The sequence below is a fragment of the Dama dama genome, chromosome 17 (assembly GCF_033118175.1).
Source record: "Dama dama isolate Ldn47 chromosome 17, ASM3311817v1, whole genome shotgun sequence".
Classification (NCBI taxonomy): Eukaryota; Metazoa; Chordata; class Mammalia; order Artiodactyla; family Cervidae; genus Dama; species Dama dama.
The window spans coordinates 17,167,433-17,311,611 of record NC_083697.1 but is presented as its reverse complement, the minus strand read 5'-3'; positions in this window follow the sequence as shown (position 1 = coordinate 17,311,611).

Sequence of the window (144,179 nt, the reverse complement as noted above, 5' to 3'; positions counted from 1 at the left end):
TTAATTAAATTTCAATGTCATTTAAGTGTTTTGAAACTTAAATATTGTTACACTCAATGTGAGGTACTTACTATGCATCTTTTCCAGTGGTGGGCCAACAGTGGGTCAGGTAAAGTGGTTTGTCCAAGCTGTGGGGGAAAAAAAGAAATATACACTGGAAATCCATAAGCAGTGATAAAAATCAATTCAACATGGGATTAAAAAAAAAAAAAAAAAACTCATTCTGTGTTGGTAATCTTATGGTGGTTCAGATGGTAAACAATCTGCCTGCAATGAAGGAAACCTGAGTTTAATCCCTGGGTTGGAAAGATTCCCTGGAGAAGGGAATGGCTACTCATTCTAGTATCCTGCCTACAGAATTCCATGGACAGAGGAGCCTAGCTACAGTCCATTGGGTCACAAAGTGAGACATGATTGACTTTCAATATTATTAGCATCACTGATTAAACATTCTTTTTGAAAAAACATCAGTTGTTATTAGAGAAAATCGCTGCAGTTAATACTGATGAAAATATATAACTGAACTTCTAATTAGTGCATTTATGTTACTGTAACTTAAGTAGAAACTGTAGTCTATGTGGATGTTAATTTGGAGGACTCCCAACAATAGAGTGAGTGCTAGACACAACACAGCTTTGCCACATGAATCCCCATTGAGAGTTAGTTCATAACATTCAGAATCATCTGTGGTTGCTTGGGGCACAGTTCACATCTCCACGTCTTGTGATGCTCCTTATTCCATTTTACTGTTTGGATATCAAAATAAACAACAATAACAAAGCAATTGTAAATACAAAGAAACAGAACTCATTACTTTAATGAAATCATTGTGAATAGCATTCTTTGTACACTGTAGAATATACTTTTTGGCAGTGTTTTCATTTTGCATTTATATAAATTAAAAAAAATACATTAATGTAATAAAATCCTTCCTCTTTCCCACATTTATACTATACGATTACTTCCAGTTATGTGTATTTAATTTCTCAATTTATGTTTTCATTTTATTTTTACTCATATGATTAATATAAAATAAAATGTCCTCTGCCTTCCTTTACAGACATTATTATTTGGCTTTTTTCATGATTACTTATGAAGAAACTGGTTAAAAATGATCTCCTAACAAAAGTATCAAATACACCCTACTCCTTCCCTAAGAAAATCAAGCTATGGAGTAGAGATAATAAGAATACATACACACACATATTGTGTGTGTGTGTGTGTATGCACCTAAGCTAGATAAATATATGTGGGTCACCTGTGAAAAGTATGTCTCATTAATTTTTTTCTTAAATATATCTCTGAGTCAATAACATTCTAATATATCAATATTTTATATCTAACTACTATTTCCAAAATGGCATGTGCATTTGTTTTCATTTTTATCTTCTTTATTTCTATTTTCTATAAGTTGTTTTCTACAAACGCTTTTTAAAAAGGAAAAATCTCCACCAGCACCTGTCTTGTTTTGAGAGGCAAGATCTTATCACTGACAGCTAATCAATAAAAACAAATGAAAAGTAATAACGTCAGACTTGAGAAGTAAGGTTTTTATTCCTAGCCTGAAGCGAGGGTTCACCAATATGCTAAAATCAATCAATCTTTCCCTCAGACTGAATCTAGAGCCTAATCGTTAAATCTTAACCAGGCCCCTAAGCAGAGCGCCCTGCTGCTGGCTCTCTGCACAGCACACACTGTCTGCCATTCCCCGCCCCGCAGGTCCTCATGGCCAAGACAGATCGCTGTGAACACCTGACCCTGAGGGCAGAGGGAGCAACGCATCTGCACAGATTTTCTTGCTAAACAGATTTTAAGCAACCTCCTTGCACCCCCTGTGATCAAAGTCATTCTGAGCTTTCTGAGAATCAGGCAGAAAGCTGACTAAATGCAAAGTTGGACAGTGATCAAATGCAATGGAAGCAGTGGCCAAAGGGCTGTAGGTGGACTTGCATATGCATCATAATCTATTACCAGTAAGACTTGAAGCAGAGCAATGATTTTGCTGGAAATCGCTTACTTCATCAAATGAGAGAGAGAAAATCACAAAAGCTTCAAGCTAATGTTTGGAAATGTTCTTGTATGGACAACTTGCATATATTTTATTCTTAAAAATAATTATTCACTGCATGTACCCTAATTCAGCTTAGTCCTGAGTCTGCCCTGAGCCCTGCCCATTAACACTCTCACAGAATTGTCCTAATCATCCAACAGACCTAATTAAAATATCAATGCACTTGAAAGAAGTCAGGGTATGCAGTGTAAGATAAGACATTTGGCAAAATTAACAAGACACATATTCTTATAAGAGCTCGGAAACAGTCTTATTTATTTTATCCGCTATTTCTCTCTTATACATAATGGAAAAAATATACATAATGGAAAAATATTTACTTACATTCACATGATCAGATTTCAAACACTAAACCAATTATTTTTTTTACACAATTTCTCATAGGAAAGATGAAATATATAATTTAACAAATAGGATATTTTCCAATGACAGTTGTGGCAAAAATAGTCAGGCTCTTCTCCCCCTTATAGGCTCACTCTTCAGCTTAAGCAAGCACAAAGCAGCATAGCATTCTATGCTGAAAAGCTTAAACCCTTAAAACATTCTAATAATTGACTGACTTCAGAAGAGAATATATTCCTGTTAAACACCTCTATCATGCCATCTGCTCACTTCCATCTGCTTGCCCTACTCCATCACAAAGTGCTTGCTAGCCCTGCTTATACTTCCCTACAAAAGAAAAACCTTTTTTTTCTATTTAATTTTGAAACATTTCTAGATCTAATGTTCCAAGCATTCTCCCTATTGCAATAGTCTTTTTGCACTAAGTTTCAAAAGAGACTCTTCTCAAAAAAGGAGTTCTTTTCACTAGTTACCAAATTGTAACTTCATCCCTTTCCATGTTCCTGTAGAATGAATTCTGCACTTTCAGTTTACAAAATCTGCTTTCTTCAAGCTCGCAAGTCCATTCTAATAGCCTATGATCAGTTCTCAACCTGCGTGTACTCTTACAATGCATTTATACTGTAACTGTCCCTTTCATATAATACATATCTTGGCTTTCATGAGAATAACATTTCCATTTTTCCCTTGTGACTATATTTAACAATATACGGGGACCTTCAGTCTTTCATTTCCTTGTCTCTTCTGTTGAGACATTTCCTATTTGGTTGCAATTGATCAAAGTTTCTTTCATAGATTCTTAGAGAAATCATAGATCTTTTTAAACTGGAGTTTCCTTTCCAAAAAGGTTTGCTTTTCATGGTCTTCTGAGATATTCAAACTATAGCTTTCTATCTTTACAGGTGGGCTTCTCTGGTGGTTCAGACGGTAAAGAATCTGCCTGCAATGCGGGAGACCTAGCTTCGAACCCTGGGTTAATCCACACGTTGACATTCATCCAAAGGTTTCACCATGTAAGTCAAAATGATATTTTCATAGAAATAAATGAAATAAATGAACATATGCAAACTGCTGAAGATGAGCTAAGGTAATCTGCAGTATAAAAACTTCTGGAAGCTTATAATATTTTTGAGGTGTGATTTTGTTGCTGTTGTTTAGTCGCTGTGTCCAACTCTTTTGCAACCCCAAGTGTGGTATCTCTCCACAATTTTTCTTTATTGAACTGTGTGTTTTATTATTTTTTGAAATATCAGAGAGGTAGTAGTGACTGTGACAACTTCACTAATTTATATATTGAATTTTTCCCAATATGGCTTATAAATAATATACTCATTGTAGCTACTCTACCAGATGAAAATAAATCTGTGAAATAATATTTTTTTTCTTTCAGTAACGTTGTGGATTTTAAAATTTAATTATAAGCAGCTTGTGACTTACTTCTGAACCAAGACACATTTTAGCAGGACAATAATCCAGTGTGTGTTTGTCTATTTTTGTATGTTTTTTGCAGAATTGTTTCTCAAGTATAGGTCCACTGATCTCTTGCATTGGTCTCAACAGAAACCCTCAGGCTTCACACCATATAGCTCAATTATAATTTCCTGGATGGAGGCTCAACTTTTTTTTTTTTTTTTTAATATCCTGGTGATTCTTCTTACATACCTTGACTATGAAGATCACTGACACTGAGAAATGAATTAATTTACCTCCTACCTGCCCCCTGTCTAGAGGTGTTAAAAGAGACCACAGTCAGTGAAAAGGCATACTCAGCTCTCCATCTAGCCCAATAAGGCACATCAGATGTAAATCTCCCTAGCTTCAAAATTCTCTACTCTCATCTGTCTCAAATCTGCTAGCACCTGTTAACAGGAGGGATGCCATGGTCGCCACTCCTAAGTGGTGTGGCAGAGACTGAATTCAGACCACAGGGCCCTATTCATGGGCTGGGGAGGGGGCCTGCTTCAGGTTTCAACCCTTGCAACGGGAAGCGATGCTTCTATCCTTGCAGCTGTTTCACTCTTCACCTGAAGTCCCAGCCGAAACTCTCTTTTGAAAATAAATGGATTATCTATTCAAAAGATCTAAAATATGACATCTTTAGATCCACAGGGTAAGATTCATTGGCCTATATATCCTTTGAAATTGTCTGTACCATATTGTCAGTTCCTATGAAATTTTGAATTTCAGATTAATAACTGTATCCGGGTTACTTTCTTGAGTCTCTTAAGAGTTAGGTTTTTTTTTCCTTATTTCCTTTTTGGGCCAGTAATTTTACATCTGAGCTTAAGTTTATTTTTTGAAAGTGATGTTTTAGCTAACCGTCAAGCTTCAAAATTTATTAATTCAATTTACTATTGCATCCCAATGCCTAATATGCAACAAAGTGGTATATTAATATTGCCTAATTTGTATTGGATTACTCAAGTAGAAGACAAGGCACATGATCTAGGCAGCAGTAAACCAGGCTCCAAAATGATTTTGGAATGAATTAGGTATTACATTTATTTTTAAAAGAAGTCATTATAGAAAATAAACTTTTAGGGCATTTTATTTTTCTTACAAAATAAACTTTTTTTAGTCCCTGAATTATAAATGGCTGAAAAAATTTCCACAATTCTTTTATATTTGGAGCACCTAAATTTCTAATCATATATATGCTGATTTCTAATGAGTAAAGTTTACCTAGTCATATATTGATTATAGCAGTAGATATGATTCTATAAAGCCAATAATTATTATTGGCATTTAATTTACAGCCAATGCTCTAACCATGACCTAAGCTAATATACTGTCATTCTGTATGGAAAACATTCATATACAATCATTTTTCGTATGTTAGTACACCTGCTATTCTATTTGTGAATATATGGTCATTACCACTTAATACTGCATCTGCATAAAGCTGGCCAAATGTTATCAGTTAAAATGACATAGGTTCTCTAATTATGAAATGGGCACAACTGATTGCTAAAATATTACATATACAAAATATATATAGAAATAATAAATAACCATCATAAGGGTTCAATTTAGATAATTGATAATGATTAAATCATAATTTAAAATCAAGTAAAAAAGTATTTGATATAATACCATTTCAATCACAGAAATCATAGATAAAACTCCTGTGGTAAGCTAAGATTAAACAAAGGAAACCAAAATATTAAAGCCAGGTAGAATATATATGAAAGATGGAAACTCCATAATATTCAGAGGAATATTCTATATGCATAAATCATTTTAACTCAGTATGTTAAGACCGGTGTAAAGTAGGACTTTCAAGGTAACAGCAAGAGGAATCTTATTAATAGCATAATAAAATAAGAATATATAATATTATACTACTATTTTCTATTTTCGTAGTACAAAGTAGTCTCTTTTTTCCAATTTTATTGACTTGGCATTTTAATTCTTTTGATATGGTCCGCTTTAAGTCACTGGCAAATGATGATATATCTAATATCCAACATGTGAAACATCCAAAATAAGATATTAGATCATTCCACTTCTTCCAAAGTAAACATATAACATGATTCATATATGAAGAGTGCTAGAGTGCTACTGATTAGACTTCAATGTATATTTATTTTTGTTACATTTATAATCTTTTGCAAGGAGGTGATGAATTTGTTATCAGTTATATATACAGACCTCACCTTTTCCTTGTAGTAAGCACCAACATAAATTTGTAAGGTTATCATAATTAAGATTACAACTTACAGTAATAATTACTACAATAATAATTTGTACAAAGTTAACTGAAACATACATGGGATGACTGTTCTAAATGCGTTTGATTATTATTCAACAAAATAACAAAGATATTTTTAGCTAAGTTTTCTCATGAACTTAACCATGATGGGTGAATAATGGCTGCAAACATATTGAAAGCAACAATGACACAGTTGACATGTATGCTATTGTTGTTATTCAGTCACTAAGTTGTGTCTGATTCTTTGTAATCCCATAGACTATAGCCCACCAGGCTTCTTTGTCCATGGAGCATCTCAGGCCAGAATTCTGGAGTGGGTTGCCATTCCCTTCTTCTAGGGATCTTCCCAATACAGGGACTGAAACAGCTTCCTGCATTGCAGGAGGGTTCGTTACTATTGCGCCACCAGGGAAGCACTAACATGTGTATACACGGTCCTAATGAAATGAGGCAATAATGAAAATGAAAGATAAGGAAAGTCAAAGTTTAATGCTAATATCCAACATAGTGCACTCTTAGTAAACATTTCCGGGTAATAAAAATAGGGCCCTATTATTTTTAGAATTGACAAAAAATAAGATACTGTAGTCTGTGATGAACATTTGGGCACTGAGATACATAGCATAAAGCTGAAAAGATGAAAAGAGTAATTGATTAATTAGGCAATTACTATTGAAATACATGTATTTTCACAGAAAATAAAATGTATGAAATATCTAAGATATAAAATATCTAACTTGTAGAGTCAATATACCTGTTCACTGTACCCTCTCCTACACAGTGTATTATTTTCACTTTCATCCATTTCCTTTCTTTCTGTCATCAAACATCTTAAAAGTCAGTTTATATTTAAGATCTCTAATTTTTTTTTATGTTCACTTTCAATCACTGCAACATTTCTCATGGTCCTTCCTGCTTTCTTTCATATCCTTCATTCATAACTCTGCATCTGTATTTCCCATTTCAACCCTGATGCTTCCAAATCTGTAACTTCAGCTAAGACCTCACTATTGAGTGTCTGACCTACATTTTCAGTATTATTAATATAAATATTTAACCTAATCCAAATATAAGTGAAAAACCTAACCACCATTTCCCCTTTATCTATATTTTATAGCTTACCATTTCTCAAGTCATTCTTAGAGGTCCATAATGCTACTCTCTCTTCTCCTCTTCCCACACTTCCTTAGGCAAAGGATCTGACTTTCTCTGTTAAATACATATGTTTCTGTTTCCTTACTAATTCCACTCATCTTGTTTTAATTCATGACTTCTCTATAATTTCATATCTTTTGGACATCACAAAAATTCAATCTCTGCTATCAGACTAATGTTTTTAAAGACAAAATAACCATACTCCTCCATTATAATTCTTCATCAATCTCCAGTGTATCATCAGCCTTCAGGATAAAACTGTTCACTGTCAGTCTCTTTTTTGCACAATGAGTAAAATATAATAGTTTATTGGTAATTATTTTCCTTTTTTTAGTGTTATTGTAATCTCATTGATATTCACAGTTCAGTTAAATCTGGGGAAACTTAGAACCTATATACAAAAGCTCAGGTGGTAATAGGATAGGCATTGCCAGTAAACACCAAGAATTTTGTAGTGTTAGGAATACTTGACCTGTAGATACTTTACTGCAAATATGCTCAAAGGGAGAAAAATATTGGTAGGGATGTGTTTTGCCAAATGTGGAAAGGTCAATATAAATTAGGATAGACCAAATGGTAATCTATCTTGTTATCTTGATAGGTATGTGCACTATTATTTTACTCCCACATCCATCCCCAGTAATTCAGTTTTTCATTTTTCAACACTTTTATGAATTTCTATCATGTTTGGGCACTAAACATAGGAATCCGTGAAGAAGACATGCGAGTCAAGAGTAGATTTAATGGAGTGGAATCATAGAGCTACAGGAATAGGGTAAGGAAGAGAAGATCATTCTAGCTATTAAGAGAGGGAAAGGCTTTTGGTAGCCGTGTCTGCTATGCACAATGAGCAGAAAGGCCAAATGTGGCTGGAGTTAAAGAGAAGTAAAAATAAGTGGCTGAGTATTTTATTTGCTGGACTGAAGCCTCAGAAGACTGGCCCTCAAGTTGAATGACCCATGAAACTGAAGAAATAAATGCTTCTTCTTTCATGTCCTGTGTCTTCAGATATAATCGAAGATGACCTAAATAATCAACCATTATGATTTTAAAGGAGGAGATACTCCTCCTCCAAGGTAAGGAGCAGCAGCTGTGCTTTGCTGGAGCAGCCGTGGAGAGATACCCCACGTCCAAGGTAAGAGAAACCTGAGTGAGACAGTAGGTATTGCGAGAGGGCATCAGAGGGCAGACACACTAAAATCATTATCACAGAAAATCAGCCAATCTGATCACAGGACCACAGCCTTGTCTAACTCAGTGAAACTAAGCCATGCCGTGTGGGGCCACCCAAGATGGTCGGGTCATGGTGGAGAGGTCTGACAGAATGTGGCCCACTGGAGAAGGGAAAGGCAAACCACTTCAGTATTCTTGCCTTGAGAACCCCATGAACAGTATGAATAGGCAAAATGGTAGGATACTGAAAGAGGAACTCCCCAGGTTGGTACGTACCCAATATGCTACTGGAGATCAGTGGAGAAATAACTCCAGAAAGAATGAAGGGATGGAGCCAAAGCAAAAACAACACCCAGTTGTGGATGGGACTGGTGATAGAAGCAAAGTCCGATGCTATAAAGAGCAGTATTGCATAAGAACATGGAATGTTAGGTCCATGAATCAAGGCAAATTGGAAGTGGTCAAACAGGAGATGGCAAGAGTGAATGTCGACATTCTAGGAATCAGCAAACTAAAATGGACTGGAATGGGTGAATTTAACTCAGATGACCATTGTATCTACATATCTACTACCGTGGACAGGAATCCCTTAGAAGAAACGGAGTAGCCATCATGGTCAACAAGAGTCTGAAATGCAGTACTTGGATGCAATCTCAAAAACAACAAAATGATCTCTGTTTGTTTCCAAGGCAAACCATTCAATATCACGGTAATCCAAGCCTATGCCCCAACAAGTAACACTGAAGAAGCTGAAGTTGAATGGTTTGATGAAGACCTACAAGACCTTATAGAACTAACACCCAAAAAAGACTTCCTTTTCATTATAGGGGACTGGCATGCAAAAGTAGGAAGTCAAGAATCACCTAGAGTAACAGGCAAATTTGGCCTTGGAGTATGGAATGAAGCAGGGCAAAGGCTAATAGAGTTTTGCCAAGAGAACACCCTGGTCATAGCAAACACCCTGTTCCAACAATACAAGAGAAGACTCTACAATGGACATCACCAGATGGTCAACACTGAAATCAGATTGATTATATTCTTTGCAGCCAAAGATGGAGAAGCTCTATCCTGTCAGCAAAAACAAGACCAGGAGCTGACTGTGGCTCAGATCATGAACTCTTTGTTGCAAAATTCAGACTTAAATTGAAGAACTAGGGAAAACCACTAGACTATTCATGTATGACCTAAATCAAACCCCTTATGACTATACAGTGGAAGTGAGAAATAGATTCAATGGACAAGATCTGATAGAGTGCCTGATGAACCACGGATGGAGGTTTGTGACACTGTACAGCAGACAGGGATCAAGACCATCCCCATGGAAAAGAAATGCAAAAAGGTAAAATAGTTGTCTTAGGAGGCCTTACAAATAGCTGTGAAAAGAGAAGCCAAAAGCAAAGGATAAAAGGAAAGATATTCCCATTTGAATGCAGAGTTCCAAAGAATAGCAAGGAGAGATAAGAAAGCCTTCCTTAGCAATGAATGCAAAGAAATAGAGGAAAACAACAGAATGGGAAAGACTAGAGATCTCTTCAAGAAAATTAGATATACCAAGGGAACATTTCATGTAAAGATGGATTTGATAAAGGACAGAAATGGTATGGACCTAACAGAAGCAGAAGATATTAAGAAGAGGTGGCAAGAATACAAAGAACTGTAAAAAAAGATCTTCACGACACAGATAATCACAATGGTGTGATCATTCACCTAGAGCCAGACATCCTGGAATGTGAAGTCAAGTGGGCTTTAGAAAGCATCACTACGAACAAAGCTAGTGGAGGTGATGGAATTCCAGTTGAGCTATTTCAAATCCTGAAAGATGATGCTGTAAAAGTGCTGCACTCAATATGCCAGCAAATTTGGAAAACTCAGCAGTGGCCCCAGGACTGGAAAAGGTCAGTTTTCATTCCAATCCCAAAAAAAGGCAATGCCAAAGAATGCTCAAACTACCGCACAATTGCATTTATCTCACACGCTAGTAAAGTAATGCTCAAAATTCTCCAGGCTTCAGCAGTAAGTGAACTGCGACCTTCCAGATGTTCAAGCTGGTTTTAGAAATGGCAGAGGAACCAGAGATCAAATTACCAACATCTGCTGGATCATCAAAAAAACAAGAGAGTTCCAGAAAAATATCTATTTCTACTTTATTGACTATGCCAAAGCCTTTGACTGTGTGGATCACAATAAACTGTGGAAAATTCTGAAAGAGATGGGAATACCAGTCCACGTGACCCACCTCTTGAGAAACCTATATGCAGGTCAGGAAGCAATAGTTAGAACTGGACATAGACCAACAGACTGGTTCCAAATAGGAAAAGGAGTATGTCAAGGCTGTATATTGTCACCCTGCGTATTTAACTTATATGCAGAGTACATTATGAGAAACACTGGGCTGGAAGAAGCACAAACTGGAATCAAGATTGCCGGGAGAAATATCAATAACCTCAGATATGCAGATGACACCACCCTTATAGCAGAAAGTGAAGAGGAACTAAAAAGCCTCTTGATGAAAGTGAAAGAGGAGAGTGAAAAAGTTGGCTTAAAGCTCAACATTCAGAAAACTAAGATCATGGCATCTGGTCCCATTACTTCATGAGAAATAGATGGGGAAATAGTGGAAGCAGTGTTAGACTTTATTTTGGGGGGCTCTAAAATCACTGCGGATGGTGACTGCAGCCATGAAATTAAAAGACGCTTACTCCTTGGAAGGAAAGTTATGACCAACCTAGATAGCATATTAAAAAGCAGAGACATTACTTTGTCAACAAAGGTCCGTCTGGTCAAGGCTATGGTTTTTCCAGTGATCATGTATGGATGTGCCATTTGGACTCTGAAGAAAGCTGATTACTGAAAAATTGATGCTTTTGAACTGTGGTGTTGGAGAAGACTCTTGAGAGTCCCTTGGACTGCAAGGACATCCAACCAGTCCATCCTAAAGTACATCAGTCCTGGGTGTTCATTGGAAGGACTGATGCTGAAGTTGAAACTCCAATACTTTGGCCACCTGATGTGAAGAACTGACTTACTGGAAAAGACCCTGATGCTGGGAGGGATTGGAGGCAGGCGGAGAAGGGGACGACAGAGGATGAGATGTTTGGATGGCATCACCGACTCGATGGACATGAGTTTGAGTAAACTCCGGGAGTTGGTGATGGACCAGGAGGCTTGGCATGCTGCGACTCATGGGGTCACAAAGAGTTGGACACAACTGAGTGACTAATTGAACTGATGATTTAAAAAAAAGAGTGACAGAGGAACTCTTAAACACAAGACCCTGGATGTGAGAATTATAATGGAGCAGTTTATCTTGGTGAGGAGAATTTCATTGTTTGAATGCTCCAGCATACAAATCTTCCAAATCTGTGAGTCACTTACAATTTGGTGTTTAATTTTTTTTTTCTTCCTAGAATTGTACTTCTTCCTTATCTTTGAGAATTCTGCCAGTAACTCAAGATAGGATATCCTCAGTCATATTTCACTTCTCTCCTGTGTAACTGTTAAAACATCATATCTTACTGATTTCAACAGTAACGTGTTGTTAACAGAGGAATAAAGCTGACTCCATATTGGATCTCTTCCTTTAGCTCTTACCTTGTGCTTGGCTGCCTATGCTTAGACATGCTGGCTCTGCATCTTTGTAAAGATTGTTGCCTACAGCCTGAAAGATATGTGATAGCCCATTTTCAAGGCCCTGCCTCCCAGACTTGACTGTTTAAGGTGTAACAGCTTTCCAATCATACAGAGATTTTTTAAAGTTGCATAACAGAGAATATTTGTCCTGTTGGAGGTTTACAGGTACATCTTAACCAGACCTACAATGGACAGATGCAATGAACAGTTTCAAGAACAAAGAATTAGCACATCCCCTCCAGGATCTGGCCTGAACCAAGAACTCTGCAGCAATCATATGTCCCCTCCATTTTTAAGATAAAAGAATCCTAACTCAGGGAAAATGATTCTTTGGTACACTATTCCACCATCTCCATCTGCTGGCTTTCCAAATAAATTCATTATTCCTGGTCCCAACAACTCATGTCTTGATTTATTGGTCTGTTGTGCAGTGAGGACAGCAATACTCACTTCAGTATATACATTTTAAATATAACTCTTAATTTTAGGAACAGGTAGGGGTATACATAATCAAGCTTCATGATCACATATTAAATAATTTTAGTAACCAAAATATAAATAGCATGCCAGTCACTGTTTTCTAGGTACTATTTCCTGCTCTATGCACAGGAAAATGCTGCAAGGAACTTTAGTAAGCATATCTATGTTTCACAAAGGATGACCTTTTATGTAATTGGAGTAAGTTTTCCACAATATGCTGTGAAAGCTCTTAACAGTCAAAATATGTCGGACATTGCCTCTTATAAGTGTTTGATAGTCAACCATAACTATTTGGCCTAAATGAGGTACTTAGTGAACATATGTCAATACTGACAAATTGATTTATCAGATTTTTCTCCTTATAATCAGCATTGAGCATGGGATGGGAATTTAATTAAAAAGATGAGTGAATAATCATATTTTGAGGGCATTGCCTCAGGCGGGCAGACCTCAGAGAGGATCTGGGTGTTAATATGAAGCAGCGAGTGCATTAGAGAAAAACTCAGGACTGTGGGGGCCTATGTGTCAGGAGAAGATGGTGACATTTTAAGTAAGTTATATTTAAAATTATTATTTTTGTAGAACATGTATTAAAGCAACTGATCCTTGCAGGTTTTTCTCAATTTATTAACGTGATTTCCATCAGTAAGACAACATGACTTTGAACATAGCTGGTTTTATAAGACTTTAAGGGAAGGACGTTGGCTTGGAGGGGCATGAAGAGATGTCTGGGTTATCCAGTTTATCATCTCCCACGTGCGAAGGGGCTCAGGGTATGGGGATACAAGGACAGCTACGAGGGAACTGAGTGGAACCCTCTGAAGATAAGGACTAACCTCTACCTCCAGTGAAGCAGAGAAGAGGATGCTGAAGAGACAGGTTTTTATATGCATATTTCAGCATGCAACATAAAGTAATATTATGGATGATGTTCCTACAATTTGTCTTTCTTTGCCTCGTTTACTATAAGCTTTGTGACCTACACTTTAAATTATTTGCCCTCCTTGGAGATTTATGCTTGGGATAAAATTTTGCTTAGTTATATGGTATGTCATATATACAAGGATATAAAAATCCTTGTATTTCCAATTTTCACCTTTTAGCACATCTTATTTCAGTATATTTTAAAAATGACTATGCTGGCTTTGAACAGTTTGTTTTGTTATAACATGGTTTTTGTACATGATTTCAAAATGAAGTCATTTTATACACTGATTTTATTTCCCAGTGAAAGTTTATGTAATTAAATATAGAGTTCCCATAATACATATAGGACTGACATTGTAAAATGCTACTTTAGTCATCAGGTCTTATTTATTAATACCTGCTTTTCATTTAATAGCCAGCTGTGACAACTTCAATGCCCAAAACATATAATTGTGTATTACTCTACTGACATTGCAGTGTGCGTGTGTGTGTGTGAGTGCGTGCATGTGTGTGTGTATCTTACAAAAGCATATATTTGTGAAGGTCATTTTGTAGAAATTTTATTTGGGAAGATTCTGTCTTAGTATGAGTAGGCAGTTTCAAATTTTCCACTCTTAATAAATCATTCATATACTCACATCTTATCCATTTCTGTTTTGTTTATTTAGCACTGTGATGTGATGATGAACACTGCTGAAAGGACAAGAGGTTCTCTGTCACAAGGGAGACAAGTTCTAGAATAAAAGATTGTAATCATAATTTTGAGTTTCTCAAAAAGTAGAGATAAATCAAAATGACTTCATTGTCAAGAAAGTGATTATTGTGAGCACTAAGTTACATTTGTGACTGGACTTAACATTACAGAAAGGTTACGGTCACATGAGCATGTTTTTCATTTTTATTCCTAATCAAACTTGTACTGGTAGTCTTTGTACTAATAATTGTCAAAATAAGCCACAGTAGTGAAAAAAAAAAAAAAGGAATTGGGTGACATATCCTAATTGTTTAACACTAAATATGTTGATCTCCTTCTGAAAGACACATTTGATTTTTCAGATGAACAATAACTCCTAGAATGTTAAAAAATATCTCAATGAATGACTATGATTTAGAGTAAGACAAAAACAATGGTCTGTGTTTAGCAAGAGAGCACTACCAAAAATCTTTTTAAAAAAACACTAAGAAGCACTGTTGTCATTAGAAGGAGAAACAACTTTTTTTTTTTCCTTTAAAGAATATAGATGAAACTACTTCACAATACTCTATGATATAGAGTGAAAGTAAGCACTATCAATTAATGCATTTATACATTTTATACCTTAAGAGAAGGACAAAACCAGTGAAGAGGAAGAATAGTGTAATAAAGCTTAATGACATATTCAGTTATTAAATTGGTCTTTGATTTTAAAGAACCCAGAGTGAACAGTGAACCTGTAACACAAGATTTAGCTTATAAACTGCTTCACCATCCTTTAGAGCTTGTACCAACTGCAAACTGCCTTCAGCCATTTTTTTGTAATAATTATCATGTTATTTTAATAATAAAAATGGCCTAGGATTATTAGAAATTGATGGGAACTGCTATGGTCTGAATCATTCCCCTCAAATCCATATGTTGCAGACATTATGCTCAACACAATAGTATTGGAGGTGGGACCCTTGCAAGGTACTTACTCTATGACTTAAAGGGGGCCCTTGCCCAATCATACTGGTACCCAGATCTTTAGAACTGTGGAAAAAAAAAAATTTATAACCTAACCCAGTCTGTGGTATTTTGTTATAGCAGTATAAATGGGCTAAGAAGCTTTGTTTTTTCTCTTCAGTATGTCTCTAACAGTTTACATGGTATAATACAACAAAATAAAGCTTCCAATGGAATCCTACTCTTAATAAAAATAATTAGAAGGCACCATGAATGTAGACATAAACCCAGTGAGGTATCCACTTATTAATAATTTCTTTTGATGCCCTCTGATAAAGAAACCCTGCATAAAAGTATCAATATGAGGAGAAGAGGGAAATGTTCTGATAGTAAGATGCACAAACTATTTTCCACACTTCTTAACTATAATGAATGCAGTTTCCTCTTTTGCCAAAAAATAATTTTAATATAACTTTTACTATTATTAATATAATAAGGGCTTCCCAGGTGGTGCAGTGGTAAAGAATCTGCCTGCCAATGCAGGAGACCCAGGTTCGATCCCTGGGTTGGGAAGATCCCCTGGAGTCACAAATGGCAACCCACTCTAGTACTCTTGCCTAGAAAATTCCATGGGAGGAATTTTCCCCGCCCATGGGAGGGGAGCCTGGTGGGCTACAGTCCATGAGGTCGCAAAGAGTCAGACAAGGCATAGAACATCGGACATGAGCATTATTATTATAATATAAAAATTAACTGATAATAGGGAAGAACAAATCTGACTCGATAATGGATCTTTTAAGTTTCTTCAAAGTTTCTTTTACTTTATACTTTGTATTCTATCGCTTTAGTTGTAAGTCGATCACTAAAGCAATGTTGTCCATCAGTTTAGTCGCTCACTTGTGTCCAACTCGTTGTGACCCCTTGGACTGCAGCACGCCAGGCCTGCCAGTCCATCACGAACTTCTGGAGTTTGCTCAAACTCATGTCCATTGACTCGGTGATGCCATCCAACCATCTCATCCTCTGTCATCCCCTTCTCCTGCCTTCAATCTTTCCCAGCATCAGGGTCTTTCAAATGAGTCAGTTCCTTGTTGCCCATAGCCTAAAGTATACAGAGATCCGTCCCCTGGAACCCTGAGTCCCGGGCACGTGTGTGTGCTCAGTCATGTCTGACTCTTTGCAACCCCATGCCATGTAACCAGCCAGGCTCCTCTGTCCATGGGATTCTCCAGGCACAAATACTGGAGCGGGTTGCCATGTCCCCTTCCAGGGGATTTTCCTGACTCAGGGATCGAATGTGCATGTCCTGCCATTGGCAGGCAGATTCTTTATCACTAAGTCACCTGGGAAGCCCCCCGTGTCACATGCCTGAGTGCTAAGCTAAAATACCTTCCTTTAGGTCATAGGAAACATCTTGACCAGGTTCAACTGTGAATTATTGCAGGAAAGAGGAAATTAACATACCTCTCCAGAGTCTGGCCAGAACCAGGAATAGTTGGAACAACTTTTATAGCCCTTTTTACTTTACCTCCTCCTTTCCCCCTCTTTATTCTATTGAACAAACTAGGACCCAAACCCAGGCAAGATGGTTCTCTGGAACATGGGTACACCACCTTCTTGGCCTGCTAGCTTTTCACACAGAGTCACTATTCCTTGGCAAAACAACTCTTCTCTTGATTAACTGACCTGCTATGTGGTAAGCAGTATAAGACTTATTTCTGTAACACTGATAAACACTTCCTATACACTTTTTTAAAAAATAAAATGAAGATTTTGTTATGATGTAAGACAGATACAAAGAAAAACAATTTATAGTCAACATTCTAGGAATCAGCAAACTAAGATGGACTGGAATGGATGAATTAAACTCAGATGACCATTATATCTACTACTGTGGGCGTGAATCTCAGAAGAAATGGAGTAGTCATGATAGTCAACAAAAGACTCTGGAATGCAGTTCTCGGAAGTAATCTCAAAAATGGCAGAATGATCTCTATTCATTTCCAAGGCAAACCATTCAATATCATGGTAATCCAAGTCTATGCCACAACCAGTAATGCTGAAGAAGCTGAAGTTGAACGGTTCTATGAAGACCTACAAGACCTTTTAGACCTAACATCCCCAAAAAATGTCCTTTTCATTATAGGGGACTGGAAGGCAAAAGTAGGAAGTCAAGAAACACGTGGAGTAAAGACATATTTGGCCTGGGAGGACAGAATGAAGCAGGGCAAAGGCTAATACAGTTTTGCCAAGAGAACACAAGGCTTATAGCAAACACCCTCTTCCAACAACACAAGAAAAGACTTACACATGGACATCACCAGATAGTCAACATCGAAATCACATTGATTATATTCTTTGCTGCCAAAGATGGAGAAGTGCCGGAGCCTGCCGGCAAACGAACTGGTCAAGAACGCAATTACCAGAGTACCTAGGAAAAAGAAGACTCAGAAAGAAGACTCAGAAAGAGAAAGATGGGGTTGAGAGGGATGGAGTCCGCTTGCGTCTGACTCCGCCAACTTTATTGAAGAATACCACGCCTATATATATGCTAACAGGAGTTACTAAGAATAGATCGAGGGTTTTGCATACGTGCAGAGCTACAGATGTTTTAAATTCCCACACTTAAGATCAGTAAAGCATTAATTACCCTAGCGCCCAACATGATTAAGATCATTAGAACATTAGATAGAAAACAGGCTTCATCAATAGAACATTAGATGGAAAATAGGTTTCAGGCATGATGAGCTTATCAGCACCAGAAAAACAGGCAAAAAGGTCACCGGTGTGTTTTTTCCCTGAAGGAGACAAATGCCAGTCTATACTTTAACAAGAAGGGGTGGCAGGACAAAGAGAGACCTTTTGATCTCTCTTAGAGCCGTAAGGGGCCTGTACATTCAGGCCGGCTCCCTGCAGAGAAGCTCTATACAGTCAGCAAAAACAAGACCGGGAGCTGACTGTGGCTTAGATCAAGAAATCCTTATTGCCAAATTTAGACTTAAATTGAAGAAAGTGGGGAAAAAACACTAGACCATTTAGGTATGACCTAAATCAAATCCCTTATGATTATACAGTGGAAGGGAGAAATAGATTTAAGGGACTAGATCTGATAGAGAGAGTGCCTGATGAACTATGAACAGAGGTTTGTGATATTGTACAGGAGACAGGGAGCAAGAACATCCCCAAGAAAAATGAATGCAAAAGAGCAAAATGGCTGTCTGAGGATGCCTTACAAATAGCTGTGAAAAGAAGAGAAGCCAAAGGCAAAGGAGAAAAGGAAAGATATAAGCATCTGGATGCAGAGTTCCAAAGAATAGCAAAGAGAGATAATATGAAAGGCTTCCTCAGCAATCAATGCAAAGGAATTGAGGAAAACAACAGAATGGGAAAGACTAGCGATCTCTTCAAGAAAATTAGAGATACCAAGGGAATATTTCATGTGAAGATGGGCTCAATAAAGGACAGAAATGGTACGGACCTAACAGAAGCAGAAGATATTAAGAGGAGGTGGCAAGAATACACAGAAGAACTGTACAAAAAAGATCCTCACAACCCAGATAATCACCATGGTATGATCACTCACCTAGAGCCAGACACCCTGGAATGTGAAGTCAAGTAGGCCTAAGGAAGCATCACTACAAAGTTAGTGGAGGTGACAGAATTCCAGTTGAGCTATTCCAAATCCTGAAAGATGATGCTGTGAAAGTGCTGCACTCAATATGCCAGCAAATTTGGAAAACTCAGCAGTGGCCACAGGACTGGAAAAGGTCAGTTTTCATTCCAATCCCAAAGAATGCTCAAACTACCAAACAATTGCATTCATCTCATGCTAGAAAAGTAATGCTCAAAATTCTCCAAGCCAGGCTTCAGCAGTAAGTGAACTGTGACCTTCCAGATGTTCAAGCTGGTTTTAGAAAAGGCAGAGGAACCAGAGATCAAATTGCCAACATCTGATGGATCATCTAAAAAGAGAGTTCCAGAAAAACATCTATTTCTGCTTTACTGACTATGTCAAAGCCTTTGACTCTGTGGATCACCATAAACTGTGGAAAATTCTGAAAGAGATAGGAATACCAGATCACCTGAGCTGCCTCTTGAGAAACCTGTATGCAGGTCAGGAAGCAACAGTTAGAACAGGATATGAAACAACAGACTGGTTCCAATAGGAAAAGGAGTATGTCAAGGCTGTATATTGTCACCCTGCTTATTTAAGTTATATGCAGAGTACATCATGAGAAACGCTGGGCTGGAAGAAGCACAAGCTGGAATCAACATTGCCAGGAAAAATATCAATAATATCAGATATGCAGATGACACCACCCTTATGACAGAAAGTGAAGAGGAACTAAAGAGCCTCTTGATGAAAGTGAAAGAGGAGAGTGAAAAAGTTGGCTTAAAGCTCAACATTCAGAAAACTAAGATCATGGCATCCGGTCCCATCACTTCATGGCAAATAGATGGGGAAACAGTGGAAATAGTGGCGGACTTTATTTTGGGGGGGCTCCAAAATCACTGCAGATGGTGATTGCAGCCATGAAAGTAAAAGACGCTTATTCCTTGGAAGGAAAATTATAACCAACCTAGATAGCATATTAAAAAGCAGAGACATTACTTTGTCAACAAAGTTCAGTCTAGTCAAGGCTATGGTTTTTCCAGTGGTCATGTATGGATGTGAGAGTTGGACTGTGAAGAAAACTGAGTGCAAAAGAATTGATGCTTTTGAACTGTGGTGTTGGAGAAGACTCTTGAGAGTCCCTTGGACTGCAAGGAGATCCAACCAGTCCATCCTGAAGTAGATCAGTCCTGAGTTTTCATTGGAAGGACTGATACTGAAGCTGAAACTCCAATACTTTGGCCACCTGATGTGAAGAGCTTACTCACTGGAAAAGACCCTGATGCTGGGAGGAATTGGGGGCAGGAGGAGAGGGGGACAACAGAGGATGAGATGGCTAGATGGCATCACCGACTCAATGGACATGAGTTTGTGTAAACTGTGGGAGTTGGTAATGACAGTGAGGCCTGGCGTGCTACATCCTAGGGGTCGCAGAGTCAGACACGACTGAGCGACGGAACCGAGACTGAGATTGATGCATCTCTGCTGCTTCCGTTGTGTCTGACTCTGCAACACTATGGACAATCGACTACCAAGCGCTTCTGTGCAAGGTATCTCCAGGCAAGAATACTGGAGTGGGTCCCCATGCCCTCCTTCAGGGGACCCTCCCAGACATGGCTATACTGATACACATAATAGAATTTGTCTATTTATACGGTATACACCAGTTTATAAGCAATATAATTTGTTTTAAAAATCATTTTGTATATGATGTATAAGAAAATTTAAAAGCAGAAGTATGAGTGGACATTAGAGTAAAAGTAGTTATTGGGAAAAGTAATAAAACACATGATTTATCTATATATGGTAAGGAAAAAAGAGCATAAGCTTTAACTAAGTCCTGTTAACATATTAAAAAAAAAGTATGCTATTTTTCTTGATGACTCAGAACTTATTTAAAGTGATGTGATAAAATAATCCTTGATGTTATGAGGTACAATGGCAAAATAATGAATTAGCACAGAAACCCTGAAATCCAATAGTATACCAAGTAATATACCTAGCTTCCAGAGGTTAAAAAAGACCCTGCAGACCATATTGTTTGAAAAGTGACAAAGAACTTAGGATTAACTGGGAAAATAAGCAGTGGGTGAAATGCTATGATTATTATATTGAGAATTCTGGGAAGAGCAAGAAAGTAAGATTGGGAAAAAAGTAGACAATACAAAAATTCATAAAAAGAGTCAATATGAAATTTTTAGAACATTAATATTATGCTACAGATATTTAAATATGAAGAAATAACAAAAATGGGAAATACTTTGAAAATTATCTTTATTAATGAGATTGAATAATATCACTGCACTGCCCATGTCTTTCCAAATTTAAAACTTCCTGTTCAAAGGAATCTCAAGTTTCTTCTTTGTCTTGTTTGAGTATAAATCCTTTTGCAATAATTAACTTGCATTCACCTCAAAATCACTTTTATTTCGATTTTTTCTATAGAGTGCCAAAATACTCTATGTTGGTTTTGCTGTTTCATTGCTAAGTTGTGTGCACCTCTTTTGTGACCTCATGGACTGTAGCCCACCAAGTTCCTCTGTCTGTGGGATTTCCCAGGCAAGAATACTGGAGCAGATTGCCATTACCTTCCTTAGGGGGTCTTCCTGACCCAGGGACTGAACACATGTCTCCTGCACTGGTAGCTGGATTCTTTACCACTGAGCCACCAGGGAAGCCTGGTATATTCTATACCATGGTGTTATATCAGAAAGGTACAGAAAGCTTAAAATCAACAAAGCGCAATTTTCATAGCATCCAAATAAGAACAATATAGTTCTAAATATAACTACTACGGTGGTACCTCCTTTTATAACTGCAGTTGAGCTGGAAACTGGAAATTTCTTGAACATTAATATTGTTTTTAAATAACGTGTCTATGAAAACCATGGTCACTCCATTCACTTTAATATGACTGAAGCATCATTTTCCTTGAAGCTTCAGAACACATGATTAAATACTTTGCATATATCTGAAAAATGTTACATTATCTTTAATATTTAAATCATATATTTAACTATTGTTTGAATAAAATTGTTACAACATTTAATAGTGAATAAGATTAAAAAAATACTTAATAGTTTGATTCCTTTGTGTAGAAAAACACATTAAAAGTCTTCTACACTGATTACAGAGTTCTCAAATTATTCAAAGAACTGTTCTTAATGTTATATCCAATGATATTATAATGTTATATCTGATACCATAGGTAACACTCCTTGATTTGTGAAGTCCTTCCCTGAGATTTCTTTGTTACCGTGTGTCATATGTGAAGAGGGCAATGGTATGCCAAACCATCTGTTGCTACATTTTAAAGTTGGCTCAAATCTATATTTCTGACCAATTCAAATGATGAGTCTTTCTCTGTACAAAAATTCAGTTGAAAAACATTTTTTATGTTTCTGAAATAAATGTTCCTGTTTCAAATACTGAAAACAATGTTTCCTCTGGGACTTTTTACTTCCTTATGGACATTACAAATTCTGGCAGTAAAGCTTCATTTTTCAAGCAAGATGCTTTCATCAGCTGGTAATGAAGATCTGCTTGACTAGATATCATCATACAGTTGACACTATTTGACACAGAGTTGACACACGGCTGACAGTATTTGACACCCATTTGAGATCTTTCACTCTCTTGTACATTCTCCTCCAAACACTGTCAATGCTTAATTGAATAAAATTATTTCATTAGATTTTCTTCCATAATTATCCTTGCTCAGGTGAAAAGGTATTTTTTTTCAACATTGTGGGACTGCTGCTTCTATTTTTCACATTTTCTATTATTCTGAAGAAAACTAACCTTCATACTGAAGATGGCAGAAGTATCTTATTCCTTTCCCAACTTCTTAAGTATAGTTCCTTGAAAAGTGTTTAATCTTAATTTTGCCTCTAATAAAAAAGAAAAAAAAAAAGATAAATGCAAGCATGTTGGGTAACTGTACTTGCTAGTAAAATTATAAAGCCTATTTGGAAGTATCAGTTGAAATATTACTCATACATTTTTTTCAGTTGGCACTGGTAAATTGAAAACATTTTCCCTATGTATATGTTTGGAATCCAATGAATGCTGCAACTATAAATAAAGACTGATATGAGTGTTTTGTATTGACAATAAAAATACATAGGCATTTCTGCCACTGGAGAAATGATTTTCCTACTAGTGAACAAATCCTGGTATGTAACAAAATTACAGCCTTGCTTTGATTTATATACATGCTTTCCTTTTAAAAAATCATTGTTTTTTAAACTTCTATAAAAATTACTCTGTTAATATGTGAGAGAATTGCTTCTAGGCACAGATAAACAGAAGGTATTTCTTTCAGATTAATGCGTGAATGTAAACTTAAAAGTTGTCCAGGAAATAAAGTTCTCATTTTTCAGAAATATCTTTAAAAAAATAAGAAATATTTGATGTTGGTCAAGACAATCTTCAACTTTCTGACATAATATCTATAATAATTAAAACATATTTTAAAATGGTATTCAGATATTGCATATCAAATGACCCGTGCTATGCTTTCTGAGTGAGGGGACTGAATGAAACAAATGCTGAAAACTCCATGAAAGTTTTGAGGTTTCAGAAAGGGAGGGGGGAAATATGGGGATCTCCCTGAGTTGATGAGATGGAGTTGAGAGTCTTGGGAGGATATGAGTTTTAGAGTCCACAAGTCAGTGCTTGTTCTTCACAAGTACTGAAGAGCAGAGAGTCAGAGGGAGGGAAGGGTGGAAGGGGAGGATGAGAAAGAGAGACCAGCTACGGAAATCTGTAAAGTGTCCCTGAAGCATGCAGTCACTAAGAATCAGTGCACTTATATAACAAAATTGAGCTTGGGAAATGAACCACATGAAATAAGCAGAGGGATTTCTGGAGCTCATGCAAAGTCAGGAATAGTTTCTACTTCAACCAACCCTAGTGGAAAACATCATAATTCAAGAGAATCCAGGGCGGTTTTTCCTCAGTAGTGTTACAAAATGAGCCCTACACTAACATTTGCCTTGGTTCCACATATCAAAACATAAAGCAAGATCCAGATGGGTCAAATGTTTTTCAAGTATAATGTAAACCTTGCCAACAGAACAAAGTAAAACTCACAATGTCTGGGCCCAAATAAAAGCTAGTATATATATATATATAGAAACAGAAAAACATGAACTATAATTAATAAAATATCAATCAATAGAAGCAAATTGAGAACAGAATTTCCTTATTCTATCATAAAAGTGATAGGATTTTGTGATAGAATAAGGAAATTAGGGCATAAGTGACTATGAAATGTATTTTGTATGTTCAAGATGTCAGAGGAAAAATTGAACATTTCAGCTAGACACATAGAAAATGCATACATAAAGGTCCAAATCAAATTCTATAGATGAGAAACATCTGAGATGAAAAACTCACTGGGTTGGAATAACAATGGATTACAAACTGTAGAAGAAAAAAAAATAGTTTCCTTAAGATATAGTATAGTATAGTGATAGTCATTCAGTCTTGTTTGCCTCTTTGTGACCCCATAGACTGTAGCCCGCGAGGTTCCTCTATCCATGGGATTTCCCAGACCCAGACAAGAATACTGGAGTGGGTTGCCATTTCCCTCTCCAACAGATCTTCCCAACCCAGGGATCAAAGCTTGGTCTCCTGCACTGCAGGAAGAATCTTTACCGTCTGAGCCATAATAATGATATTTTCCGAAATTAAAAATGGAGACAAACAGTTAAATCAAAAATGAAAATAGCTGTGAGCTGTGCGACAACTTTAAGCAACTTGATATAAATGAATTCCTGGAAAGGGGTGGTACAGGAAAATATTTGAAAAAATAACTGTTGCATGTTTCCTGAAAGTAATGAAGTATATAAATTCACAGATTCAAGATACTTGACAATTTCCAAATCCTAGACAACGAATAAAATTACAAGCAAATGTTAATCAAGTTCCTTAAAATCAAAGATAAAGAGAATACCTGTAAAGCAGTAAATGGAAATAAACACATTACATGCAGAGGAACAAAAATAAGAGTTGTAGCCTAGTTTATGTTATGAATAATGCAAGCCAGAACAGACTAGAGTAGCATTTTAAAATTACTTAAAAACAAAATAGCTATTGACCTTGAATCATTATAACAACAATAACAAAAAATCACTTTTAAAAGCAAAGGTGAAATAACTATGTTAGACATAAAAAGCTGAAAAAATTCATGACCAGCAAATTTGTACAGTTTTCACTGTTAAAGGATGTCATTCGAGCAAGAGGAAAATGATACCAGGGATGAAACAGTGCAAGCACGTGTGCATGCTCAGTCACTCCCTCTGTCCTACTTCTTGCGACCCTGTGACCCTTCTGTGGCCAGGCTCCTCTGTCCACGGGATTCTCCAGGCAAGAATATTGAAGTGGGTTGCTGTGCCCCCTGTAGGGGATCTCTCTGACCCAGAGATCCATTTCTCTCTGACCCATTTCTCTCATATCCTCCTGCACTGGCAGGTGGGTTTCTTACCACTAGCGCCACCTGGGAAGCCCAAGAATCAGTACATTCACACAAAAAATAAGAGTTTTGGGGATGGTAAAAATCATGAGCAGATTTAATTTTATCTTTTAAAGTCTTTAAAAATAAATGACTGTTTAAAACCAAACCATGGAACAACAGTCTGGTTCTAAACAGGGAAAGGAATACATCAAGGCTGTATATTGTCACGCTGCTTATTTGAATTATTTGCAGAGTACATCATGAGAAACACTGGACTGGATGAAGCATAAGCTGGAATCAAGATTGCTGGGAGAAATATCAATAACCTCAGATATGCAGATGACACCATCCTTATGGCAGAAAGTGAAGAAGAACTAAAGAGTCTCTTGATGAAAGTGAAAGAGGAGAGTGAAAAAGATGGCTTAAAACTCAACACTCAGAAAACTAAGATCATGGCATCCAGTCCCATCACTTCATGGCAAATAGATGGAGAAACAGTGGAAACAGGGACAGACTTTATTTTCTTGCACTCCAAAATCACTGCAGATGGTGACTGCAGCCATGAAATTAAGAGATGCTTGCTCCTTGGAAGAAAAGTTATGACCAACCTAGACAGCATATTAAAAAGCAGAGATATTACTTTGCCAACAAAGGTCCATCTAGTCAAGGCTATGGTTTTTCCAGTAGTCTTGTATGGATGTGAGAGTTGGATTATAAAGAAAGCTGAGCACTGAAGAATTGATGCTTTTGAATTGTGTTGGAGAAGACTCTTGAGAGTCCCTTGGACTGCAAGGAGATCCAGCCAGTCCATCCTAAAAGAAGTCAGTCCTGAATATTCATTGGAAGGACTGATGCTGAAGCTGAAACTCCAATAACTTGGCCACCTGATGCAAAGAGCTGACTCATTTGAAAAGTCCCTGATGCTGGGAAAGATTGAAGGTGGGAGAAGGGGATGACAGAGGATGAGATGGTTGGATGGCATCACAGACTCAATGGACATGAGTTTGTGTAAACTCCGGGAATTGGTGATGGACAGGGAGGCCCAGTCTGCTGTGGTCCATGGGGTCATAGAGTCAGACACAACTGAGCGACTGAACTGAACTGAAAACCAAAATGTTAACAGTGTATTATTTAGTTTATAAAACATGTAGAAGTAAAATGAATAACAAAATTTGCACAAAAACCAGGAGAGATATCATGGAACAATAATACTGAGAGTTCTTAGAATATATATGAAATGGCACAATATCCCTCAGAGGTATATTGTACTAACTATAAAATAATTACAGAAATACAAAATAAAGATATACAGTTAACATGTTAGCATGATATTGATAATACTGAATAAGGCAGAAAAGGAAGATGATGTAAAATATAATAGATTTAATGCTAGATGTTAGAAACAATTACATAGTAAATGCAAATATTCTAGACAATTTAATTAAGAGGCAGGTGTTGTTAACTGAATTAAATCAAACTGTATGATGCTTAAAAAAAACTAATTTTAAAATGTAAACAAATAAGTACACCAAAAATGATGTGAAAACATTTTCAATAATCAAAAGAAAACTTGAAAAGCTATATTAACATCAAACAAATTTGATTTTACAGCAACACATATTATTAATCATAGAGAAGTTTATTTCAAGGTGATAGGAATCCATTTGTATTTGCACTGTCTTAAGGGCATGTATCTGGCCTCTCTACCCATGTTCTAAACTGATACACTTAATTTCCTCCTAATCCTGACCTTTTCTAAGGCCCTAACGAGGCTTAAGAAACAAAGATTATATCAAAGAAAAACAAGTACATGATGAGATTGTAATTTTTGCATTATTATGCTTTTACTCTGGGTTTAAATGGTTGATTATAGTCTGTCCTTGTGTTGCCATTAGCATAGACTTGACATGCAGTAACGAACAAAACATTTAAAACCTCAGTCACCTTGCTAATGCTCTGAAAATGTGCAAGCACTTTTTTAAAAATAAGGAATGTGAAGTCAGCTTTCCTGGAAAGGCAATATCCTTTGCATCCTTTTATTTTTAATCTTATTCATACTCTCAAGGTTATGGCCCATTGTACCAGGTTAGTAAAGGGAATGATGATGTATATGAAGAAATTTATCCTGACATTCTGAATAATACTGTTAGAAGTTGTTTCACAGAGCTGTTTAATTATGCGAGAGTGTGTGTTTGTATGTGTGTCTTATGTCTATGAAAATTGCCAATATGTCTTCACTAATCCTGCCCGTCCCTTATTAAAATAAACCATTTGTTCACAGAAATGTAAACAATATTCCAATACAGTTTTCTAATGCTTCTGTAATTTATTTGAGCACAGGAGAATAAACCCACTTTGCACAGAGTAACACTGTTGGACTGATACATTTAAGATATCTGAATTCTAATATTGACTTCACTATGATTTGAGGATGTCCTTGATCTTCTCTAGGTCAACAGAACTTTCCTGATTCTGCCACTAAAGCAGTTCCTCTTGGGATCAGAGTCCACACTTTGAAACAAATATAGGGATTGCCTAGCAAGCTCTCTAAGGGTGTGGCAAGGTATCTGCTTGGGCAAACCAGGATATGGCATCATTGCTTTACCCAAATATCTAGATACTTCCCAAATTCAAATCCTCTCTCATCTGTATATGCAAACTATGTTCCTAGGGATAAAATAATTTTTAAAAACAATTTTCTTAATAAAATATACACGTGAGAGTTTTCTCAAACTAACTTTTGGAGACTTTTTTTTTATAATAATCCCTCAGGTAAAAAGAATTAAGAAACATCTTTTTCTCCTCACTGACTTTTGCTCAGTAAATATTTTAAGTTTTATGAAGCAAAATTTGTATGCATTTTCCTCTATAATTTTGAGTCTCCCATCACAAAATCTTTACCACTTACCTCCTCAAAATATCCTGTGTTTTTTTCTTGAAGCTTCATAATGAAGCTTTTAATGTTTTTATTCATTTATAATTCAGTATTAAAATAGTATCAGTTCATATTGTGACATGAAGTATCAAGTATCATTTCTCTTTTATGAATACTATTTATTTGCTACCACATTATTTGTTAAAGACTTCTGCTTTCTTATATAGATACATTTTCCCTTTTGCAAAAAATCAATTGACCATATATCAGTACAGTTCAGTCGTTCAGTCGTGTCTGACTCTTTGCGACCTGGGTTCAGTCCCTGGGTTGGGAAGATCCCCTGGAGGAGGGCATGGAAACCCATTTCAGTACTCTTGCCTGGACAATCCCATGGACACAGGAGCCTGGTGGGCTACAGTCCATAGGGTCACAGAGTCAGACACAACTGAAGCATAGCATATACGCACTACATGATGCATATCAAAAGCAATATGTTAACAAAATAATCTAAACACTAAAGAAAGTAAGAGAGCGATTTGATTTACATAAAATCAAGAAGAGCTAAAACTAACCTGTAGTTTTGAACAGAGTAATAGCTGGCTGTGAGGGTTGAGGACTCAGTAACAGAGGCCTGCAGCTTCTATCTTGAATGAGGAACTGAATACACAGATCAAAAGTTGTTTCTTTTTAAGTCACAAAGTTTATGCAAAAACATTTATCTAACCATTATAAAGGAAACTGAAGATGATCCAAAGAAATCAGAAGACATTCCATGCCCTTGGATTTTAAGAATTAATGTTAAAATGATCAGACTACCCAAAACAGTCTACAGATGCAATACAATCTGTATCAAATTATCTATGATACTCTTCACAGAACTAGAACAAATAAACCTAAAGTTTATCTGGAACCACAAAGGACCTAAGATTATCAAAGCAATCCTAAAGAAAAAAAAACAAGCTAGGATGTATAACTTTTTCCAGACTTCAGACAACTCTACAAAGCTACAGTAATCAGGCCAGCATGATACTGGTACAAAAACAGACATATGGATCAATGGAACCCCAGAAATAAACCCCCACACTTACATTCAATTAATCTTAGACAAAGGAGGCAGGGATATACATGAAGGAAAAAAAATATCTTCAGCAAGTGGTGTTGGGAAAACTGAAGAGCTTCATACAAATCAATGAAAATACTCTCTCATACCTTGTAAAAAATTAACTTGAAAATGGCTTTAAAGAATTGAAGATACAACACCATAAAAATCCTAGAAGAAAACATTCTCTGGCAAAAAATCATAGCAATATTTTCTCCAATAAGTCTCCCAAGAAGAAATAAAAGTAAAAGTAAACAAGTGTAAAAATAATCAAGCTTACAAGCTTTTGCACAGCAAAAGCAATCATAAACAAAATGAAAAGACACCCTACCAATGGGAGAAAATATTTGCAAACAATGCGGCCAACAATGGCTTAATTCTCAAATATACAAATAGCTAATACTATTCTATATCAAAACAGCAAACAATCTAGTCAAAAACTGGACAGAAGACCTAACTAGACATTTCTCCAAAGAAAACCTACAGTCGGCCAACAGGCATATGAGAAGAAGCTCATACCTCATTATTAGAGAAAAATAAACTAAAACTGTAATGAGATGTCACTTCACACCAGTCAAAGTGGCCATCATTAAAACGTCTACAAATAATAAAATAATAGAGAACGCGTGGAGAAAAAGGAATATTCCTAACTGTTGTTTGTAATGTAAATTGCTGCATCCACTATGGAGAACAAAACAAAACAAAACAAAAACTAAACATAGAGTTACCTTATGATCCAGCAATTTCATTCATGGGCATATAATCCAAAAAAGATGAAAACTAACTTGAAAAAATATGAATACATATACCAAATGTGTATGGCAGTACTAATTATAATAGCCAAGACATTGAAGCAACATAAGTTGTCCATCAATGATGAATGGATAAAGAAGATGTGGGGTGTGCGTTTGTGCATATAGATACATATGTATCAGTTCAGTTCAGTCATTCAGTCATGTCTGACTCTTTGCGACCGCATGAACTGCAGCACGCCAGGCCTCCCTGTCCATCACCAACTCCCAGAGTCCACCCAAACCCGTGTCCATTGTGTCAGTGATGCCATCCAACCATCTCGTCCTCTGCTGTCCCCTTCCCCTCCTGCCCTCAATCTTTCCCAGCATCAGGGTCTTTTCAGTGAGTCAGCTCAGTTTATGTGTGTACATACAATGGAATATTACTCTTCCATTAAAAGGATGAAATACTGCCATTTCAGCAACATGGACAGACCCAGAGATTATCATACCAAGTGAAGTAATCAGAAAGAGAAAGAGAAATATTATATGGTATCACTTATACATAGAATTTAAGAAACAATACTAATAAACTTACTTGCAGAACAGAAAAAGACTCACAGACAGAGAAAGTAAATGTATGATTAACAAAGTGGAACATGAGGGGAAAGGACAAATTAGGAGTATGAGATAAACTGCTACACACCACTATATACAAAACAGATAAACCAGGATGATTGATGTATAGCACAGGTAACTATAATAATGGAGAAGAGTCTGAAAAAATATATATGCATCTATATATATATACACATACAGTTTGTTATACATTTGAAAATAATGTAATATTGTAAAGCAGCTATAATTTAATAAAACCTTCATATATATACATATATAAATATATAACTTTAGGAAATAAAAATTACATTATTTAAAATGCATAGGAAAAATTTTATGTCTATAAATAGACAAACCCTTGTTATGCACTTCATGTATCAGAAAAGCATTACTATTGTCTCTAATGGAATCTGTATCTCTCATCCAAGAATTTCTTTTTGTTGATCATAAACTATTACTTACAGGAAATTAAACAGTGAAATATGTTATATTACAAAAGATGACACAATGATATGAGATGGTTTATAATATTTCACAAGCAACATATATATATAATAAGTTAACAAGGAAATAAAAGCAGAAGATTACAAGCAAATAATGTAAAACCAAAGTTGAGGATATGTCATGTGTCATATCAGATATGACAAACATATGTGATACATCACAAAGATATATGTCATAAATCATAAGTACTTTATAGATGATGCTAGAAACTTGCCTCTAAATTTTCCATTAGTCATTACAAGAAAAGAAACATAGCTATAAGTTCTACAAAGAAAAAAAATATGGTTTGAAATAAGAAAGCAATTTTTCTTACTTTGAAACAGGACATTACATTTTTCAGCATGTCTTAAAAGATACCGAGTAAGAAAATGGGCAATATCATCAATTTCATCCTTAAAAAGTTAATAGAAAAATATATTTGACTCTTTTTTCCAACTATTTTTCTAGGTTCAACTATTTCTTTACTTTTGATTTTGCCCGTTAGAATGACATAATGTCAAAGTGTACTGGAGTGAAATTTTTCCTTCAAAGGAACAAAATACACAGTCTGAAGTAGTAAATCTATGAAACTCTTCTAATGATGACTGTAATTTAGAAGAATGATACATTGGTATATTTAAAGCAGTAGCGAACTTTTTTTTTTCCTTCCCTGATTAACATACAGTAAAACTGAAGAACCTTATTAAAACTGCATTATCTACAATGAACCCAAATACTAATTTGGTCTAGCTCCATATAGTTGAATATTCAGTGAATTACATGATGATTGGGGAAAAAAAAAAAAAAAACAGAGCTCCTATTTTTTGGTTAAAATGAATGATTTTAAAGAAACAGATTTTCATTTCTAACCTATATCAAGATAATTAAGTTGTATCATCATTGGAGATATATTTCTCTATATACTCACAGACTCCAGAACAATGATTTCTTAGGGGTAAAGTGTCTAAAACCTGATTCTCAAACAACTTCAGTAGCAAGCATCATCATAAAATAAATGATAAAACATGATACATACTAGTAAGTGTCACAATAAAACATAAAAAGATACCTCAAGCTTTTAAATAAGAATACTGACAATACACAAAGATGTTTCCATGCTTCTGACATATTAAATATGGGTTTTTTAAAAATTTATTTACTAAAAATACATATTATACAATTATAATGTTAATTTTGTATTTATTATACATAAATATTATGTTTTTATTAATTTATTTATTTTAATTGGCGGCTAATTACTTTACAGTATTGTAGTGATTTTTGCCATACATTGACATGAAACAGCCACAGGTGTACATGTGTCCCCCATCATGAACCCCCCCCTCCTACCACCCTCCTGATCCCATCCCCAGGGTCATCCCAGTGTACCAGCCCTGAGTGTCCTGTCTCATGCATAAACTTTATATTCAAAAACATTTTCAGTATTCCATAAATTGCACTTACTCTTTTAAAATTTGTAAATAAATTTTCTTATTAATAAAACATTTGAGTACCCAAGATAAAATGTAAACAGTGTTAGATTTAACATTTAACTGATTAAAATATAATGAGGATAAAATGAAAAAAAAAAATACAGGATAAGAATTTAAAAATATTCAAGTATATATTGTGAACAGTTCCAAGTTCCTCTCTAAATGTCAAAGACTAAATGTATATTTTACACGGAACAAACACTGAAGGGTGCTTGCTAATATACTTCTGAAATGACATTTTCTTAGTATGACCTTTCTTTCTAAAAATAACTTACATTTTAATTAAATTGGACCATTTTCATTACATGCCAAGTATCTCTGATGTATATTATCATTGTCCTTTGTCAGAATTGATAGCTAAAGGTCATGGACTTAAATAATTATTGAGATTAACGGAATTGGTAATTTATGGGAAAATGGCATATACCTGTAGTTATTCTTTCAGAAAAATGAAACTTTCTAATGTTTGAAGAGGTTTGAAAGAAAATTAGAAGAATGAAATGACTCAAATAATCATTAAAAAAACTCAAAAAAATTTGCATCTATGGTCTTTTAAATTTATATATCCATATTCTCAGCTTAATTCTCATTTTTAAACTATAAATATATACACTGAATTAAGTTGTAAAACATCCTATTCATTTGACAAAGATCATGAAAAAGAAAGTGAAACAACATGGTTAGTGATTATTTTCATCATGCAATAACTTACAATCATAAATATAATCAAAACAAATTTAAGTTAAAAAATTACCATCAACAAATACTCATTGATTTTCCAATTTTTCATTTTAGCTAAATTTCATTTTCATTTTAAAAACTGTTCAAGTGCAGTATCAAATACAATGGCAATATGTGAAAAAGACAAAAAAAATGACTTCTTATAATGATGGAGCTGTTATTTTAGTATTTTAACATTCAAAATGTTAAAAAATAGACAATTTCATATCAGCAATAAATAAAGTATACAAAATTAAGATCAAACTATACCACTTGTAACATCCTTTATTTAACTCTGTAAAATTTTATAAATATATTTATTATACATATTTAAATTGACCTTTTAAAAATTCAAAGTTATTAATATTTTACAGTATTTTATCACTCATGTCTGGCCTCCCTCCTTTATCTAATCCCTTCTTCCTGTAAAGTTAACTGCTGTTACTACTCTCTTTTGTATCTTCTCAAAATTTGTTTTTTATGTGTATAACAGCAAACAAAAAATACTTTTTGAAAAGAAAGAAATAATGATGTACAATGCAATGTGTTCTGCACTTTTCTTTTTCAACTAAATACACGTCAGGATGTATTTTTAAAAGAAAATTATAAGACTTTGCTTTTCTATTTATTCCTTCATAGTCTTTACTGCATGGATAGATTTATCATAACATATTTATTCAATCTCCTATATATAATCATTTTGACCTTTAAGAAATGGAAATGCAAGTAATGTTAAAATGATTAAACTTGTAAATAGAAAATCATTTAAATCAAAAAGAAAGAATAAATAATAAAATAATGTATATCAACAGTTAATATAAAAGGAAATATAAATGGTTGTGAAACATATGAAAGATGTTCAACTTAACTCAACCAAGAAAAATGCAAATTGAAACCACACTAAGAAACAACTATTTGCCTACAGTATTGGTGAAAATTCATGTTTGGAAATAAACATGGAAAGCAAAGATGCAAGAAAATAGAATGGGGAAGAAAGTGCTTTCAAATATCAACAGTAGGGGTATAGAGTGAAACAACCACTATGAATAGCCATATTAATTTGTCCAAATATTATATATGCATGTATAATTTTTACTCAGTTGTATAAAATTACACATGCATTTATCATTCGACCTGTATTCCCAAATGCATTACCATTTGATCTGGATTCCTAGTTGTGGAGATCTTTCAAACTAATGTAAATGATAAGACAAATGCATTAGGCTTATATCTTACAACATGGGTTTGTTTTAACCAGAGGTTTGGAAGAATGCAAATATCCCTCAAGGGATTGTTTAAATCATGGTATAGCTTATTTAATGTACTATTATTCAGTCAAATAAAAAATAACAAAACAAAATTAGATGATATGCAAGATATGATACATCATTAAGTTAAATGAACATGTATAATTTTATATATAATGTCATATTTTGTGGAAAAATGGGAGAATATGAATAAACATATTTGTTTATATTGTTATAATGGTTTTTGCAAATGGTCTCAGATTCTTCAGCAATCTTTCACCAAGAGATGAGATGCATGTATTCACCCTTTAGGCCTTGTAAGATTGTGACTCGTTAACGAAACAGAATGTGTAAAAGTGATGCTGTATTCCCAAGGGCCAGCTTCATGGCAATGCAACCTGTCAGTCACACAGAACCCTATGCTTATAATGGTCTCACATTCAGTTTAATAAAACTCTACCATCAGGGTACTGAAATTCTTAATAATCATTGAAAAAACTAGGTCTGCATTTTCACGTCACACTAGGCTCTTTGCAAAACTATTGAGGCTAGGTTATAACAAATGCTGCATGTAAATTTACCCACTAAATGTTTGCACTTGGAGTCCTGAGATACTTCCTAAAAACTCCAACAACCGTGAACACATTATGTGAAATTCAAGCTACGCGGAGGGGCCATGTACATGTGCTCTGATGGACCTTTGAGTCATTTGAGCCAAGAGGCACACTGTGTGACTGAATGAGTCTTCACGGATGCCAGGAGCCAGCTGCAGGATTACCAGCCCTTGAGTTGTGTCTGGGTTGAAACTGCTGCTGTCATGTACAGACAGACAATCCTTGCTGTGCCCTGAGTGAACTGATGACCTATAGATACTATTCAATTTAAAAAATAAATGGCTGTTTCAAGCCACAAATTTGGGGTAATTTGTTATGTAGAAGTAGTAGCCAGAAAAATTTTATGTAAGAACCTTTGGAAAGAAATATAAGAAAATAAACAAAATTTATTTATGGAGTATTGAGATGGAATTCAAGAAAGAAGGGGCAGGACAGGGGTAGAGAGAATCTTTCATTGTGTATCTTTTTTATATGTTTGGATGTTTGGACCAAGTGGGTGCATTTTTCTTCAAAAATGAATAGAAATACGAATAAAAATGAAAGATTATTTTAGGATATGTGGGTTGAAGAAAAAATATTTTTGCACTAATGCAGAGGTGGAGTTTTCTGAATATATTTTGCTGAATACTTGGGATCCTTGTCTTAGAGAAAGTCTTGGGAAGTTATTTATAACTCTATAGACAGTTATAGAAATCCAGAGAAACTTATCTAACTACAAAAATGCATTTTTACATTTCCAGGGAAAACGATACTTGAAACTTTGAAAACATCTTTAAAAGCCTGTAAAAGTCAACGACACTAGAGTGTACTGACTTTGAGAGGTGTATTTCATTTCAAAAGGTTTCAGTGAGAACCCAGTTTTTCTACACCTTCATCATGACAGAAAGATTTTTCTGCTATCTTTTCTCCCTCTATGTAAGCAGAGATTATCTATTTTTCTCCCCTCCACGGATTTTCATGCTACTCACAGACGGTACTTTTCCATCTGGTTTTCACCACATTGCTCCAACGGCTTCCCTGATGGATCAGATAGAAAATAATCTGCCTGCAATCTCCCTCTTCAGAGGGAGACCTGGGTCTGATCCCTGAATGGGGATGATCCCCTAGAAGAGGGAGTGGGAACCCACTCCAGTAATCTTGCCTGGAGAATTCCATGGAGAGAGGAGCCTGGCGGGTTACAGTCTATAGGGTCACAAAGAGTCAGACACGACTAACACACACACAGACACACACAATAAGAAACATGTCTCTGATCCCGAATACCTCACATGTACATTGAGGATAAAGTTAATAAGCATTAATTTTTTAAACATATGTATACACACACACACAAACATACACATATATATATACACACACATACTTCTGATAAAAGTATATAAAACTACATGTAATAAAATTTTAGAGAAGTTATTTCAAGGACAGGTACTGGTTTGATGCAAAGTGGGAAAAAAGAGACAGATGCAGGAGTGTTAAGCACAACTTTTCTTGTGTGTTAGAATGCTGGATGTTCTTTTCATTGTTTTCTTTCACAATTCACATATGTTTCATATTATTTATGAATAATACACACTAAATGCAAGTATATACATAATTTTCCTCTTTTTATTGAGATACAATTGGCATATAGCACTGTATAAATTTAAGGGGTACAGCACAGTGACTTGCCTGATGCACATCATGAAATCATTTCTACAGTAAGTTTTGTGAATATCCATCATCTCATATAGATGAGAAGTGAAAGAAAAAGAAAAAAGTTTCCTTGTGATGAGAAAGAAAAACAAACAAAAAAAGATATGTATGGCAGAGTCAAGAATATGACCTGACATGCACCACTATGTTCGCAGCAGCACTATTCACAACAGCCAAGAAACGAAAACCACCTGAATATTCACGGACAGATGAATGGATAAAGATGCGGTACATGTACACAGTGGAGAGCTATTCAGCCATAAAAATGAAATAATGCCATCTGTAGCAACATGAATGGACCTAGAGATTATTATCACACTAAGTCAGTCAGAAAAAGAAAGACAGGTTCATATACTACTTACATGTGGAATCTAAAATATGACACAAATGAACTTAATCAAACAGACTTGACTTACGCAGCAGACTCAGAAACATAGAGAAGAGACCTGAAGTTGCCAAGAGTGGGGAAGCCAGAGCAGGGAAGGGTTAGAAGTGTCAGATTAGCGCGTGACTGTGTGCTTGAGTGCTCAGCTGTGTCTGACTCTTTGCTACTCCATGGACGATAACACTTCAGGCTCCACTGTCCGAATTTTTCAGGCAAGAATACTGGAGTGGGTTGCCATTTCCTCTTCCAGGTTCTTCCCAACCCAGGGATCAAACCCTCATCTCCTACATCTCCTGTATTGGCAGGTGGATTATTTACTGCTAAGTCCCTTGGGAAACCCCAGAGGATTAGTATATGTAAACGATTATGTACAGATGGATAACAATAACATCCTACTAGAAGCACAGGGAACTATATTCAATATTCTGTGATGAATCTTAAAGAATATGAAAAAGAATGCATGTATACACACATATATAACTGAATCACTTTACTGTATAACAGAAAATAACACAACATTGTAAATCAACTATACTTCAATAAAATGATTATTTTTAAGAAGAGAATATGATCTGGAAAGCCAATTGGGAGGTGACTCCATATCCCCTTGAAAAAGAACATGTAATCTTGGACTAAGGATGTAAGAAAAATTAGAAATTGTAAGTTGTGTTTAGATTTGAGATATATCCTGAATATTGTTATAATAGTATTTAATGATGGGCTGGATAAGCAGTGTGAATGAGAAGTTTAGGAAAGATTACAATATTTTTCACTGAACAACTGGGTTAATAGTTTTCTAATTCATTTACATAAGCAATAATGGTGGAATGCTGCATAGTTTAAGAAAATTTCGTCATTGATCTAATTTTATTAAAAACAAGATAATAATAATGTGATATGATATTTAAAATAGAAATTCTCAATTGAACATAAAGGTTGGAATTCATATTGCCAAACTCTTTAGTTCTTCTTTGAAAAATAGAAGGTAACTAAACAACATTAATTTTGGTGATTAAATGAATAACTATTTCTACAAAACTTTGATTTCAGCCAAATATGATATAATGGCTTATTGGATAAATTTCCAAGTTCTTTTAAAATAACAATGCTAGAAATTACAGAGATTCCCCTAAAATTTAGCTGCAAATACATTAATTGTTCAAGTTATAGAAATTATTGTCTGTTATGATGAGGTTTGCTTGGAAAGCAAATTATAGACTTAATTGGTACCATTACTTTGTTCTATTTCTCTCTAGCTGCCTCTCCCCTGAAACACCTTCCTTTATTTTCTTCCTGCTTCTTTGCCTGCCTTCCTCACATTGTTTTCAATGTTTTTTCCTCACCCTGTAAATACAATAAACAGCAAATATCATTTTTGACATTGCAACACTACTACTATATCATTATCTGAAAACAATGTAATTAAAGCTCCAATAGAAGACAGACGATTCATAAAATGACAGAACTGCAGCTAATTAAAAGTATCTAGACTTCCTAATTTTGTACCTAAAATATATTGAGGTATATTTTCCTAATCCAGTTAGGCCACAAATATTATACAATTAATTGTGATCAAGACAAATATTTATTCTAATATGTATATTTGAATATATACACATCAGTTTAGTTCAGTCGCTCAATTGTGTCTGACTCTTTGTGACCCCCATGGACTGCAGCACACCAGGCCTCCCTTTTCATCACCAACTCCCAGAGTTGGGTAATATATGTGTTTATACATATATGTATATGTGCTTATACACATAAACACATATATTATCTGAATCAATATCAGTAATAAAATATGAGAACTGTATACTGATATATAAAACTCAATCTCATGCATAAAGCCAAAGTTTATCTCTTTTCAACTATTAGCAACAAAAACCCTTTAACATTCTATATATCAGTCATTATTCTTCATACAAATCTAAAACCACTCTTAACAAAATTAAGCATAAATATAATTTATTAATTAATACCTACAAATTGAGAGAATTAATATCTGTCTGCAAGTGGTTTTAGGAATAGAAATAGTACATGTGAAGTGTCTTATAGACAAAAGATAATTAATAGTCAGTATTTATTAATTGAACTAGAATATTAAAGAAGTAAGCTATGGCTTACAACTGAATTTTATAATATAGTTTTATATTCATCATATTAAAAAATTTCAAAAGCACTGAATTATCAAGAACTATCTTCCCAATTACATGGACTAAATAGTCCAGTCAATTTACAATGTCTTTTTTTTTTTTTTTTCTTTTTCATCTTCAAGGCAAATGTTATTTTTTATAATTATGACAAAAGTCATATTATCTCTATTACTTGAGTAGCTCAAGATTACAGAAAACTTTACTAACATGAACTCTAAAAAATAATTTTTGTGTATACATACTAATACATGTATAATATTCTTATATCTACTATCATAAAAATATATTGAGATACAGTAACCTGATAATCAGTAGCCATGTCATTTATACATATTTAAGGAAGATAGAATGTGGTTGAGTACTGTAACAATTCAGAGTTGAGCACCCTCTTGAGAATTGAGTGCAATTTTGTTTTCCTAAGGCTTATATTTATTATCTTATTAGGAATGCACTGAATGATAGCTAAAAATGAGTAGACAAATTCAACTTGAATCAAAGTGATCTAAATGAAGATTATTCTTTACTGAATATCAGATTCCAGGGAATACAGAGAACAAAGGGGGGGAAAAACCTCATTTGACACACATCTCTAAACTGTTGGCTTCTGAAATTTATACTAGGTGATTTGGCAGGGTAATCCTTAAGACATATTACTACAACAAACATATTGCAACACTCTAAACTGGGTAGGATATAAGTCTGTGTATGATAGATTGTGACTGCAGACATGCTGTGGGGAGAGCTGAATCCTTTCATAAATATTTTAGCCTCAGTACTGCAAAAGCCATCGAGTAGTGATTGAGTTAGAAGATGTCTGAAATGCTGTTAACAGGAGAATAATAGCCTGCCTTAGAGTCCTATGGGCATCTGAGCCCTAGAACTAATACAATATTGATCTGGAGGAGTCATAAATGCAATCAACTCGAGTGATTTCCTATGAAGGTGTTTTCTTTCTTCTGTGAACTTTCAAAATTATTATTCTGCACAAACCCTACAGAACTGGGATACTTATATTCTAATTTCAATGGTAGTGCTCTATTCCTAGTAAAACTTGTAAAATTACTCAATTCCTATTTCAGATTTGTGCACTTTAAAAAACTACCCAACCCATAAATCTATTGTTACATTTATGAAGTAATTATTCTGTGTATCAACCTCATACACATACTATTCTTTCAATTAGGTTCAAACTCTTTTAAGAAGTTGTTTAATATTCTATTTTGATGCACTTCCTAAATCCTGGTTAAGAGATAAAAAAGCTTGTGGATTATATGTATGTAAATGTGGCATTTATATACCTAACTACATATCTATGTATATAGTTATGTTATATAGTTAGGAAACAATGGAAACAGTGTTTATATATATGTAATATGACATATATCTAATTCTTTACTTATGATTATTTAGTAACTTTTACCTATATATTCCAAATACATGCATCTTCATAGAAGTGAAGAAAATACTATAAAATCTATGGAGTCAGTTTGAGTTGGTCTGTGCCATTTAATTGTTCTGTAGTCAGTATCAGTCTAAGCATTTTGATTCTTCATTTCTACAATTGTAAAATGGATATAAGTATAAATAAATGATTCATATGTGTATTTATATCTATATATTTATATAGATTTATATATTTAAGATAATAGATTTAAAGATATTAGAAGAAGCAGCAAAGTAATGCATATAAGGCACTAACCACAGTCATATTCACATAGTAAGCTCTGAAATGTTATTATAACTAGAAACGGAAAAGATGGACATTTTATAAATTCAGATTTTTTAAAAATTCAGAATTAAAATATCTTAATTTAATGAGGTTTAAATGTAACATCAAACTGTGAGACCATAAAATATATTACTACTATAATAAAAATAATTTGTCATATCTAAATTCATACCCTTCTTCTCGAGATTAAAAAAAAATCTGTATTTATAAATTGCTTGTTAGCAAAATTAGATATAAGTGTTATTCCTGTTCTTACTATTTATCTTTGTTATTAAACAATAAAATCAGAAACAATTATTCAAAGAATTAAAACTCCTTACACATTTGAAAATATAAGGAGTCACCCTAGACATTGTATATTGTAAAATCATCAAAAATAAAGATTCACACAGATACATATTTTTTCATTTGTTAAATAATATCAAAATATTGTTTTAAAAGATTGGATCTTTAAATTTAATGCAAATAATATGTATTTGCTTTGCATGTACTGTGAATATTTTACAAAATAAGAAAACAATTTTCCCTTGACTCTTTCTGTAAAAAATTTAGAAAGTAACCAATGACAACTAATTTTAAGGAATTTTAAGAACTTATATTTCTTTGAAGCAGAAAGGAAAGCTCGAAAAAACGTACCTAAAGTCAGTTGATATGATAGAAAAAAAAATGTGCTTTTATCTGTTTAGTTTTCACTCAACTCCCATTTAAGAAATAATAATATATAATTAGTCATACTTCAAAAGTACTGATAGGAATGCATGTAAAATATATATTTAGAGAACTTCCTGATTTACAAGCTGTGCTTAGAAAAGGCAGAGAAATAAGAGATTAAATTGCCAACATTCACTGGATCATAGAGAAAGCAAGGGAATTCCAGAAAAAAACATCTACTTATGTTTCATTGATTATGCTAAAGCCTCTGACTGTGTGGATCACAGCAAACTGTGGAAAACTTGTAAGGAGATAGGAATACCATACCTTGCTACCTTTCTCCTGACATGAAATTAAAAGATGCTTGTTCCTTGGAAGAAAAGTTATGACCAACCTAGACAGCACGTTAAAAACCTGAGACAAAGACCCATCTGGTCAAAGCTATGGTTTTTCCAGCAGACATCTGTGGATGTGAGAGCTGGACCATAAAGAAGGCTGAGCACCAAAGAACTGAGTCATTCAAACTGTGGTGCTACAGAAGACTCTTGAGAGTCCCTTGGACAACAAGGAGATCAAACCAGTCAATCCTAAAGGAAATCAACCCTCAACATTCATTAAAGGTCTGATGCTGAAGCTGAAGCTCCAGTACTTTGGCCACCTGAATACAAAGAGCCAATTCATAGGAAAAGACTTTGATGCTGAGAAAGAGTGAGGCCAGCAGCAGAAAGGGGTGACAGAGGATGAGATGGTTGGATGGCCTCATCGATTCAATAGACATGAGTTTGAGCACACTTAGGAGCTAGTGAAAGACAGGGAAGCCTGGCTTGCTGCATTACGTGTGGTCTCAAAGAGTTGGACATGACTTACAGACTGAACAACAAAGACTTGTTAAAGCAGTACTATGATATATATACACTGAATAATATTAAAAGAAATATGAGAAATATTCTAGTAGCTTAGATTAAGAATAAATTTAAATTTCTACTTTAATGTTATATTTTCAAGTTTTCTTAAATTGTAATCAACTGCTTTAACACGTGGTGAATTATTTCATTTTCATACCTCTTCTAGAGATTATGTGACTTGTCTTAGAATTTAGGGAAAGTGACTTTAACTATGAACATAAAGTGAATGTGCAAGGCTTTTTTATTTTAATTTAGGCTTTATTGATTTTGTTTGTTTGTTTGTTTGTTTTTGACCACATAGCATGGCTTTTGAGATCTTAATTCCCCTCCCGGGGGTTGAACCTAGGCCCTCTGCAGTGAATGCATGGAGTTAACCATGAACCGTTAACCACTGGACTGCTAGCCCTTAACCGTTGGACTGGCATTCCAGCAAGTGTGCAAGGCTTTAGTTAAGACAAACCTGATAAAACTAGGAAACCTGCAATTTGGTCCCTAATCTTCAATTTGATTTAAGATCAATTCACTTCAAGAATAACTTTTATACACTATTGAATATGTTGATGATGCAGCTGTGTATACTCAGATTATTTAATATATTAAATAATTATAAATATAAATTATAAATATGGATAATATATTAATATTTAATATACTCAGTTTTATTTAATACTACATATCAAGTGATGTTTAAATGTTCCTATTTATTATATACTATATAAATAATTTATTTCCAACTTTGATGTCAAAATTATTATGACAGGAGAAGAGAACTTGCTTTTTCTACAATGTTTTTTCCTAAGAAAAACCAAATAAGCCTTTCACTATATAGTTCATTAAATTGACACTGCCAGTCAAGTTTCCCTAAGAGCCAAAGTGGATGAAAACGTCAAAGTTTTATATTTATATCTTGATTCACTCTGTTTGGATTTATCACATTGTGACAAATTTATTACCAGAGCTTTACCCACTCTGAAGATCCTGAAGTGTTTCATTATGAAATACAAAATATGTCTACAGGATCATACAAATACCCAATGATTGAATGCAATCTTTACTAGATATTAGAAACTCTACATTTCATCCATTGTTGGTAAACAGCATCTACTTTATATCCTTGACTCTGTTTTTATGATGATTCTACTTTTATGATTTTATGACAGCTTTTAAGATGGTGTCCTATCTTTACTCTTTTCTAATATTTTCACAATTTTTCACTGAATAACTTTTGACATGGTTTTTAAATTGTCTGCTTATGAGCATCTGGTAGTTGGTGTAAAAGGGATCACTTTGCTGTGTATTTTGTCTAGAAGTTACAATTAGTTCAGTTCTTCTGTTCCATCTTAATGTACAGTTCAAATACATGTTGTATTTAGTTAAACTGAGCAACAATGTCACATACTATATATAACTTCTCATCCAGAAACTACTGAGCACACTGCAGAGATAAATGTCTCACGGGGCAATACACAAGGCAGTTTATGTTAGGGAAAAATAAACCCCCAAATTAATATTACATGAACAACAAATGACATTTATATTTTTAGAGGAAAAAAAAAAATGCCTAGAGCTATTTTATTTAACTTGACCTTGCCATAGGGAGATGAAAATTTTTTGACTGCTCTTATCCATCCACCCATCCAAGATAATTTTAATACTTATCAAAACATATTTTGGCAAAAAAAACCCTCTGGAAGCCAGGATTCAAAATTATGTAGAATGCTTAGTTTGAACTAAAATACTGTTGATTAGAATTTCTGGTTTGTCTATCTGTACAGAATCATTTGTGATACTTTATAGCTATTCTGTCATGAAGTATTCGAAATTTTTAGAGAGGGTTAGCTAGAATAGTCCAACTAGGAAATTCTTTTGTTGGAACTGCAGATCTCTGAAAACAATATTTTGAAGAACTATACCTCTCTTCACCATGATTATTTGATCCCGTCTTAAATTTCAGATAGTGTGCACATAGATTGTTAATGGAAGACAAATAACCTGAAACATAGTCAGATTAATGGAATTAGAAATCTAATCCACGAAGTGGCAGATAGCCTAATAAATCACTTACTACTCTAAAATAAATCACACTTTACTATATTTCTAAAACACATCAATTATATGTTAATTATAAATTTATAAAGGAGTTTCACAAACAATAAATTTAATGAAAGTTTAACTTTAAGAAAGGAAATAATTCTTTAATAGTATAACCAAACAGGACTCTATAGGGCCTTCCCAGGAGAGAACCCCCAAGTCTTCCACTTATGTCTAGTTTGTAGAAAAGCTTTAGTCTCCCAGGCCTCCTTTCTGAGTCACAGAAATCTGGCTCAAGAGTTATGATTAGGAAAATGTGAACACATAGTAACAAAAAATAGCAGAGGGGCCAAAAGAACTGGTAACAATTTAAACAACAGATCAGTCATATAGCAGAGTCACAGAATCTTTAGTTCCCCTCAAAGGACACAGATAATAGTGTCTGAAACACATTCCTGAATTGGTTTACAGGTACTAAAACCCACACTAGATGGAAGAAGATAATTGTATGATGACCATGAAACACACAGTTCCCAGACCAGCTGGAGCCCTAGGTCTGATGACATTAACCTCTGTGGCATCACCCTATTACCTCACCATCAACCAATCAGAGATCACACAGGAGCTGGTCATATACCCTGCGCCTGTCTCCCTCACCTTGCCTTTAGAAATCCTTCCCCGAACTCCCCTGGCAGACGCTGGTCTTCTGAGTATGAGCCATCCGTTTCCCTTCCTTGGCCCCATGTTAGACATCTCGCCATAAACACTGTGCTTTTCCTTCACAACTCAGTGTCAGCAGATTGGCTTCTCTGAGCCTGGGCAAGCAGACCCAAGTTTGGTTCAATAACAGAAGGATTGAGAATTTTTAATTTATAAACTTTGATTCAATTTATAACTTCAAACTATCATCAATGTTGTTCATTATGTTCTAGTTTTATATTTAATTGCATTTAATCACAAACCATACACTGCATGCTCTTTAAATTTTGTTGCTTTGGGTGCACATGGGCTAAGTCACTTCAGGCGTATCTAACTCTTTGCGACCCTATGACTATAGCCCACCAGGCTTTTCTGTCCATGGGGTTCTCCAGGCAAGAATACTGGACTGGGTTGCCATTTATTCCTTCAGGGGATCTTCACAAATCAGGGATCAAGCCAGCATCTCTTATGTCTCCTGGACTGGCAGGTGGGTTCTTCCACTAGCGCCACTTCCCTTTGTTGCATTAATTTAGTTTAAATCATATGTGGGCTACAATGATGGCTGAGCAGGTAAGGAGTCCACCTGCAGTGCAGGGGACGCGGGAGATGGGGGTTCAATCCTTGTGTCAGGAAGACCACCTGGAGGAGGAAAATGGCAACCCACTCCAATATTTTTGCTTGATAAATCCCATGGACAGAGTAGCCTGGTGGGCTACAGTCCATGGGTCACAAAGAGTCGGACACGACTGAGTATATACATTTAATTTTTTTTCCAAATTGATTTAAGTAGCTGATATTCACTGTGGGATTAACTCTGTTTCAAATCAAATGACTGGCACTTAACTGGCATCATCTTTGGGACTATATTGAATCTTTCTATGACCATCTGCCTTATTGTCAAAAAAGCAAAAAAAAAAAAAAGTTAAAAAAATAGCAAAGAAAGCAAAATAGCAAATAAAAGTTGCTATGAGGTTTGAAAGAGTTAACATTTATTAAGAGTCTAGATCACTGCCTGGCAAACATTTAACAGAATAGAATTATAATGTAAATTTCATCTATTTGTATATTTTTACTAGTAAGTAGTCTTTTCACTATCAAAGATTTCATATCTTATTTGTTTTCTAGTTTGATTTTATAATTCCTGTTCAAATCTTTTCATTCTTCTCTTAGAAATTTTTCTCAATTCCTCCAATTATTTTAAAAATAAACGTTCCCTTGGATTTCATCTTAGCCTCACTTCTGCATCTACATGCTCTGCTTAAAGGATGCCATACAGTGCTCTGGCCTTAAATGCCATCTGTATAACAGTAACTGGAAGATTTATAGATACATCCCCACTTTTCCCTTGAACCACAGAATCATACCTGCTATATTTCCATTAGTTTGTCAAACTGGCCTCAACTTAAGGTGCCCCAACCGAATTCTTGCTTGGCCTCACTTTTCTCAAGACATAGCTTCCCCTTGATCTTCCCCATGTTTGTAGATAGCAACTGTACTACTCTCCCTCAGTTGCTCACTATGAAAGCCTAAGAGATACCTTGAATCTACTCATTCCTTCTCTGCCACTCTTAATTTTTCTAAAAGCTTTTAGACTCAACCTTAGAATAAATGCCTGTTGTGTTCTCTTCCTTCCATCTTAACTATAATCACTATCACTCAAGACTCTTATTTTTTAATTTGAATTATTGTTAATAGCCTATCAACTCAATCCCCTGCTACATTCAGTCCTCTTTTAACATATACTTATTATAGAACCCAGAGAGATTTTGTATTAGATAATTTTTCTCATCTATTAAAACTCTCCAGGTTAGGTTTCATGCTTTCCTACATTTGAAGACCATTTTCAAGTATAAACCTACATGATCTTCTAACTGCCTATATTTCAGATTGCACCTCAGTGATACTGTGGTTTATAATATATTTGCTCTTCTTAGTTTGTAACAGAACTAAAACACTTGGAATTTCCTAAGTGATGATAGCAACAAAGGTATCCTTTGCTGTGCGAATGAGCTGACTTTGGAAAACAGATCTAAGGACAGGGCCTGTTTACAATGAAAGCCAGCCAAGAAGAGAGGACTGAAACATTCACTCCCTCCCCCTCATTTCCTCACAGTTCTGAGAGGCTGGTAAGTCCAAGATCAAAGCACTGGCAGGCTCTGTGCCTGAGGAGAGTTCACTTCCTCATGGAGGGCACTTTACAGCTGTAACTTCACGTGGTAGAAGAAGCAAGACAGCTCTCAGGTCTCTTTTATTAAAAATATTACTCTCATTCGTAAGGGCTCTGTTCCCATGACTTAACTGCTTCCAAATGGACCTACCTCCTAATACCATAACATTGGGAATTGGGTTTTAACATATGAGTCTTTATGAACAAACATTCAGATCACAGCATTAACTAATGTATTAAACATACATAAACTAATACTTATATGTATGAATTTATAAGATGTGAAGTAATATTCACAAGAAATCTATGTTTAATGTTGTTCTTATTAATCTCTATCTTACAAATAATGAAAATGCAGCATAAAAGAGTCAAATAATGCTCCCACAATTATAAAACCTGTAAATCGAGGATCAGGATCAAATTCAGATATTCTGAAATAAAGCCCATAGACTTCATTTCTAAGCCATTAGATCCATAAAGACAGAATTAATTGTGTGCTTGCTGATATGGAATGCTGAACTTTTACCTTACCATTCTATTTTTACTAAGATACATATTTTTCAATCAATTATTGCACCAAATTTCTTTGCTTCCATTATCGACTATTCAGACTCCCTACCATAAAGTTAGAAATACTTCTTAGTGATACAGATTACTAAAAAAACTACATTTGAAATATAAAAATAGTGCTCATCTGTATATATACTGACAAATTCTAAGGAAATAAGAATGTGATGCTACATTCATTTCTCAAGTCATTTCGGGTGACTGACATAATGTTTACTGAGTTGATATATTTGTATACTGACATATATATTCAATACATTTTAAAAAGCTAGGTAAAAGAAACTGGTTCCCTCTAATGTGACTCTTTGTTTTCACCACTCTGCTCAGTGAATTTCTGCAGCACAACCATACCATGCTGGACCTGGTGTTTCAATCTTCACAAAAATTATATTAGGAAGTAGAAGAGTTGTCAGCAACAATCCATCAGAGATACCAGAAAAAGCGATTTTTGTATTTGAAATAATTATCCTTAGATGCTGAGGTCATGAGCCTCAAGGAAAACTTTAGTATGCCTTTTTTTTTCTTATTTATAATTTATTGAATGTGATTTATCTTCATCCATTTAGAGAATTCCTGCTGCTAGCTTTATGGCAGAATTTTGCATATATTTTGCTATAGGTGACATTCATTTTTGTTACATATTTTATTCATGTTTAATATGCAAATATTTCTCAAAGCAAATTACCATATATATTTGATAAAATGCAACATGCTATTTTTAAAAATTAAAATATGACACATATTTAAAAGAGGCAGATACTGTCTTCAGAGAGAACTTTAAAACTCATCAGTGTTTAATATATTTGCTATATTTCTTGTTGTTCAGTTAACCTCACAGGCTGTAACACTGACCTTGGGTTCTACTAATCTTAGCACAGCACTCAGCAAGAGTTTGAAACTGCTAACAAACCTCCGATTTTTGAACAGATGTAGGCGTCACAGTAATACTTTTCTATTCTCAACTAAAATTGGATACTCCTTCCAATTTACATAATCAATACTGCATTAAATATATTATGGTTGATTTTAATAGTTAAAGAAGATCATAAAAATTAATGTTAGAGTCTGGATTTTATGGCAAGTTGTATTTTACAAGCTTTTAAAAAACTGTAACTTTTTTTCTGCTTTCACTTTGTCATAATTACTATATATCTCAATCTCAAATTTTCCCAACTATAACAAATGCACTTGGTTCCCAGCACAATCTTTTTTTTTTTTTTTAATATCAAAGCATTAGGCATGTTTATTACTGGGTAGTATTTTTGTGTTATCTTTTTTTTTTTTTATTTTATTAGTTGGAGGCTAATTACTTCACAACATTTCAGTGGGTTTTGTCATACATTGATATGAATCAGCCATAGATTTACACGTATTCCCCATCCCGATCCCCCCTCCCACCTCCCTCTCCACCCGATTCCTCTGGGTCCTCCCAGTGTACCAGGCCCGAGCACTTGTCTCATGCATCCCACCTGGGCTGGTGATCTGTTTCACCATAGACAGTATACATGCTGTTCTTTTGAAACATCCCACCCTCACCTTCTTCCACAGAGTTCAAAAGTCTGTTCTGTATTTCTGTGTCTCTTTTTCTGTTTTGCACATAGGGTTATCGTTACCATCTTTCTAGATTCCATATATATGTGTTAGTATGCTGTAATGTTCTTTATCTTTCTGGCTTACTTCACTCTGTGTAATGGGCTCCAGTTTCATCCATCTCATTAGAACTGATGCAAATGAATTCTTTTTAATGGCTGAGTAATATTCCATAGTGTATATGTACCACAGCTTCCTTATCCATTTGTCTGCTGATGGGCATCTAGGTTGCTTCCATGTCCTGGCTATTATAAACAGTGCTGCGATGAACATTGGGGTGCACATGTCTCTTCCTGATCTGGTTTCCTCAGTGTGTATGCCCAGAAGTGGTATTGCTGGGTCATATGGCAGTTCTATTTCCAGTTTTTTAAGGAATCTCCACACTGTTCTCCATAGTGGCTGTACTAGTTTGCATTCCCACCAACAGTGTAAGAGGGTTCCCTTTTCTCCACACACTCTCCAGCATTTTTTGCTTGTAGACTTTTGGATAGCAGCCATTCTGACTGGAGTGTAATGGTACCTCACTGAGGTTTTGATTTGCATTTTTCTGATAATGAGTGGTGTTGAGCATCTTTTCATGTGTTTGTTAGTCATCTGTATGTCTTCTTCAGAGAAATGTCCGTTTAGATCTTTGGCCCATCTTTTGATTGGGTCATTTATTTTTCTGGAATTGAGCTGCAGGAGTTGCTTATATATTTTTGAGATTAATCCTTTGTCTGTTTCTTCATTTGCTATTATTTTCTCCCATTCTGAAGGCTGTCTTTTCACCTTGCTTATAGTTCCTTTGTTGTGCAAAATCTTTTAAGTTTAATTAGGCCACCATCACCCTAATTCCAAAACCAGACAAAGATGCCACAAAATAAGAAAACTACAGGCCAATATCACTGATGAACATAGATGCAAAAATCCTTAACAAAATTCTAGCAAACAGAATCCAACAACATATTAAAAAGATTATACATTATGACCAAGGGGCTTTATCCCAGGAATGCAAGGATTCTTTAATACCTGCAAATCAGTCAATGTAATACACCACATTAACAAATTGAAAGATAAAAACCATATGATTATCTCAATAGATGCAGAAAAAGCCTTTGACAAAATTCAACATCCATTTTATGATAAAAAGTCTCCAGAAAGCAGGAATAGAAGGGACATACCTCAACATAATAAAAGCTATATATGACAAACCCACAGCAAACATTATCCTCAATGGTGAAAAATTGAAAGCATTTCCCCTAAATTCAGGAACAAGACAAGGGTGCCCACTCTCACCACTACTATTCAACATAGTTTTGTAAGTTTTGGCCACAGCAATCAGAGCAGAAAAAGAAATAAAAGGAATCCAGATAGGAAAAGAAGAAGTGAAATTCTCACTGTTTGCAGATGACATGATCCTCTATATAGAAAACCCTAAAGACTCTTCCAGAAAATTACTAGAGCTAATCAATGAATATAGTAAAGTTGCAGGATATAAAATTAACACAGAGAAATCCCTTGCATTCCTATACACTAACAATGAGAAAACAGAAAGAGAAATTAAGGAAACAATACCATTCACCATTGCAAGAGAAAGAATAAAATACTTAGGAGTATATCTACCTAAAGAAACAAAAGACTTATACATAGAAAACTATAAAACACTGATGAAAGAAATCAAAGAGATCTGGTAGAGACACGTGCACCCCAATGTTCATCGCAGCACTGTTTATAATAGCCAGGACATGGAAGCAACCTAGATGCCCATCAGCAGATGAATGGATAAGGAAGCTGTGGTACATATACACCATGGAATATTACTCAGCCATTAAAAAGAATTCATTGGAACCAGTCCTAATGAGATGGATGAAGCTGGAGCCCCTTATACAGAGTGAAGTAAGCCAGAAAGATAAAGAACATTACAGCATACTGACACATGTATATGGAATTTAGAAAGGTGATAACGATAACCCTATATGCAGAACAGAAAAAGAGACACAGAAATACAGAACAGACTTTTGAACTTTGTGGGAGAATGTGAGGGTGGGATATTTCAAAAGAACAGCATGTATACTATCTATGGTGAAACAGATCACCAGCCCAGGTGGGATGCACGAGACAAGTGCTCGGGCCTGGTGCACTGGGAAGACCCAGAGGAATTGGGTGGAGAGGGAGGTGGGAGGGGGGATCGGGATTGGGAATACATGTAAATCCATGGCTGATTCATATCAATGTATGACAAAACCCACTGGAAAAAAAAAAAAAAAAAAAGAAATCAAAGAGGACACAGATGGAGAAATATACTGTGTTCATGGATGGGAAGAATCAATCTTGTGAAAATGAGTATACCACCCAAGGCAATCTATAGATTCAATGCAATCCCTATCAAGCTACCAATGGTATTCTTCACAGAACTAGAACAAATAATTTCACAATTTGTATGGAAATACAAAAAACTTCGAATAGCCAAAGTAATCTTGAGAAAGAAGAATGGAACTGGAGGAATCAACCTACCTGACTTCAGGCTCTACCACAAAGCCACAGTCATCAAGACAGTATGGTACTGGCACAAAGACAGAAATATAGATCAATGGAACAAAATAGAAAGCCCAGAGATAAATCCATGTACCTATAGACACCTTATCTTTGACAAAGGAGGCAAGAATATACAATGGAAAAAACACAACCTCTTTAACAAGTGGTGCTGGGAAAACTGGTCAACCACTTGTAAAAGAATGAAACTAGAACACTTTCTAACACCATACACAAAAATAAACTCAAAATGGATTAAAGATCAAAATGTAAGACCAGAAACTATAAAACTCCTAGAGGAGAACATAGGCAAAACACTCTCCAACATAAATCATAGCAGGATCCTCTATGACCCACCTCCCAGAATATTGGAAATAAAAGCAAAAATAAACAAATGGGTCCTTTTTATTTTAATGTCAATTTTCTAACATAAATTGATGTCTCATGTCTCATTATTATAATTCACTAGTTTATTATAGGTGAGGATTAATCTCTTCTATTTCACACCAATGTTGAAGTAATTCAGTTACTAAGTCGTATCCAATTATTTGTGACCCCACAGATTGCAGCATGCAGGCTGCCCTGTCTCTCACTATCTCCCAGAGTTGCTCAAACTCATGCCCATTGGAGTCAGTGATGCCATACAGTCATATCAAAATTATGAACATTTTAATTGCAAGTAAATACAATTATGTGATTCCTTTAATTTTCTAATGAGAATCAATAATATTATTTACTTCCTTGATAACTTCATTTTACCTGAATCTTGAGAGGCAAAATTGTAAAGCAGATACTTTTGTTATAAATTATGAAAACAGTTTTTTGGTGTACCATATTAACCTTTTGGAACTTGTTAATTTAACCTGTTCTACTATAAAGGCAAGTTGGCTTTTTCCATTTAAGGCTATGGTTCAAACTTAATGAAAAATGTAAAATAACATGAATATCTTTCTTTCCAACATTTCTTTACAAACGTGCCAAAGTTTGTATCCAGCATAGTCACAGATGAATGAGTTTTTGGATAAAAAAAAACAAAAACTGTTTCGTTCAATATTTTCAATGAGCAATAGCAGACTAAAATTTCAATAAGTCCTAAAAACTCTTTAAATTATGCTTTAACAAGCCTTTTAAAATATGGTGCTTCTGTACTCCCTTCTCTCTTCCCGATTTTTTTCCTCTTCCCTCTCCTCCTCTGACCCTTCCCTACCTCTTCCCTCTCTTCTCTCTTGTCTTCTGTTCTCTTCTTGTCTCTTCTTTACAATTTAAAGCCAGTAAGCTGAGCACACATGTTTATAGGTAACATGCAGTCTGGAGTCAGATTTATTGAGATAAAATCCTTGCTCCGGGTCACAGCACTGTTGGCCTTTCTACTTTGTTAACATGAGTTGTTTCTATTTTGTGGGGGTGGGGTGGGGAGGTCTTTATTAAGTGACACTTAACTTTGGCCACCTCATGCGAAGAGTTGATTCATTGGAGAAGACCCTGATGCTGGGAGGGATTGGGGGCAGGAGGAGAAGGGGATGACAGAAGATGAGATGGCTGGATGGCATCACTGACTCGATGGGCATGAGTTTGAGTAAACTCCGGGAGTTGGTGATGGACAGGGAGGCCCGGCGTGCTGTGATTCATGGGGTCACAAAGAGTCGGACACGACTGAGTGACTGAACTAAACTGAACTGAATATTAGTCTTTATTAGTCTCAGACATGAAATTTTATAATGATTGTCTTTTATGATGTTTGCATTCAAAACAATTTAAACAAAGTTATATTAGCTTTTACATGTCCTGAAAATATCCACTACAGGGGAAAAATGTTACTCTTAGTAGAGAGAAAACAGCAAGATAAATATTTTTAATGACAAATCTGTAAGCAGTTTTACATTCATTTTCTTACTTAATCCTGAGAATAGAACATTGAAATCAATGTTCACAATGCCCATTACATAGTAAGGAAAGAAACTGGAACTAGTTGTTAAAGTCATCTGAAGCCAATACATATAGTATACTATAGTTCTTTATGGTATTCCAAGACAGAATTAACATATGCTATTCAACATACTTATTTGCAACAATCCTTGATTTCAGAAAAGACAGAAAAGAATATGCTTGTATCTACTTTCTAAGATTGTTTTCTGTCCTATACTTTACTTAATCCAAAGTAATTCATCAGTAGAAAGTTAAATGGTATTCATAATATTTCTTTTGGATTTTAGGACAAAAATATTACAGAGATACAATCATTCTAAATATGTAAGAGGTAACTTATTTGCATTATAATTAGCTATTCTTCCTTAACAAGGTGACTTGACATTGTGAAGTATCGATGCTGCCATTAAATGCCTGTGAAGTCATATTCTTTATTGCTAATTAGGAAGTCTTTTAATATAGCTGAAGTCCATTGTCACTAATTACTACCCTAATAGAATATGTCTGTATACATACTGATTGCTTGAAATACACTTTGCTTTTGGTGAGAATAGAAATGATGCGACAGGGATGCTGCCTTGGCTCATCTTTTCTTTAAACAGCAAAGAGGAGGAGAATGAAAAACAAGAGAAGGGGAAGAAAGAGGTGTGGTGGGGGGGAGGAGGGGAAATGGGAGAAAGAGGAAAGGAAGGGGAAGGGAGTAAGGAAGAATGAAAAGAAAGATATACAGTGTATTTGGTTAATATAAATCCCAGAGCAATAGATTGAGTTGGATGGTGATGAATATAAAATGTAAACTTCCATTAAATCATTTTATAAACCTTTGATGGCAAATTTTAGTTCTCATGTATGCTTGTACTAATATATCCACTTTTCCTGGAGCAATTTGCATCTTTTTGAGTCTGTATATTTTACCTAACAAAAATTCTCTCCCACCACACAAGGAAAGAATATAAATAAAGCAAGAAAATAAAAGGAAGTGAAGGAAAGTAATTGAACAAAGGGAGAATAGTCACTGAATATGCATGCTCTGCTCGAGTTTAGTCCCATCAATAGTTTCCACATTATTGAAGCTATTGCACTCTCTGTGGCTATAGCTCCAGCATATATACAGTGAAATAATCGAGCTAAGTAAAAACATAGGTGATTTTCAGTTATATAATTTATGATGATTTCAAATATGAAAGGTCATTTAAGGTATTATCAGAGAGGAGTGAATGACAGAGGAGTGGATAAAGAAGTTGTGCTACATATGTACAATGGAATATTACTCGGCTATAAAATATAAAATAATGTCATCTGCACCAACATGGCTGAATCTAGAGATTGTCAGAGTGAGTGAAGTAAGTCAGAGAAAGACAAATATATGATACTGCTTATATGCGGAATAAAAAAAAAATACAAATGAACTTACTTACAAAACAGAAATAGAGTCACAGATATAGAAAGCAAATGTATGGTTAGCAGTGGCTAAGAAGCTGGGAGGGACAAATCGGGAGACTCAGAATGACACACAGGTTGCTAGGTGTAACAGGTAACTAGTGAGGACCTGCCCCCGCACAGGGAGCCCTACTCAATACTCCACAGTGACCTAGATGGGGAACAAGCCTAAAAAAGAATGGATATACGTGCATGTATAATTGAGTCACTGTCATACACCTAAAATTAACACAACATCATAAATCAACTACACTCCAACAAATATTTTAAAAAGAAAAGAAAAAAATAAACAACAAAAAAATGATGTGAACGTCAAAATCAGGTATTTTAAATTATTTTCTGCTACCTCCCTCAGGCTCTTCCCTTTTATTAAACTCTGCTTTCTCAGTATGCTTAATGTTTATCTAAAGGAGTGTTTCTCAGCAATCTGTATTTTTAATCTTGCCCCAAGTAAAGTTGATGCTGTAGGTTCCAACCACACCTTGAATTTCAAGGTTCCAGGGAATCAGATGTCATCAGTTTAAAGCTCCTCTCTGTTATTTCCCTATTATAAAAGTACTACTTTCTTCTTTTTTTATCAATATATGTAATTCTTAAATGCTAGGTAAAATTACAGGATTGCTTCACAATTCTGAGACTTAGGAGTTTATTTTAAAACATGTAGCAATAAGGTATAACTTTTTCTCTTAGTTATTACAGGGATGCTATCTAACTCTGCATCCCAGACACTATTTAGCAAAGCAGAGTTCCACATATATTGCTGTGATTTCAAAAACATAAAAGCATGCATGGGTAGCTTTGTGTTTTTAGGCAATCCAAAGGCTAGATCCAGACATTGACGGAGGTTTCACTCTTTTCTACAGGTGATTTTCTTCAACTATTTGCACCTAATAATAAGAAAGCATCACCTGTCACATTTGCTTTCTAATGAGTTCTTTAAAACCTTCTGGGGGCAGCCATCTTCTCACCCTGAAGTATCAAATAGCTGTCATATTGCACTAAATTATTCTCTCCTTTCCTGAACCTAGAAAGCCTAAAAAACTTTTTATCCTTGTCTATTTAATTTTTTTAATTCTTTGCAGAATACTTTCTTGTTATTACAGAATAATTGAGGCTTTGCAGATATTCCTTATACCAATAAGAATAATTTATTTGTGCCATTAAGATTATTATGCCTTTCTGATGTACTCCCTGAAATTAAGACTCCAGAAACAAATATGATGTTGACAGAGTTAAAGTGAAAGTCGCTCAGTCGTGTCCAACTCTTTGTGACCCCATGGACTCTATAGTATAAGGACTGTATACATATATAGTATATAGACTGTATAGAATTCTCCAGGCCAGAATACTGGAGAGGGTAGACTTTCCCTTCTCCAGCAGATCTTTCCAACCCAGGAATTGAACTGGGGTCTCCTGCATTGCAGGTGAATTCTTTACCAGCTGAGCTCCAGTTGGAGGTTAGCAAATTAATAAGAGTCTTCTTTAATTCAAAGTTAAGTTGACTTATGACATCAAATCTGATCAAATCTAATTGATGTTTTTCAGAAAACTCTATAAGATATATTTTTGGGGAAAAAAAAAAAAACAAAACTCTTAAGCAGTTTTCTTTCCTTAGTGAGCAGAAACATGAAGGAACAGAGAAACAGAGCAAATGCAGAGTAGCAAACCAACAAGAAAACCCATGTTGGTGGCTGAGAGTCCACCGCCATGATGTTTTGGGGAGGCCTCTACTCGCAGGTTCATGAGGCTAATTACAGAGCAGACCAATCAGTTTTGTTCACAGACCAAATTAAATGAATATGGATAGCCTTTTCACATAAAATCCCCCAAAGACACAAAGTCTGGATTCAAACCCCAAAGAGAAATTGTTAAATTTTCCCTCCATGACCACACTCCTTTACAAATAACAACAGTACAAGATTCAGTTCTTTTTGTGGAAAAGTAATAATGTGGTCACTTACAACACACTTTTATCACTTGTATCTAATTACGTCTCAGCCATTAAGAGTCACACTTATCAATAAGAGTCAGATCTTCATTGTGAATTTTATTTGGTTTCCATTCTAAAATTTGTGTAAATATGCTCAGTCTCTAAATTATTCAGAAGCCCCATGCTCATCCATTATATTTTAAATAATCTCAAACTTTATTTATAATACTATGTGCATCAATTAATGTCATGTTTAAGAAAGGGACTTTGTTATCAATTTACAACCATGAGAACCAAAGAAAAATAAGTGAGAAAAGAACACACAGATAGAATTTTGCAATTTTAATAGAACAGTAGCAGGAAACTAAAATCTAAACATAAATTTTTTCTATCTAACTGTAAGTTTTCAAAGATATCATGGCACTAAAAGCTAAACTTTTCCTTTCTTAAAGTGAAGAAATTTTTGATTGGTTAATTAGTCATTCTAGAAGAAACATTTAATAAGTCATAATTGTCAGGATAAATACTGCTACCCTTACAAGCAGTTCAAAACCTGTTTGTGAAAGAATTTTTGCAAACATCTGTATACATTATTATGTTTTGTAACTGTAATTAGAAATTCAGAGGAATATTAAACAAAGGTTAGGTTTGAAGAAATCTCCACTGTATATTTTATATTGCTGTGTGCATTACTCTAAAGTGATGCATTTATCCTGACGTCCACAATACAGAAAGACAGCTCTTTTGTGGTAATTCTGAGAATTAGGAAAACTGTCTAATATTCATATGGCTTGAAAAGTAATTTGCAATATATGCCATGGATTTGCATTTATTGCTGTTGCTGTATTGTTACAGAGAATTTTCCATGTATTCTATTTGGCAGATGCTGTAGTGCATACAGGAATTTTTTTTTTTCCTTCAACTGACAGATATTGAATGGAGTGAAGCTAATCAGTACAGGTTAGCTCTCTGGCTCTAGTAAACTATGCAATGATTCTCGTGGGATATGCTAAGGTAATGCTAAAATAGGCTATTATAAGTCAAAATATCTTTGGGCAAAACTAAATTGCTTCCAGAATCATTAAGCCTGCTGACTAAGGTTTTGTAGCCTGTTAAACATGATTCCTCCTTTCACACATCTTTTCTTAGTTTTTATTGCAGCTTCCATTTTTTATTCACTCACAATTGCATTAGATCTTGCTTTCTTTTTTTTTAACATATCTGAGTTGAATTACTGTCATTGATTGCAGGATTTTAAAAGGGATTTGCGAAGGAAATACAAAACTTTCTCAGGAACCAGACATAAACAATGAGTAGGGAATAGACATAAGACAAAGGACTGTACTAAGGAGTGGTACATGGTGAACAGTCACTGTAATTTCTACTCTTCCTCAAATTACTAGAATCTTTCAGTTATTAGACATATTTTGTCTTCCATGTTCCCAAATGTGCTATATGTATATAGCAATTTAGCACCAATTTTGTAGTATGTACCACCATTTGCTTTTGTATCATTTTGACAACTTACCAAAAGTTATAAAGTTGCTAGGATCTATACCCTCATCTATAAGGACATAACCTTTTCAATAGTAAGGCTGTGTCTCTGATTCAGAACCAGTAATTTAATTTGAATGAAGGGCAGACAAGAATCAGCAGAACACTGGGCTCGACTTCAGTAAGGCATAAACATGAAGTGTCACAGAGGTCATCTGGCAGACAGGGAAGCAGTGGCCTGCTGGCATTGAGACACAGAAGAAGGTATATCGTACCATGATTTTGGAGAATTTTCAAATAATTCATGACTTTTGATATTTAATTTAATGAATTTATTTCACCATTTCATATTCACATATTTACCAAGTACCCTATTCACCATTTGGAACATACAGACAATATGGAAATATTGACACTGTATCTAGCCTCATTCAGTTTTTAGTTAATAATGAGTGAGCAATGGCTCCACCTTAGGCAATGACAAAAACCTTACTTTAAATCTGTCACAGTAATTTAGTAAAAAGAAATAAAGATGTGCCATGAAAGTAACTATAGAGAACAGAAGGATCTTGTGACTTATTTTAATATAAATCCAGATAATGAAGTCAAGGTGAGAGGAAGGAAATAACGCTTGCATTGCAAAGTAGAGACTGGGTGGTGGTGGTGGTGTAGTCATTAAGTCGTGTCCAACTCTTGAGGCCCACTGACTGTGGTCCACCAGGCTCCTCTGTCCATGGAATTTCACAGGCAGGAATACTGGAGTAGATTGCTGTTTCACTCTCCAGGGGATCTTCCATACCCAGTGATGGAACCTGCGTCTCTGGCATTGCAGGTGGAGTCTTCTACCACTGATCAACCAGGGAAGCCCGAGAGACTGGATAGGGGTTAGGATAATTTCTGAATTGATGCATTTTGGTTAGGCTTTTAATCATGTTAGAATTAGCTTTAAAGAGTATGTGCAAAGGTGGTAGAAAAATATAATTTCATAATATATTTATGAAATACAAGCATAGAAATGATAGCAATATATTTTATAATATATCACTTATATAATAACAATGGGACAACTTATTCATTAGTTCAAAACCTTTTTGATAGTCTTCTGATTCTGGATCAATTACTATGTTAAGAACAATAATGATGAACTTAACAAATATATATTAACCTTTAAGGAGTCTAATGGGGGAAATAAAGGCCATTAAAATAATTGCAGAACATGCATGAATTAAAAAACGGAAGGGAAATGTGCCAAAGAAACATATTTGACTTAAACCAGAAGTCAGAGAACGACTCTTGCAGAAAAACATCTTAGCGGAACTTTAAAGCATGAAGAGATAGATAGATGGTGGTGTGTTAGAACCATGAGGAGAGAATTTTCCAGACAGAGGAGAGTGAATTTGTAGTAACAGAATCTAAAAAGCAATTTCATATTCAATAAATTGAAAGTCCTCCACTATTTCAAATATAATAAAAAAAGGGGGGGAGGGGTTAAGACGCAGTCAGAGACTAGATTTTGAAGGTACATTCAGGTCATGGACATCACCAGATGGCCAATATAAAAATCAGATTGATTATATTCTTTGCAGCCAGAGATGGAGAAGCTCTAAACAGTCAGCAAAAACAAGACCGGGAGCTGACTGTGGCTCAGATCATGAACTCCTTATTGCCAAATTCAGACTGAAATTGAAGAAAGTGGAGAAAACCACTACACCATTCAGGTATGACCTAAATTAAATCCCTTATGACCATACAGTGGAAGTGGGAAATAGATTTAAGGGACTAGATCTGATAGACACAGTGCGTGATGAGCTATGGAAGGAGGTTCGTGACACTGTACAGGAGACAGGGATTGAGACCATCCCCAAGAAAAAGAAATGAAAAAAGGAAAATGGTTGTCTGAGGAGGCCTTAAAAAGAGCTGTGAAAATAAGAGAAGTGAAAAGCAAAGGAGAAAAGGAAAGATATTCCAATTTGAATGAAGAGTTCCAAAGAAAAGCAAGGAGAGATAAGAAAGCAAAGAGATAAGAAATGCAAAGAAATAGAGGAAAACAACAGAATGGGAAAGACTAGAGATCTTGTCAAGAAAATTAGAGATACCAAGGGAACATTTCATGCAAAGGTGGGTTCAATAAAGGACAGAAATGGTAGGGACTTAACAGAAGCAGAAGATGTTAAGAAGAGGTGGCAAGAATACACAGAAGAACTGTACAAAAAAGATCCTCATGACCCAGATAATCACGATGGTGTGATCACTCAGAGCCAGACATCCTGGAATGTGAAGTCAAGTGGGGGTTAGGAAACACCACTGTGAACAAAGCTAGTGGAGGTGATGGAATTACAGTTTAGCTATTTCAAATTTTAAAAGAAATGATGCTGTTAAAGTGCTGCACTGAATATGCCAGCAAATCTGGAAAACTCATCAGGAGCTGAAGTACTGGAAATGGTCAGTTTTCATTCCACTCCCGCAGAGAGGCAATGCCAAAGAATGCTCAAACTACCACACAATTGCACTCATCTTACACGCTAGTAAAGTAATGCTCAAAATTCTCCAAGCCAGGCTTCAGCAATACATGAACCGTGAACTTCCAGATGTTCAAGCTGGTTTCAGAAAAGGCAGAGGAACCAGAGATCAAATTGCAAACATCCACTGGATCATTGAAAAAGCAAGAAGAGTCCCAGAAAAACATCTATTTCTGCTTTATTGACTGTGCCAAAGCCTTCCACTGTGTGGATCACAATAAACTGTGGAAAATTCTGAAAGAGACAGGAATACCAGAACACCTGAGCTGTCCCTTGAGAAACCTATATGCAGGTCAGGAAGCAACAGTTAGAACTGGACATGGAACAACAGACTGGTTCCAAATAGGAAAAGGAGTACGTCAAGATTGTATATTGTCACTCTGCTTATTTAACTTATATGAAGAGTACATCATGAGAAATTCTGGGCTGGAAGAAGTACAAGCTAGGATCAAGACTACAGGGAGAAATATCAATAACCTCAGATATGCAGATGACACCACCCTTATGGCAGAAAGTGAAGAAGAACTAAAGAGTCTCTTGATGAAAATGAAGAGGAGAGAAAAAAAGTTGGCTTAAAGCTCAACATTCAGAAAACTAAGATCATGGCATCTGGTCCTATCACTTCATGGCAAATAGATGGGGAAACAGTGGAAACAGTGTCAGACTTTATTTTTGGGGGCTCCAAAATCACTGCAGATGGCGATTGCAGCCATGAAATTAAAGGATGCTTACTCCTTGGAAGGAAAGTTATGACCAACCTAGACAGCATATTTTAAAAGCAGAGACATTACTTTGTTAACAAATGTCCATTAAGTCAAAGCTATGGTTTTTCCAGTGGTCATGTATGGATGTGAGAGTTGGACTGTGAAGAAAGCTGAGCACCAAAGAATTGATGCTTTTGAACTGTGGTGTTGGAGAAGACTCTTGAGAGTCCCCTGGACTGCAAGGAGATCCAACCAGTCCATCCTAAAGGAGATCAGTCCTGGGTGTTCATTGGAAGGACTGATGTTGAAGCTGAAACTCCAATACTTTGGCCACCTGATGCGAAGAGCTGACTCACTGGAAAAGGCCCTGATGCTGGGAAAGATTGAGAGTAGGAGAAGAAGGGGACAACAGAGGATGAGATGACTGGATGGCATCACCAACTCAATGGACATGAGTTTGGGTAAACTCTGGGGGGTGGTGATGGACAGGGAGGCCTGGCATGCTGCGGTTCATGGGGTCGCAAAGAGTCGGACACGACTGAGGTACTGAACTGAACTCCCATCTCTGTGCTCATATGCAAAATTTTTATTTTATTCCAAAGAAATAAGTGGTCTAAAGTTTTTTTTCCCCTAATGTCAAAAAGATATAATAATCTTTGCAATAAAATTTTGTTCTCTTTATTGTGGAAAATAAATTGTTATGATTGTGTGAACTTAAGTGCTTTGAGTATTCTCTAATTATTGAATGAAGAACTGTCTGTGTGTGTCTACATGTGTCTGTACACATGTCCATTAGATTACGTATGTTAACTTTGTTTTCCAACCTCTGTTATTGCTTTAACAACTTGATTTATTAGTTTCATGTAATAATGGTGAATTATTCATCTTACTCTTATTAACAACCTTCTTCAAACTGTAATTCCTCTAGGACTGTAGGTAGTCTAGCTCTACTTAATATGCAGTTGCCAAATGCAACATACAACCCCAAATACTTTTAGCAAATGTTCTCATGAACACCAAGTACTGTAAAAATACTTGATTGTATTATCTTTTAAAAGTTACTCTACAGTTAATTAACAGTTAAATTAATGATTTTCTCTATTTTTCCCAATGATTATTATTTCTGTTTTTCCTTTTGTCTTGTCATTGTTTGAGCATTTTTATGACACCATTTTTATATCTCTACCATTATATTTTTTAGTATTTCTTTTTCCATAAAACTTGATTATTACTCTAGGGTTTATTCTGCACATATTTGATGTTTCACATATTTGATCCTCATGGGAGTGCACTTCCTGACCAGGGACTGGACCTAGTCCACAACAGTCCTAAGCACTAGAACGCCCGGGAACTCCCTCAGTCTACTTTCAACTAATAAATGCTGACTCATTCTGGGATGAAGATGTGAGTCCTTAAGGGATTACCAAAGAATGCTGCACTACTATCTTGGGGAATGTACTCTTTTTGTTTTTACAGGATGTATGTTTGGGGTAATGTCAACAGAAGGTTGCCCTATTTTGTGTCTGTATTCAGTCATGTCCAACTCTCTGTGTCCCCATGGACGATAGCCGGTCAAGCTTCTATGTCCATGGGATTTTCCACGCAAGAATACTGGAGTGGGTTGCCATTTCCTCCTCCAGGGGATCTTGCCAACGCATTCATTGAACCTGCATCTCTTATGTCTCCTGCATTTAGCAGGGGAATTCTTTAATGGCTGAGACAACAGGGAAGCTTTTTATTGGTGAGTATCAATGGTGATTATCTCATCTTCTTCAGGATCTAGTTAGTACCCAGGAAATGTATAGTATACACCACACTATACAATATATGCCAAACAGTGATAACTCAGGATGTCTATCTCTGTCCTCTCTCTCTCTCTGTTTTAACATCTATGACACCTCCATGTGATCAGATTGCTTTTCTAGCAAAGATGGGCACAAAAAAGGACAGAAATGATATGGACCTAAAGAAGCAGAAGATATTAAGAAGAGGTGACAAAAACACACAGAATAACTTGGCAAAAAAGAACTTCATGACCCAGATAACCACCATGGTGTGACCACTCACCAGACATCCTGGAATGCAAAGTCAAGTGGTCCTTAGGAAGCATCACTATGAACAAAGCTAGTGGAGGTAATGGAATTCCAGTTGAGCTATTTCAAATCCTAAAAAGTGATGCTGCTAAAGTGTTGCACTCAATATGGAAGCACATTTGGAAAACTCAGAAGTGGCCACAGGGCTGGAAATGGTCACTTTTCATTACAAACCCAAAGAAAGGAAATGCCAAAGAATGCACAAACTACCACACAACTGCATTCATCTCACACACTACCAAAGTAATGCTCAAAATTTTCAAGACAGGCTTCAACAGTTCATGAACCATAAACTTCCAGATGTCCAGGCTGGATTTAGAAAGGCCAGAGGAACCAAATATCGAATTGCCAACATCCGCTGAATCATCAAAAAAGCAAGAGGTTTCCAGAAAAACATCTGCCTCATTGACTATGCCAAAGCCTTTGACTGTGGCTTACTTCAGTCTGTATAATGGGCTCCAGTTTCATCCATCTCATTAGAACTGATTCAAATGAATTCTTTTTAATGACTGAGTAATACTCCATTGTGTATATGTACCATTGCTTCCTTAACCATTCATCTGCTGATGGGCATCTAGGTTGCTTCCATGTCCTGGCTATTATAAACAGTGCTGCAATGAACATTGGGGTGCACGTGTCTCTTTCAGATCTGGTTTCATCAGTGTGTATGCCCAGGAGTGGGATTGCTGGGCCATATGGCAGTTCTATTTGTAGTTTTTAAAGGAATCTCCACACTGTTCTCCATAGCGGCTATACTAGTTTGCATTCCCACCAACAGTGTAAGAGGGTTCCTTTTTCTCCACACCCTCTCCAGCATTTTTTGCTTGTAGACTTTTGGATAGCAGCCGATCTGACTGGCGTGTAATGGTACTTCATTGAGGTTTTGATTTGCAAGTAATGCCAGGCTTGATGAAGCTCAAGCTGGATTCAAGATTGCCGGGAGAAATACCAATAAACTCAGATATGCAGATGATACCACACTTATGGCAGAAAGTGAAACTAAAGAGCCTCTTGGTGAAAGTGAAAAAGAAAGGTGAAAAAGTTGGCCTAAAACTCAATATTCAGAAAACTAAGATCATGGCATCTGGTCCCATTACTTCATGGCAAATAGATGGGGAAACAATGTAAACAAGGACAGAGTTTATTTTTGGGGACCCCAAAATCACTGCAGATGGTGACTGCACCCATGAAATTAAAAGACATTTTTTCCTTGGAAGAAAAATTATATCAACCTAGACATCAAAATAAAAAGCAGAGACATTACTTTGCCAACAAAGTATAGCCAGTCAAAGCTATGGTTTTTCCAGTAGTCATGTATGGGTGTGAGAGTTGGACTGTAAATAAGCTGAGCACTGAGAATTGATGCTTTTGAATTGTAGTATCAGAGAAGACTCTTGAGAGTCCCTTGGACTGCAAGGAGATGCAGCCAGTCCATCCTAAAGGAAATCAGTCCTGAATATTCATTGGAAGGACTGATGCTGAAGCTGAAACTCCAATAACTTGGCCACCTGATGCAAAGAGCTGACTCATTTGAAAAGTCCCTGATGCTGGGAAAGATTGAAGGTGGGAGAAGGGGATGACAGAGGATGAGATGGTTGGATGGCATCACAGACTCAATGGACATGAGTTTGAGTAATCTCCAGGAGTTGGTGTTGGACAGGGAAGCCTGGCATGCTACAGTTAATGGGGTCACAAATATTCAGACACACCTGAGCAAATGAACTGAACTGATCCTCAGTCCGTCTTCCCGATTAATAAGAATCACAAAGCTGGAACAGTGGACATTAGCATCCAAGCCGTTATGTGAACAAAGCTTTATGATATACAGGCCACGTTCTGTGGGAATTCTCAGCTGAATTTTTACTATAGCTCAAGGATGGGCCTAGGGAAAAAACATAAATGCATCAAAACTTTATATATGGCAAAGGTGGCATTATTATGTTTCTTTTTTACTTAATAGGTTCTTCTTTCGTATCAGTTTAGTTGCTCAGTCATGTCTGACTTTGTGATCCCATGAACTGCCTTACGCCAGGCTTCCCTGTCTACCACCAACTCCCGGAGCCTACTTAAACTCATGTTCATTGAGTTGGTGATACCATCCAACCATTTCATCCTCTGCTGTCCCCTTCTCCAGCCTTCATTCTTTCCCAGCATCAGGGTCTTTTCAAATAAGTTGGTTCTTCGCATCAGGTGGCCAAAGTATTGGAGATCAGCTTCAGTATCAGTCCTTCCAATGAATATTTAGGACTGATTTTCTTAAGGATTGACTGGTTAGATCTACTTGCAGTCCAAGGAACTCTCAAAGCCTCCAACACCACTGTTCAAAAGCATCAATTCTTTGACACTCAGCTTTCTTTATAGTCCAACTCTCACATCTATACATTTCCTTTATATAAGTCATTTAGTTTGCATCAAGGCATGTAAAATCATACACTAGATAATAATTACATTACCCAAATCCTGACTTAAGCTTTTAAAGGTATTCTCTAGTGAATATGGTGATTTTTCAACATTAAAATTATGTGTCAACCATGGTGATAGGGAAAAAATGCAAAAGTTTTATGTATTTAAAGTACTTAAGGGAACCATTCATCTTTTTTGGCATGAGATTTTCAAATCATATTTCTATTGTTTCCTCTCTTCAAAGTGTTTTAAAATGTATTACCTAAATCTTAAAAACCCTGAATATGTGGTTAGCATAATAGAAAGTATACAATCATAAATGCACATTGCACAGATTAATTGTAATTTTGCAAAAATAAATATAAAATCACAAATTTTATAAATAACTATTTTTAAAAAGTATCTTTACGTTCTGAAGCCACATATGCTTAGCGCTTTGTTTCATAATAAATTTATTTTAATTGTGGTCCAATATACATATCTATATTTCCTAAAATTAATTGCAAAAATTCATCAAGATTTTAAAAAGTTATTGTATCATCATTTTATTTGAAAATAAATAAATAAACAATGGAAGAACCAATGGAAAGGGAAAGGTATACAAATTAGATAAATTTACAAATCAATTATGATTCTTTAAGTATGCAATACCGTATCACAAATAAGACACTCTCCTATATCACAAGAATATATGTTTATATATATTTAATCTCTATAATGTCCTTGCTATCAAGCCTGTAACTCCAAAGTAAACATTTCTAGTAGGACAGCCAATCAACAACTGAAATTTACTATGAACCAAATACAAACATCCTTCTTGCTTTCAAAATTTTCATTTTATATTTCAGTCTGAAATAGCCTTCAAAATCTAATAAAGTCTCTCATTCTCCAAGGCTTTTTCAAACATCTGCTGCACAATTGTATTTCTATCCTTTGTGTATTTTTGTGATTTATAACCAATTAAATGCTATATGAGTTCTATTTTCCGGTATCATATAACACAACTGATGAGTCTTATTTACTTTATATTCCACATATACCTAATGCTTTGTGTTCAGTATCCCAGATACTCAAAAAATATTAATTATTAATTAAATGGTATTATCATTTCTAAAATTGTTATTTACATTGATGAACATATGTAAAATTAAGAGTAAAACTGTGTATAATCATTGAAACATATTAAGTAGTGTTTCAAAAGATTACGTGCACTATTTGCTACGAAGATATCATTAAAATTTTATATTAATAAAACAAAACAGAAGACATATGGCTAAGCCTTTAAAAAGAGTATTTGATATGTATTACTAGTAAATTTTGTACTAATCAAAAAATTTATAAGAGACAGTATGTCATCACACTTTATCTTTAACAGGTATCAATGTAGGAAATTATACTTCTTGATATCCTGGTATTTTCCACTCTCAGAATGTGACGTCACTTGCAGAAGCATATTTACTATAATTAAGCTTTATTTCCAAATTACTGCTTTTAAAATAAACTTCAGAACTGGAATTATGCTAAACCTACAAAAGCTATTACTCAAACGAATGAATACATTCTAGAACATGAAAAGAAAGAATACCACATGTTCCCAAGGAATAGAAAAATAATTTATAAAACAGTAAGATGCAGAACACAGGCCATGAAACAAAGTATTAAGCAAAGTGCAGAGCAGCGGTTGAGCTGTACGCCAAGTACTTCTAGCTCCAAATGAAATATGCTGATATCAAAATAAATAGAAACCTTCTTTTATGCAGAGAATTGTTTCAAATCATCAAATAAATGGAAACCATGAACTTATCAAAGTAACCTAACTTGTATTGCCATCTCAAGAAAGATAAGCAAATATCTGGCTTAATAATATTCAGATTAAAGCAAATCTAAAATGTGTAATATATAAATTAGTAAAATAGCAATGTTACAACAGCAGTTTTATAAGGAAGAAAATATTTCACAAATAATACTAGTATAGTATATTTGACATTGTTATTTATATTAACAAATATTAATTAATGAATAAAATAAATGAATGGAATATTATTAAATTTTACTTGAATATTTGAAAATAACATGAAAAAAAACTTCCATACCTCATCATCTGCATATAAATTTTTTCACTTTTAAACACTTATCAGAGCCAATTACAAAATGAATGTTTATAGAAAATTAATGAGTTTGATAAGTTGTAGACTAAGAAATTCAGAAAATCAGTGGGTGATTTGATTTTTTTTTAATCTGTTCTGCTCCTTAACTCTTTGAGTTTTACTATAACTTGTTGCTGTTTTTTCTCCTTTTTCATTTCCATTTATTGAACCAATATTTCTTCGGTACTAAATGAGTCATGCTCTATTATAGATATTTATAGTACATCAGTGAACAAACAAACCAAAATTCTACATGCAGGAGCCATTAGTAGAGACCTAATAAACCTAATGAATGACTAAAATATATAATGCTTCTGAAGGTGAAAATTTCTATTGAAAAAATTGAATAGGAAGAAGACTAAAGAATGTGAAGGAGAAATAACATTTTTAAATGTGTTTAAATGTGTTAACTCACATTTAAGTTCAGAACCATTTATCCATGATGCTGTGAAAGTGCTGCACTCAATATGCGAGCAAATTTGGAAAACTCAGCAGTGGCCACAGGACTGGAAAAGGTCAGTTTTCATCCCAATCCCAAAGAAAGCAAATGCCAAAGAATGCTCAAACTACCACACAATTGCACTCATCTGACATGCTAGAAAAGTTAATGCTCAAAATTCTCCAAGACAGGCTTCAACAGGACGTGAACCATGAACTTCCAGATGTTCAAGCTGGATTTAGAAAAGGCAGAGGTAACAGAGATCAAATTGCCAACATCCACTGGATCATCGAAAAAGCAAGAGGGTTCCAGAAAAACATCTGCTTCATTGACTCTGCCAAAGCCTTTGACGGTGTGGATCACAACAAACTGTGGAAATTCTGAAAGAGATGGGAATACCAGACAACCTGAACTGCCTTCTGAGAAACCTATTTGCAGGTCAAGAAGCAACAATAGAACTGGGCATGGAACAACAGACTGGTTCCAAACAGGAAAAGGAGTATGTTAAGGCTGTACATTGTCACCCTGCTTATTTAACTTATATGCAGAGTACATCATGAGAAATTCTGGAATGGATGAAGCAGAAGCTGGAATCAAGATTGCCAGAGGATATATCAATAACCTCAGATATGCAGATGACACCACCGTTATGGCAGAAAGTGAAGAAAAGCTAAAGAACCTCTTGGTGGAAGTGAAAGAGGACAGTGAAAAAGTTGGCTTAAAACTCAACATTCAGAAAACTAAGATCATGGCAACTGATCCCATCACTTCATAGCAAATAAATGGGGGACAATGGAAACACTGACGACTTTATTTTTTTGGGTTCCAAAATCATTGCAGATGGTGAGTGCTGCCATGAAATTAGAAGCCACTTGCTCCTTGAAAGAAACACTATGACCAACCTAAACAGCATATTAAAAAGCAGAGATATTACTTTGTTAATGGTTCAGCTAGTCAAAGCTATTGTTTTTCCAGTAGTCATGTATGGATGTGGGAGTTGGACTATAAAGAAAGCTGAGCGTAGAAGAATTGATGCTTTTAAACTGTGATGTTGGAGAAGACTCATGAGAATCCCTTGGGACTGCAAGGAGATCTAACCAGTCCATCCTATACGAACAGTCCTGAATATTCACTGGAAGGACTGATGCTGAAGCAGAAAGTCCAATACTTTGGCCACCTGATATGAAGAAATGACTCATCTGAAAAGACCTTGATGCCGGGAGGGATTGGGGGCATGAGGAGAAGGGGATGACAGAGGATGAGATGACTGGATGGCATCACCGACTCAATGGACATGAGTTTGAGTAAACTCTAGGAGTTTGTGATGGACAGGGAGGCCTCGAGTGCTACAGTCCATGGGGTCACAGAGAGTCTAGCATGACTGAGCGACTGAAGTGAACTGAACTGAACTGAACCGGTTCTTAAAAGTGAAAGAGTTAATCGCTCAGTCTTGTTTGGCTGTTTGTAATGCCAGGAACTGTAGTCTAACAAGCTGCTCTGTCCATGGAATTCTCCAGGAAGGAATATGGAGTGGGTTGCCATCCCCTTCTTCAGGGGATCTTCCAGACCCAGGGATCAAATCCAGGTCTCCTGCATTCCAGGCAGATCCTCTAGAATCTGAGCCACCACTGTACTTGGTGTTGATTAATTCTTTTTTATGTCATTATAAAAAACTCACATCATGTCAGTTCTATGTTGATAGTTTTTTAATGGAAACAAAATACATTTTGACAAGTTTTTCTTTAGGAATTTTAAAGAAATTCCATTTGTTCTCTGTATTACAATTTTTTATATAAGGTAATTGAGCCCTCCTTTGTATCATAATTACTTTATATATTATATGATGCTTGTATGCAACTATTTTCCAAATTTTCTCCATTTTTTAAATTAGTTTTTTATGTTGTACCTATTTATCTCACTATTTTTTGAATAAGATAAAACTCCTTGGTTTGGGTTAATAAAGTCCTTATATAAGCTTTGTGTTTCACAAAATTTGGGAATTCTCTAGTCTTTAAAAAAAAAATCCCTTATTTTTTTTCCAATTGCCTCTGAAATTCCAATGACACATATGCTAAATGCTTGTTACTGTTTCACATCTTAGTGATGTTCTTTTCTTAATGTTTTTAAGTCTTCATGCATATTCTATATCTATAGAATATCTTCAATTTCAATTATCCACTTTTCTGCTACTTCCAATCTACCACTAATTCTATCCATTAGATTTTTTTTTTTTACAGGTACTGTACATTTTTTCTATAACTTACATATCTTTAAAAACAGTTTCTATCTTTCTATTGTAGTTGAGTTCAGTCGCTCAGTCGTGTCCGACCCTTTGTGACCCCATGAATCGCAGCACGCCAGGCCTCTCTGTACATCACCAACTCCCGGAGTTTACTCAAAGTCATGTCCATCGAGTCGGTGACGCCATCCAGCCATCTCATTCTCTGTCATCCCCTTCTCCTCCTGCCTCCAATCCCTCCCAGCATCAGGGTCTTTTCCAACGAATCAACTCTTTGCATGAGGTGGCCAAAGTATTGGAGTTTCAGCTTCAGCATCACTCCTTTCAATGAACACCCAGTACTGATCTCCTTTGGGATGGACTGGTTGGATCTCCTTGCAGTTCAAGGGACTTGCAAGAGTCTTCTCCAACACCACAGTTCAAAAGCATCAATTCTTCGGTGCTCAGCTTTCTTCACAGTCCAACTCTCACATCCATACATGATTACTGGAAAAACCATAGCCTTGACTAGACAGACCTTTGTTGGCAAAGTATTGTCTTTGCTTTTTAATATGCTATCTAGTTTGGTCATAACTTTCCTTCCAAGGAATAAGCATCTTTTAATTTCATGGCTGCAATCGCCATCTGCAGTGATTTTGGAGCCCCCCAAAATATAAAGTCTGACAGTGTTTCCACTGTTTCCCCATCTATTTGCCATGAAGTGATGGGACTGGATGCCATGATCTTAGTTTTCTGAATGTTGAGCTTTAAGCCAACTTTTTCACTCTCCTCTTTCACTTTCATCAAAAGGCTTTTTAGGTCCTCTTCACTTCCTGCCATAAGGGTGGTGTCATCTGCATATCTGAGGTTATTGATATTTCTCCCGACAATCTTGATTCCAGCTTGTGGTTCATCCAGCCCAGCGTTTCTCATGATGTACTCTGCATAGAAGTTAAATAAGCAGGGTGACAATATACAACCTTGACGTACTCCTTTTCCTATTTGGAACCAGTCTGCTGTTCCATGTCCAGTTCTAACTGTTGCTTCCTGACCTGCATATACATTTTGCAAGACACAGGTCAGGTGGTCTGGTATGCCCATCTCTTTCAGAATTTTCCACAGTTTATTGTGATCCACACAGTCAAAGGCTTTGGCATAGCCAATAAAGCAGAAATAGATGTTTTCCTGGAACTCTCTTGCTTTTCTATGATCCAGTGGATGTTTGCAATTTGATCTCTGGTTCCTCTGCCTTTTCTGAAAGCAGCTTGAACATCTGGACGTGCACAGTTCACATATTGCTGAAGCCTGGCTTGGAGAATTTTGAGCATTACTTTACTAGCATGTGAATTGAGTGCAATCGTGCGGTAGTTTGAGCATTCTTTGCCATTGCCTTTCTTTGGGATTGGGATGAAAACTGATCTTTTCCGCGTCCTGTTGCCACTGCTGAGTTTTCCAAATTTGCTGGCATATTGAGTGCAGCACTTTTACAGCATCATCTTTCAAGATTTGGAATAGCTCAACTGGAATTCCATTACCTCCACTAACTTTGTTCGTAGTGATTCTTTCTATGGCCCACTTGACTTCACATTCCAGGACATCTGCTTCTAGGTGAGTGATCACACCATCATGATTATCTGGGTCATGAAGATCTTTTTTGTACAGTTCCTCTGTGTATTCTTGCCACCTCTTCTTAATATCTTCTGCTTCTGTTAGATCCATACCAGTTCTGTCCTTTATCCAAACCATCTATGCATGAAATGTTCCCTTGATATCTCTAATTTTCTTGAAGAGATTTCTAGTCTTTCCCATTCTGTTGTTTTCCTTTATTTCTTTGCACTGATCCCTGAGGAAGGTTTTCTTATCTCTCCTTGCTATTCTTTGGAACTCTGCATTCAAATGGGAATATCTTTCCTTTTCTTCTTTGCTTTTTGCTTCTCTTCTTTAAACAGCTATTTGTAAGGCCTCCTTAGACACTGTAGTTACCTACCTGGTAATTTTTCTATCCATATTTTAATTTCTTAACTGCAAATTGCAATTCTTTTGCCAACTTTTATTGACTGTTTTTTCCTTAACTATAGTGTAAAATTTTTTCTCATGACCAATATTTTTGATTCTTGTTCATTTTTAGACTAGATACTGCAAATGGCAAATTTTTTTGATTGTGTGAATTTCTTCTACATATGAATGATGTTGGTCTATGTAATATTTATCTATAGTGAACTTAAGCTCCAAGTGCTGTCTTCCCTGTAATGGAACACAGCTGAACTCTTTGCTTAGGTTTTTCAGTCTTTCAGTTATTCCTTTTCTTTTGAAGCCTGATGTTGCTCCCACCCATGTGGGACTTTCCACTTTCATGTTTCTCTCCTTACTAGAATCCATCCCAGTTTTTAACAGCAGCTCTGCAAGCTCTTGATTTTGTAAGCAGCAATGCCATGGCTTTCTGCTGGATTTCTACTTGCTCTCTAGTGTACAAACTTCAGTGTGCATTTATGTATAAAGCCATATAAATGTAAATATTCTATTATACAGTAACCTTCTTTTAACCACATATTCATTCCTAGGGTTTCATTTTGTTTTCATTTTGGTTGCTTTCCAGTTCCTCTGGATACTTGAATTTTTAAAAATGTACTTTGTTCACAGTTAATAATAATTATTCTGAATATCTGGAAACGGAACCCAATGTCATGCTTTTTCAGCATAGAAAATAAACATTATAGTGCTTCTGTGTCTTCTAAAATCAAAGAAAAGTAATCCTCATCAGTTTCAGGCTAAATCGCTTTATGCAAACAAACACATAATTAGAATATCGCTAAACTCATGTGATTATAATTAATGTAGCACACCTGCAAAGTGATTACCTAAATCAGTCTAAATTAAATGTCCTAGATACTTACATTTACCATTAACATAAAAACAAAACTTTTATATTTCATTTTGTTTGCAGAAAAAGTATGACTCATTTGTGTTCAGAAGTCCCAGAATAGTGATTATTGTTGCATTAAACATTGACAGTACCTCTAAATGTGCAATGAGTGCTACTTCATTTCATATATAATTTGCAGTCCTCATAGGCTATTAAGAAAAACTGTTAACATTTATGGACAAATAAGAGAAATGGTTTACTTTATGTTTAACATCTCCCTAGACAGGGGAAGAATGATAGAAAAAAATGGTAATGCACACAGAGCTTTGACTGTCTCAGAGTAATACACAACATATCCAAGATTTATATCTATTATTACTTTCAAACAATATTTCCTGACATTAAAAAAAAAGAATATCTCTCACTTACTAGTGACCTATTTTTACCACTCCTTCCATTCCTGTTACTAAGCAACCAAAAGACCCTAAAGAATATTAAGACATTCTGTACATATCTCATACACAGTAATGTACATCAAATGTGCTCTAAAAGCAAATAAAACATAATCCTTTCCTATTTGTATTTTTGAGGATTTACAGGATTGTCACAGCATCAAATACCAACATTTTCTATCACAACACATTTTATATAGGGTTTTACTTGAGGAGGAATTTTTTCTACATAGGAGACAAGAAGATTCAATGCTTTAAAAATCTTTTAAAATGGAAATTGTACTGTGAGGATTTAAGTTGTCTTTGTTTCCTTCCTGACTTTCAGTAGTAAGAATACCCAAAGTCCTTTCACATTCTTTCTGAATATATCTGTCAACTTCAGCCTTCCTTTTGTTTTATGTACCCTATCACTTCATCCTCGATTACATTTTTCTTATCAATATTGTCTTCTCTCCTTAAAAAAAATAAAAATAAGAACTATAATCTTCCCAGCCAAGCAATCACTGCTTTAGTTCTTAGTAGTAAGATCTGATCCAGATCTTGCATTTAGTATAAAATCTAGATAGGACCTTGTTACTCAATAATAGACTCAGTAAGCAATCTTTATGCAACAATATAACATTCTGCCACAAGTTCTCTATTTATTTTCCCCCCTTTTCTTGACTAAAGATTACACATAATTTTTCAGAAAACTTAAACACAGAGAGAAGAAAAATTATTGAAATTATGAAGCCATCATACCAGCAACAGAGTAGTGAGGTTTTTGAGTCCTTTTGTTTTTTAACATGTAGAGAAGCATGAGGAAAAATCAGCTTTCCTCAGTTAACTTCAATAAAATCTTCAGCTCAAAATTTTCTGTTGAGTAATCGACACTCACAAGCATATATCTAAAAATATCTTTGGCAGTACCATATTTTTACTATGTTTTAGAAATCTTGTTAAGAGTGATATAAATATATGACTGATATGCAGTGTCAGTAAACTCAGCATTTTAATTTTTTTTTTTTTTAGCATTTGAATTTAACACTGAATTTTAGTATACTTTTAAGAGAGGTTTCAAATTGTATGTTAATGATTTATGTTACCAAACAACCCACAGCATTGGTATCACTGACTTACATTTTATTCTTGGATTTCACTCTGCTGTTTAACCTAACTTAATCTCTCTTTCTTATCCAATTCCATTTCATATTTGAAACAGGAAGAAAAAAGATAATATGGCATTTCACTTTTGAGAGACTTTTATCACTAGGAAATTCTCACCCTTTATATAGAGGTATGGCCCAACATTAACCTTGCATTTTATAGTTTTGAAGCCTTAAGCTTTTCAAAGATTTCCTCAAATTTGCTGAGTCATGAATTTTATATTTTCCATGACTCTAGAGTCTGTGTTCTCAAATGTTATATTTATACCACACTTCAGTAGTTGAAACAAAAGCTGAGTTACTATAACAAGTGAAGTGAAAGTTGCTAGTGGTATCCGAATATTTGTGAACCCCATGGACTGTCATCCAGTTCTCAGGCCATAATACTGCAGTGCATAGCCATTCTCTTCTCCAGGGGATCTTACCAACCTAGGGATCAAAACCAGGTCTCCCATATTGAAAGCGGATTCTTCACCAGCTGAGCTACTGGTAAAGTAGTTACCAGGGAAGCCCAAAGACTGCCACAAATCCACTTGTTTATTGATAGAAACTGTTAATCTCCACGAAGCTAACTATATGGATTATCCAGGTCTACATGCATCTCTACTCTAAATAAACTCTTTAAGAGTCCAAATTTCTTCTACTGCAAGGCTGCATCATCCTCTAGGTCATTTTGTTTTCAAGCTGTTTTTTTAGAATTCTGCTGGTTGGATGGGGAAAAAGAGGGGAGTAAATCAGTGATTTAGGATTCTGAGGTATCACTAGCACACATTACTTCTGGTCATATACCAGTGGACAAGTATAACAGAAAGTAGATGACAAAGTGTTCCCAGAAAGCTTTGTGACCCAACAACTAAAATTCCAAAGAAGAGAAAAACAAAATGTATGTGTGTGTAATGGTCTCCTAATATTTGGCCCCCTCTGACGATATTTCTACCTATGCACAGAATATGTTTATTCCCTCCTAAAGTGAGAAAAAATCTCATATATTTACTACATTCACTTGAAATTTCAAATATCTAAAGGATGTGCAATCTTCTGTATCAATTTAGATGTAACTTCTCATGACCACCCACTCAACCAAAGTTCAGCACACTTTCAATGTATAGTAGCCCAAAACAGGTATTTATACCAATAGTGTGCAAATGCTTTAGTAAATACAATCAATAAAAATGGGGAGACTGGAAAACAATTATTGATAGTAATTTTAAAGTCTATCTTGGCAGGATTTATGAAACTTCTTACCATAGCAGTGAGATAAACTCTTTCCTTAGACAATCTAGTCACCCCTAGTACTTCTGTCTGGAATAATTTCATTACCCATCATAGTACATTAGAACTTCTACAATAAAATGTTACAGAATGGGTTGTTTAAACAATTAACATTTATTACTCACAACTCAGGAGGCTGCAAACTGTTGAGGACCTGCTTCTCATTTACGGATGGCCACCTTCTCTCTGTGTCCTAAGGCAGTGGAAAAGACAAGACAGCTCTCTGGGGTCGCTATTTATAAGGGCACTAATCACTCTTATGAGGGGCCCACACTCATGAACCAATGACCTTCCAAAAGCCCCACCTACTAATACCATCACATTGGAGGTTAAAACTTTAACACATGAATTGGGGGAGACACAAACACTCAGACTATGTAACATCCTTTATCTTCTATGAACTATATGAGGATAAATAACATATAACCATTCATCCATGTCTACTGTCTGCCATTACACCTTTTGCAGTAGGTGTTGGAAAATACACTTTACCTTGTGGTGTTTATGAAGACCAGGCTTATTATCTCTTTCACATACAATATCCAAAGCTTAGTAGGCTTCTAATTTATTGTCTTTTACTTAGCACTATGAGCTAGTTCAGTGCAGTTCAGTCACTCAGCCATGTCTGACTCTGTGATGCCATGGACTGCAGCACTCCACGCTTCCCTGTCCATTACCAACTCTCAGAGCTTGCTCAAACTCATGTTCCTAGAGTCAGTGATGCCATCCAACCATCTCAACATCTGTTGTCTGCTTCTCCTGCCTTCAAACTATCCAAGCATCAGGATTTTTTCAAATGAGTCAGTTCTTCGCATCAGGTGGACAAAGTCTTGGAGCTTCAACTTCAATATCAGTCCTTCCAATGAATATTCAGGACTGATTTCTTTTAGGATTGATTGGTTGATCTCCTTGCAGTCCGAGAGACTCTCAAGAGTCCTCTCAAGCACCACAGTTTGAAAGCATCAATTCATTGGCAGTCTACCTTCTTTATAATCCAAAAACTCACATCCATACATGACTAATGGAAATGACATAGCTTTGACTAGACGGACCTTTGTTAGCAAAGAAATGTCTCTGCATTTTAATATACTGTCTAGGTTATTCATAGCTTTTCTTCCAAGGAGCAAGTGTCTTTTAATTTCATGGCTGCAATCACCATCTCAGTGATTTTGGAACCCAGAAAAATAAAATCAGCCACTGTTTCCACTGTTTCCCCATCTATATCCCATGAAGTGATGAGACCAGAGGCCACGATCTTAATTTTTTGAATGTTAAAGTTTTAAACCAGCATTTTCACTCTCCTCTTTCACTTTCATTAAGAGGCTCTTCAGTTCCTCTTCACTTCTGCCATAAGGGTGGTTGGTGTCATCTGCCTATTTGAGGTTATTGATATTTCTTCTGGCAATCTTGATTCCAGCTTCTGCTTCATCCAGCCCAGCATTCCGCATGATGTACTCTGCATATAAGTTAAATAAGCAGGGTGACAATAAAAAGCCATACTCCTTTTTTATGAACTGTGCTTTTTCCCTGTGTGAGGATAAATAACATGTAACCATCCATGTCTACTGTCCACCATTACACATTTTGCAGTAGGTGTTGGACAATTTAGACACACTCCTTTCCCAATTTGGAACCAGTCTGTTGTTCCATGTCTGGTTCTAACTGTTGCCTCTTGACCTGCATACAGATTTCTCAGGAGGCAGGGAAGGTGGTCTGGTATTCCCATTACTTGAAGAATTTTCCACAGTTTGCTGCATAGTCAAAGGCATAATCAGTAGTCAAAGCCTTTGGTGTAATCAATAAAGCAGTAGATGTTTTACTGGACTCTTCCTGCTTTTTCTATGATTTAGAGGATGTTGGCAATTTGATCTCTGGTTCCTCTTCCTTTTCTAAACCCAGACAGAACATTTGGAAGTTCATGGTTCATGTACTGTTGAAGTTCTTGGTTCAGGTACAGTTGGAGTCTGGTCTGGAGAATTTTGAGCATTACTTTACCAGCGTGTGAGATGAGTGCAATTGTGAGGTAGTTTGAAAATTCTTTGCCATTGCCCTTCTTTGGGACTGGAATTAAAATTGGCCTTTTCCAATCCTGTGGCCACTGCTGAGTTTCCAAATTTTCTAGCAAACTGAGTTCAGCATTTTAACAGCATCATCTTTTATGATTTGAAATAGTTGAACTGGAATTTCATCACCTCCACTAGTTTTGTTCCTAAGGCCCACTTGACTTCGTACTCCAGGATGTGTGGCTCTAGGTGAGTGATCACGCCATCGTGGTTATCTTTTTTATGAAGATTTTTTTTGTATGGATCTTCTGAGTATCCTTGCCACTTAATATTTTCTGCTTCTATTGGGTTCATACCATTTCTGTCCTTTATTTGGCCCATCTTTGCATGAAATGTTCCCTTGGCATCTTTAATTTTCATGACAGATTTCTAGTCTTTCCCATTCTATTGTTTTCCTCACTTTCCCTGCATTGATCACTGAGGAAGGCTTTCTTATTTCTCCTTCATATTCTTTGGAACTCTGCATTCAAATGAGTATATCTTTCCTTTCCTCCTTTGCCTTTAGCTTCTCTTGTTTTCTCAGCTATTTGTAAGACTTCCTCAGACAACCATTTGCCTTTTAGCATTTCTTTTTCTTAGGGATGGTCTTGATCACTGCCTCTTATACACTGTCATGAACTTCTGTCTATAATTCTTTCGGCACTCTGTCAATCAGATCTAATCCATTGAATCTATTTCTCACTTCCACTGTATAGCTGTAAGGGATTTGATCTTGGTCATAACTGAATGGTCTAGTGCTCTTCCCCAGTTTCTTCAATTTAAGTCTGAATTTGACAATAAGGAGTGCATGATCTGAGCCACAGTCAGTTACTGGTCTTGTTTTTACTAACTGTATAGAACTTCTCCATCTTTGGCTGCAAAGAATATAATCAATCTGATTTCGGTGTTGACCATCTGTTGATGTACATGTGTAGAGTCTTCTCTTGTGTAGTTGGAAGAGGGTGTTGGCTATGACCAGTGTGTTCTCTTGGCAAAACTCTGTTAGCCTTTGCCCTGCTTCATTTTGTACTCTAAGGCCAAATTTGGCAGTTACTCAAGGTATCCCTTGACTTCCTACTTTTGCATTCCAGTTCCCTGTGATGAAAAGGACATCTTTTTTTTTTTTTTTTTTTTTTTGAGGTTAGTTCTAGAAGGTCTTGGAGATCTTCATAGAACCATTCAGCTTCTTCAGCATTAGTGGTTGGGGCACAGGCTTGGATTACTGTGATATTGAATGGTTTGCCTTGTAAAGGAACAGAGTTCATTCTGTCATTTTTGAGACTGCACCCAAGTATTACATTTCGGACTCTTTTGTTGACTATGAGAGGTACTCCACCTCTTCTAAGGGATTCTTGCTCACATTATTAGATTTAATGGTCATCTGAATTAAATTCACCCATTCCAGTCTATTTTAATACACTGATTCCTAAAATGTCAATATTTATTCTTGCCATATCCTGTTTGACAACTTATAACTTACCTTGATTCATGTGCCTGACATTCTATGTTCCTATGCAAAATCACTCTTTACACCATCTGACTTTACTTCCATCGCCAGTCACATCCACAACTGGGCGTTGTTTTCGCTTTATGCCCAAGCTCACATTATTTTAACTTCATAGGCTTCCACTCTGTTGGCTTTAACTCAGCACTATGTGTGAGTAGTACATATAATGCTCAACCTTCCTGCATTTTTGGTTTGTACTCTGCACAAATATCCTTCTCTCTCATTTAAGATGAAGCTACCCTATGACATATAAAACAATAAACTGCCTGTAGAAAGGTGCATCTTTATTTGATACTTGCACTGGAGTCACCCCCACCCCCCTTTATTGCATGGCTTAGTAGTCTTAACAGGTCTTAAGGGATATCTTTTTGAATAGCCAAATATCCTGCTCCTTTGGAAATAGGTACATTTGGTTTCCTCATACTGTGGTGCCCCAAATCTCTAAATTCTTTTCCTTCTGTTACTGCTACTAACTAGCAACTTTTTACCTGAGTTCATGTCTTTTCTTTGCTCCTTTGCTAAAGCAGCGAGAAGCAAACACTTACTCCTGACTTTCTGGACACTTTCCCTCCAGCGATACCTCAGTAAGCACAGGGTAATTAACAGTAAAAATGCTATCTAATATTTTTGCCAAAGCTTTGTAAGTCTAATCAAGTCTAGAAGTCAAATTCTAGTTGCAATAAGTTTTTCCTTCCTGTCAACTTAACTTGTCAGCCAATTCTAAATTATGTTTTTGTCACATCAACTGCCTTCTGAGATTAAGTATCTCTGCTAGAGTAAAACAATAGCTACTAAAAGAAAAAAAAAAAAAGAGCCCTGAGAATAAGCATTTGAATAAATAAAATTTTTATTTTTCTCTCTTCCAATAGTCCTGTTCTCAGGGAATGATATTTCTTTCGTCTTGAGTTTCTAACACCTTCTACAGCAGGGATTCTCAACGTGCATCTGTATTAGTGGAATTCTGGGAATTTCTGAGATTTTCAGGTGACTTCAAATTCAAACTAAATTGCACACCAATACTAAGAGACTATTTAACTTTTTATCCTGTGTTTATATTTGTACTTATTCATTGCACTATTCACCACCATGTAATTATAATAAATAAAGTATTAAATGCAGGGTTGTTTAACAATTGCCTTGATTAAACAGTAAAATTAATAATTTTCTTAAATATCAATAGGCACACAATTTTTTAATATTCTGTGTAACAAAATTATAAATACACATAAAGAAATCCTGCAAATTCTGGAAAATATAATGATTTTCTCTAAGTAAAGCATCTGTGTGATTTTTCTGTTTGTGGGAGTGTGTTTTGCATTTGTTTTTGTTGTTGCTATAGAAAACCAATTTTATTTGAAAAAAAAAATTAATGGATGAACTTAAGTACAGACTTGGTTATTTGATAAGATTGTAATTCTTTTAATTAACATTGTACAAGGATGAAATGACACTGTTACTAAGAACAGAACTTTGATATGAAATAATCCTTTTTTTAGAAAACTCATATCTGCAGCTATGAACTTGACATCTTTCCAACACTTAACTGCTTTTTCTGATGAGACTGGTGAAATATTAACAAATCTGAATGTTGGTATTACCTAAGGACATGTGTCAAAATTGGAAGATCTTATAAGCCACTGAGCCAAATTTAAAACAAACTGCACAATATATCAAAATCATTGCTGTATTAAGTTTATTGTAACAGAGTGGAAAGATTTTTTTGACACAGTTTCTATTTTCACATCATGAGTAATTTTTATCAAACTAGAACTTGTAAAGTTTTGATGGAATATCAAATATTCACAATTATTGAAAAATGTTATTAAAGTAACTCTATTTGTCCAACTACAGGTCTGCGTGACACTAAATTTTCATTATATATTTTGACCAAAACAATATATTGTCATCTCTCCATCAGCTAAATAAATAATTAGAAATGAAAATTCAAATGCCTTCCTTTAAATCAGATATTAATGAGATCTGAAGGAAAAAAAAACTAGAATGCTGTTTTTCTCAATAATTCTTTTGGAAAGATAATTTTCTTCATAAAATGTGTGATTCACTTGCTGTTCAGTTGCTAAGTCATGCCCAACTCTTTCTGACACCATATCTACAGATGAGAACCTAGAAAACATATTCCAGCTGCTTGGCCAAGGCCACTTATCTACTATTATTATGGAGGATTTTAATGGACTTTATAGTTGTTACTCTTCTCTTTCACACAGCCTGCTATGACAGAAAAATAATACATTCTAATTAGATTTTTTACCACACTCAAATATATCTGTGGAAAAAGAGGCCCTTTCTTATTAGTAAAAAGGAAAAGTGGAGAAAGGTATTCATGACAAAAAACAAAAGACTTAAATATTTATAATCTCCAAAAATTCCTTACGAGTTGGCCACTCGGCAGCCTCTTTCGGCCACTGCCCTCTTGATGGTTAATGTTTCCATCAATGGGATGGTTAATTTACATCTCAAATTAGCTGGGCCACCATGTCCTAATAAAATACATGAGGAACATGAGAGAGTGAGAGAGACAGAGGGAGAGAGAGATTTTAAGGAATTGGTTCATAACAGGTAGGCTTATATATGCATTTATAAATATATAAATGTATTACCACAAAGGGACCTGCTTCCTGAGAAATCTCCATGCAGGTCAAGAAGCAACAGTTACAACGGGACATGGAACAACATTCTGGTTCCAACTGGGAAAGGAGTAGGTGAAGGCACTATATTGTCACCCTGCTTATTTAACTTATATACAGAATACATCATGCAAAATTCTGAGCTGGACGAAGCACAAGCTGGAATCAAGATTGCCGGGGGAAATATCAGTAACCTTAGATATGCAGATGAAAACACCCTTAAGACAGAAAGGAAAGAGGAACTAAGGACCCTTTGATGAAAGTAAAAGAAGAGAGTGAAAAAGTTGACTTATAACTCAACATTCAGAAAACTAAGATCATGGCATCTGTTCCCATCATTTCATGACAAATAGATGGGGAAACAATGGAAACAGTGACAGACATTATTTTCTTAGGCTCCGAAATCACTGATGGTGACTGCAGCCATTAAATTAAAAGATGCTTGCTCCTTGGAAGAATAACTATGGCCAACCTAGACAGCATATTAAAAAGCAGAGACATTACTTTACCAACAAAAGTCCATCTAGTGAATGCTATGGTTTTTCCAGTAGTCATGTATGGATGTGAGAGTTGGACTATAAACAAAGCTGAGCGCAGAAGAAGTGATGCTTTTGAACTGTGGTGTTGGAGAAGACTCCTGAGAGTCCCTTGGACTGCAAGGAGATTCAACCAGTCCATCCTAAAGGAAATCAGTCCTGGGTGTTCATTGGAAGGACTGATGTTGAAGTTGAAACTCCAATACTTTGGCCACCTGATGTGAAGAGCTGGCTCACTGGAAAAGACCCTGATGCTGGGAAAGATTGAGGGCAGGAGGAGAAGGGGATGACAGAGGATGAGATGCCTGGATGGCATCACCAACTCAATGGACATGAGTTTGGATAAACTCCGGGAGTTGGGGATGGACAGGGAGCCCTGGCGTGCTGCAATTCATGGGGTCGCAAAGAGTCGGACACGACTGGTTCAGATATAATCTGAACTGATTCAGATATAATCCCATTGAGCTGTGGTTATTTGACATTGGTTTGTTTATTTTGCAGCTTGGCAGAATAAATTGAAGCTGCAATGAAAAAATGTGCCAACATGACATCATGAGCAGATTGGTAATAAAACAATATAAGTTATAGAATATCTGGATTAAGATAGCTGGAGATATTTTTCTTAAATTATTTTCTTGAATTGGAATATATATACACACACACACACACACACACACACATATATATATATATACACACTCATACACCTTGGTAAATGTTTTAAAATTTTGTAGCTATATTTAAGAATGCATATAGAAACCAAACAATAACATCATTTTATTATTTAATCACCTTTAACTTATTGTGATATGTTTTAAGTGAATTCTGTATGTTAGTAAACTACAGAAACCAGAAGCATACAGCTTGTCAAATTTTCATAAACTGAATACAGCGCGCACTCATATCAATAAGTCAACGTTCGTAGAACAGTAGAAATCTTTAAACTTTTCTGTGTTCTTCTCCCAGGACAACCACCATCCTGACTTCAAACAACACAGATTAGATGTACTATTTGAGGACTTTAGCTAAGTGATAACTGAACAGTTCATGTGCTTTATATCTGGTTTCTTTTAAAATTACGTTTGGAAATAACATCCACATCACTTATGGAATAGCAGTTTGTTCATTCTCATTATTTTTGTCAATTCTGAATGTTGTTGCTCTGAACCTTCTAATAACTGATATTAGTTCGATATGTGTGCGAATTTCTGCTGAAAATACAACTAGAAGTAGAATTGCTGGATTATATTTATTTTTTCTCTCTCAGTGTCCACCCACAAGTATCTGAGATTTGAAGATATTCCACATTCCCAGTAACACCTGGATTATAAGTCATTCTGGCAAGTGTGTAGCTCTATTTCATTGTATTTTTCATTTATATCCTAATTAAATTCAATGCCTGTTCATGCATCATTTAGGTATTTAGAAAGCCTCTCTGTGTGAAGTAACTGTTAAGTTTCTAAGCCTCTTTTGGTTACTGAACAGGGCAGTTTTATGTTTAGGAGCTCTTTGTATACTACAGATATAAATCCTTGTCAGATACCAGAATTGCAAAGATCCTCACTCAACGTCAGTTTTCCACTTTATCAGTGAAATATTTTGATGCCCAGATGTAATCATTAATAGTCAGCATTATAATTTTACCTTTTATGGTTATAGGTTTCTGTGCCCCAGTTGAGAAATCTTTGCTTACCATCTGTCATAAAGATATTCTCATATGTTTGATTCTGACAGATTGCTTTATCTGTCACATTTATTTTCGCAATCCAACTAAAATCGACATTTATGAATATTGTGATTTAGGAATCCAATTTTCCCCCCAAAGGATCCAATTGACAGTGTACTAATTATTGAAAGAACCATCATTTTTGCAGGACACAATGGCATTGATTATGTCACATATAAGCTGACTGTACATGTGGGAGTCTGAGAATATTATTTTTTATTCCAGATTTCATTAATTTTATTTCTTATACTAATGCTGCCTTTATTATTTATTTGGATTTGAATAAGTTTTATATTATTCACGTCCGAGGTCAGAGAAATGCCAGTAAGACAGTAGGGACTGAGAGAGGGCATCAGAGGGCAGACAGACAGAAACCACAATCACAGAAAACTAACCAAGCTAATCACATGAACCACAGCCTTGTCTAACTCAATGAAACCATGAGCCATGCCGTGTAGGGCCACCCAAGACGGCCGGGTCATGGTGGAGAGTTCTGACAAAACGTGGTCCACTGGAGAAGGGAATGGCAAACCACTTCAGTATTCTTGCCTTGAGAACCCCATGAACAGTATGAAAAGGCAAAAAGATAGGACACTGAAAGATGAACTCCCCAGGTTGGTAGGTGCCCAGTATGCTACTGGAGATCAGTGGAGAAATAACTCCAGAAAGAATGAAGAGACAGAGCCAAAATGAACACAACTCCCCAGTTGTGGAGGTGACTGGTGATGGAAGTAAAGTCTGATGCTGTAAAGAGCAATATTGCATGAACATTAGGTCTATGAATCAAGGCAAACTGGAAATTGGTAGAGTGAATGTCGACATTTTAGGAACCAGTGAACTAAAATGGACTAGATTGGGTAAATTTAACTCTGATGAATATTAAATCTAAAAATGTGGGCAAGAATCCCTTAGAAGAAATGGAGTATCCATTACAATCAACAAAAGAGTCCAAAATACAGTATTTGGATGCAATCTCAAAAACAACAGAATGATCTTTATTCGTTTCCAAGGCAAACCATTCAATATCACAGTAATCCAAGTATATGCCCCAACCAGTAATGCTGAAGAAGCAGAAGTTGAACAGTTCTATGAAGACCTACAAGACCTTTTAGAACTAAAACCCAAAAAAGATATCATTTTCATTATAGGGGACTGGAATGCAAAAGTAGGAAGTCAAGAAACACCTAGAGTAACAGGCAAATTTGGCCTTGGAGTACAGAATGAAGCAAGACAAAAGCTAATAGAGTTTTGCCAGAGAACGCACTGATCATAGCAAACACCCTCTTCCAACAACACAAGAGAAGACTCTCCACATGGACATCACCAGATGGTCAACACAGAAGTCAGATTGATTACATTCTTTGCAGCCAAAGATGGAGAAGCTCTATATAGTCAGCAAAAACAAGACTGGGAGCTGAATGTGGCTCAGATCATGAACTCCTTATTGAAAAATTCAGACATAAATTGAAGAAAGTAGGGAAAACCACTAGACCATTCAGGTATGACCTAAATCAAATCCATTACGATTATACAGTAGAAGTGGGAAATAGATTTAAGGGACTAGATCTGATAGACAGATTGCCTGTTGAACCATGGACAGAGGTTCGTGACATTCTACAGGAGACAGGGATCAAGACCATCCCCAAGAAAAGGAAATGCAAAAAAGCAAAATGGCTGTCTGAGGACGCCTTACAAATAGCTGTGAAAAGAACAGAAGCCAAAAGCAAAGGAGAAAAGGAAAGATATTCCCATTTGAATGCAGAGTTCCAAAGGAGAGATAAGAAAGAATTCCTAGGTGATCAATGCAAAGAAATAGAGGAAAACAATAGAATGGGAAAGACTAGAGATCTCTTCAGGAAAATAAGAGATACCAAGGGAACATTGCAAAGAGGGGCTCAATAAAGGACAGAAATTGTATGGACCTAACAGAAGCAGAAGATATTAAGAAGAGGTGGCAAGCATACATAGGACTGTACAAAAAATATTTTCAAGACCCAGATGATCACGATGGTGTGATCACTCACCTAGAGCCAGACATCCTGGAATGTGAAATCAACTTGGCCCTAGGAAGGATCACTATGAACAAAACTAGTGGAGGTGATGGAATTCCAGTTGAGCTGTTTCAAATCCTAAAAGATGATGTCATGAAGTGCTGCACTCAACATGTCAGCAAATTTGGAAAACTAACCAGTGGCCACTGGACTGGGAAAGGTCAATTTTCATTCCTATCCCAAAGAAAGGCAATGCCAAAGAATGTTCAAACTACAGCAAAATTGCACTCATCTCACACGCTAGTGAAGGAATGCTTAAAGTTCTACAAGTCAGGGTTGAAAAATATGTGAACCATGAACTTCCAGATGTTCAAGCTGGATTTAGAAAAGGCAGAGGAACCAGAGATCAAATTGTTTACATCTTCTGGATCATCGAAAAAGAAAGACAGTTCCAGAAAAACATCTATTTCTGCTTTATTGACTATGATAAACCTTTGACTGTGTGGATCACAATAAACTGGAAACTGAAAGAGATGGGAATATCAGACCACATGACTTGCCTCTCGTGAAACCTGTACGCAGGTCAGGAAGCAACAGTTAGAACTGGACATGGAACACCAGACTGCTTCCAAACATGGAAAGGAGTACATCAAGGCTGTATATTGTCACCCTGCTTATTTAACTTATATGCAGAATACATGATGAGAAGCACTGGGCTGGAAGCAGCACAAGCTGGAAGCAAGATTGCTGGGAGAAATATCAATAACCTCAGATATGCAGATGACACCACCCTTATATAAGGCAGAAAGAGAAGAAGAACTGAAGAGCCTCTTGATGAAAGTGAAAGAGGATAGTGAAAAACTTGGCTTAAAGCTCAACATTCAGAAAACTAAGATCATGGCATCTGGTCCCATCACTTCATGGCAAATAGATGGTAAACAGTGGAAACAGTGGCAGACTTTATTTTTTTGGGGCTCCAAAATCACTGCAGATGGTGAATGCCTCCATGAAATTAAAGGAAACTTACTCCTTGAAAGGAAAAGTTATGACCAACCTAGATAGCATATTAAAAAGCAGAGACATTACTTTGCCAACAAAGGTCCATCTGGTCAAGGCTAGGTTTTTTCCAGTGGTCATGTATGGATGTGAGAGTTGGACTATAACAAAACCTGAGCACCAAAGAATTGATGCTTTTGAACTATGGAGTTGGAGAAGACTCTTGAGAGTCCCTTGAACTGCAAGGAGATAAAACCAGTCAAACCTAAAGTAAATCAGTCCTGAATATTCACTGATAGGACTGATGCTGAAGCTGAAGCTCCAAGAGTTTGTCCGCCTGATGCGAAGAACTAAAAATCACTGGAAAAGACCCTGATGTTGGGAAAGACTGAAGGCAGGAAGAGAAGGGGATGACAGAGTATGACATTTTTGGATGGCATCACTGAGTCGATGGACATGAGTTTGGGTAATCTCCGGGAGTTAGTGATGGACAGGGACGCCTGGCGTGCTGCAGTCCATGGGGTCACAGAGAGTTAGACAGGACTTAGCAACTGAACTGAACTGAAGTTTTATATATTTTGACTTTTTTTCACTTTCTATCAAGAGAAATGGAGAAGGCAATGGCACCCTACTCTAGTACTCTTGCCTGGAAAATCCCATGGATGGAGGAGTCAGGTAGGCTGCAGTCCATGAGGCCGCTAAGAGTAGGACACAACTGAGTAACTTCACTTTCACTTTTCATTTTCATGCATTGGAGAAGGACATGGCAACCCACTCCAGTGTTCTTGCCTGAGGAATCCCAGGGATGGCGGAGCCTAGTAGGCTGCTGTCTATGGGGTCGCAGAGTTGGACACGACTGAAGCAAGATTGCCAGGAGAAATATCAATAACCTCAGATATGCAGATGACACCACCCTTATGGCAGAAAGTGAAGATGAACTAAAAAGCCTCTCGATGAAAATGAAAGAGGAGGGTGAAAAAGTTGGCTTAAAGCTCAACATTCAGAAAACTGAGATCATGGCATCTGGTCCCATCACTTCATGAGAAATAGATGGGGAAACAGTGGAAAGAGTGGTAGAATTTGTTTTGGGGGGCTCCAAAATCACTGCAGATGGTGATTGCAGCCATGAAATTAAAAGACACTTACTCCATGGAAGGAAAGTTATGACCAACCTAGATAGCATATTAAAAAGCAGAGACATTACTTTGCCAACAAAGGTCCGTCTAGTCAAGGCTAGGGTTTTTCCAGTGGTCATGTATGGATGTGAGAGTCGGACTGTGAGGAAAGCTCAGCACCAAAAAATTGATGCTTTTGAACTATGGAGTTGGAGAAGACTCTTGCGAGTCCCTTGGACTGCAAGGAGATCCAACCAGTCCATCCTAAAGGAGATCGGTCCTGGGTGTTCATTGCAAGGACTGATGTTGAAGCTGAAACTCCAGTACTTTGGCCACCTCATGCGAAGGGTTGACTCACTGGAAAAGACCCTGATGCTGGGAGAGATTGGGGGCAGGAGGAGAAGGGGACGACAGAGGATGAGATGGTTGGAAGGCATCACCGACTCGATGGGCATGAGTTTGAGTAAACTCTGGGAGTTGGTGATGGACAGGGAGGCCTGGCATGCTGCGATTCATGGGGTCGCAAAGAGTCGGACACGACTGAGCGACTGAACTTAACTGAACTGAACTGAAGTGACTTAGAAACAGCAGCAGCATCAAGAGTAAAGGGTTACATTTTCTGACTATATTTTTATATTTGCTCATAGTTTTAACATTATCAGTATTATTTATACTTAATCTTATTTTAGATGGCATAGAGATATGGAATTTTAATATTTATCTTTCTCTTGATTCTAAATAAGAGGACATATGGTTTATATTAGGTGATCTTTATATGGATGTGTATGTACATGTATGTTTTTGGTAATTGCTAGTTAGTGGGATAATAAATTAATGAGCATTTTTTCTATTTATCAAGTATGAGTTTTCTATGCTAGAATTACTCACATAAACTTTGTACTTTAATTTTTAAACTATTTTGAATTGAATAGTTCTGTTATGTGGAGTTGAAAGCATTTTAAGTTGAATATTTGATTGTAGTATACCAGAGTAAACATTAGATGATGCATTGTATGTTTACAAGCAATGAAGATCTGAAACCAAGAATTCAATGCTTGGCAAGGCGTGAGTGTCACACAAACTTCACCTTACAGTATCGAAGATTATTTGGGAGCAATAGTGAACAATATATTTGGGGATAATAGGAAACTAAATACTTTGGATTGGTAATAATGGCCTCTAGATGGGCACTAGTGTTAGTGTAAATACCAACTTTCAGTATCTTAAAGGCAACTTAATGAAATTAGATAGAGAAGCCAGAATAGGAGAGGAAGACAACTGAAATAAAATCAATTCTTGGCAGGAAGAAAGTTTCAACTGATAAATGCTTAATGTGGGAGATGCCCCCCCCCCCCCCTTTACACATCCTCTAAAATCATTTAGGACCATATTTCATAGCAAAGCAGAGGCAAGTATTCATCAGTCAAGTCATCAGAGGCTTAAACAATTATAATCTAGGTAATAAAATTTAGTGGACACCTCTTTATGTTTACTAGATAGATGAATCAGATGTGTGCAAGTGAAAAAACTGGATAAACAAGAAATGCATAAACACAAATTAGCTTAATCATAAAAACCCATATGTCCATTAAAATAAATCTATACTGAATTTCAACAAAAATATTTTGAAATGGTGGGAAGAGGAAAGGATTTAAGGTAGAAGCATTTGCTGCAGCAGCTCTCAGCTGGGAAATAGGCTCATGTGTTTGAAGAACAGAAAGAGACTGTAAAGCCTGGAGGATGAAGGGGAAGAGAGGAGCTTGGCATGAAATTATATTAGAGAGTTTGTGGTCATGAATGTATGAAATCGCGTTTTGTCATAAATTTTAAATATGATCCAAAGTAGTAAAAAGCTATTAAACATTTACATTTGGAAGTCATATAATTATTATTATTATTTTTTATAAAGATACCTGTCTTTATCTTTGGGAAAGAAACAAAAAAAAAAAGGAATAACAGGGACCAGGTTGTAGACTCTTAAAATAATCTAGTCATGAGAATTGATGATATCTTTACCTTGATGGCTTTGACTAGCATGACAAAAGTGGCAAGTTGTGGAAGCCATTAAGTTAGGAATGTATTTGGTAGAAAAACTAATAAGGATATATGAACTGGGTGTGGGGATGATATGCATGAGAGATATGAAAAATTATTTCTAGACTTTTGACATTATCAATTTGATAAGGGCACATTGGGAGATGAAGTGGTCTCTTAATAAATTCTTGAAAAAATGGGGAGCAGGAGGCCCCTTTAAGAATCAGATTAAAATTCTGAGACAAATGCTTATATCTGAACATATTTACAAAATATATTAAGGTATTTATGTCCTTGAAAATGGTCCCAAGAACCAGAGTTCAATGAACTCAATTATGGCAGGTTTGCTATTAATCAATAATACTTCTTTTGACAGAGCTCTGGTGGGTCACACAGCTGGTTGGCCATGGATTTTATTTCTTTTCTATCCCTGGAGGCAGGGGCAGCTGTGCCACTAGGTACTGATCAGTAGTACCTGGGTGAAACTGATGTGCACACCTGCTGCTTAAAAGTGATACAAATAAAGTTAATTGTGCCCCACACTTTCCATTCTCTTATTCCTATTTGAAATACAAACGTAGTAACCATATTTTCACTGTAGATATGAAAATAAACTAAGTTATGAAAATAAACTAGCAGTGAAACAAAAAAATCAAATCTAGAGGAGAGGACATCTACTCCTCTTAGACTAGACTCTTACATGAAAGACAAGCTTCTACCATAAGTAATTTTTAATCACCCAGAAAGTGATTAAAAGTGATTAAGATAAGCCTATATCTTAACTAATACTTGCTGAAATATATGAAAAATATTGAGTTGACACAGACTTTGTCAAGAGAGATTTATAGCCTGAATCACATTTTCAAAGACCCCAATATGATTAATTACTTGCTGCTCTTGATGATTTGAAAATTAAGTTGGAAAGTGGAAATCCTTTAACATATAGATCATTTAAACCTATAAAATTCTCTGCAGATTAGGAAAGAAACAAGAAACAACATGACAACAACAAAACATCAGCAACTAAAACTTCTTGAAATGGTAACCTCTTCTCTAATTTACAGTAGCAATGTGTGAATTAGCTTTGGTTTCAGTTCAGTTCAGTCGCTCAGTCATGTCCAACTCTTTGCGACCCCATGAATCACAGCACACCAGGCCTCCCTGTCCATCACCAACTCCCGGAGTTTACTCAAGCTCATGCCCATCAAGTCGGTGATGCCATCCAGCCATCTCATCCTCTGTCCTCTCCTCCTTCTGCCCCCAATCCCTCCCAGCATTAGGGTCTCTTCTAATGAGTCAACTCTTTGCATGAGGTGGCCAAAGTATTGGAGTTTCAGCTTCAGCATCAGTCCTTCCAATGAACACTCAGGACTTAGCTCCTTTAGGATGGACTGGTTGGATCTCCTTGGAGTCCAAGGGTTAGCAAATAAAAATTCAAGAGATCATCTTCTTCTGGACACAGATGCGTGCTTAATGAACTTGGAACTGGCATTGCGACAGGTGCCCAGAATCTAAGGATGTTTAACTGCTTGTTCTTGCAAAACCCTGGCACACTAAAGCCAATATGTTTTACTTGTATATGTCACTTAGAAAATCTTGCTTACTCAATCAAAGCCTGTATTTCTTCCACCTGTGCATGTCAACATGTCGTGACAATAAGGTTGTTCTGGGCATTGAAAGCAGTAAAAGAGCTTGTCAGTTATTATAAGAAAAATGACAAGATCAAAGCACAATAGTGACTGGCTAACTCCAGGGGCTCAGCTTTTTATCACTTATTCTGTTCCTCATCCTATTAAAATCTCTTATCTGAGATGCTTGTAAGGGCTATTGTTAAATTTAGTACTTGAATACTGTTTCTTGATCAATGTTGACCAATACATTGTGTATTTTTACGAGTCTAAAGGCAACCCACTCCCATATTCTTGCCTGGGAAATCCCATGGACAGAGAAGCCTGGCAGGCTGTAGTCCCTGGGGTCACAAAAGAGTCAGACATAACTCAGTGACTAAACAACAACCACAGAAAATAACACTTTGCAGGGTTGGGTTACTTTCTGTTGTGCGGCAAAGTGAATCAGCCACACGTATACACATATCCACTTGTTTTAGGATTTTCTTCCCACTCAATAGAGTCTTGACTGGGCCAATGGTAGGGAATCCACCTGCAATGCAGGAGACCCGGGTTCGATCCCTGGATCAGGAGGATCCCCTGGAGGAGGGCATGGCAACCCACTCCAATATTCTTGCTTGGAGAATCCCCAAGGACAGAGAAGCCTGGTCACAAAGAGTCGGACTCAAGTGACAGCATGCAGGCATGCAAAGTGATGAGTAGAGTTCTTGTGTCACACAGTAGGCTCTCACTAGTTATCTAGTTATACATAGTAATGTTTACTTTACACATAATAAGCTAGGGAACTAGGGAACAGTTTACTATGTTAAAAATACATAATTCTTAACCTGGCATGCTACAGACCATGTGGTTGCAAAGAGTCAGACATGACTGAGTGACTGAACAAGAACAAATTCTCCAGTAATTCTTTATACTGCATTAATTGTCTATTTTGGTAGGGTAATGGAAATCACTGTGTATAAACTTAAATAAGCCTCAGAGCAGATTAACATATACTATTTCCATATTTTCAAATGAAAGTGTAATCTACTAAACTTCTAGCCTAACCTTAGTAACTACAATATAAGTGAGAAAAGTAAAACTGAGAAATAAAAAGAAGAAAATGGTATAGTTTCTCAAAGGGAAGTTTCATTGTTTACTAACTTACAATGATTTTCACGGAAGAATTATAATATCGACATTCTGTGATAGCAAAGTAAGATATATTATGCTGTTTTACACATTCTTGTATACATGTGTATGTATATAAATACACTATATAATATACATTATATGAAGTAATTAAAACAAATAAAACACTTTATATAACGAATCTGTTTAAATTTCTTAGCCCTGTTAAAATCACATGGGATACTCTTCATAAAACATCTCTTTTTACCTACATTTCTCTGTTTGCTGTTTAGTATTGATTTTTAAATGCTGAAATAGTTATCATACAACCAGTCCATTATAAAGGAGATCAGTCCTGGGTGTTTACTGGAAGGACTGATGCTGAAGTTGAAACTCCATTACTTTGGCCACCTCATGTGAAGAGCTGACTCACTGGAAAAGACCCTGATGCTGGGAGAGATTGGGGGCAGGAGGAGAAGGGGACGACAGAGGATGAGATGGCTGGATGGCATCACCGACTCGATGGGCACGAGTTTGAGTAAACTCCGGGAGTTGGTGATGGACAGGGAGGCCTGGGGTGCTGTGATTCATGGGGTCGCAAAGAGTTGGACACAACTGAGTGACTTTCACTCACTTCACTAACCTAGCATAAAGTGATTTTTTTTTCAGTTTAGCACAATTTTCTCTGCTTTTTAATTAAAAAATTAAAAAATGACCTTAAATGACACAATGGACCAGCTAGACCTAATTGATATCTATAGGACATTTCACCCCAAAACAATCAACTTCACCTTTTTCTCAAGTGCACACGGAACCTTCTCCAGAATAGATCACATCCTGGGTCATAAATCTGGTTTTGGAAAATTCAAAAAAACTGAAATCATTCCAGTCATCTTTTCTGACCACAGTGCAGTAAGATTAGATCTCAATTACAGGAAAAAAAATTGTTAAAAATTCAAACACATGGAGGCTAAATAACACGCTTCTGAATAACCAACGAATCATAGAAGAAATCAAAAAAGAAATCAAAATATGTATAGAAATGAATGAAAATGAAAACACAACAACCCAAAAGCTATGGGACACTGTAAAAGCAGTGCTAAGGGGAAGGTTCATAGCATTATAGGCTTACATCAAGAAACAAGAAAAAAGCCAAATAAATAACCTAACTCTACACCTAAAGCAATTAGAGAAGGAAGAAATGAAGAACCCCAGGGTTAGCAGAAGGAAAGAAATCTTTAAAATTAGGGCAGAAATAAATGCAAAAGAAACTAAAGAGACCATAGGAAAAAAATCAACAAAGCTAAAAGCTGGTTTCTTGAAAAAATAAACACAATTGACAAACCACTAGCAAGACTCATTAAGAAACAAAGAGAGAAAAACCAAATTAACAAAATTAGAAATGAAAATGGAGAGATCACAACAGACAACACTGAAATACAAAGGATCATAAGAGACTACTACCAGCAGCTCTATGCCAATAAAATGGACAACTTGTACGAAATGGACAAATTCTTAGAAAAGTATAACTTTCCAAAACTGAACCAGGAAGAAATAGAAGATCTTAACAGACCCATCACAAGCAAGGAAATCGAAACTGTAATCAAAAATCTTCCAGCAAACAAAAGCCCAGGACCAGATGGCTTCACAGCTGAATTCTACCAAAAATTTAGAGAAGACCTAACACCTATCTTACTCAAACTCTTCCAGAAAATTGCAGATGAAGGTAAACTTCCAAACTCATTCTATGAGGCCACCATCACCCTAATTCCAAAACCAGACAAAGATGCCACAAAAAAAGAAAACTACAGGCCAATATCACTGATGAACATAGATGCAAAAATCCTTAACAAAATTCTAGCAAACAGAATCCAACAACATATTAAAAAAAAATCATACACCATGACCAAGTGGGCTTTATCCCAGGAATGCAAGGATTCTTTAATATCCGCAAATCAATCAATGTAATACACCACATTAACAAATTGAAAGATAAAAAACATATGATTATCTCAATAGATGCAGAGAAAGCCTTTGACAAAATTCAACACTCATTTATGATTAAAACTCTCCAAAAAGCAGGAATAGAAGGAATACACCTTAACACAATAAAAGCTATATATGACAAACCCACAGCAAGCATCACCCTCAATGGTGAAAAATTGAAGGCATTTCCCCTGAAATCAGGAACAAGACAAGGGTGCCCACTCTCACCACTACTATTCAACATAGGTTTGGAAGTTTTGGCCACAGCAATCAGAGCAGAAAAAGAAGTAGAAGGAATCCAGATAGGAAAAGAAGAAGTGAAACTCTCGCTGTTTGCAGATGACATGATCCTCTACATAGAAAACCCTAAAGACTCTTCCAGAAAATTACTAGAGCTAATCAATGAATATAGTAAAGTTGCAGGATATAAAATTAACACACAGAAATTCCTTGCATTCCTATACACTAACAATGAGAAAACAGAAAGAGACATTAAGGAAACAATACCATTCACCACTGCAACAGAAAGAATAAAATACTTAGGAGTATATCTACCTAAAGAAACAAAAGACCTATACATAGAAAACTATAAAACACTGATGAAAGAAATCAAAGAGGACACAAACAGATGGAGAAACATACCGTGTTCATGGATTGGAAGAATCAATATTGTGAAAATGGCTATTCTACCCAAAGCAATCTATAGATTCAATGCAATCCCTATCAAGGTACCAACGGTATTTTTCACAGAACTAGAACAAATAATTTCACAATTTGTATGGAAATACAAAAAACCTCAAATAGCCAAAGTAATCTTGAAAAAGAAGAATGGAATTGGAGGAATCAACCTGCCTGACTTCAGACTCTACTACAAAGCCAGAGTCATCAAGACAGTATGGTACTGGCTCAAAGACAGAAATATAGATCAATGGAACAAAATAGAAAGCCCAGAGATAAATCCACGAACCTATGGACACCTTATCTTTGACAAAGGAGGCAAGGATATACAAGGGAAAAAAAGACAACCTCTTTAACAAATGGTGCTGGGAAAACTGGTCAACCACTTGTAAAAGAATGAAACTAGAACACTTTCTAACACCATACACAAAAATAAACTCAAAATGGATTAAAGATCTAAATGTCAGACCAGAAACTATAAAACTCCTAGAGGAGAACATAGGCAAAACACTCTCCGACATAAATCACAGCAAGATCCTCTATGACCCACCTCCGAGAATATTGGAAATAAAAGCAAAACTAAACAAATGGGACCTAATGAAACTTAAAAGCTTTTGCACTACAAAGGAAACTATAAGTAAGGTGAAAAGACAGCCCTCAGAGTGGGAGAAAATAATAGCAAATGAAGAAACAGACAAAGGATTAATCTCAAAAATATACAAGCAACTCCTGAAGCTCAATTCCAAAAAAATAAATGACCCAATCAAAAAACGGGCCAAAGAACTAAACAGACATTTCTCCAAAGAAGACATACAGATGGCTAACAAACACATGAAAAAATGCTCAACATCACTCATTATCAGAGAAATGCAAATCAAAACCACAATGAGGTACCATTACACGCCAGTCAGAATGGCTGCTATCCAAAAGTCTACAAGCAAAAAATGCTGGAGAGGGTGTGGAGAAGAGGGAACCCTCTTACACTGTTGGTGGGAATGCAAACTAGTACAGCCAGTATGGAAAACAGTGTGGAGGTTCCTTAAAAAACTGGAAATAGAACTGCCATATGACCCAGCAATCCCACTTCTGGGCATACACACTGAGGTAACCAGATCTGAAAGAGACACATGTACCCCAATGTTCATCGCAGCACTGTTTATAATAGCCAGGACATGGAAGCAACCTAGATGCCCATCAGCAGATGAATGAATAAGGAAGCTGTGGTACATATACACCATGGAATATTACTCAGCCGTTAAAAAGAATTCATTTGCATCAGTTCTAATGAGATGGATGAAAATGAAGTCCTATACAGAGTGAAGTAAGCCAGAAAGATAAAGAACATTACAGCATACTAACACATATATATGGAATTTAGAAAGATGGTAACGATAACCCTATATGCAAAACAGAAAAAGAGACACAGAAGTACAGAACAGACTTTTGAACTCTGTGGGAGAAGGTGAGGGTGGGATGTTTCACAAGAACAGCATGTATATTATCTATGGTGAAACAGATCACCAGCCCAGGTGGGATGCCTGAGACAAGTGCTCGGACCTGGTGTACTGGGAAGACCCAGAGGAATCGGGTGGAGAGGGAGGTGGGAGGGGGGATCGGGATGGGGAATATGTGTAACTCTATGGCTGATTCATATCAATGTATGACAAAACCCACTGAAATGTTGTGAAGTAATTAGCCTCCAACTAATAAAAAAAATAAAAGAAAATAAAAAAATTCTTATAGCATATACTTTTCTTCATTACTTATAGTAGAACTTTTGGTTTTATTTTTGGAGTGACTAACAAAGTTCTTCTCTAGTACCCATCCCACTTTCTAAGTACCCATCCCATTTTCTAGCCTAGAATTCATGAATGTGAGGCGGGAGGGGGAATCGGGATGGGGAACACATGGAAATCCATGGCTGATTCATGTCAGTGTATGGCAAAAACCACTACAATATTGTAAAGTAATTAGCCTTCAACTAATAAAAATAAATGAAAAACAACAACAACAAGAAAAAAGAAACTAGTTTACACTCTAAACTCAGAAAACTTTAATACACAGAAACAAATATATTTTCATCTGAATTTGACAAGAAGCATATCACATTTTCATTCCTCCACATACTGAATTCCCTATATTGGAGTTATCTAGGTGTTTACTACATTTCCTTGTTCATTTTATAAATTTATGCAAAATAACTTAAGTCAAATTACACTTTGCATGTTTCTTTCCTCCCCACTTGTTATAAGGTGAAGTATTTCCACTCAAAAATTTATATCTTAAAGTCCTAAGCCATTAGCACCCAGAATATGAACTTATTTGGAAATAGAATCACAGAAAATTAATAATTAATGTCACACTGAAGCAAGTTGCCTGCCTAATCCAATATGTCATGTGTCCTTAAAAATGGGGAGATCTGAACAAAGATATGCACACAGGATGAATCCTATGGAAGATAAATCTAGAGACTAGGATACTGTTTCTACAAGCCACTATTTGAATGTTTAAAAATTGTCAGCAAACCACCAGAAACTGAGAAAGGCATGAAGCAGATTTTCCAGAGAGTCAAAAGAAACCAACCTTGTCAATACCTTGATCCAGGACTTCCAGTCTCTATATCTGATATAATACATTTCTTTTCTTTAAGCTACCTAGTTTGTGGTATTTTGTTGTGGTCACCCAAGCAAGTTAATATACCATCATTTTGAAAGTATATTTTAATCTTTTCCTCTCTGCTAATCTCCAGCTCATGTAATCATTCTCCCACGCATTTCTGTGTCAAATATTCTTATCTCCTGTCTTCCTGTCCTATGCTCAGTCATGTCCAACTCTTTGTGACCCAATGGACTATAGCCTGCCAAGCTAAATGCTCTATCTACTCTGCTTCATTTTCACATCTTACTTTGTCTATCAAGGTGGTCAAAACAATCCCAATGATAAAATAAGTCCCTCACCTTCTTCTCATCTTACTTCAATTTATCTTCTCCCTTGCTTTCTCTTCTAAACACAGAGCACAATATTCAGGCTCATAGGTCCAGCGTTTACTTCAGTTTTCCACAGCTCATACAATTTCATCTATTGGAGTCTTCTGAAATCATTTTAGATCATATATAACTCTGATGATCTGTGCTGTCTTTGATTAAGCAGATCTCAGATGTAGCTTACAGTTTTTGATATATATAATCCATGAAGGACACTGTCTTTCAACATACACTGCTCTGATCATTCTTTCTGTTTCTGAAAGTATTTTTAAAGCTTTGTCAGGGCAACTGAGCATATTTGGAGATTTTTTTTAACCTTCTCTTTTCTCATATGTACTGTTTTTTGAGACCTTGTTTTTTGGGGGAGGAGGAATGGACATACAGAAGTATAAATCTGATGTAGTCTGGGTGAGTCTTTCTGATTCTGTATCAACTCTTGGAATCATATATTTAGAGATATAATTGGATGCCGCTTGAGAGTATCCAGGAAATAAAGCTTTTAACTACAACCATTGGAACTATCTACATTTTTTTTTTTTTTTTTTTTTGAGGAGAAGTAGGGCTTACATAATAAGATATGCACGTATATTAGTCCAAAAATATGACTCCCAATCCAGATAAATCAATGATTTAGTGACAGAAATCCTTGGTACATGGTCATTTTTAAAATAGAGCTTCCACAGCCAAGATTTATGTTTTTTTCCCTATCTATTGTCAATTTAAAGTAAAGTTAACAGAATATAAATCAGACATGTTTAGTTGATTGAAATGGTAATATTGAAGGCCAATTTCTTTTGAATACTATTTACTATGTGCTATTCATGAAACAAAATCAGTTATATTGAATAACAAATTTGTCATTTTATTTCATGTTACAGTGATTTCTATATGTACTACAATAAAGGTGTAAATATTTTTTTAAAAAAACTAAAAAGAATAAAAAGTCCAATACTTTTTTCCTTAATATAAAAGAACTTTCTGTTTTAAATATTGGGAAGTAAATTAACATAATTAGTATACAAAATCTTAAAATATTATTTAAAGAAAAATATTTATTAAACTAGATACTAGATATATGATCTATACTTTTTTTTTATAAAAGATGACCTTTTCTACCCTGTTATATTTTAAACAGAGTTTTAACACTCCATGATATTCCAGTTGCATGAAATATATATTCCATTATATTTCCCTTTTTTAGGGATTTTTTAAGCAAAGGTAATCTGATGCGCAGCACAATGATACAGATAAATTGGTAGTGACACATACAATTTTTTAGAATTAATTTATGTGAAAAAGAACCTAAATAAGGCTCTTGGGAATAGTGAACAATATGTATAAGCTATCTTTTTTAAGTCTCTTTCTTTAAACAAAAGTTTAATAGAGCAAGGTAATATTCTTTAAATCCCTGAGCTTATAAATGATTTCCAAATTGAAGAAAATACCCAAATCTCTATGAGAACTATAGTACTACTTATAGTTGTACTCATTGGGAAGTCATTATGTGGATTGAAACGTGCGTTTTATTCTCTATTGGATCTTTTAGAAATAAAAAAAAATGTCAGTTTAATAGTAAATGGTAAACTGAAATTCATATTTAATACATTTTATACAGTCAGCATGCTCAGTCATTCAGCAGTGACCAACTCTTAGCAACTCAATGGATTGTAGCCTGCCAGACTCCTCTGTCCATGGGATTCTCTAGGCAAGAATACTGGAATAGGTGAAGTGAAGTGAAAGTCGCTCAGTTGTGTCTGACTTTTTGAGACCTTATGGAATATACAGTCCATGGAATTCTCCAGGCCAGAATACTGGAGTGGGTAAACTTTCCCTTCTCCAGTGGACCTGGCCAACCCAGGGATCGATCGTACCCAGGTCTCCCACATTGCAGGCAAATTCTTTACCATCTGAGCCACTACAGTCAGCATATTTGAAGTTAGACTAACAAAAAGTGAGAGATACTGCTTTATTCTTTCTTAAATGTTTATTTATTTGACTGCATCAGGTCTTACTTGCCTCATGCAGTATATTTGTTGGGGTGCAAGGGCTCCTCTAGGTGCAGGGCGTGGGTTCAGCAGTTGGGGCCAGCACGCTGAGTTGCCCTGCAGCATGTGGGATCCCTGTTGTTTCTGACATCTGCTTAGTCGTGTCGGACCCTGTGAGCCTGTGGACTGTCGCCCGCAAGATCTGGGATCAAGCCCATGTCCCCTGCGTTAGAAGGTGGATTCTTAATGACAGGATCAACAAGGAAGTCCTAATGTTTTATTCTGTACTGAGTCTTAGCCATATAAGTCAATAACCTGAATTAGCTCTAAGCAGAATAAACCAGTTGGGCCAGTCTCAATAAGCCCAATCTTCTGACTTAATTTAAATAAGTTCCTACATCAAACATGGGTTTTGCAAAGAAGCACTTAGAGCTCTCTTGTTTCGGGTATATATTTCTTTTTGAATGAAACTTATTACTAAAGTCTAAGCCTTCACTGCAGGTATGATATTTAGTTGCTGTGACTGGCATGTCTGTTCAAGTTCAGTGATGAACTGAACTTTTTGATTTTAGGATAAAATAATTTTTAACAATTTAGTGCAATAAAGTCAAGTCAAGAGTTTGAAATCACATTTACTCTGGAGAAGGATGTCTCATTCATAAGAACAAGCTGCACTGGAACCATAGTGGAAAAATGAAATTAGGGTGATAACTGATGTGGATTTACTGTCTGTGAATTTATCTTTTTTTTTTTTTTGATGCAACTGATTCTAAAGATTAAATTTATATATACCATCAATGAGCAAATAAAACTTTGCATAAATTTCAAACTTTTTTTAACCTAGACAAGCCCAGGTACTAAACTTTGTATATTGCCTAGCACAGCAACAAGCACAATAGCAACCTTCTAAGTCATGTTAAGTAAGCTAATTATAGAATTTAACCAGAGTTTCAACCACTTTTAGTTTTCCATCCAGTTCCACAATTTTACATGTAACCCGTATATGCAAATAATTCTGAAATTACTCTTGAACCCCAGATATATCAGATATCAGTAACAGAGGATGTTTAAAAGTTGGCACAGGAAATTTAGCTGGAAAAGGAGATACAGAGAGGAAGGGATGATGGGCACACACAAATTACAAGTGTGAACTCTACTGAAGTACACAAACAATAATTGTTTTCATTGTGCTTCAGTAAGAATCCTAAAAGGATGAAATATTAAGTTCAAAAGTAGGAATATTAGGTTCAAGAGTGGGTACTCTAAATTCAGACATGAACAAGGAAGTCTGTAGGAAGGGCCTCTGGAGATCATCTTGGAGTGCAGGAACAATAAACTAAGTGGCTTTGATATTGGATAGATAGTATGCACTGTTATTTACATAATTCTAGATGACAGTAGGCCATAGAATTAGAAGGAAAGGTTAAATTCAGTTTCAAAGTTTTCAGTGAAGGCAGGTAAGTTTTAAAGAAAGGAGTCAATAACAACAGTAAGAAAACAAAATTCAATCTGTCTCAAATAAGTTGTGTTTGTCTCAAGAAGACAGGTTAGTAATGATCTGATACTTTCAGTGAAAACAGAAGACACAAGCTCCTGACCATGATGCATGTGAGTGAGATACTGAAAAATAAAAATCCATAACTTGAGAATTTTGCAAGGGAAGGGCAGTCAAGATGGATGGCTATATTCCAGTGAAGGTATGCATTTGTAAACATACCTTTGTATGTTTGTACATGCATTGTAAACAAGATTCATAGAGGAATCAAGGGTAAGGAAGAATTTTGTAATTACTCAAGACAAAGTCAAACAAAAGCATTAAGTCCATGATTAGGGAGAGAAAGGAAAACTGTTAAATAAGAGAAGTAAGTACAAAGCAGAATAGGCACTGTTCTTACTCACTCAGTTCTGTTCAACTCTTTGCGAAGCTATGGATTACAGCACACCAGGCTCCCTGTCCTTCACTATCTCCTGGAATTTGCTCCGATTCATGTCCATTGAGTCGGTTATGCTATGTACCCATCTTATCTTCTGCCACCCCTTTCTCCTTCTGCCTTCAATTTTCCCCAGCATCAGGATCTTTTCCAATGAGTCGGCTCTTCACATCAGGTGGCCAAAGTATCAGAGCTTCATCTTCAGCATCAGTCCTTCCAATGAATATTCAGGATTGATTTCCTTGAGGATTGACTAGTTTCATCTCCTTGCTGTCCAAGGGACTCTCAAGTGTCTTCTCCAGCACAATTCAGAAGGATTGATTCTTAGGCACGCAGCATTTTTATAGTCCAGCTCTCACATCCATACATAACTCCTGGAAAAACCATGGCTTTTACTATAAAGAACTTTGCAGACAAATTGATGTCTCTGCTTTTTCTTAAGTTTATCACAGCTTTTCCTCCAAGCATCAAGCATCTTTTTAACTTCATGGCTGCAATCACGGTCTGCAGTGATTTGGGAGTCCAAAAAAATAAAATCTGTCATTGTTTCCACTTTTTTCCCTCCAATTTTCCATGAAGTGATGGGACCAGATGCCATGATTTTTTTTTTTTTAATGCTGAGTTTCAAGCCAGCTTTTTCACTCTCTTTCACCCTCATCAAGAGGCTCTTTAGACCTCTTCATTTTCTGCCATTAAAGTGATATCACTGAATATCTGAGATGGTTAATATATCTCCCAGAAATCTTAATTCCAGCTTGTGAGTCATTCAGCCTGGCACTTCAAATAATATACTCCCTGTGTCTCAGTGGAAAAGAATCCACCTGGAGTGAAAGAGGTTACCTACATGAAGGAGATTCAGTTTGATCCCTGGGTTGGGAAAATCCCTTGGAGAAGGAAATGGCAATCCACTCCAGTACTCTTGGCTAGGAAATCCCGTGGACAAAGGAGCCTGGAGGGCTCCAGTCCATGCTGTCGCAAGAGTCAGGCAGCATTTAGTGACTAACCCACCACCACCGCCATTCTGCATATAAGGTAAACAAGCAGGCTGACAATATACAGCCTTGTCATACTCCTTTCCCAATTTTGAACCAGTCAATTGTTCTATGTCCATTTCTGATTGTTACTTCTTGACCCACATGCATATTTCTCAGGATACAGGTAAGGTGGTCTGGTATTCCCATCTCTTGAGGAATTTTCCAGTTTGTTGTGATCCAAACAGCCAAAGGCTTTAGTGTAATCAGTGAATCAGAAGATGTTTGTTTGGAACTCCCTTGCTTTATCCATGATCCAACAAATATTGGCAATTTGATCTTTGCTTCTTCTGCCTCTTCAAAACTCAGCATGTACATCAGGATATTCTTGGCTCATGAACTGCTAAAGTCTAGCTTGAAGGATTTTGAGCATTATCTTGCTAGCATGTGAAACAAGCACAATTGTATGGCAGTTTGACCATTCTTTGGCTTTGCCCTTCTTTGGACTGGAATGAAAACCAATCATTTCCAGTCCTGTGGCTATAGCTGAGTTTTTCAAACTTCCTGGCATCTTGCGTACAGCACTTTAACAGCATCATCTTTTATAATTTTAAATAGCTCAGCTGGAATTCCATTACCCCCACTGGCTTTGTTTGTAGTAATGATTCCTAAGGCCTACTTGACTTCACACTCAAGGATGTCTATCAAGATTTCCCAGTTAGGGAAGCTTGTGTCCATGTTTTGGTGGGTGGAGCTGGATTTCTTATCTCTGGAGTGCAAGGAAGTTCTCTGGAGAGCTATACTAACAAAGCTACAGTCATCAAGACAGTATGGTACTGGCTCAAAGACAGAAATATAGATCAATGGAACAAAATAGAAAGCCCAGAGATAAATCCATGCACTTATGGACACCTTATCTTTGACAAAGGAGGCAAGGATATACAATGGAGAAAAGACAATCTCTTTAAGAAGTGGTGCTGGGAAAACTGGTCAACCACTTGTAAAAGAATGAAACTAGAACACTTTCTAACACCATACACAAAAATAAACTCAAAATGGATTAAAGATCTAAATGTAAGACCAGAAACTATAAAGCTCCTAGATGAAAACTTCGGCAAAACACTCTCTGATATAAATCACAGCAGGGTCCACTATGACCCACCTCCCAGAGTGATGGAAATAAAAGCAAAAATAAACAAATGGGACCTAATTAAACTTAAAAGCTTTTGCACAATGAAGGAAACTATAAGCAAGGTGAAATGACAGCTTTCAGAATGGTAGAAAATAATAGTAAACCAAGCAACTGGCAAAGAATCTCAAAAATATGCAAGCAGCTCCTGCAGCTCAATTCCAGAAAAATAAATGAGCCAGTCAAAAAATGGGCCAAAGAACTAAACAGACATTTCTCCAAAGAAGACATACAGATGGCTAACAAACACATGAAAAAAAATGTTCAACATCACTCACTATCAGAGAAATGCAAATCAAAACCACAATGAGGCAGCATCTCACGCCAGTCAGAATGGCTGCTATCAAAAAGTCTACAAACAATAAATGCTGGAGAGAGTGTGGAGAAAAGGGAACCCTCTTGCACTGTTGGTGGGAATGCAAACTAGTACATCCACTATGGAGAACAGTGTGGAGATTCCTTAAAAAACTGAAAATAGAACTGCCATACGACCCAGAAATCCCACTGCTGGGCATACACAGCAAGGAAACCAGAATTGAAAGAGACACGTGTATCCCAATGTTCATAGCAGCACTGTTTATAATAGCCAGGACATGGAAGCAACCTTGATGCCCATTGGCAGACGAATGGATAAGAAAGCTGTTGTACATATACACAATGGAATATTACTCAGCTATTAAAAAGAATGCATTTGAATAAGTTCTACTGAGGGGTATGAAACTGGAGCCTATTATACAGAGTGAAGTAAGTCAGAAAGAAAAACACCAATATTAATACATATATACGGAATTTAGAAAAATGGTAATGATGACCCTATATGCGACACAGCAAGAGACACAGATGTACAGAACAGACTTTTGAGCTTGGTGGGAGAAGGCAAGGGTGGGATGAGTTGACAGAGTAGCATTGAAACATGTATGTTATCATGTGTGGTGTGGATCGCTTGTCCAGGTTTGATGCATGAGACAGGGTGCTCAGGGCTGGTGCACTGGGATGACCCTGAGGGATGGGATGGGGAGGGAGGTGGGAGGGGGTTCAGGATGGGGAATACATGTGCACCCATGGTGGATTCATGTCAATGTACGGCAAAAAACACTACAATATTGTAAAGTAATTAGCCTCCAATTAAAATTAATTAATTAAAAAAAAAAGAAAAGGATGTCTGGCTCTAGGTGAGTGACCACAGCAGTCTGGTTATCTGGGTCATTAAGACCTTTCTTGTGTAGTTCTTCTGTGCATTCTTGCCCCCTCCTCTTAGGGTCTCCTGCTTCTGCTAGGTTCTTACCATTTCTGTCCTTTCCTATGCCCATCCTTACATGAAATATTCCTTTGATATCTCCAGTTTTCTTGAAGAGATCTCTAGTTTTTCCCATTCTGTTGTTTTCCTCTACTTCTTTGTTAGAAACTATATTTAATTAAAGCATATCAAATATGGGATATTCCTATAATATCACTGTTTCTACCTAACTTTTTACACTAAATTTGGATCCCCTTCTTTTACTTTTCTTAAAATTCTTATGTTTGGTATTTATTTTACATTTCTCTCAAAATAATATATACATTTTCTATACAGCACAGGACTTCTCAACTCTGATAGCACACAGGAATTACCTAAGGAGATGTGAAAATAAGTGAATATAAAAGATGATGCCTTGGTCCCATCCCAGCTATTGAATTAATTGATAGGGTCAGTGCTGGCAGGTATGGAAATCTCCTTCAATGGTTTTAATGTGAAGACAGAGATGAGAACCATGCAAGTAAGTTATCTCACAGAGATCCACCCCCCTTCTTCCTCTACATGTTTCTTGTGAACTCCAGAGGCGCCTCTGGGCTTCGATGCCAGCGCCACAGCAATGCTTCAGTAAAGACGTGGCTGCAGATAGCACGGCGTGCTGTAACACCACTCACAGATGGAAAACTGTACAAAAGGCAATCAGCAACAACATTCAGAGCTTTAGGTGCTCAGTAACTATCATCAAATCCTTTTTGGAGGAGTATGTAATAGCTTAGTCACTTGGTCCAAATAACTTGAATGCTAAATCACAGACGGCTGGGTCCATATCGTCCCCATTGTTCATTCTTGAATAAATACACACAGTAATAAACTATGGTAAATAAAATTAATCACACATGCTTATGTACATAATACGAGCCTGCTGAATGTTGGGCTGTTTTGAATCTATGGGTCTGTTGAAACAGCCTTTGTGGGTAAACAGTCGCAGATGGGCACATTTTCTCTATTAAAAACACCTGCAAAAGGTTGCTGGAAAAGTTTCAAAAAAAGCTTGAATGATTTCAAAACTTATTTTACTCCACCTGGTGATTGATGGGTTTACAGTTTATTCCTTAGGAATCCACGTATTATTAGAACATTCTGATTACCTCACTGATGCCATCAGAGGAACCAGGCAAGGTGAATATTGTATTTCTATCCTTCATTCCTTTATGTATTAATCTCTTCCTTTCATCACTCAGTCATTACTTACTTACTATATAGAAAGATCTCTGCAGGTAAGTGAATAAAATCCAAATAATTTTGTCCCAATTATATTTCTTTCGTATTACCCATTCTAATGAACAGAATTATGTAGAAACTTGAACAAATAATTTTATCTAATTTATTAATCACTTGAAACAATCTTTTTCCCTAGGCTTAGCATTGTTCCTACTTATATTCTGAGATATTTCCATTCCTGAATTAATAATAAAAGAAGAAATGGAGCCTCCTCACCCTTATTTTCATTTATTCTTTCTTCACCACACTAATTCTACTCTGACCCTATCATATATCCTTAAATATACTATTGATTCAAGTACAAATTTTGAAAAAAATAAATATATTTTAATATATTTTAGGAGGCATCAAGAAATTGTGAACTTCCAAAACAGCTATGGCAACTACCAAGTACAAAATAAAAGAGGACTAGCAGCATATTAATGAAATGACAAACTCTCTCTTCAAATGTATTTTTATTTTATAAGTAAAGTTGTACTTCTGCTGTACTGAAGCCATGTTTGTTTAATCGATGTTTTTAATTTTTCATCTCTCTCCTTGAAATTATTTGACAAAACAAAGAAAGAAACATTGTTGTATTGTCTGTATTTTATTCAATCTGTTTTGCGTTCTAATATCCCTCTTGATCATATGTCAACTTAAGGGAGATTATGTCATGTCCCTAAGACTCTGGAAGTATATGTCTTTGGAATGAGACAAAGGGGATTCATGAATAAATATTACTTAAAGCCAAGGTGTTTAACTTTATTCTTATTTTATGGACATAAATTGTAGTTCACCTTCCACCAAGTATAAAATAAAGGACAAGTGAAAGTTTTATTTTATTATATGCTTAGCATAAAGCTTTGGGCTATTAAATGTCAACTGCATCATTAATCTGTATGCTGATAATACACTTCATAGCTACACCCACAGATTTGCGTTTCCTTAAACATGAGTGAAGCTGACCATCTTTTCACATGTTTGTGTCATCTGTGTGTCTTGTTTGGAAAATGTTCATTCAGTACCTCTGCTTATTGTTTCAATGGGTCACGTGGGTTTTAGTTTTTGTTAAGAAGTATTAAGGTTTTAATATATTTTGGATATTAAAAACTTAAAGGTTATATAATTCGCAAATCTTCTCCCAATCAGCAGGTTGTGTTTTTGCATTATTGATGATTTCTTCTGCTGTGTAGAAGCTTTTTTGTTTGATGCAATCACATTTGTTTACTTTCATTTTTGTTTCCCTTGCCTAAGGAGACAAATCAAGAAACATATTTTTAAGACCATGTCAAAGAGCATATTGCCTAGGTTTCTTTCTAGGAGTTTTATGGTTTCAAGTTTCATATTCAGGTCTTTTACAAATGCTGAGTTGATGAAATGTGTACAGTGTGAGAGTGGTCTAGTTTCCTTTTTTTTTTTTTTTTTTGCATGTTGCTATCATATTTTCCCAATTCTATTTATTACACAGACTATGCTTTCTCTAATTGCCTTTTTTTTCCCGCTCCTTTGTCATAAATTAATTTTCTATACATGTTTTTGTTTCTCTCTGGGCTCTAAATTCTGTTCCGTTGTATGTTCTATCCTATGTATCTTTCTGCCAACACTATGCTGTTCTGTTTGCTGCTGCTAAGTCGCTTCAGTCGTGTCCGACCCTGTGTGACCCCATAGACGCAGCCCACCAGGCTCCCCCATCCCTGGGAGTCTCCAGGCAAGGACACTGGAGTGGGTTGCCATTTCCTTCTCCAGTGCATGAGAGTGAAAAGTGAAGGGAAGTCGCTCAGTCGTGTCCTACTCTTAGCAACCCCATGGACTGCAGCCCACCAGGTTCCTCTGTCCATGGGATTTTCCAGGCAAGAGTACTGGAGTGGGGTGCTATTGCCTTCTCCGGCTATTCTGTTTAATATGGCTTTATGATGAACTTGAAATCAGAGTGTATGATACCTCCAGCTTTGTTATTTTTCTCAGGATTACTTTGGCTATAGGGGTCTATGGTGCTGCCGCATAAATTTTAGAATTTTTTTTGTTCTCATGTGAAAAAATATCCTTGGGATTTTGATATGGATTTCACTGAATCTGTAGATTGCTTTAGGATATATGGACATTTAAACAATATTAATTCTTCCAATCTGTGAGCACAGAGTATCCATTTGTTTATGTATTTTTCATTTTCTTTATACAATGCCATATAGTTTTCAGTGTATAGATTTTTCACATCCTTGGTTAAATTTATTCCTGTGTATTTTATTATATATGTTGCTATTACAATTAGGATTGTTTTCTTAATTTCTCTGCTAGCTCACTGCAAGCAAACAGAAGGGCAGAAGTGTTCTGTATACTGACTTTGCTCACTGAAACTTTACTGTATTCATTTATCTTTGTGGAGCCTTTAGGGTTTTCTATATATAAAATCATGTCATCCACAAGTAGTTAAGTTCTACTTCTTCCTTTCCAATTTGAATGCCTTTTATTGATTTTTCCTTGCCTAATTGTTCTGGCTGAGGCTTCCAATATTCTGATGAATAAGAGTGGTGAGAGTGATCACTGTTGTCTTGTTCCTTGTTGTAGAATAGCTTTCAGCTTTTCACTGCTGAGTATGATGTTAGCAGTAGGTTTGTTATAAATGGCTTTTATTATGTTGAGGAACGTTCCTTCTACACTTTATTGAGAATTTTTTTTCATAAATTATAATTAAATTTTGTCAAAATTATTTATGCATTTACTTAGATGATCCCAGATTTTGATCTTTCATTTTGTTAATGTGGTCTATCATGTTGATTGATTTGCAAATATTGAACCACCATCGATCCCTAGAATAAGTCCCACTTAATCATGATATGTGATACTTCTAATGTTGTTATTTAGTCGCTAAGTTGTGTCCTACTTTCTTGTGACCCCATAGACTGTGGCCCACCAGGCTCCTCTGTCCATGAGATTTCCCATTGGAAAGGGCTACCACTTCCTTTTCCAAGGCATTGTCCCGATTCAGGGATTGAACCTGCATTTCCAGCACCGGCAGGCAGATTCTTTACCACTGAGCCACCTAGGAAACCCTGATACTTCTAATATATTACACTATTTGACTTGCTAATTTTTTGTTGAAGACTTTTATATCTGTGTTCATCAGACATATTGGCTGTAATTTTCTTTTTTTTTTTTTTTATATCGTCTTTGTCTGATATTGGTACCAGGGTGATTTTGGTCTCATAAAATTAGACAGGAAGTGCTCTCTCCCCTTCAGTTTTATGGAATAGTTTGAGAAGGACAAATATTAAATCTTCTTTGACTCTTTGGTAGAACTCACCTGTGAAGCCATATCATTCTGGATTTATTTTTGGAGGAGCTTTTAAAGTGTTTTTTAATTTTATTTATTTTTGGCTGTGCTGGTCTTTGTTGCTGCACGGAGCTTTTCTCTATTTGCAGGAAGCAGGGGCTACTCTCTAGCTGTGGTGAATGGACTTCTCATTGAGTGGCTTCTCTTGTTGAGGAGCATGGGCTTCAGTACTTGTGGCACATGGGCTTATTTGCTCCACAGAATGTGGGATCTTCCCAAATCAGGGATTGACTCTGTGTCTCCTGCACTGGCAGATGGAATCTTTACCACTGAGCTACCAGGGAAGCCCCTGTGGAGGAGTTATGTGTTTAATGTTTTAATCTATGTACTATTGATGAATGTATAGATTTTCTATATCTTCATGACTGAGTTCTGAGTGTTTGTATGATTTTAAGAATTTGTCCATTTTTTTTTCTAAGTTGTCCAATCTGTTGTGCATAGCATAGCAGCTCACATTGTTCCCTTATAATCCTTTCACCCCTCCCATGGCATCCATTGTAATTTTCCTCTTTCTTCTCTGATTTTAATTATTAGCACTTTCTTTGTTTTCTCAGTGAGTTTAGCTAAAAGGTTTGCCAATTTTGTTTATCTTTTCTATTGTGTTTTTAGTCTATTTACTTCCTTCTACTAACTCTGGACTTCATTTGTTCTTACCTTTTTTAGTTCCTTGAGGTGTATGGCTAAATTATTTGAATTTTTTCTTATTTCTTGAGGTAGGCCTGTATTGTTGTATTGCTATAAACTTTCCTCTTAGTACTATTTTTTTTTTTTTGCACTAAATATATTTTAGTATGTTGTACTGCCATATTTCATTTTTATTTGCCTTCAGGTATTCTTTTCCTCCTTTGATTTCTTCATTGACCTAATAGCTGTTCCATAGCAAACTATTCTGTCTAAACCTAATTCCAGATCTTTTTTTCTAGCTTATTTCTAGTTCATGTTGGAAAAGGTACTTGGTATAACTGCTATCTTCTTAAACTTGCTGAGACTTGCTTTATATTCCAACATATGATCTATCTTGAGACGGTTCCATGTGCACTTCAGGAGAATATGCATTCTGCTACATTTGGATGGAATATTCTGTAGAAACATATCAAACTATCCAGTTTAGTGTTTCATTAAAGGCTGTTTTTCCCTGTTTCCTGTTGACTTTTTACCTGGATGATCCATCCACTGACAAAAGTAGGGTGTTAAAGTCCCCTACTATTATTATCTTGTCAATTCCTCCCTTTAGGTCTGTTAATAAATGCATTATATATTTTGGTTGTCCTATGTTAGGTGTATATGCATTACTAATTATTGTGTCTTACTGATGAATTATCACCTTTATCATTATACACTCTCCAATTTTGTCTCTTGTTACCTGTTTGGCTTGAAGTCTATTTTTTCTGATATGAGTATAGCTACACCTCCTTTTTCCAGCTGTCATTTGCTTGGAGTATCACCTTCTATCCCTTCAATTTTAGCCTGTTTGTCTTTAGAACTGGTGAATGTCTTGGAGGCAGCATATATTGGGTCTTCTGTTATTTTAATCCATCTAGCCACTGTTTGTCTTTTGACAGATAAACTCAATCCACTTACATTTACTGTAACTGTTGATAGTTGAGGATTTAGTATTGGCAGTTTATCTTTTGTTTTCTGGGTGTTCTGTATACAGATTGCTTCTTTTTCCTTCTGTTTCTGCCATTTTAGTTTGGTGGGTTTACATGATATTTTTCTCAATTTTCCTTTTATTATTTTATGTCTCCACTCTAGACATATTTTGTGGTTACTGTGAGGTTTGCTTAAAAGTCTCATATTTAAAACAATCTTTTTTTCTGCTGATAGCATCTTATCTTCAGTTTCATATATAATAGATACAAGGAGGAAAATAGCATGTTCCATTCAGAGTCTACTGAGCTAGCTTCTTCCCTCTACTGAATTAACTATTAACCAATAATTCTGATGATTTACATAAACATTTTAAATCAGATTAATACCTACATAAGAGTCTAGTCAAAAAGACTTATATAGGCATACACAAAATAAGCAAGAACTGAAAAGATTTTAATGGTTTATCACCAAATTAGACCTTACCAAATCAATTTTCTCAGTATGCTTTGGAAAGTCACCACTCTTTTCTATCTGTGCCCACCTTCTGTCCATTACACTCATTCCATTGGATCAGAAAACAAATGTGAGAAAGTTGCCTCAAAAATATTCCTGCTAAAATATTAATTTAATGAAAAGAGAGATGTGTTCTGCAACTCACCATATCACACAACTGAATTTAACATTCTGATTTCAGAATCCAAAACATGGCCCAAGAAACTTCACTAAAGAAAAGAAAATTAAAGTTCAAAATGTTGTGCCTATAAAATGGTAGTTTTTAAAAAGCAGAATGCAGGTAGAATGTAAGAAGATAATACTGGACACAGGTGAATTAAGAGCATGAAGTATAATGGAAAGTTAAGGGATATATGGAATGTGACTTTTACTTGAATCAATGATTTAAAAAAACAGGATAACAAAAAATTGTTTGTACAATTTAAGAAAATTTTACCTTTGAATTTCAGATACATATTTGTCATTGGATGTAAGGCTTGGTATAAAAAACACAGTTCTTCCTTACTGTATTTTCCTTCCCTAAAAAATTCAGGTCATGTTTTGCAAATTTCTAAAAGTTTCTAAAGGTCAAAAACATTACAAAGCATAATCCTCAGATTATCATGCAAAACAGAGTAGCTCCATTTTGGGGTGTAAAGAAACACAACTTGGTAGTTACCAGCAGTGATAAATTTAAAATTAAAAAATAAAAACATGAATCTTATTTGTACACTGTACATTTTCTAGTACTAAAAAAAAGAGATACATCTCAAGAGATTAAATAGAATAAGGAAAATATCAAAATTAACATTTCCATCGTGACATTTAAAATAAATACTAAAATATGTGAGCGTAGCATTGGTTAAATTATTTTAAATAACAAGGATAATGTCAGCACATTTTTTCCTCTCATAAAAAGATGAGTTTATATTTAGAATCAGAATTTCCTACTACACACATGTAAAACAATTCTGAAGAAATTAATCAAACCTATTAAAAACGTTTTACTTTTTTAAGACTTTTTTTTCAGTCAAACAACATATATAAAAGCCAATACTACAAAAGCAAAATAACAATTTATACCAATAATTAGCTTGGTGCTAATTAAATTCCATAAAGTTTCTTTCTAAATTAAAATTACCCATCATATTTAATCTCATTAAAACTAAAATTTACCCAATTGACAGAGCCTGAAATTTTAGATTTGATGTAATTTTGATAAAAATTATACATGTGATCACTCACTTAGAGTCAGATATCCTGGAATGTGAAGTCAAGTGGGCCTTAGGAAGCATCTACGAACAAAGGTAGTGGAGGTGATGGAATTCCGGATGAGCTATTTCAAATCCTGAAAGATGATGCTGTGAAAGTGCTGCACTCAATATGCAAGCAAATTTGGAAAAATCAGCAGTGGCCACAGGACTGGAAATGGTCAGTTTTCATTTCAATCCCAGAGAAAGGCACCAAAGAATGCTCAAACTACTGCACAATTGCACTCACCTCACATGCTAATAAAGTGATGCTCAAAATTCTCCAAGCCAGGCTTGAGCAATATGTGAATAGTGAACTTCCAGATGTTCAAGTTGGTTTTAGAAATGGCAGAGGAACCAGAGATCAAATTGCCAACATCTGCTGGATCATCGAAAAAGCACAAGTTCCAGAAAAACATCTATTTCTGCTTTATTGACTATTTCAAAACCTTTGACTGTGTGGATCACAATAAACTGTGAATAATTTTGAAAGAGATGGGAATACCAGACCACCTGACCTGCCTCTTGAGAAACCTGTTTGCAGGTCAGGAAGCAACAGTTAGAACTGGACAAGGAACAACAGACTGGTTCCAAATAGGAAAAGGAGTACATCAAGGCTGTATATTGTCACCCTGCTTATTTAACTTATATGTAGAGTGCATCATGAGAAATGCTGGGCTAGAAGAAGCACAAGCTGGAATCAAGATTGCTGGGAGAAACATCAATAACCTCAGATATGCAGATGAAACCACCCTTATGGCAGGAAATGAAGAAGAAATAAAGAGCCTCTTGATGAAAGTGAAAGAGGAGAGTGAAAAAGTTGGCTTAAAGCTCAACATTCAGAAAACTGAGATCATGGCATCCGGTCCCATCACTTCATGGCAAATAGACGGGAAACAGTGGAAACACTGGCTGACTTTATTTTCTGGGCTCCAAAATCACTGCAGATGGTGATTGCAGCCATGAAATTACAAGACACTTATTCCTTGGAAGGAAAGTTATGACCAACCTAGACAGCATATTAAAAAGCAGAGACATGACTTTGTCAACAAAGGTCCGTCTAGTAAAGGCTATGGTTTATCCAGTGGTCATGTATGGATGTGAGAGTTGGACTGTGAAGAAAGCTGAGCACTGAAGAACTGATGCTTTTGAACTGTGGTGTTGGAGAAGACTCTTGAGAGTCCCTTGAACTGCAAGGAGATCAAACCAGTCCATCCTAAAGGAGATCAGCCCTGGGTGTTCATTGGAAGGACTGATGTTGAAGCTGAAACTCCAATACTTTGGCCGCCTGATGCGCAGAGCTTACTCATTGGAAAAGACCCTGATGCTGGGAAAGATTGACAGCAGGAGGAGAAGGGGATGACAGAGGGTGACATGGTTGGATGGCATCACCGACTCAATGGACATGGGTTTGGGTGGACTCCGGGAGTTGGTGATGGACAGGGAGGCCTGGCGTGCTGCGCTTCATGGGGTCGCAAAGAGTCGGACATGACTGAGCAACTGAACTGACTGATACATGTTGAGAAGAGCTCAGCTACATTTTCCCAAGCACTTGAAACTTGTTTTTAACGTATACTATTTTCATTATCTTTCCACTTCTTGATTACTGTCAATAAAGAATACATGTATGAGTCTATAAACCATAATCTTAAGTTCACTCTGAAAGTTGGGAAATAGGAAAACTGTTCTTCAACTTAATTCATATTTTCTAGGTGTTTTTCTAGAAAATCTAGATATAGGAAAACATAATATAGGTAAACATTAAAAGGTAATTGTTTACAAGTGTAAATATGACACATTTGCCAGTTTGGGCTCAGGTATATTCTTCAATTAAATCTGTAACAGTTCCATAATTTTAGTTTGAATATCCACATTTCCTGGAAGTAACCCTGTTTCTTTTTAGTAAATTGACCCCATAATTTTCTGGAATTCCTTGGAAAACCTGATTTTCTTAACCTGATTACTACTTCTCATCATTTCTCCAGAGTGACTGGCTAAAAAGTGGGCAATAAACCTGTTTTGTTGAATGAGACATGAGGAAAAATCAGCTGCAGCTCCTTAGAATTTCCATTCACATCCTGCAGATTCTACATGGAAAGTGTTAGCATCAGAGGTTGCTGCCAGTCATTTTGCCACCATAAGGAACACCAGCCTTAGAATGTAGTATGTATACTACAAAACAACCAGCTTCCGTGATGGCTCAAATGTAAAGAATCGGCCTGCAATGCAGGAGCTACAGGAGACACAGGTTCAATCCCTGGGTCAGGAAGATACCCTAGATGAAGGCATGGAAACCCACTCCAGCATTCTTGCCTGGAGAATCCCATGGACAGAGGAGCCTTGTGGGCTACAGTACATAGGGTCGCAGAGTCAGACACGTCCAAAGTGACTTAGCACGCGCACACACGCACTACAAAACAACAGTTTACAGAAGACAGTTTGCCTTTTCTGATACTGTCAAATCTAGATCAACATTAAGTTGACACAGTATGTAAGTTTTTCAGTTGTTGAGTTTAATACAGGACAATTGTTCTGGGTCTATTTATACTGTTTCACTTAGAACTAAAAATTTCCCCCATTTGTTTCTAAAAGTTCACTTTTTATAAATTCTGTTTTACATGATGACATAATTACAATAACATCTATACAGCAATATGTGCAAATCTACGAAGCTGATCATAGGTGGAGATAAATGTTTAAACTCTTTCCATTCACCATTTTTTATAGAGGTTAATTTACACATAAAAATTTATAAAATTGCTTTACTTCTCTTGCTTTATCTATCAATTTCTTGGAAGTGCTAGTGTTCATATATATTAAACAGAGCAAATCAAATAATAAATATCATATTTGAGATCCTAACTGTTAAAAGAAATCATGTGTATTGAATAGGAGCTTTAAGTGAAAGTTGCTCAGTTGTGTCCGACTCTTTGTGACCCCATGGATACACAGTCCATGGAATTCTCTAGGCCAAAATACTGGAATGAGTAGCCTTTCCCTTCTCCAGGGGGTCTTCCCAACCCAGGGAATGAACCCAGGTCTCTTGCATTGAAGGCAGATTTTTCACCAGCTGAGCCACAAGGGAAGCCCAAGAATCCTGGAGGGGGTAGCCTATCCCCTCTCCAGTGGATCTTCCCGACCCAGCAAGTAACTGGGGTCTCCTGCATTGCAGGTGGATTCTTTACCAGCTGAGCTACCAGGGAAGCCTGAATAGGAGCTTTAGAGGGCTTAAAAATGAATTAATGACTATATTTACTTACAATGTATCTCTTCAGTATTTCAATAAAAAATATTCCAAACTGTTTAATAATAATAAATAATCTAAAGTGATTCTTTTGTACAACATTAATGCATGAACAGTTTTGCATCATAAAATCACAGTATTGATCACATTTTGCCTTCTAAAGCCTGTACTTGTAGTCTTGAATTTTGTACAATGTGAAATTGTAATGCATATTAAAAAGGATTAGAGTCATGTGTATTGCTGTTTAAGTTTGGTTACACTTGTAGAGTCTTCTCGCTTCCTCTACTGTATTTTGCTACATATTTCTGCCCATTTCTGGTAATTATTTGGAAAAAAATAAATTAGGTCTCACCTATCTGTCCTAGATTTCGAAATCTCATAATTTATTAAGGAAGAATTGGGTTAAAAATCATCATTTTTGTCTCTTAATTGAGAGTTGTAAAATTTCTTATGATATTGGTCTTCAGATGCATTCTAACTATTGAAACTTTAAAATATCTGAATGTACGACACAAGGAGATTTATCTCAGAATCAGAACTCAGTTTTGACAGCTTGGTTCAGAGGCAAGCACTGCATAACTCTCAGCTTGGTGTCATGTCTTCCCTATAAAGAACTCAGGCAATTAAAATGTTTCATTATATCCACAACATAAAACCAACTGAATAAAGATTAGAAAGAGCTTGGGTTATGGAGATACAAATAGAGTCACTCTTTCACTTACATTTATTTTTATGTAAATAGATACTCATTATAATAAAATATAATCCTAATACTCTTTTAAAGAATATACTTCATCTTATTAAAATAATTCAGGGCAAAATATTTACATCTTTTTAAATACAAGAATTAGAAGCCTAGAGATTATAACTTTTTCATTGCCAGGAATTACCTCCTAAAATCTGAAATACTTAAACTGTATGTAAATGCTAATAATATCAATTATAGTTTTACTATAGTTTTATAGTTTTAAAATTGTATCTATAGCTTTAAATGGAGAATTGTGAGGAGTATATCATGAATTGATGAATTATATGAGCAATGTGACTTGCTCTTTGTATAGCAAAATCTTCTTTTCAAATAATTTATTCATTCAATCAATTTGAGCAACATACATACATATTGTATAAACTATGTATCTGAACATATATACTTTCTTCTTAAAAATTTAAACTTGGACATAATTTTACATTAAAAATGGTATATTTAAAATTGATTCCAAAATCACATATTTGGAAGCAGTCTCTCTCTTTTTTTTTTTCAGTTACAAAACCCATTGATTTGGAATCCAACCACCTGCTACAGCAGATGAGCACCTCTTCCCCTCTGAAAGGAGAATGCCTCAATTTGTGCCTTGGATCTCTTTTTGGCTATCTTTCCTTTCACTGATTATTATCTATTCTTTCTCTTCAATATGTAATCAGATGCATGTAACTTCATTTTTCTCATTTTTAAAAATATATTTTCAAACCTCATCATTCCAAAAATTAGTTAACAACAACAGCAGCAAAGCAATGACAACAAAAATCTGTGGATCCCACTCTCCTTCCTGTTCTCAAGAAGAAGCAAGCCTTCCTTCATAACCAATGTTCTCAAAACGTTCACTTATTTTTATTGTTCTGATTCTCTCACCTACATGACTTGTGACTGACCACACTGGATTTTGCCTCAATGACCAAAACTACTGGATCCAAACCACAGCTCCTCTGTCACTAAAACTAGCCTTCCTTCTACCCCAGAGTGTTGCCCCTTCCCCATCCATTCCTGAACTCCGATTTGCTCTACATTCTCTTTCATAATATTCTCATGATTTTCTTTCTTCCTCACTAAACCCCAATTCAGTCTCCTTTGCAGATTTGTTTTCAACTGCAATACAGTTTTAAGTTTAGTCCCTTCAGGTTTGGACCTAAAAAGACTTTTTGTCTCAATCGATGTCCTCTCTCTGGATGATCTTACCCATATCCTTGGTGTCAAAATCCACTTACAAATAGAAAACTTTAAAAATATGTCATCAGTTATGATCTGTCCTCAGAGATTATGATGGAAAAAGATTCTTTGACATCTCTATTTGAATGTCTTAAAAATATTTCATACTCAACATTCTAAACCATAGCAGAAAGTTTACATTTCACTATGTAAGTAAACATTTTGCACTGTTACCTATTAATAAAAGATATTTCAAGTTATTCTGTTACACAAGATAGAAACTTTGGAGATATTATTTAACCCTTTCCTTCTCTGCTGCTAAGTCACTTCAGTCGTGTCCGACTCTGTGCGATCCCACCAGGATCCGCCGTCCCTGAGATTCTCCAGGCAAGAATACTGGAGTGGGTTGCCATTTCCTTCTCCAACACATGAAAGTAAAAAGTGAAAGTCAAGTTGCTCAGTTGTGTCCGACTCTTAGTGACCCCATGGACTACAGCCTACCAGGCTCCTCCGTCCACAGGATTTTCCAGGCAAGAGTACTGGAGTGGGGTGCCATTGCCTTCTCCAATTTCCTTCTTTAGCCATGCCCAAATCAGACCCAGCAGCAAGTCCCATTGGTATAACCTAAATTATATCCATTAAATGTAATCATTTTATTTTGATAGTAACCCCCCCTCCCTGCTCCTCTCTAACCACACCCACAAAGTAGTTCAAGTTACAAGTGCTCATTACGTATCTTAGAGAATATTAGTTATTCTGCCAAATCCACTTTCCCGCTTTCATTTCATTCCCCATTTCTGCATTGGGAATTCTAAAGTGCAAGTGAGATGTTGAGGGGAAGTCCTTTATTAAAATATGTAAATGCCTCTTCAATAACCTTATACATAAACAAAAGTCTTTAATATTTGCCTCATGAAATGCTATGTGATTTGACCTCTATTTGTCCCCAGAAACTTCTGGCAATGCAATACCATGATCAACACTAATGCTTTAAATAAACGTATTTATTGAGGTATACTATACATTCAGAAAAAAAGAATAAATCATACCTACATCCAGATGAGTTTTCATTACATAATCACACATATACAAAGATAATTTTCTTGAGAAACAGAAACCTTGAAAACATTTTCTAGGTCCAAGATGGAGTCATTCTGCCTGGGGTGCCATGGCAGCAAAGTGAACTTTCCTATTCTTATAAATGCTCCTCTTAATCAGAAACATAGAATATTTAGTCAGTCAATCCTGAATCCCTAAGCCAACTCCGGGCTCTATACATATTTACCTTTTCCTGGATCTTTCTAAAGGTCAGCCATGCAACCCCAGCCAAAACCATGCCGTCTCTGCACTGCTGCTTCTAACACCCTATAAAACTGGCTCCTGCCTAGACATCCGTCAGAAAGAGTACCCCACTGCTTGTGAGGCACTGAAATCTCCCAATCCATAGAGTGTTTTCCTTGAATAAAAGCTATCAAACTCATTAAAATTGTTTTTTTTTTTTTTTTTGGTCATTTAACATCTTTTTTGTTTCTTCCTCTATTTACATCATTACCTGTGTATTTTATGTTGATTTGCCCCACTGCTTACAAATTTTCTAAGTAATTTCATTGTTCTATTGAATTTTTTTAGTTGCAATTATTTTATTTTCCTAGGTTAACTTTTCCAGTGAGTGTAGGTTGGTTGGTTTGTTTTTCTTTCATTTTTGTTGGTAGTGGTTAGCAATCCATTGACTATTTCTTCTCCCTCTTTTTTGATCACAAATGTTTGACAAAATTCTCCATTCTCCATTTTAACACCTATTTTCTGAATAAAGTAATCATGGTTATTTTAAAATCCATGTACGGTAATTTTATGATCTTATTATCTTCTGATTTTCTTCTCATCTCTGCCTGATCCTCTACATCTTTCTTTTCTCCCTTCTTCCTCTTCATTTTGTACATGACTCTTTCCATTAACATGATTTATGATCTTTTATTAAAAGCTGGCTATTTGGTATCAAAAATGATGGAGATAATTTAAATTCTTTCTAATGGTACCTTCTTCTAAACATTTAATTTTGCTCTCTAGCATGCTATTAAAGTACATGGGAATTAGTTTATGGGTTCGGGCCCATCTGGAACTAGATATCGGCCTTTGTGAAGATTAATTTATTGCCTGTTTCACCTTAAAAGGAAGTCTGTGATGTGGTGTTTAGCACTATTTCTATAATTTGGTGAACCCTGAAATCAATTTTTCACTCTTAGCTACTGCTTTTGCAAAAGTTTTAGTCCCTTGGCCCTGTTCACTAAACACCAATGCAAAGTGTTTGTATTTTACATTGTACCTCTTTTTGCAATTATGGAAATGGTTAGCATCTTTTTAAAAATCATCTCTTTTCCATTCTATCATCTTTTACTTGCATATTGTTATGTTTATGAGCATTCTTAAATTACCTGTCATGTATCTTAATTTCACAATATTCTTCTAATTACATATCTGGACTATATTTTAATGTCTTCCCATTTTTTCCAAGTACAAGTTATTAATTTTTTCCTCAAGTTTATCTCAGCGTGCCTCTTAAAGGGTCCAGTATGCTTTAATAATATGTATTATGTTTATTTCTAGAATTACTTATTTTTAAAATTCTCTTGAACTTTCTGTAATTCTTATTTTATCTTTTAAGCTTTTGATTTTGATTTGAATTGTATAAATTTCAGCTATATTGTATTCTATATAAAATTACAAAAACAAAGAATTTACCTTGTTTTTTGTTTCCCTGTGTCTCTTACTCATGATTCTCTTTTGTATGCATGTGTTTTGACATGAGTGCAAATGCTTGGGAAATTAATCTATATTCTTTGAGGTCTGTTTTGAATATGTGCTTTTCCAGAGAGAATTTGAAATTCTAGTTGGCTAAGTGTGATAACAACTTAAACAACTTTATATAAAAATGCCCCCATGGAACTCTCCTACACTGTTGGTGGGAATGTAAATTTGTGTAGCCCCTATGGAGAAAACAGTATAGAGGTTCCTGAAGAAACTAAACACAGAGGTGCCATACGATGTAGTGACCCCACTTCTTGGTATGTATCTGGATGAAACCATAATTCTAACAGAAACAAGCACCCTGATATTCACGGCAGCACTACTTATAATAACCAAGACATGGAGAAACCTAAATGCCCATCAGTAGATGAGTGGGTAAAGGACACAGGGTACATACACAGTGGGACATACACACTCAGCCACAAAAGAGGAGGGAACAGGGCCATGTGCAGCAGCATGAACGGACCTAGAGACTCTCACACTGAGAAAGCAAGTCAGGAAGAGAAGGAAACATACCACATGATACTGCATGATACTATTCATGCATACTGCATGAAACATACCACATGATACTATGTGGAGTCTAAAACGTGACACAAACGAACTTAGCTATGAGACAGAAACAAACTCACAGACATAAAGAGGAGAAATATGATTGCCAAGAGGTAGAAAGAATTGGGGAGGGATGGACTGGGAGTTTTGGGTTAGGATACTCAAAATATTATATATAGAATGTACAGACAGTTAAGTCCTACTCTATAGAACAGGGAACTGTATTAAATATCTTGTGATAAACCATATGGAAAATAATATGAAAAATAATGCATATATATATATAAATGTACATATACATATCATACAGTGTATATGCTGTATGGTACATACAGTATAAATTAGCACAACACTGTAAATAAAGAACACTTTAAAATAATATCTTAAATGGCCTCATTTTATTTTTATATATTTCACAAAATAAAATTTAATTTTATTCATGCTATTTTATGACAGTTGTCTTCTCTGCAAATTAAACATAATTTTTTCCCCACCTACTCAATAAAAGAATCAGGACAAGAAAGATTCTTTAAAAACATCTTTTTCACAGTGGGTTTATTTTTTTCTTGAATATTATAATGAAAATATATGAAGATGTCTCTTTATGATCCTACTTCTATAAAAGTTTCTACTAGATTCCCTAATAATATCTACAGATATTATTTTCTGAGTTATTTTAAAGCACAGACTTCAAAAGAGATGTCTAATGTCTAAATTTACTAGAACTTAGTTGGTATATTAAGGGTGATATCTGTCCAGGATAGAGTTAAATAATACTGCACCAAATATTTCACACTGCAGGTTGATTCTTAACCTGTCTGAGCCACCAGGGAAGCCTTGCACCAAATATTTTAGATTTCCTTACGTAGCTTAAAATGTTCAGTTCAGTCCAGTTGCTCAGTCGTGTCTGACTCTTTGTGACCCCATGAATCGCAGCATGCCAGGCCTCCCTGTCCATCACCAGCTCCCGGAGATTACTCAAACTCATGTCCATCGAGTGGGTGATGCCATAGAGCCATCTCCTCCTCTGTAGTCCCCCTCTCCTCCTGCCCCCAATCCCTCCCAGCATCAGGGTCTTTTCCAATGAGTCAACTCTTCACATCAGGTAGCCAAAGTATTGGAGTTTCAGCTTCAGCATCAGTCTTTCCAATGAACACTCAGGACTGATCTCCTTTAGGATGGACTGGTTGGATCTCCTTGCAGTTCAAGGGACTCTCAAGAGTCTTATCCAACACCACAGTTCAAAAGCATCAATTCTTTGTCGCTCAGCTTTCTTCACAGTCCAACTCTCACATCCACACATGACCACTGGAAAAACCGTAGCCTTTACTAGACAGACCTTTGTTGGCAAAGAATGTCTCTCCTTTCAAGGAGTAAGTGTCTTTTAATTTCATGGCTGCAGTCACCATCTGCAGTGATTTTGGAGCCCCCAAAAACAAAAGTCTGCCACTCTTTCCACTGTTTATCCATCTATTTGCCATGAAGTGATGAGAACAGATGCCATGATCTTAGTTTTCTGAATGTTGAGCTTTATGCCAACTTTTCACTCTCATCTTTCATTTTCATCAAGAGGCTTTTTGGTTCCTCTTCACTTTCTGCCATAAGGATGGTGTTATCTGCATATCTGAGGTTATTCATATTTCTCCCAGCAATCTTGATTTCAGCCTGTGCTTCTTCTAGCCCAGCGTTTCTCATGATGTACTCTGCATGTAAGTTAAATAAGCAGGGTGACATTATACAGCCTTGATGTACTCCTTTTCCTATCTGGAACCAGTCTGTTGGTCCATGTCCAGTTCTAACTGTTGCTTCCTGACCTGCATACAAGTTTCTCAAGGGGCAGGTCAGGTGGTCTGGTTTGCCCATCTCTTTCAGAATTTTCCAGTTTATTGTGATCCACACAGTCAAAGGCTTTGGCATAGTCAATAAAGCAGAAATAGATGTTTTTCTGGAACTCTCTTGCTTTTTCGATGATCCAGTGAATGTTGGCAATTTGATCTCTGATTCCTCTTCCTTTTCTAAAACCAGCTTGGACATCTGGAAGTTCACGGTTCCCATATTGCTGAAGCCTGGCTTGGAGAATTTTGAGCATTACTTTACTAGCGTGTGAGATGAGTGCAATATGCAGTAGTTTGAACATTCTTTGGGATTGCCTTTCTTTGGGATTGGAATGATGTTACTGGGATTTTATTGATCAAGCAGGATTCACATTATCTTGGCTCTGTATGTTTATTTATGTGTGGTGGTGTGACCAAGTGCCAGACAACAGAACATGTGCAGAAGTAACAAATGAAAGTTCCAGATCTAGACCTTAAAAATCTCTCACAGAGTTATTTAATTATTTTCTTCGGTCCCCTGGTCAGTGTCCATGTGCTGACAATGGCAGAGCCACGGGACTGTAGGAGCTGCTTCTGCTGCTGCTAAGTCGCTTTTGTTGTGTCCAACTCTTTGCGACCCCATAGACGGCAGCCCCTCAGACTCCCCCGTCCCTGGGATTCTCCAGGCAAGAACACTGGAGTGGGTTGCCATTTCCTTCTCCAATGCATGAAAGTAAAAAGTGAAAGTGAAGTTGCTCAGTCATGTCCGACTCTTAGCGACCCCATGCTCTGCAGCCTACCAGGCTCCTCTGTCCATAGGATCTTCCAGGCAAGGGTACTGGACTGGGGTGCCATTGCCTTCTCCAGGACTGTAGGAGAGGAGATCCTAAATCACCTAAAGCAGAGCCTCCAATATCACTTATGTAACTTTTCATACACAAGAGGTAAACTTTCTTGTGTTAAGTCAGTGATGTTTTAGGTTTAACCCTTACAGCACTAGCATTACTTTATCTAATCTATAAACTGGTCACTTGCAGTGCTTTCATAATCCATGGGGCATTTCCTTGAGGTTAGGTGACAACAGCTAAGATTCACAGAAGATGCTGGTAGAGGCTTCATAGAACACATAAAATCATAAAATTAGAACAAAGAAACATGGATCTATTGTAGTAGTAATTACAGATGTTTCCCAGTATTTCTGTCTCAGCACATTTCCTACATACACATGTTATACTTCCCAGTTCCTTCGTGGTTGGAGGAGGTCCTCCTTAACTAATCTCATCCAAATGGGCTTCCCAGGTGGTGCTAGTGGTAAAGAACCTGCCTGACAATGCAGGAAACATAAGAGATGTGGGTTCAATCCCTGGGTCAGGAAGAACCCCCAGAGGAGGGCATGGCAACTCACTCCAGTGTTCTTGCCTGGAGAATCCCATAGAAGGAGGAGCCTGGAGGGCAAGAGTCCATAGTGTCACAAAGAGTCAGACAGACTGAAGCAACTTAGCATGTAACGTGCTTAGTCACGTCTGCCAGGTTCCTCTGTCCAGGGGATTTCCAAGGCAAGCATATTGGAGTGGATTGTTCCTCCTCCAGGGTATCTTCAGAACCTAAGATCAAATCTGAGACTACTGCCTCACCTGCATTGCAGGCAGATTCTTCAGTTGCTGAGCCATCATTATGTCATCTTTACTTGTAGCTCACAAGTTCAGGAGGGTCTCATTTGTAGTTGAATAAGGTCCTCCTCAACTAGTCCCATCCAATGAACTACAAGTAAAAGTAACATAACACTTTGGGACTAGAGCATTAATTACAAGGTATTAGTTCTACAAAGTTCTCTCTTTTTTTTTTTTTTTTTTTCTGCTCAACTGACCAGCAATCTTCCTGGAAATAACTGTACTACCAGCTTTGATTCCAAAGTAAAGATGTCACAAAGCAAAACTCAGAGTCACATAGTAATTTGATATATAATGGTAATCAATGAAGGAGAAATGTTTTGTCTCATTCCACTGTGGTAGAAGTTGTTTGGTTCTATAGTGTAACCTGCACTATACCCAAGCTAAATAATGCTGAGATATATAAGTTGCAATATAGACCAAGTGCCTACTAAGCTAAAACTGTAGAAGAAATTGAAAATGGTATTTTAGAAGGATATTGGTAGCAAATTGCTACATTTAGCAACACATTAGATATGAAACTGTGGAGCTCAAGAGGATTTGCTCTTTTTACAAGCCAAGTAAAATGGAATAGAGGGCAAAAATGTTGCACCAGCAGCAAAAGGTAACTGATTATAAGCTGAAAATGTAAGCAATGAACTCCAAGTCTCTGATGAGTGTCTATGTGTGAGGAGTAATTTTAGAATTACTACACGGAATTCATCACCAGACACTTGAATTGAATTGCCCTATAGAAGAAGAAGAAAAAAAACCCATGAAATTATAATATCTTAAGTTTCTGAGATTTTGGGTTTGTTAAAGCAGTTATTTGATTCTAGCATACTAAAACTTTTTATTTCTATATTCATTTTCTCATTTGATTATTCCTTATTATCTTGTGAAAGTAAATATATTTGTAAATATACACTTAAATTTATATTTTAAGAAGCTCTTGTGTTTTTCCCCCACTGGGAGAATTTTGAAATATATATGTCATCATATTAACAGAAATAGAAGTATGTTCCCTCAGATTTTGGCAAATAATCCCTAATTCAGGGAAACTTTCTAGGTTTCACTATCTGACATTCTATTCCAATGCAGCAATTATGTAAATTTAACTAAGCCACTTACAATTACCAATATTTATATTTACAATTTTTCTGGGAAGATATTTTTCAATTACCAATCTATCTCACTTTAATACCAAGGAAGCAGAGGCTAATTTTTTTCCTTTTAATTTACTTCTGTGTCTGATGACTCTATGAGAGTTCTTAAAACATGAAAAGATAATAAATATTTATAATTCCTCTTACATATTATCTCTTTTAATTAATGACCTTTTAAATATTATTATTGCACTCATTCATACAAACTTTAAACAATGTAAGTACAGGAAGAGATTTTTCTGATATGGAAGGTCCAACCTCAAATGTATGAAAGCATTCACAAAAAATATTTTACCAAATAATGCCAATTATAATATCAAAATTGAAACACAGCTCAGTAAATATCTGTTTGTCACATCTATGTCCAAGGCAGTATCCAGAAACTTAAAGAAGAAAAAGGTACCAATGGGAAGACTTAGCCGTAGCTGTCAATTTAATTAAAGTCAAAATGAGTGTACAATAACTCCTACCAAAGCAGAACACAGAGGCATTGACGGAGCCATACAAAATGGGTCACTATACTATTATTTGTCTTACTTGGGCAATTTTGTGAGTAAAAGGAGATGCTACTGACAACTACGCTGGTACAACAAGCATAATCTGGAATTAACCCTAGCTAACTGCCTGGTCTATACTGATTTACAATATCAGCATTGAAGAATAAAAGAGTAAAAGAGCCCTTTCTCTTGAGAATAAAAAATGAGAGTTTTTTGGTTGTTATTGGTAATTGATTAAGAAAACTGAATAGAAGTATTGAAAGTATTACAGGTACACAAACTCATATAATAAAAGGCATTTTACCCCCAAAATCTAGGAAATTTCTATGAACAATTAAATGGTTTATTTAATACATAAAGATGGATATTTTTACAAAGCTCTCAATTCTGTAGAGACCAATATTATTCTTATTTTAAATTTGAGCAAACACATTCAGAAAAATTAAAGCTCATGCATAAGTTATTAATAACACAAATGTTAAATTGCACATTTTAGTCCCAGTGAAGATCTATTTTTTCCAGTAGTCATGGATGGATGTGAGAATTCAACTATAAAGAAAGCTAAGCGACGAAGAATTGATGCTTTTGAACTGTGGTGTTGGAGAAGACACTTGAGGGTCCCTTGGACTGCAAGGAGAGCCAACCATTCCATCCTAAAGGAAATTAGTCCTGAAGGTTCATTGGAATGACTGATGCTGAAGCTGAAACTCCAATACTTTAGCTGCCTGATGTGAAGAGCTGACTCATTGGAAAAGACCCTGATGCTGGGAAAGATTGAAGGCGAAAGGAGAAGGGGACAACAGAGGATGAGATGATTGGATGGCATCACTGACTCAGTGGACATGAGTTTGAGTAATCTCTGGGTGTTGGTGATGGACAGGGAGGCCTGGTGTGCTGCAGTCCATGGGGTCACAGAGTCGGACACGAGCAACTGAACTGAAGATCTATTTGGCACTAGAAAAGTCTGTATGAGAAAATAGTACAGGATGTAGTGAATTTGAATACCAAAATTATGAAAGAATACATCATTTTATAGGTAATATTAATTCACTTAAATTTGATTAGGGAAATGGTGTGCAGTTTCAATAACAAGATGTTCATAACATGCTGCAGTGAACTGCAGTTACACAAGATATTATATTAAGAGTACATTTAAGTGTTAAAATAGTAATAGTATCATTAGACACTGCTGATCTTGTGGGATTTGTTACTTTACTAACCTGTGGGGGAAAAAGATGTTCAATCAGTACATGTTACAGAAGCTAGTGCTGACAAGCAACAATTATGGTTAAGTCAGAGTAAGGAACTCACATCTGTTTATCTCCTCCCACATGCCTCCTAAAACACTATATGAAATTCATGTCAAAGTAATTTCTCAAAATAACTAAGAGAATTTGGTTAATGTCTCTGATATTAGTAACAGAATAACAAACTTACATGAAAAACTGCATTCAAGTAATGACACAATTAGAAACTGATCTTGAGCTAATGCACAAATTCACAAAATACCAACTTCTGTTCAAAGTTTTAAGAATCACAAAATATATGAACTCCGGAAAGCTGTTTCTTAAAGTATGCAGCATAGATCATTTAATTGAATATATATGAAAAGTAAAACTAAATAATTTCTAGGATACTAAGAAAGTTTTCCTTTGAAGATGCAGATGTGCTTTCATATTTTAAAAGTGCGCAATATGCCATCATGAAAGGGTAAATACCTTAAGTTTTAATTATTCTAACTATACTTTTTTCTTCTCTTCCTTAGCATTGTGCTAAAGAGACTTTTAAAAGGAAAGTCATCATCTGCAGTTATTTTCTTCTGATCCCTTTTATGATATTCATGCCCACTGTCCTGCTCTCAGATTTCTGCAGTGCCATGAAAATGCCCAAGAACTTGCTCTGCCCCAGTGAGAGATGTCTAAGACCACACTAATTGTATCTGGAATGTAGTCATCCATTTCTACCTACATAGGGTGTTTCGTGTGTATTCTCTTGTCATAAGCATTTGTTTTGATTTCCTTATTTTTTTTAACTTGTATAACTTAGAGTTATACCTAGTAAAAGTTGCTATCATTTTCATTTTCTCATGTGTCTGGCTACCTATACTTTTAAATACTTTCATGAGTATAAAATTCCCTTTGCTTCTGTTTTTATACTTCCTGTTTTCCTTTACCAATGTTTCTCATAGACATTCACCTGCTGCTCAACTTCATAAATGCAGCCTTACTGTGACCTCTGGAATGTTTTATACACATTTTCTCTAAACTTTTCTCCATTTCCAGCCAGTCTCTCAGTAGGTGTCTGTCCACTAAAGGTTTTATTTTCAATTATGGTAATATAATGCCAAGATACATATAATATGTACAATTAAATGGTCTAAACTGTGTGTATTGGCCTATCAGAAGATGATGAAGAAAATGGCACAGAAACAATATTTGATGAAGTAATGTCTGAAAATCATCCAAAAATGATGAATATCATGACCAGCAAATTCAAGAAGCTTGGTAAATATCAAGTAGGATAAATAGAAACTAAATCACGTCTAGTCTTGTCTTAGAATGCTGAAAAGACAATACAAACAGAAAATCTTAAAACTCATCAAAGTTCATAGAGACAATAATTTCAAAGCAGCAACAGTAAGACTAATGCCTTCGTTAACAGAAAATATGAAGGCAGGAGATAATAAAATGATGTCTTTAAAGTAATGAAAATGACAATAGCAACACTTGTGCACTTACCAACCTAAAATTCTGTACCTACCAAATTAGCACAAAAGTGAAGGTGAATGAAGGCATTAATAAACAAAAAGAAAAAAAATCAGATTTTTGTTTCAAATAAGTTTCAATTTTAAGAGAAGGTATAGGAATTTTTTTCAGGATAAAGTCAGTAATTTCAGATGAAACCATAAAATTGAAACAAATGATGAAATATACTAAAAGAGGCAAACATATAATTAAATATAAAAGTAGCAATGATCTGTAGCAGTAATTATAACAATGTCTTGTGGGGTCTTTTACCATATATATATATTATGTGTAATATATATATATGAGTAAAATTTAGTGATTAAATACTGGAAAAGAAGGAATGGGAAATGGAGTTGAATTAAGTTCAATTATAACAGGTGAAGAATGTAGTCTAAAGAATAATCAATATTTATATAAGATGTGGACATTAAAAATTAAAGGAAAAGTATGTAAAAAGTATGTAAAAGTATGTAAAACGAAGTTGAGAAATGAGGAATACAATGGCAAAGAACAGACAGGACAGGAAAAAAGAAAAACAGGTAATGGTAAATTAAGCTCAACTAATTTAGAAATTTATGCTCATTATGAAAGGACTTATTTATTTACTGAAAAGCTAAAGCTTGTTACACTAGATAAAAAATAAAATGCATTAAAATTCAAAGCTTACAGATTTTAAAAATAAGGACATGACTAGTTCGAAAGTAAAAAGCTGAAAACCTTAACTAGAAATAAAATGTAAACGTCTATACTAATATCATACAAAAGAGATTTAAATGAAAGAGGTATTACAGACTCAAAGAGATAGTCCATAAAGATGAAAAAAGGCCAATAAATAGCAAACATATTAATAATATGAATTCCAAACTTATTTTTTAAAAGGGAACATCAGAGTAAGAGGAATAGATAAATTACAAACATAATCAGATATTTTAACACACTTCTTTTGATAGTGAAAGAATAAAACTAAAGATCAGTAAGGGCTATGTCTAGCGTATTTTAAGAATGAAAATTTGTGTTATGAATTGCTAAAATCAATGCATTAACAAAATAAAAGAAAAATAGTATATTTCAATATACCTTATGATAAAATTCCCAGTAATCTAGTGAAAAAGTGATTGGAGAAGGAAATGGCAACCCACTCCATTGTTCCTGCCTAGAGAATCCCAGGGACGGCGGAGCCTGGTGGGCTGCCGTCTATGGGGTCACATGGAGTTGGACATGACTGAAGTGACTTAGCAGCAGCAGCAGCAACAGTGAAAAAGTGAAAGTCAAAGTTGCTCTTTGCATCCGACTCTTTGTGACCCCATAAACTACACAATCCATTGAATATTCCAGGCCAGAATACTGGAGGGGATAGACATTCCCATCTCCAGGGATCTTCCCAACCCAGGGATGAAACTCAGGTCTCTAGCATTGCAGGTGGATTCTTTACCAGCAGAACCACAAGGGAAGCCCAAGAATATTGGAGTGGGTAGCCTATCTCTTCTCCTGGATCTTCCCAACCCAGGAATCAAACCAGAATTTTCTGCATTGCAGGCGGATTCTTTATCAACTGAGCTATCAGGGAAGCCCTAGAATTATCCGGGAAGTAATCTAGAATCAGAAGCAAATATTTCCAAAGTTACAAAAAATATCTACAAATACCCTATTGGCATCTTATAACTAATTGTTAACTATCAAACTTGTCCTTAAGACAAAAGATGGTAACAATAACCCTATATGCAAAACAGAAAAAGAGACACAGACGTACAGAACAGACTTTTAGACTCTGTGGGAGAAGGCGAGGGTGGGATGTTCTGAGAGAACAGCATTGAAACAAGTATACTATCAATGGTGCAACAGATCACCAGCCCAGGTTGGATGCAAGAGACAAGTGCTTAGGGCTGATGCACTGGGAAGACCCAGAGGGATGGAGAGGGAGGCAGGAGGGGGGATTGGGATGGGGAACACATGTAAATCCATGGCTGATTCATGTCAATGTATGGCATAAACCACTACAATATTGTAAAGTAATTAGCCTCCAACTAATAAAAATAAATGGAAAAAAAAAATAAATAAAAAGCAGCAGAAAAAAAAAAGACAAAAGATAAAGATGCATTTTTGTTCACTCTTTGGTTCATTATTATGAGGGACTTCCTAACTAATGTAATAACACAGAATTAAGATTTAAAAGACATAAAGCTCTTGTGCAATTGACATGAATATATGAAAACTTTAAAAGTACCTATAAAATGCACTATTAGTAATAAGTCAATTAAATGCATACAAATCAACCATCTTTCAATATACTGACAAATGAAATTAAAAATGTAATCTAAAATTTCATTTAAAATAGCCTAAATAAAAAAATAAAAATAAATAAAAATTAAAGAAATAAAATAGCCTAAATATACTAATTATCAAAGAAGAGTCTAATATGGTCAGGTCATGTTACTGACAGAAATTTAAAAGACAAACTCAGCTGTATACCACATTTCTTAATTAGCAAATAACTTAGGATGTCAAGTTATTTTGATATCCCCAGATTATATTGATTCAATACAATATATCGCCAGTCCAGGTTCAATGCATGAGGCAGGGTGCTCAGGGCTGATGCACTGGGATGACCCTGAGGGATGGGATGAGCAGGGAGGGTCAGGATGTGGAACACATGTACACCCATGGCTGATTCATGTAATTGTATGGCAAAAACCACCACAACATTTTAAAATAATTAGCCTCCAATTAAAATTAAAAAAGAAATTCAGCATAAATAAAAACAGATGTGATAAAAAACAAAATACAATCCCAAGGAGCTTTACCAGTCTTATAGTTGTGAAATTTTGCAACATGATCTTAAAATTTATATTTGAATAAAATTGCTTTAGAATAGCCTAGACAATCTTGAACAAGAATTCTAAGTCGGGGGATTTATTCTACCAGATTTTGAAAGTTACAATCGTACAATCAATATTAATTACAAGGGTATTTCTGATGTGAGTACAGAGATGGAATCAAGTAAGTTGCTCAAGAATATATACACACCTATATACAATTATTTTTTACAAAGATATAAAGAAAAATCACAGGAGATGGTTGTTCAGTAACTCAGTCGGAAATGGTTAGTCATTTCAAAAAAAAAAGGTACTGTTTCAAATAACCTTACGAAAAGATAATGCAAAACACATGTTGGTCTCTGCATGATTGTTAACTCGGTTCAGTTGTGTAGGACTCTATGCGACCCCACGGACTGTTGCCCACCAGGATCCTCTGTCCGTGGGGGTTCTCCAGGCAAGAATACTGGAGTGAGTTGCCATGGCCTCCTCCAGGGGATCTTTCCTAGCCGGAGATCGAACCCATGTCTGCCTGAGTCTCCTGCAGGCCGGTTCTTTAACCACTGAGACACCTGGGAATGGTTAGTGAGCTTCACCAACTCAGTGGACAAACACCTGAGCAAACTCCAGGAGGCAGTGAAGGACAGAAGAGCCTGGCATGCTTCAGTCCATGGGTCAGAGAAGCCAGACACGACGCGACTGAGTAACAAAAATACCAAGTAAAGAATGACCTTTATTTTTAAAAGAAAGCCACATTCCTAATGATCATTAAACCTGAATATGTATTTTCAAAGTGTCTGTGCTACTAAAATATTTAAGCAGCCACTTACATGTTTTTGAAGCACGGTACAATTTTCAAGTTTGAAAATACATGTTTTTTTACGATTCAGTGGTCTCTTGAAAAATTCCTACAAAAATGTAGCATTTTATTTCATCTCTGAGAAAACGGCCTCTTTCTTTAGTTCCTTTTCCAAAGAATTTCCAAACAAAAGTATTACTTATAAACAAAGAAGGATGAACCAAGACAAACAGTATTTACTTACCTAAAACCCTGTTGGAGGAGGTCACGGAAAGGACATAACGGCTGACTGAACGAAGAGCAGGACGGGAGGAATCCTCAGGCCTCGGAGTAGCAGGCTCGCCAAGGCAACACCCCGGCCTCCTGGGCCTCGGAATCTAGGCCCCGCCCACTGCTCCCAATGCGCAGCCTCAGCTCTGCTGAGGCACCATCCCCGCCTCCTGGGCTTCGGAATCCAGGCCCCGCCCACTGCTCCCAGTGCGCAGCCGCCGGCTCGGCTTGCCGAGCTATGCGCTGGTGACACAATCTAGAGAGAACTGAAGGGTGATGGAACCGCATTAAGGATGCTTTATAAAAAGTTCTAAGCTTCTGGTTGGCGAGAGCAGAGGTCTACCTACTCACTTGTGGCCGCCAAAGACGAACCTTATCAGTAAGTCGCCTTGCTTATTAAAACTTAAATCCACCACCTACCAGTCTGAGGTGGCCTGTCCCTCTCTTCGTCCTCTCCTCGCCCTCCTCAGAAGGGATGGCCCGTTTGGAATTTCACCCCAACTCCCCAGATTGTGAACCAACAAATCTGTCTCAGATTTGTTTCTGTGCTTGGCTTATTGAAAAAGGAACTGTAAGTTTGTGGAAATGTATATTTATAGAGTGCAACTTATTTCATGATTTACAATGACAGGTGGGAAATAATTTTTGCTTCACTTTGATGTTTCAGATAAGTGCTATGGAGGAGAAAGTTATAAAAACTAAATTATATATTGAAAGTTAACTTATTTTAACATTTTTTAGTAATAAACTGAGTAAACTATATCCAGAAAAAGACAGTGAAAACTTTGCCTTAATCATTTAAAATTAATATACCAAATAGATTATGTCATATATTGTTGATAATAATGGAGTTATAGTAGTGTCCTTACATTTCATATCTAATGCACATTATTTCACATTTCATAAATCATTCCAGTAGATCAATTTACAGGGAATCTATAATGTAGTTTGATATGAGACCTTCTCTTTAACATATGCATTTATACAGCTATAAATTTCCTCTAAGCTTTGATTTAGTTTCCTACCACAAGTTTCAGTGTTTTTTTTTCATCTTAAAATGTTTTCAGAGAAATTTTTCTTGTGATTTCTTCATTGACCCATTGGCTCTTTAGGAATGTAATGTTATGTAATCATCACATGGTTTTGATTTTTAATTTTTTCCTGTTACTCATTTCTAATTTTATTCTATTATGGTGTGAGAATAGGTGTTGTGTTGTTCTGTATTTTTTAAATTCATTGGAATTAGTTTTATGGTCTAGGATTTCAGCTGTTCTGGATTGTGTCCAGTGTGTACTTGAGAATAATCTCTGTTCTGCTATTTTATGGTGGAATATTTTATTTATGTCTGATCTAGTTTACAGTTATAGTTTATAGTGTTGTTAAGGTATTTTATTTCTTTATTGATTCTCTGCCTAGTTGTCCAATCAACTGTTGAAAATTAGACATTGAAATTATCATTGCTGTGTTGTCTCTCTCAATTCTGCTATATTATTTATTTCCCTTAATTTTTATTTTGTATACATAGGGGCTTTGTTTTTATGTATACATATTTTTGTAATTGGTATAGCTTTTTGGTGGATTGCCTCTGTTGCCATTTTTAATGATCCTATTTATCTCTAAGAACATTTTTGTTTTAAATCTACTTTGATAACAGTATAGCCATTCCAGCTTTAAGTTTGCTGTTTGCGTGATATACTTTACATTTTTTAATTTTTCAAACTATTATTAATAGTATGTTGAATCTAGCATGTCTGTGGTAGACAGCATATAGTAGGATCTTGGTTTTTTGTATAGGAGAACAACCTCTGTCTTTCAAATTGATAGTATTTATCAATACATATTTAAGGGTATTGTTGATATGGTTGGATCTACCTTTGCCATTTTACACTTTGTCTCTCTCTGTCTTATCTCTTTTTTTCTTTTACTCTGATATTCTCTTTTACATTATATGAGTATTTTCTAATATATATTTTTAATTCCTCTAAAGATCTTTAGCTATGTTAATCTGGTTTCCCTCATGGTTGTACTGCAGCTTACCATATACATTTTAACTTATCTGAATCTACTTTAGATTTAAAAGAGCTTAATTCCAGTGAACATAAAAGCATTTCTCAGATAGTTTTATTACCCCTGCTCACCTTTTGTGCTAGTAATGATATACGTAGTGCATTTTTATATGTTATAAGCCATATAAGCCAGAAATGCATTTTGAAAATATTACTTTATATAATTTTATGTCTAGTAGAAGTTTTTAAAAATCACATCTATAAGCAAAATTTGTTATATTAACCTCCTTGTTTACCATTTCTGTTTCTCTTCGTTTGTTCCTGTGAATTTGAGTTACTGCCTAGTGTCGTTTCCTTACCTTCCTCCTGTGGTTTTGTTTCCAATCACTGTTTCTGCTATTATTGTCAAATATATTTTTTTCTATGTGTTACAGGTCCTACAGTAAAATTATATTCTTATTTTTAAATTCAAAATTTTAGTAAATCAGTTAGAAGAAAGGAGAAGAAATATAAAATCATACTTCTTTTACATTATGTGATTACATTTCAAGGGCCTCTATGTGCGTGTGTGTGTATTCAAATTACTAGGACACCTGCTTTCAGCCCAAAGAACATCTTTTAGTATTTCCTGTAAAGCCATGTGCAAGAAATAAATTCTCTGAGTATTAGTTTGTTTGAAAATGTCTTTACTTTTCCTTCAGTTTTGAAAAACATTAATATTTTTTTCTGGCTAGCAGACTCTAGACTGGTAGGATTTCTTTAAGCACTTTGAATATATCATCCTACAACCTTTTAGACTTCATTGTTCCTGATGATAAATCCACTGTTAATTTCATCAGGGTTCTTGTATACATATAGTGAGGGCATTTCTGTTCCTGCTTTCAAGGTTTTCTTTTGTCTTTGTCTTTTAACACTTAAAAGAGTTTAGACCCCAGGAGGGCTCTTCTTAGTTGTCTCTTTCCTTGGTTTTCTCTCAGTTTGACACACCAGTTTCACTGGTCAAGAATCCTACAGGGATATTTAACCTCTGGTCCTCATGGGTAGTCCTTTCCCAGCACGGGACCTCTAACTTACATCAGCCTTTCAGCCTTGGCAAGGGTCGATTCAGGATACGCCATTCTCTGCTATTCTGCCTTGTGATTGGGAAGAAAGAATCTTTTGGCTATACTCTTGCCTGGAAGAGAACTTTTGCAATGTGAGGCTGCTGGTTGTGACCTGTCCCTCCAGAAGAAACAATAAGCTTTGGTTGGGGACAGAAGGTGGATGGGGGCAGTCCATATTCTTGAACACCTCTGCCCAGAGGTGAGCTTCTGTCACTGAAATGGTACAGTGAGAAAGGGTCATGGAACTAATGCCACAGACTCATTTTTTCTCCAATATTTGGTATGTTTAGCTGCTTTTTCTTTCATTTGCTTTAATTACTTAGGATAATCTCCATACACTTTAAATAGCTCTTCTTAAGTACTTTTCCTAATTATGATTATGTTACTGGAGATTTCACACAGTTATTCATGCTGCCAACGAGGAACTTGTCCATCCTAAAATTTCTTGTTTAAGCTATGCTTCAAGATTTCTGTTACTGGGAAAAATATGGTATCTGATCAAGAGTATATTTAACCCAAATGTGTTTAAGTGATTTGGGATTATTTTAAATGTTTCTCTTAGTAAAAGCAAGTTACCTGTACTTAAATGATACAGTTTCTAATTGAATATTGATAAAGTCTTACTCAGTTATATCAGTTTTCTTCTGCCACTGTAACAAATTATAACAACCTGAGTGCCTTAAAACAACACAGATATATTGCTTAGTATCAAGAACTCAACTGAGCTGGAATTGAGAGCTAAACTGTTAGGTGTTGGAGTAGCTGATTAAAGCAATGAGCCGAAAATAAGAGTTAAGGCTTTAATATCTCGCTATCCTGGTATAAGCAAGAGGCTAAAACTGGAGAAACTTCCTGTCCCATTTCCTCTGTGGAATTTTGTACCAGTCGAGTGTTAGAACGATCAGTGCAGATGTGTGAACCCTCACTGATATAGCCCTGAACCAAAGGGTGCAGCAGTTATATGGATTCGGATTGGAAGAGTCTAGAAGTAGAAAAGTACTAGGTACCAAGTTTGGATGGGGGGGGGAGGTGGAATTTGAGATTTCTCCCACCTCCCCTGCTTTAGAAGGCCTTGGTAGAGGTGCCTGAAGAGGACCTCTGCACAAGGTCTCAAATAAAGAGACCTAGAAATGAAGGCAATTGAACTAGGAATGCAAATATATAAAGAGCATATAAAGGGGCCTGAGTCCTTTATTGCAACTCCCTTCAGAGATTACCAAGCACTGGCTGTTCACAAAGCCTGCTGTATGTGTGGGGGTGGTGGGGCTGGGAGGTTGGGGCAGGGGTGGGCAGCTTTTCCTATGAGGCCTGCCTAGTAAAACCTTTGTAGTTGCCTGTAGCCAGTCCTAAACAATCATGGCTTTGCCAGTGCCAGACTCCCCAGTTATGGTTCTGTAGATCTGAAGTCCAAAATTGACTTTCTGTTCTAAGATCAAGAGATCAATTGAGTTGTGTTTCCTTTAGAAAGCTTTAGGAAGTCATCTATTTTCTTTTCTAGCTTCTAGAGACCAGCTACATTCCTAGACTCTTGGCTTCTCCCTCATTTTCAAAGTCAGAAAAATGGATCACTCTAACATTGTATCACTCTAACATTGCTTCCATCTTCACTTCTCTAATTCTGACTCTCCCACTTTCCTCTTTTAAGGTAAAGATACTTGTAATTACAATCAGCCCACCTGGATCATCCTAATCTCTTTATTTTAGTCAGCTGATTAGCAATCTTAATCACATCTACAACCTAAATTCCCTTTTGCCATGTACTCTTACATATTCATAGATTCCTGTGATTGGAGCCATTATTTTTCCTACCATATTTGCATATCTCAAAAACCATTTAACTGTCCTTCATTCTGCCAATATAGCCAGACCATTTACTTAAGTTACTTCTATCATCACCCATATGAGATTTCTGTTCTTTATTCATGTCTCATATTGTCTGTCTTATAAGTAATTATGGATTCTAGTGTCATATATCCTTTCTCTGTCTTTCTTACTTTCTGCTCCTAAATTACACATCTGTGAACAGATCTTTAGACTTTCTTGGTGGTTACTCATGTTCTCAAAGCTGCATCTTTTCTGCCATCCTAACATGGTTGCCATTCAGTGTATCCTAACAAGCTATGTCAAGACTCACTCCATTGTTGCCTCAGATTATATATAGCACTGGTCATTTACCAGAATTTTGGAAAGACACTCCTCAAGAAAGAAAAATACACAAAATCTCTATATGTCTGTGTCTTAGTCGGGGGTGGTGTAAAATCAATAATTTGGCTTATGATTCAGAGACAGTGAATAAAGACAAATAAATTATGTGTATGCAGTGTTGTTTGAGGTATTCGCTTACTTTCCCTCTGACACTGGTGGAGTTTGTAGTGATATCCCTTTCATTCTTGATACTGGTAATTTGTATTCTTCTCTATATATATCTTTCTCTTTCTTTTCTTTTCCCCTCTCTCCAGCCTCTGCCCTCACCTTACCCCCATCCCTACACCAGAACTCTATGTTTGTCTCTCTTTGTCTCTTGCAATAGTCTCTGAAAGTTTATCAATTTATTGATCATTTCAAATTTTGATTTCTAATGTTCTCTGTTTTTCTATTTTAAATTTTATTTATTCTTACTCTCATTTGCATTATTTCCTTTGTCCTTGTTTTGCATTTAAATTTTCGGATTGTTTTTCTGGTTTGTGAAGTTGAAAAGCTTAACTCATTAATTTTATATTTTTCTCCTTCATATGTGTATGTATTTTTCTCTAAAGAATGACTTTATTAGCTTCCACAACTTTTGGACTTTTTAACCCATACAGGTGTTTCATTTTCAAACTATTTTATGTTAAAAATATTTTTTCTCTTATTTGTTTTCAGCTCCACTTTGTTATGGTCAGAAAATATACCCTCTGTAGTATCAATGATTTTAAATGTTTGATATTTATTTAGTGGATCAGTATTTACTCTACATTTGTGATTGTTTCACAGGTACTTAAATGTATTTATATGGATTCTGCTGTCATTGGTTGTAGCTTCTGTAAATGTCATTAAGTAAAGTTAGTTGATGGGGCTTCCCAGATGGCTCAGTGGTAAAGAATCTGCCTGCCAATGCAGGAGAGATGGGTTTGATCCCTGATGCAGGAACATCCTCTGGAGAAGGAAATGGCAACCCACTCCAGTATTCTTGCCTGGAGAATTCCATGGATGGAGGAGCCTGGCCTGGTGGGCTACAGTCCATGGGGTCACAAAGAGTTGAACACAACTGAGAACACACACACACACACACACACACACACACGCACGTACACATATTCTGCCTTTAAGTAATGTTATATCATGTAATATAAAGTGTAAGAAACTTATGATAGTATGATTCATCCCCCCATTTGTGGTATTATCATCCCATATATCTGAAAAATAACAAAAGGACTGTCTAAATAACACAAAAAAAAAAAATAAAAATAATAGCAAAAACTGTCTAAATAACATGATTTCTTTATGAAATAGTCAAGTAAATATATAAATATAATTTGATAAATGTTCATTAATAGTTTATAAGTTTATCCCATTCTATTGTAAATTTTTCCCGAGCCAGGATTAATATATCATGTTTTATTAAATGTTACAAATAATCCATATGAGAAGTATGCCTTCTCAGTCAAAACATTGCAATTAAGAATATTGGTAAAGGAGGTTTTATTTGTTTTTCATTAGCATACATAATTTAAAAATTTAGGGGCAAATAAATACATTTATATAAAGGAGGAGTTGAAATATCAACAACCTCAGATATGGAGATCACACCACCCTTATTGCAGAATGTGAAGAACTAAAGAGACTCTTGATGAATGTGAAAGAGTAGAGTGAAAAAACTGGCTTAATATCAACATTCAAAAAACTAAAATCATGGCATCCGCTCCCATCACTTCATGGCAAATAGATGGAAAAGCAGTAGAAACAGTGACAGACTTTATTTTCTTGGGTTCTAAATCACTGCAGATGGTGATTGCAGCCATGAAATTAAAAGACGCTTACTCCTTGGAAGAAAAGTTATGATGAACCTAGACAGCATATTAAAATCAGAGACATTACTTTGCCAACAAAGATCTGTCTAGTCAAAGTTATGGTTTTTCTAGTAGCATGTATAGATGTGAGAGTTGGACAATAAAGAAAGCTGAGCACCAAAGAATTGATGTTTTTGAACTGTAGTGTTGAAGAAGACTCTTGAGAGTCCCTTGGACTGCATGGAGATCAAACCAGTCAATCCTAAAGGACATCAACTGAATATTCATTGGAAGAATTGTTGCTGAGGCTGAAGCTCCAGTTTTTTGGCCACCTGATGCGAGGAGCCAACTTATTGGAAAAGACCCTGATGCTGGGAAAGGCTGAAGTCAGGAGGAGATGGGGATGACAGAGATTGAGGTGGTTAGATAGTGTCACTAACTAAATGGACATGGGTTTGAGCAGGTTCTGGGAGATGGTGATGGGCTGGGAAACCTGGTGTGATGCAGTCAGTGGGTTCACAAAGAGTCAGGCACACTGAGCGACTGAACAACATCAAAGGAGGAGCTGTGTTCCTAAGTGGTTTGTATATGAGTAGAGGAAAATTTGAGTTCATAATATGTCTTCTTTTTGTCTGAAATTTGGGACTGGAGCACGGGTCCTTAGGTGTCCATGCTTCTAGGAATTGTACATGAGGGCTAGATGCACTTGTCTTCTGTAACTGTAAAATTAGGATTAAAAACTTCAGAGGTTTCTTTTTTCTTTCCTTTTCTAAATTACTACACTTGATTTTGTTGAAATAGTCTCTCTAACTTGAATTTTGATTTCATAAATTTTCCATTTTTTTGATTATGTATTTATAGGCATAGTGTTATTACCACAGTAGTGTCTTTTGCACATTTTTCTGATTTTTTATTCATAACAACATTTTAATCACTATGGATATCCATTAATTAGTTTTCACTGCAAAAATAATATTATAGTGCATATAAAACAAGATAAAAATAATAAAACAAACAATATAGAAATAACATATTTGGAATATTTACACATAATCACTGATCATTTTCATGAGCTGACTCTAGAAATACTGCATTTATTTGGCTAGGAACTTCACATGGGTACCTTGGGGTTTTAACATGAACATTAATGCCCAGTTTATTAATCTGGCTTATATGTTTATCAGTGTTTTCATTTATAATAGTTCAAAAGGCTTTCAGTTTATTAACATATGTGTGGTAAATATTAAGTACATTTTACTTTAAAGGTATAGGTTATAATTTCTTGTCTAAAAATTGTCCAGTTGCTTTATGTATGAATACATAATTCCAAAACTTTGTGTAAGTTTTGTTACTGTTGTTGCCATTATAAAGATC